General features: G+C 40.7%; 1 protein-coding gene across 5 annotated transcripts; it reads left to right on the top strand.

Annotated features, from left to right (window-relative positions):
- The first annotated feature begins 2,374 nt into the window (after positions 1-2,374).
- elmo1 (engulfment and cell motility 1 (ced-12 homolog, C. elegans)) lies at positions 2,375-113,848 on the top strand. Of its 5 annotated transcripts, none has more exons than XM_028597334.1 (22): positions 2,375-2,620; positions 38,626-38,782; positions 44,339-44,379; positions 44,571-44,643; positions 44,750-44,800; positions 44,939-45,108; positions 48,441-48,476; positions 50,088-50,187; positions 50,688-50,839; positions 51,010-51,088; positions 54,203-54,253; positions 54,761-54,883; positions 55,732-55,860; positions 57,528-57,632; positions 59,156-59,264; positions 79,055-79,191; positions 100,957-101,120; positions 104,239-104,351; positions 109,286-109,393; positions 109,741-109,823; positions 111,451-111,528; positions 112,389-113,848. In XM_028597334.1, exons 2-22 carry the CDS (start codon positions 38,705-38,707, stop codon positions 112,587-112,589), a joined length of 2,181 nt encoding a protein of 726 aa, XP_028453135.1. In that variant the 5' UTR covers positions 2,375-2,620; positions 38,626-38,704; the 3' UTR covers positions 112,590-113,848. The 5 variants fall into 5 exon arrangements, with proteins under 5 accessions (XP_028453135.1, XP_028453133.1, XP_028453137.1 ...); XM_028597332.1 differs by lacking the exon at positions 2,375-2,620 and adding an exon at positions 26,777-26,992; XM_028597335.1 differs by lacking the exon at positions 2,375-2,620 and adding an exon at positions 26,780-26,864.
- The last annotated feature ends 4,974 nt before the right edge of the window (positions 113,849-118,822 follow it).

Genomic DNA, 118,822 nt, shown 5'->3' with positions numbered 1-118,822 from the left:
GCAGCTCTGTCTGCTCCTTTTCTGGTGCTTTGACCAATAACCTATGACAAATCAACTTCATTGAAACAGCCTGGTCCGCGCTGATTTCTCCCTCTCTGAGTAGGACGATGAATCTCCGAGATGAGATTCGGTCACAAGCTGCTCAGAGGGAGGTTGCGCCACGTCGAGAGAATTTGGTCAGCGGAGAGTCTTTATTGAAGCACTCTGTCTTCCTGGACAAGAGGCAGGTCAGATTGAGTGCCAGGCCAGACTCATTGTGCAGATTATGTAAGAGGCCAAACATATTAGCAGAAAACTAGAGAATTAAATATTTATGACTTGAGCACTGCGCTTAAATCATGAATAATAATGTTTTGCCAAACAGGAAAGATGCAGTGACAAGGTTTCGTCTTCGCACCAGATGTGCAGAGGTTGTAAAAGTGGTGTGTTCAAATCCAAGTGAGTTACACAAACACTTCAAAGAATATGCTTAAGGAGAAACAATCAAGGTTTACCTTGTGAGACGCAACAAGAAACAAGACTGACTGCATTGTATTGGCTGCAGAGCTACATTGTGCTGCATTGTGAGTCTGCAGTTTATTGAATGTATTATTTAGTACTTACTGTATCATATACTGACCATATGGGATGGCTTAAAACCACTCTTCTGCCTCTTTGCAGTCTCAGATAAAAAGATTACATCCAATGTGACCTCAAAATGATTTTGTTTCCACATTTAAGGGTGGAATAATTTTGACTTAAGTCAGTTTACTATCAAAATCTACTGCTACACCTAATTGTTGTGAGTCAAATAATCAGTTTGCTTTCTGTTATTTTTGTATCAGACCTACTTGCCTTCACAGCCTGTGTTAATGGAGGAACCAGGCTGTCATTTAGGCAGAGAGAAAAACAAATATTTCTGCTGGGTGTGTTGCTCCACATTATTTATCAGGGCGGACAGGGTTCCTGTATTAATCCTCCTACTGCTGAGTGGAGACAAGGATGAGCTGCAGGACTGTCTGCTATACACTGTTCATTCCCTCTTAAACACACACACACCCTGAGTTTAATATCAGAAACAGTCTGTAATCACTGACAGAATTAAAGGGAAGTGGCCTCATGTGGCTCAGTTCCGCTGTGCTCTGTGATAGTCCCATATCTTGTCCTGTACAATGAAATCCAATGAAACTATAATATTATGCTGTGTAGGACCTCTTTTGAGCTATATTAAAATGGTTCCCAACATAATGTAACATTAGAAGGTCAAATCTTACCCTCCAAACAGTTCTGTGTGAATGTGCGGAGACCAGTGAACGTTCAATAACCATGAATTATTGAAGTCATTGTTCCTGTTTGCCTTCCCCTCCTGGCTGCAAGATTGGAGGCAGTCACATCTTTGTGTCAACCATCATGGAGAGAAAAGACGTGGCATCTAATTGTTTGTTTTGCTTTATTTACTAGGCTAAATTTGTTGAGATAGTGTAGGCAAGGCTGCTTTCCATAGGGGAGCTCAGGGTCAGTATTTTTTATTTTTTATAACCATAGCTACACATCTTTATATGCAACTTGTTAAAATTGCATCACAGAAATCGTGCTATTTACAATTGACCATCAGTTAACACATATTTAACCTTTCTTGACAGCTTAATGTTTATCTGCTTATTACTATCCTATATTAACTATAGTGCTTAGATTATTGGTAAAAATAAAAATACTGTTTAGATTTTTGGGTGAAAAGAGCAGTTGAAGTCTAAACTGTACTTTCCCCAGTGTGGACGGCATTAATGAGGAGTGGTCGGTAAGTGGTCTGGAAATGTCAAATTGTAACTTCCCAGGTTGAAATGGATTAAACTCATTTCCAAATGCCATTTCATGATTTATGTAAAGCACTTTGAACTGCCCTGTTTTTGAAAGGGCTATAGCCTATGCGACATGCCTTTCCTTTGCCTAAATCTTTAATGTACAAGAAAACAGAAGTTGAATGGTGTCAGACAGAAGTTCATGATAAGACTGGTTATAACCACTGACCTAAAAATGTAAAGAAACAGTTATACACTTTTGTCTCATAATCAACGAACATGTCAGTGTGCTTCTTGATGTGCCTACAGGTTAAACTTCACTCATAGCCTACCTGTTTTCTTAAATTATAACTGACCAAAGTATAACAACTTTACATATTAGCCTACTCACAACGTATTATAATATCAAGGTGAGTCCTTTTAATACCTTTGATTAGTTTTACGGTGAGAAACGACTCGGTTATGGAGTCACGCTTGTGAACCGACTCCAGAGCTGATAAAACAAAAGTAGCTTACTGACTTCTTTATTTTAAACTGGATGAAATGAAATGAAATGATGACCACCGTCCACTCGTTAACCAGTGACTCAGTGAGAGCAGCCGCGGGCTGCCATGTATTCATGCAGCCTCTGTCTGGCTTCACCAAGCCAGCCAGCAGACGGCAGAAGAAGAAAAGAGGAAGTGGAAACATCAGCACTATCTCTACAGCAGAGGAGAGACGGAGGGAGAAAACACTGAGTGACACACACACATATACACACACACACACACACACACAGTCACAACACACGAACTCCGGACATCAGTGCTTAATAGTGGAGAGAAGTGTCCTCGCTTCGTCAGGTTTGTCAAACCACGCTTTCTTCTCTTCCACATTTTTGGTGTTGAGCATTATTTTTAGCTTAACTTCCTTTGTGTTTTGTGCTAAATGTTGAGGATTCATGATATTTAGGGCTGCGTTTACAGCCTCAGCAAGCGTTTCTGTTTTCTGTGTGTTACATTGCAGCGAGACAATGCTGTGTTTCTTCTCGCCTTTTCTCTCTGAATGTCTTTCTTGCCTGTCTTTACTTTTGTGAAGTGGCCATAGCGGCTTTGGGCGCTGCTCTTTTTAGTGACATGTCTGATTAAAGCACCGCAGCCCGCTCCGCTTTCACACACGTATAGACACGCACAACTGCAGTGAAATCAAACTAAAATTAGTCGCCGTGCTCTTTTACTTCTGGTTTGTTAAACAAGTGCGCGTTAAAGGCTGCAAGTTGTGTTGTGTTCGCAGCAGATAACGCCGAGGCTGCTGCTGCAGCTCCCCGGCTTGTTTGTTCAGTGCATGTTCGCTTGATGCAAAAAGTGGTGCGTTTAAAGATGCCTCCGTTTTCCCCACACTGCTAATTAAAGAGCTGCTTTAACGCTGTGTGTTGCAGCCCAGCATGCGTGGCCACATCGTCTGCCTGTGTTTAGGAGAGAGAAGGCTAGAGAGCATATATGTGGTGTTTGAGCTCCGTACTCGGAAAAGCAAAGATGTCAAAATGCGTTATAATCTGACAAAAACTTAACATACCAACTCCCCTTTCAAACCTGTAGCCTACATCAGGGGTTCCCAAAAGTTTTCATCTGACCCCTAATTCCTGTGCGTTAGATCAGGTCGGTGTTTCCCAAACTTTCCCAACCCAAACCCCTTAAAACGAAGCGATCAACACTTGCGACCCTTAACACTGGTTGCATAGGTCTTTGGGGGTCTTTTTGGGATTTAATAATTCACACTGTTGTTTCTGCTTTGTTATCCTAATGATTGTTGCAGTGCCCCTCAGAATTAGCTTGAAGCCCCTCACTCTATGATAACCACTGCATTATAGACCCTATGTTTGAAAATATTGTGTCCTATGTAGCTCTCTTTGTAGACATTTTGTTATTTTTATTCTAACAATATCCTAGAAATACTAACGCAGTACATCAGTGCTTTACAACCAGTGGTAGGTGTACACCAGGGGGTACTTCTGCTGTTACCAGGGGCTACATGGAAACATTGTGGAGTAGCTCAACTAATTTGAAAACAGATTTGTTTGAAATAAAATATATCCATATTATTGAGGAAAATAAATATGCAAATAGGATTACAAATTGGTGTAATGCTGAATTTTAGTACATTTATATCCACAATAACCTAACCGCAATGGCAGGCCAAGTTTCAGTCGATTCATGTTGCAATTAACAGTGTTTGAAATATAGTCAACAGAGAAAAGTCTAAATTGATAGCTAAAAGTGATGAATAAATGGTTGAAAGTGTGAAATCTAGTGGTAGTACAAATGTAAACTCGACCAGACCTACTAAAAAAAGAGACCAAAGCTAAACAGCAATAATTCCAGGATTACTATGTCTTGTATGGTTTGACGTGTGCAGCCACTGATCTACCGCAGTCGCTGTGTTTTCTCTGCAGTGAAATATTTTTTTAACAATTTCATGAAGCCATCCCATCTATCGAAAGGGTTCTTGGGAATCACTCTGTAGATGACAAATGACAAAAAAAAGAGCCCCTGGTCGTCCGTAGACCCCACTTTGAGAACCCTTGCTCCATATTTCCTCTGTGATCACAGCATTGGTCTGTGGCACACAGCATGCTTCAGCTCTCTCCTCCTCACATCAGTGCAGCCTGGGGGCTACGCTGTCTTCTCTCGGCCCCTCCAGGCGGTTTCTGATGGAGCGAGAGCCGGTTTACATGCCCTGTTAGCCACTAAAGACGTCCCTGTAGCGATGGAGCTGCATGCGTGCCGGCATCACCGTGTCAACTCGACAATTAACACAGGCAAACATAGCCTAGATACAGAAGCACAAGCGCAGCCATGCAGCCATGACATACGGACAGTTCTTAAGAGCTTGTCGACAAGGGAATGTATGGGGTTTTGGTTTCAAGTGCCACTCTGGGAGTATCATCGAGGTAAAAAGTTAATAGTAGTTATGGCATAGGATATGGAGTGTTATTTGATGCAAGTTTCTATCAGGGTGACGCATACTTGAACTGAGAGATTCTGTGTTGCATTGTGAGGTTTTGGCCTATACAAGCACGCTGTCTATGTGACTGTGGTCGATAGTGGGTTAGAGATTGATGTTTGGTTTTGGATTCAAGTCTGGCACAGCTTTAGCAGTCAAGGAAGAAACGCAATTTTCAACTTATACTTTGGAGCAGACCACTAACTGTAGCGCACTCTCCCATTAAACTGGTATGTGAAGTTTAGTGTCTGCACAGCGTTGGCCAGTTGCTGTCCGGTTCAGAACTGAAGCGTGCCAGAAGCGTTCCATTTCAGTTTTACAGCCACCTGAGGGACCTACATGTCAGAAGGAATGCACACACATGCGAAAAAAAAGTTTTATTAGCCACAGCAAACCTCCATTTCTTGTTAGCTGGCTTGCCCAAATAAATATTTTTTTATCCCTACAGGGTCTTAAAAATCAGCAAAATAGAAATGGTGTTGCAACACTAAAGTAAATGAAAAGTGAGAAGGTAAAATATGGCAGCCTTGATTTGCACCATAAGTGATGGAATTAAACTTTAGCGCTTTGGTGTTTTGTTTCAAATAGTGGAACAAAATCCAGGAAATCAGATTAGTGGAAAGAGGCAGAGATGGAGAGGCTGCTTTAAGTACTTTTTGGGAGAGGATAGGAGCTTGCCCTCACTTATTGAGTTGCATCACATACAAGATCCTGTTTTTGTATCTGTTTGACACTGCCTACTGTTTGGCTTCCTCTCACCACCTCCTGAAGTGCAACCTTGTCAATTTCTGCCTCCTCTCGCCTGTCAGAGCCCCCTCCCTTCCCCTTGCAGCTTGTTATCTCTGAGCTGTTTCTCTCATTAGCTTACTCTCTTACACTTGCTTTTTCTCACATGCTATCTTACTGTCGCTCTCATTTTAGCATCTCTCTATCCCCATCTCTCCCACTGTCTTCTAATTTGCTCACTCTCACATTGGCAAGCACTGACTCCACCATCTACTCTTTCACTCTCAGTTCTTGCTCCCTGAGGGAAATGGAGGTATGTAAATTGTTTTCTCTTGATGTATGCGGTCTGCTATCTGTCCATCTTAATTGACTCATTTCCCCCTTTTTCTCCTAAAAGCTCAGAATTGCAGAATTTAAGTGAGACCAAAAACGTCAGGGGCCCAAGGGTTCCTGTCATCTCTCTGTCCCTTTCTATGTCTTTTGGTGCTAACATCCATTGAGAATGATAAACTACTTACCATTGCATGTACTGGTATCTATGCTTGCAGTACAAACTGGTGTAAGCTTGTCCTTTGGCAACTTGAGGTTAGATTAATTTGCATTTCCAAATGGGATAAATGTTGCCTTGCATAATTGCTCCCTGTGGTACTAAGTTAATTAAAACAGCAGGTAGGTACTGAAGGTGCGATGGGAAAGTGCCAGACAGCCAGACAGACATAGGTGGGTGAGAAGAGATCTCATAGGTACTGCTGCCATGTTCTGTTCTTTAGTTTACTGATTATTACAAGCAGCTCTTTCACGGGTAAAAAAAAGAAGATGAGAAACTGATCAAACTTGTTGTTTTATGACACACAGTGCTCTTGTAGCAGTTGCACATGGGAATATGCCTATGAATGTATTCAACCTTTTACCCTGTGCTTCTATAAATGTATATGTTTTGTTCCTCGGGCACCGAGTCCATCCATTGTTAGAATATTAATCAGTTTAAGAGGAGAGCATCCGCAGGCATGTTTTTCAGTCCACGTCTAGACTTCATGCGCAGTGATCAGCCCTAGATGACCCAGAAACTGATATAGTTCCCTCTGCGTGCTTGCTCTGCCCGCTGCATTCCAGCTGTGGTACTGCCGCAGAGCTCTGTAAATATTGAGTGAGAGGTTAGCCAGCTCTCTTGGTCTTTGTGCATTTGTGGTGTTTAGCATTTCTCAGCTAAGAGCCGCTCAGCCTCTGAGCCTACTGACCCAGTAGGATAAATGGTTCAGTAGTCTCTCCTGGTCTAACCAGTGTATCCTCACTTCAGCTGTGTGAGAGACCTGAACTGACTTTACACTTAGAGTTTGGTTCTTTGTAAGGATTGTCCAGTTGTGTGCGGGTGTTAGGGTCTGCTAACTAGACCGTATGCAGCTGTTGTAGGATTGTGCGTATGCGTTAGTGGCGCTAACATCACACCGTGTGTAATTTGTGGCATATTTGCACATTTGCTGCAGAGATCTGCCAAATTTCAGTGCTGTGTTGCTGTCATCATGTTTTTGCCTGCATCATTTTCACGATAGCTGCATGCTGGTGTTTCAATATGACCCAGGTGCTAAACAGCTGTAACCTAATTGTGTGTGTGTGTGTGTGTGTGTGTGTGTGTTTCTTAGCCCTTTAGGTGGTGTGTAATAGTATGGGTCATCACTTGATCTCTATGTTTCCATCTGTCTGTACATCTATGCAGGGTTCATCCATGAGTTCGTCCATCCATGTTGCCTTTTTTCGTCTTTCTCCTTGTCGATGAAAATATGTGTGTGTGTGTGTGTGTGTGTGTGTGTGTGTGTGTGTGTGTGTGTGTGTGTGTAGCACTTTATCACTACATTGCTGTTTTATTTGTAATTTTCCACACTGTGTATCGCTTAGAAAAACTAAGTGCACTTAGTGTGAGCCGAACGGTAACACCCAAATGATGTGCATCAGACTATAAGGGCAGGCAGGAGGTGTCATGGTCCCTGGAGCATAAATGTTGGGCTTTATGATGCTAGCTTGCTGTGAAAAAAATCAAATGTCAGAATTTCTTTTTTTTTTTTTTTTTTTAAAGCAAAACCAAAGTAGGAAACTAGATTCACTGCTCTGCTTCATGTAGATTAAAATTGCAAAAACAATTGCATTAGAGTATTTGGAGCAGAGTCCTCACTGCATGCTACAAAAATGGGGAAATAGTCACTCCTCAAATTGTTCTGAAAGATCCACATTCCCATTAAAAAAAAAAAGACAGAAAAATAAGGCATAAGTATCATGAGAAATGCCTTGATAAAATAATCAAAAGGCAGTTGTGGTCTCGGCCGGTCTTGAAATAAAATTCTGAGTCCCCTTTATCGGAGACCTGAGACAAAGCCGGTTGACAAAAAATGCGGTTGATTCCGAGATGAGACCGAGTCCTTCAAAAAGTGGTCTTGGGACCGGTCTCCAGACCAAGACCAATCTTGAAGTACTACAACACTGCCTAGAGATGGTTATCCATAGAGCCTAGTAGATCAACTGTTTCTGAAATCAACCAGCCAGTCTGGCACCAACAACAATGCCTCGTTCACTTAAATCACCTTTCTTCCCAAATCTGATGCTTTGTTTGGACTTCAGCAGATCGTAAGAGTGATATGTTATGTGTCTCACTTAGCCCTTTAGGTGGTTGTAATCGTATGGGTCATCGCTTGAGCTCTATGTTTCTGTTCATATAGATGGTTGCCGTCAAGCTCCCCTGTGTCCATCAGTCACTGTTTGTGAGCTATGAGTCACATGTTGAAGTCAAGGTCCAATCAGAGAACTGCCCCACAGACTTATTTGTTTCTTATTTTATCTTTTAATTCCCAACATATTCTCTCTCTCTCTCTCTCTCTCTCTCTCTCTCTCTCTCTCTCTCTCTCTCTCTCTCTCTCTCTCTCTCTTTTTTCTTGTACTCCCGGTCTTCTTTTTTTTTTCTTTCTATCCAAGCAAGTATTATGCAGTCTCAATTTGCTTAGATTTATGGATTGGTTAGAAAATTACTCTGTTAACACATAATTTATTCCTTGCTGTGACTGGAAGAGAAGCACAAAATAAACACTGGCAAAATATCTAACTGTGTAATCTTTGATAGTTTTGCCTAAAGGCCGGGACAGTCTGGTGAGGTCAGTGACTCTTATCTGTTCGGTGTGTCCCGTGCTGTCGAAGGTCTAGGGGGCTGTCGCCGTTCATTTTGGCCGACCTGACATGTTCAGTCGGCAGCCGGGACTCACCTGGAAATGGCGAGCGGAATGAGCGTGACTAGAGTCTCTCAAAATCTGACACAAATCTTTTAAACTGACCTTTGTTGAGCTGAAATGAAGACCGATTCAGGAACTGCATGGCCTATTTCTCGCTTAAAATGTTTTCACAAACATGTTTCAGTGAACTATTTTAGTACAAAATGAGATTGTATTCTGAACGGCTGCCATGGCAGTCTGGTTTTGAATTTCCGGAGAAAACAAACCCATGTGACGCGTTCGTTCAATCAGCTGCTGGTTTTCATTTCTTGGGCAACAATACAAAGTAGCGCCGCCTGCTGCTATGCAGACGTATTACGTTTCTCAAGTCCGTGTCGCCTCAGTGTGTCCCGAGGCAGTTTTTTGGACCTCGGGGGACGCGACTGATCATTTCCACTGGCTTTTCTGCCGAGGGTCGGCCGTCTGGTTGGTGTGTAACCACTTTAACAGGCTTCACTACAAAAACGCACCTTTTTAAGATACTTTTCCCCACTTGTTTGGTTATGGCTGCAGCAAGCTTGTTCATTTCAACTTATTTCTGTCCGGAAGACTTGAGGTTAGACTGAAGAAAAGAGGTGCAACAACATATCTAAACATATTTCATAATTAATGCACCGGGTTGAGATTAAGGATTTGAACCCATTCTGTCACGACGCAGGCCTCTGCGATGTCAACGTGCCGCAGCAGTATTTTCCGTGAGACTAGTCAAGGCTACCTCAAGAGTGAGGGGATTGAGGAGGAGTGGGGGGGCCTCTCATAACATGCCAAGGTCACCTGCTCGCTCGTTCTCTCTGGCTGGGGAACTGCAAGCCTTGGATTGAAGGTGTGTTGCCTCTGCTTTATGTCAGGGCTGCCCCTGAGTCTCTGAATAAATCAAAACACAGAAGGACATTCAAAAACAAGACACTTTGATATCTCCCTCTCTCTTGCTCTTCCTTTTGCTCTCAGACTCTGTCTTCATGTCTCCCTTGTAAGACTTCACTAGCTGATTCCCCCCCCTTTCCTTAATTTCTCAATATTGTCTCACATTTTCATACCCTGTATCTATTTTTCTGCCTCCTCTCCATTTTTCACTTATATGTTCTCACCAGAACTTTCCATCTAAATAACTCTGTATACACGTATTGCTCAGTTCCTGATCCTCGCTGCCCACATATTGACCAGCAGCAGTGTTCAACAGGGCATCTGGAATATATTGACGGTGGTCGTCTCTCCTGCTGCTACTTTTAAGCTCAGTAGCAGCCTGAAGTATGTTTCTGTTGGCTCCAACCAGCCAGTAGAAACAAGCCATAATCACTCTCACACCCTGACACTGTCTTTCATCACCTGTTAAATGTGATCTGTGGCTGCTGTGTAATTCATCTGGAAAACCACCACTGCATGCCATGAAGAAGACCTTTAGGTCCAGCAAAGCCTTGCTCAGGGGTGTGTTGATGCCCTCAAAGGGTGAACAGGTGAAGCTTAACCAGAGAGCTCATTGGATAGCTCCTATTTTCTTTACTCTGTGCAAGGAGCGACATTTCAACTTGTCCTTGTTTCCAGTTTTGTTTCCACAATGTTTGAAAATGTTTTTTTTAAATGAGTTTCTTTTAATTTACGGTTATCATGCATGTCAGACAAATAAATGGATGCTCATTACACATACAAACAATTCATCAATCCTTTATTAGTCTCTTTTTTCTGCCTGATTGGGAGCTGAGTAATTGTAACCACATATGAGGCTGTTGGCAAACCAATATTAGTAAAATGTAGTAAAGAGTATTTCTGTTGTGAAGACACCCATAGGACACCCACTGAGCAGATTGCCCATCTGTAAACCACGTGCCTAACCCGGTGTCATCCTGGCTGGTCCATGCTGGCTACACATCAGTGTTTTCCGTTTCCTGTGGATGTTGCACGTTGTCAGTGTGCCCAGCCCTTATCTTCTTCCCAGCTAAAAAAACTGTAGAATAACATGGTTCAGCTTCGCTGGGTTCAGCATGGCTCTCCATTCAGAGAAGTGGGGTATTGTATTGTAGTGGCGGGCTAGCTGGGTTTAATGTTGCCTTCGGGGCTTGTTGCAATGTCTGTTCTTTTGTTGTCTGGAATGCAAGCTTAACACTCTGTTTGTATTTTTGTTTATGTCCAACTTGTCTGGTAGCATTTTAAAGCCCAGACAGTGCCATTGAAGAAAGGCACAGGAAATACCAATGGCAACTGGAGAGCTACCGGATGCATTACAGTCTTCAGACGTGGTGAATGTTCGTTATATATATATACAAAGCAGGAGGTTTCAGAAGTAGATGTTTAGTACAATTGAACATGCCTCTTTTGAACAAAGGGTGGAAGGTGAGCCACTTCCTGTCAATATCTGCATACTGCATATGAACCAACCATTTCCTGTTGACAGAAAGTGTGAAGAGAAAGGTCAAGACGTGCAGGCACAACCCAATGTAATGTGGTTAGTCGTTAATGTTTTTCAGTATGTAATACAGGACAAGTTGACAAGTGAAACATGTTATCTGATATCTGTTTCCATGTACTCAGTGAATGGATGTATGAGGGCTGCTATGCACCGATTACATCATCCAATGACATCGTACCCACAGCAATGAAAGCCTGGCCTAAGGAATGCCCTCCACTTGTGTTTCTCCTACCCTCTCGCCCCCCCTCCCCCCTCTTTCTCCATCTCTCTGTTTCACATAAATGTGGTTTACATGCAATTAATCCATAAAAGGCAAAAGTTATTTGAATTCTATGCTCCAGTCCATAAATAGCACGACTTCAGCCCATTTCTCGTTGCTGCCTTGATACCACAAGCGAAGCCCCCACCCACTGTTTTACTATAACTTGACAATAATAAGGCAACCACGAGCAAAGCCTCAATGAATGGCCTCGAAGGACTCGGGCTAGGCACGCAGGAGGGATGAAAGTGTTTTAGCAGCGGCCAGTCACCACACTGCTAGGGTGGAGGCCGAGCAGGCATCGGCACTGGCTCGCGACTGACCTGCCAGACAGGGCTGGAGCCTGTCAGTGGGTAAACCTAGCGAGGGGAGGGCATGGGTGTAGCATATGGTTAAAAAAAGACGCAGGGGATAAATAAATAATAGGAAGGCTATGGAGAGTGGGAGGCTGAGGGCAGTGTTTTAGGGGTTAGCTAATTAATGGGTGAGCCCAAAGATTGGGCATTGGGGCATCTGTCAGGAGAGGGGAGGGAGTTGTGGTGAAATGAAGTGGAGGCAGGGCAGAGTCTCAGTAGGCAGGAAAGAGCAAAAGAACAATGACACGCATCTGTGTGAGACCGTATTCTAGAAGACAGACAGAATAGAATGGAAAATATTTTGAATATCCAGTATATTATTTGTAGCAAGCATGAGCTCATGTGTTGTGGCTGCGTGCAGTGGTGTGATACTGATGAGCCGTTGGTGGTGGTGGTGATGAATAACATTGTGCCTCCAACAGTGCAGTCAGTCAGTATGGTGGATAGGCAAAGAGCACCCAGCAGGGAGGAAGAGAGTGTTTTGGTAAAGCCAGGTCCTGAAGCCACCCAAGACGTGTGGCGGTGGGTGTGTTTGCATGTGTGGAATTAAGGGTAGCTTGATGTATAGCCACAGCTGGGGGTGCTATGGGAGGGGACGGAGAGACAGCTGGCAGAGCAAAGGGTGTGCGTAACGAGGAGCGAGTGTGACAGCCACAGTGACTCCTTTGTTCCCACTCAGTTGTGCCAGTCACCTCGAGTAGATGGCTGATCTGTGAAGTGACTGAATCCTTTCCCAGCAGCTAGACCAGATACACAAGCTAGCATTACACTAGCTCTCTCCTCAGCGTGAACGTGTGACTCTATACCACAGAGAGCTGGCAATGGCAGCAGGAGATTTCAACAAGATAGCACATAACCATCTTCCGTAATGTCAGTGCACCCGTAGAGCACTTATTACGCTTGTGATGATAGTCATCAGTGTGAACATAATTGTGGCGCCTGCAACACTGAACAGAAGCCTACTCGCTATATGCTTAGGTAATGAGTGTTGTTGAGGGCCTGTGTTGTCTCCTGAGTTGTGGTTTAATAAGGGGAGTTATGTTTGCTCAGTGCTGTATGTGTGCAGTGGTCCTGTGTGTGGCTTCTGGATGAAATGCTATGAAATGCTGCTACTGTGTGCGTCAAGTCTATGAAGATGCAAGGTCACTAGAGACAGCTTACTCCACCTTTTTCTTTTATTAAACCTGTCTGGTGTGTGTGTGTTCACATGGGCATTTATCTTTCTTAGCACGTTAATTTTCAGTCCTTAGAATGCCGGTAGCCTCTGTCTCTGAAAGCTCTACACTAAAGCGTCCACTCTCATACCGCCATTGAGTGTTCCAGTTATTTCTATTTTTCAGGAGTTCAATAAGCCTTTTCAGCTCCTGACTTCTCTTCCTCTGAGTATCTGAACCATTTAGTTCAAGTAGGACAAGTAAAAATAGCCAAAAATCAATCCCAAATGTTCTTGGGCTCTTCGCACATCTCGATCTAGGCTAGAACACCCCAACAGGGGATAGAGTGACACAGCATTCAAAGATGGGCGGAATGAATGGCAGACTGGCACTTTAGAAGAGGGCATGTTCATTAAAAAATGTGACTGGTAGGAGTGATTCGGGCCTTGACACACTTTAAAAGCCATTAAAGAGGCAGCGGCGGATTATGGTTTGTTGAGTTATGATGATATAACCTCTTGGTTATTACATGCTTCAGCGGCGATGTTAATCCTCTGAGCTATTGAATTTAGCTAAGCGGAGTCCATGTTTCCATTAAAAGATGTATATGGCGTGTACACATTGCAGTGGGAGTTCACAGCAGCGCAAATTATCGGTAGCGCAGAAATGTCACATACTTTAAAGTGAAAAGAGATAGCACAGAAAGACCTGTGGGGCTAAAGAGCAATGTGTGTTTATCAGCAGGCGGGCTAAAGGCAATCACAGATCTTCAGATACATTTTTTTAATGTAGGGCTCATTCATATAATTTTTTCCAGATCAACTACAAGCATGCTACACAAGCCAATATTTTAAAGGTGTTAGATTTTTTTTATTATATGCCATTGTTCTCATCAAATTAAAAATGTACTGTATGTAGTATTGAAACTCCCAGCATCAGCTCACTTTAGCTTTAACAACTGATGTTATTGTTGCTTCAGCCGTAATATTAATGATAGAATTGAACACACAAGGGCTGCATGATTTATTTATATTAATACCTTTCATGCATCTCGTTCTCACATGAAAATGATTCTGTGGTATTTTCAGGCAACATCATGGCATCAAAACAAGGTGTGTGTGTGTGTGTGTGTGTGTGTGTGTGTGTGTGTGTGTGTGTGTGTGTGTGTGTGTGTGTGTGTGTGTGTGTGTGTGTGTGTGTGTGTGTGTGTGTGTGTGTGTGTGTGTGTGTGCATAACAACCATACTACTAATGCAACGTTTCTAAGAATCATCAACTCTGATTTCATCTAATGTCTATCACATAGCATATCGAAGCACTTCTACAGCAGCGGTGTTCAGTTTTTGTGTGTTGGCCCTGTCCTTGCAAGACACCAAACGTATCACAAACGTTTTGTCCATTGGAGTTTCATGGGAAAACCTGCACTGCAATGCAAACACTTTGACAGAATATACACCAACATCCTGTGTGTTCGACTGTATCGTCTCTCCCTGATACCAGAATGTCTGAAAGCAATCCTGGTTGTGTATGTTTGTCTAAGCGCTGACCAGAATGAAAGCCTGGCCTTGGTGGCTCAACAATCATTTGCAATGGAAACTCCCTGACCCGGGATGCACGATCCTTCACATCCCATTTAACTCAATGGAGCACATGTCAGCCCTGCCAGCACTGTGAGCAGAGGGAGTTAAGCTGCTATAATGTAACAGAGCAGGTCTGAAAAAGCTCTCTAGTCATCAGCTAACCAGTAGCCTCTTTAAACCCCACTGACTGTAGGTATAACTGTTATCCTTTTTTTAGTGCTCTGTTACAAGTACATGCTCAGTGTATAATGGAACTTTTTTTAACAGTGGCTGGTGGATACCTGCAAATCATCTTTGTGAATTGCCAAATTGAAAACTTCTTTTTCACAACCTCCATGGTAGCTGTTTCCAGTGCAAAACTTTACCATACGTTTATCCATAAAAAAAAAAAAAAAAATGGTATAGTAAAGTTTAGCATAAACACTACTTCACAGTTAAATTTAGAGTCCCCCAAACTCAAATGTGTTTTGATTATTGTTGCGCCACTTGGGTGTTTGTGCAGAGTTTGACTCTTTTTACCTTTTGTTTTCACATTCATCTGCTGAAGAGGAAAATTTCTTTGTGCTCACCCTAAATCTTAGTTTAAGATGTGTAGGTACGAGCAGGATTTTGTGACATCACAACTAATTTGTAATATTTTGCAATATGTAAGTTGCAGAGATGTGATGTGGAGACCTTGAAACTTCCAACGCGCGCATACGCGCGTGCGAACACACACACACACACACACACACACACACACACACACACACACACACACACACACACACACACACACACACACACACACACACACACACTGTGAAATAAGAGACATCTTTTTTTCAGAAGTTTAACTTTTGAAGAAAGCAATATTTACATATTCATAGATTATGGCTTTTTAATAAGGGAGAAAAAGTAGATGTATTTTTAAACTAGGTAAAATTAATTTTTTTGTGGGAAAAAAACCCACATCCGACAAATTCCAAGCATAGCATTTTTTCTGTATTATTATTATTATTATTATTATTATTATTATTATTATTATTATTATTATCATTATCATTATTATTTAGTACGTATAGTATTAGTATGTATACATCTTAAGACATGTCTTTAGGGGAGTGATGCTGCAGCCTCTTCAACAAGATCAATTAGTGTGCCTGCTCAGACTTCATGTTTGAACACCTTACATAATTTCTTTCTTATGACCAAGAAAGTTATATTATGTTATATTTTCCTATGTTGTTTGGTGGGGGCATAGGTAGGTAACGGGGACAAGGAGATGAAGCACTCAAAAAGTGAACACAGAGTTTTTTTTGTGGTGTTGATAAGGCCCAACATTTCCACCCTGGTTTCAATCCCTCCATCTGTGTTCATTCATTTTGAAAAGAGACGTGTTAAACAAGATGGGCACCCTAACATATGAAGAGTTGTTACCTCACTCTACCATAGAAAAGTGTTCTTTTCTTTCTAAAATGGGTGGAACTAAGCCTTTAGCTACAGTATTGTTTTTGCATAATCCTCACTGCTCTATTCTGGGACTTCCACACAACTCATGCCTGGTCGGCAGAGTGCTCTGCTCTTTTTGTGGCTCTGTGGGTGTGTGTGTGCAAGTAACTTCCCAAAGCACCTGCCTGTTTGATTTTCAATTAGCACACAGAAGACATGCAATCATTATCTTTCTCATGAACAGCGCTAATCCAGTTAAGGGATGGAAGTCCCTCAAGAGCTGTATTTGGTTAGCTGGGATGTGATAACCTCTGTCTGTGTTTCATGAATAAGAAGCCACGCAGAGGGGAGTTTTACAGTTGTTGTCATTTGCTTGTGTATACAATTGTGGTTGTGTGAGCATTATTTCCATAGTAACATTTTGTCCGGTACTCCCCCCCGCTGTCAGGGGTGTAATTTTAACACTTTGAGGAAGTGGGATTTCAGCCTTTTTCCTTTTCTAAACTCTTGGTAGAATCGAAAGATTTGCGCTTAACCCTGCTGAATAGAATGGTAAGGACAACACAGTGAATGACTATGACTAATTTCTTCCTTTTTTTTTTAAGATCGCTTTTTTTCTTTAAAGTACTAAGCGTATAGCAACTTGATTTGCCAACTGCTGCTTTTGTAAGGAGTATTTTTTTATTTCCGTAAGAGTTTTTATGCTCCAGACTAGCAGGCATGTGGTGGATAAAACATGCCTATCAGACATGTAATGCTATGTTGGAGAAGAGTTATTGATTTGCCCTGCAGTAACACGGTTTGATTAGTTACACAATGTGAAAACTGGAGCTGCTCATAACTGAATGTCGGTCTGTTTTTTTTCAATGAAAGCCAAGCTACATAACAACATGAAATGTGTCAGTGTTTTTATAGACAAAGGCAGTTTATGTTTATGTGTTTGTTTGCCTTCTCTGAAATGTACCCACTTGGAATGAGAGGGAGGGAGAGAGAGAGAGAGAGAGAGAGAGAGAGAGAGAGAGAGAGAGAGAAAGAGAGAGAGATGCTCTGATGAGAAATGCTCAAGGTCACTTTATGATGGAGGCGTTTTTCTGCTTGTGAATGAAGAATTCAGTGCTGGTCCCTTCTGATGCTACGCCTCCCGCCTCCTCACACACACACACACACACACACACACACACACACACACACACATACACACATACAAGCTTCACAGTTAGACAATGGGACTATAGACCGGTTTCCATGACTTCCCTCTCTAACCAACCAAAAAGCACCATTCATCCCCGTCTCGGTCACCGGACCTAGAAGGGTTTTTGTGTGGTCCATCCTCTCTATACGTTCTCACACACGAACACAAACACTTTTTCAGGATGGCTTGTTCTTTGAAGCGTGGCCCCAGAGGCTCCAATCATTGTCTGCCATGATCAGTAAGGGAGAAGCTCTGGTCAAACTCATTTTAACACACACACACACACACACACACACACACACACACACACACACACACACACACACACACACACACACACACACAGCAATTTAACACTAATCTGAAAAGCAGTTTAGAACTTGATGTACCCCCTTAGCCCTGTCAGATGAACTCAAGTACCACCTCATCAACACCACCCATCATGTTCCAAATGTGTTGATTTTTTTTTATGCATTACTTTTAGTTATTTCAACCATATATCATTTATTTTATTAATACACACACAAACATACACACATATATACACACAGAGACACTATCTACATACTTTATACCAGGGGCCTTTATATATAGCTTTTTAGTGCATAGAATACTAAGCTATTAAAATAATAATTGTCGGCATGATTTAAAAAAAAAATCATCTTTTTTATGTTACACATACATGTGGCACAGTGATCCCTTATGATTAACTGTATCTGTGAATGGCTATCTTAGTGACTAGCTAGGCCAGTCATCCTAACATTACTGGGGATTTATATTCGCTAATAATATGTTGGATTCATGTTAAGACATTTACATTTGCACTTTGATGTTGTGTTTCTCTACATCACAAATGTGGTGTCTTTGGTAACAAGGCACACCTTTGTTGGGTTTCTTTTGACTCTCTTAAGCTCGCTGCAGTTCTCAGCACTCGTTTCATATTTTATGATATCAAAAAAAGCTTTGCTTTTGATGATAAAGTAGGGAAGGTTTAAGATTTTACAGTCTGATAATGTCTTTATTTTTTTTTACTACTTTTCATACTTTTGTATCTCCCATGTGGTAATATTTTGCCAAGAATTGCAACAGAATTTTGGTAATTTACAATGGTTTGAATTCTTTGTTGCACATTATTCGAATATGTTGCACTTATTAGAATGAGCTTTGACTAAATAGCATTGTTTTTGCTTCCTGCCGAGAGTCATAAAATGATTAAACATTTTTAATCAAACTCTGATGTAAGAAAGGGAATAAGCTTATTTCTTTGATACAAGTTTGTTTGATGACTAAATAAATTCTTGGCTATAAATACTACACTATTATAAAAAGTCAGTCTCATTTTAAAACTTAAAAATGTCCTCAGTTTAGAGAACATAAAAGGTTTCAGACTACTTCTCCAATGAAATGTATTTATAAGACAACACACTAGTGTCCAGTGTCAGTTCTGGAGTAAATTTACACCACAAAAAATTTGGGTGAATCCCCTCCCATGATAATTAGATTCATACACTGCTGTTGTTTTGAGTATTATGGCAGTCACATTCCAGTTTGTTCCTTTAAGCATCCAGGCTCTTGTTTCCAGCTTTGTCCTAATGGTCCAGCTATGTAAGTTGATTACACCAAAGACCCAACGAGCCTGCAGCCAGACCAGCCATTGTGGAGTCTTCTAGGGACGCGCATAGCTGACATTTTCATTTCCCCAAGCCACATCTCTAGCTGAGGTAATTTAAGGTTTAGAAACCACTGTTATAAGCCTTAGAATTTAATCTGAGGTCCGTAAAAGCCTTCTGGTGAAGATCAGAAGAGACGAGTGGTTAAGTGCGCAAAATCTTTTTGGAGGAAATTGTGATGGTGCGGTGTCTTTCAAGGTAATTCTAGCTGTATTCGCAAATCCTAATTTCTAAGCCTGCTTACAACTTAAATAGATACTAATGTCTATTTTCTGATTGCAGAAGTCAACATGTACACAATATGGTACATTGGTTGTTCGCATCACAGCTAGAATCCAACCGTCCCTGCTGCGGAAAAAGAGTTGTGATTGACGACTTTTGAAGACCTCATTGAATTAGGCAGTATTTCAATAACTGAATCCTGAAAAAAATACACTGTGAAGAGTGAGTGTTTGACCTGGATAGGCTCTTTCCAACAGGGCTGAGTAGCCTGAGAGCAGAAGGTCACACTGTCAGTGACTCACCAAGCCTGTGGGCTCTCTCTCACACACACACACACACACACACACACACACACACACACACACACACACACACACACACACACACACACACACACACACACACACACACACACACACACACACACACACACACTTTCTAACTGGCAGTGAAAAGGCTTCCAGGGTAAACACCTAATTGTGCTACTCTTTTCTGTTTTTAAGCTCTCACTGCCGACCTTGATGCTGACTGATATGGAGTTATGTAATGGGGTAGGATGGCATGTTATTTTTAAATCTAAAGAGAAAGGAGATTGTGTTTGAACAGGGCACATAGCTTATTGTGTTTCAGTTAGCGAGGCAATGGAGGAAAAAACAACATGTGTAATAGTCACCTTACATAACACTCTTGAATACGCACGCTGTGAGGGAAGAGGATTAAAATATACGCACCGGGGTATTTTAATGGTACAGGTAATGTTTCATAAGCACTTAAATGTCCAAAAATATCCTGAGTTGATTGATCAGAGAGCAGTGATGAACCTGATTTGTAAACAATGTGTCACCATGTTGGTCTGCTCACTTCTCAGCATTTTGTAACTCAGATGTTTTAATGCTGTAAACACCCAATCAATTAGAATGAAAATCCAAATTAATCGGTCATGACGTTGATAATGGCACTTAGCCATCAAACACTAAACAACTTTATTACTGATCAGTATTGACTGAATGTAGTATTATCAACATATATTACTTAAAGAAATAGTTTTAGGCGTTTTGGGAACCACGGTTATTCCCTTTTTTGCTGAGAGTCAATAAGAAGATCAATACCAATATCAGATCTATGTGGTAAATATTAAGCTGGAGCCAGCAGTTAGCTTAGCTTAGCATAGTACAAAACATGGAAACCGGGAAACGACTAGCCTGGCTCTCTGTCAAAAGGTAACAAAATCCGCCTACCAGATTAGCCCATTCAATTTACTTTTTTTTTTTTTTTTTTTTTCGTCCATACTAAAGGCAAGGCAGCTTTATTTGTATAGCACATTTCAGCAACAGGGCAATTCAAAGTGCTTTACATAAAACATTAAAGAGCAGTTAGAAAACAATTAAAAACAATTTAAAAACATTAATAAACAAATTAAAAACATTAAAAGACAAGAATAAAATTGATAGTGCAGTATAAGAATAAAAGTTACAGTGCAGTATAAGAAATTAAAGTTAATAAAATAGATTATTTAAAGAAAAGCCAAAGTATAAAAATGTTGTAAGAAATGACAACTAAGTGAGCATTAGAGGCACTGGAAGCTAAATCTTGCTACCTTTGGTAAGAGCAGGGCTAGCTGTTTCTCCTTGTTTCTAGTATATTTATGTGAAGCTTAGCTAACTGTTAGCTAGCTTCAACTACGTATTTACGGGACAGACATGACATGTCATATCAATCTTCTCATTTAACTCTCAGCAAGAGAGCGAGTAAGCTTGCTTCCCAAAATTGTTTTAATGTAACTCCTTAATGGAAGTAATATTTGTGAAAAAATGCCCTTGTGAATTAGCAGGTTGGCAGCTTATTACACAAGCATAACATTCACAGCACAACCAGTATAAGCTTGCTGTTTGTTGTCTCCTTTACACCATGCAGGTTTAGATCATTTTTCATCATAGTAGGCAGATCTGTCGGAACCCCCCCCCCCCAGTCCCGCGCCCCACCGCCAAATGTTTTATGTATTAAACGGAACGGACACTTCGCTGCAACACAAACAAATATATTTATTCAGCACTATTCACACACAATGAGGCATATTTTGATTTTGTTTTGATTGAACTGTATTTTTGAGGAACTGTAGGTCTACACAATGAATTTTACAAGAAATTCTTCATAGGGAAACCAAAACCCAAAGTAGGCTATAGTATGAAACCATTCATAATGAAACTAATTGCATATTTGCCTCAGTGATAAAGTTGGTAGCCTTACTGTGTGCATTTGATTTTTCTTGGCTTTTGGAAAAATAACTCCAAGGCTCGGTTATAGGGGAATTCAGAAACAGGTGGCCCATTAATGCGGAGTAGCATACATGCTGCAAGATGGTACCTCTGTGGCCTGGACGGTCATTTTGACCGTTTTTAAATTTATATGTGTAATAACTTTGCTAAATAAAAAAGGTTTTTTTTTTTAAGGTTGTTTTTAGGCTATATACATTACACAAAAGGCAAAGAAAATACAATCACTTTTACCTATTTTGGCCATTTTCGCGGTTTTGTTTTTAATCTTTTGCGTGGTTGAAGATTCATCTTGGTTGCTTCGTAATAATCATAGTCTCTGTCAGAGAAACGTAACTAGCGGTCTCGAGTAACAAGTGTGGGCATTAAGGTGGTAGCCTAAGTGGGCAGAAGAGAGATAGAGAAAGAGGAAGCAGACGTGTTGTAGATGCATGCCGGAGCAGAGTTCGTGGTTATTCATTTTATAACGTCGGCCCTGGAGGTAACCAGTCTCCCCTGGTTTTCTGATCACGGTCGGAAACGAAAAGATGAAGAAAAACCCATTGAACACTTTAACAGCTTATTAACGTGCGCTTGTTTCCCCATGCGCTGATGCGCTCATCTGTTGACATTTCCGAATGCCTTCCTACAGTTGCTTAATAAAAAAGGGCTTTCCACACAAACAAACGTAGCCTACATGTGTTATTAGTATGAGGAAAAGAATTAGATTTTAACTGTGTCGGGCTCGGACATAAATTTCTTAATGCCTGTCGGGCTCGGGCCGGGTTCGGTCACGGCTCTGTCGGATGCGGGCCGGCTCGGACAGAAAAATTCGGCCCGATCCGGACTCTAGTGGGCATCACCGATGGGCCGAAGGCAAAGCCAGAGTCGGTAACGTAGGCTACGGCGTAGATGGACTCTGTTCGGAATCAGAAAAAAAGCACCGGGCGCTCGCTCTGTGAAAGGCGGCGTATGCCTACACGTAGCCTAGATGGCCGGTAGCTGTCTACGTGTTCATATAACTTTATACATGCTACAACTGGCTGGAATCATTACACACATCCTCTCCAAGGAGAGCACAAGCTTTAAAATGTCCCGGAGGAAGTTCATGCAGCAACTGGCAGAGGAGCTGAGAGCGGAGTTTATGGAGAAAAAAAAAAAAGGGAAGCGGCGCACGGTCCGAGCTGCGCTGCGCACCGCAGCAGACACCAAAACGGAGGCAGTGCCAGTTAGGTTAGGTTATAAATGTTAAAATAGCATAGCCTACTTTTAATTGTTATTTGGCTGGAATTATGTTGAATGAATTTCCCCCAATAGGCCTATGTTTCGGGACATGAATGTATGAAATACTCACGGTTTAGCCTACTATGATATGATATCAAGGGCGTTGTATTGAATCAACAGCCACGTGCAATTTAGCTAGCAGGTGAAGGTGAAACTAAAAATGTGCAAGCACTATAGACTAATACAGGCTTAAATGAACTGACAATATAAGTTAGGCTATACGACTTACAGTTCTCAAGTTCTCAATGCACACATGCCATCTCAACCGGGTCCTCCGGACAGCCTGTCTCTTTTTTCTTTCTCCCTTTTCTCTGAGTGGCACGCGTGCCCACTCGCGTTCTGAAGCCCATGTCCGCGCTATTCTGCGACTCTCTAACAATCACTCCTGATAGACGGCTTTTTTTCTGATACCGTGGCGGAAGAAATCTAACCGTGGCGGACTGCCACTTGCTAATCAACATAGAGGAAACACTGTAGTAATTCACTGGACCAATGTGGTGTAAAACTACTGTGAGACAAGCAGGGAGTCAGCAGCACATTAGCCTTTATGACCACGTTCCAATTATTACTTTTACTTTCAAGTATCACAGAGGATAATACGTGGACAATTGCGCAACCCGTGGGCAGCGACACCCAACAAGCAGTGTAACTCTATTTGACATTTCATTCTGTAAGATTGACCCAGGAGTGTTTGGTCTAATTAAGTAACTGCTGTAGCTAGCAGGTTGTGTGTCCATTAACGTTGCCTCTGTGGTCTTCACTGTAGGCTGTGGCTGTTTCCTCTGTAGGGAAAAAAGCGATTTGGACTATATTTTATGTGGGGAGTCTGTTCTTAACTCCTCTCTTTGTCCAATGGAAAATTATGCCACATTTACAGTATGTACCATTTCTGGAAAACTCTACAATCATGTTCTCATGTCTGTGTTTTGAATTAACATCTCTGTAATGTAATCATGCATTACTGTATCATGTGTTGATGTTTGGCAGACAAGGATGTGTGTTGATGATGTTGCTCTGGACTCCAAACTGCAATTTGATGGAGCACTCTTCTGCTGTCATTACATATGGCCCATGATAATTACATTACATGTAGTCCCCCAGTAGTTCAGACTTCCTCCTCAGACTCTTGGTTACTGTTCTGTTTGAGAGCTTGTGTTGCTTTGGGAAGCTGGGCATTGTGCGATCATACACCTACTTTTGAGGTGTTGTTTTGCAAAGTGATTTGGAGTTTGGAAACTAAATCAGGGCCCAGCTTCCTGTTGACTGTAACCATATGTAACACTGTATGTTGAAATGTATGGATCATAACTACTGGAGTTTAACAATTACAAGTAAAGCATGTTACTCATCTTCAAGTGGAATAAATTTGGATGTGGTTTTGAATAATATATGATCCCCTGAGGTGTTGTGGAATTATCTTTGCCTGACAACCTCCTCTGCAAGCAGACTGAGGGAATGTACAGATTCATTTCATGTTTGAAAAAATGGGAAAGACAATCTGTGAATAAGAAAAAGGCTTATGAAACGAGCAAATGACGTCAACACCTGTCGGCTATTATTATCACCTGCATTTTTACATTTTGGGTTTTCAGCTGATACTCTCATCGCGAGCCATTTAGAGTTGAGTGTAACCATTAGCTCAAATTTCACCAACACACATCTGGTAGGGCAGGGGTCAGAGCCACAGCTGAGTGATAATAGTCAAGTCTCTCTTGAATAGTACAAAACGATAACAAAAAACAATTATTTTGATAATTAGTCAAACTGTTGTTAGAATGATCAATCAAAATCTTACAAATTGCTGGTTTCTAACTGAGAAGGGAAAAAGAAAATGATTATTTATTTATCTTTTCTTTTTAAATGAACTTTTAAGCAATAGGTCGAGAGCCAGGCTAGCTGTTTCCCCCCCAATTCCAGTCGGAAGCTTCATGTTTAACAGACATGAGAGTGGTATTAATCTTCTCATCTACAGTAACTCTCTGCTAAAAAAAAAAAAAAGGAAGAAATTCTCTCCCAAAATATCGATTTACCTTAGTCAATAGTCAAAAAGGGTCGAAAAAAGATACGTTTGAGTTTTTAACAAGATGCAGTACTACACATTACAGTACACACTTCTATACATTATGGTTTTACTACAGCACAATTCTTTTTTTCTTGCCTCCAAATCACTGCTACACCATGCAAGATTCACTGTTTACATACCGCATTCTAAGGCTGAATAGCTCCTGATTGCAACAAGAAACAGCCACGACGGTCAGGTTAACACTGTGACTCAACTACAATCTGCTGCTCCTTGAGCGAGTTAAAAAAAGATAACTGAGATTTGCAGATTGGAGTTTATAAAACCAAAAAAAAATGACATACATAAAGTAGCGGCAGGTCATAATTACAAACCACTTCTTATCAGTTCCAGAAGACACGCTGGTACCCACCACTTGTCAATTGTATGCTTTTAAGCTGTTAACAGTTGGCGGTTTGATTCTTGCTCAGTGGGTTTGGCAATACAATTTAAAATGTTTGACTATATATCAAAAATATGGCAGGGGAGACTATGGCTTTGATAGAGTGAGGGGATGCAAATCCTCAGCAGTATTTTGACGCAAAACAGGATTAGAATTTTGACAAGAGCAGCCATCGTAGGGAATGTAAATGTGGAAAGGGGTTGACGAGGTGGATTTTGAAAGGTTGTCGACTGAAACGGAGTGTAGCATCCTGGATGGATCAGTGGATGGATCAGTGGGGCTGATGGAGAGCACAGAGGCAGGGTATTCACAAGGGAACCAAGACTGTTTGGATAGATTATTAAAGCTTTGACATGGAGTTGGGCAGAGTCCCCAGTGAGATCTCTGACTCAGCAGACCTCACTCTGTTTTAAGCTTCCCTGACAGACAGTTGTGTGTAGATCACACAAAAAGTCTTCTTAGCTGTCTTGCAGGGATTCATTAGTAGCAAAGGGTCCTTTTCACTTCCTCAGGTCTCCATTAAAGGTTTTGTTGAGGCCAAACCTAAACATGTGACGGCTCAAGGCTCGCACAATCTTCTTTCTCTTTTCTTCCCCCAGCTTGGCCCAAGACAAAACCTCAATAAGGATATGATATGTTTCTATTAGCTAGTGTTGTTTTTTTGCTGATGTTGCTGTGTTGAAATGTGTTCCTACTTGGATACTCTCAGAGTCTCTCAGGGAGTTTGAGTCAGAACTGGATGTCCTGGATGTTTGCATTTATGAGGCTCATACAAACCAAAGTTGACCTCAGAATGGGTGGAGTAAACATCTGTTTTTTGTGTGACACTTGCACAGATGGCCTGTTGAGCTCTTAGTCTGAAATGAAGATGTCATCGCCCTGTTCAAACTGTATACGTTTTATTTAGCCTCTTAGCTCATGATCAGTGGTCTTTTGTGACCATGTGTAAACCATCTGACTCACTCTGTTGGCGCTTGTTCTGACTCTGTTGCATCAGTTGTGATTGGGGAGGAAGTGAAAGCGTGTGCTACGTTTGTGGTAATCACCTGCTCTCTGGCAGTCTTTGAACAGCAGCATTAAATGCATCATTAAATATAATTATATTTTGAAAGAGTCTTTGAGACTTTTCCCCTTGACCCTTTCCTGTATGATGTGCATCATGTCTCTCGTAGCTTAGCTGTTGGCTGTGACATTAAAGCAATAGTTTGACATTTGGGGAAACACACTTATTTACTCTCATATCTGTCCAGCAGATTTAAGGCTACAGCCAGCAGCTGCTTAGCTTTGCATAAAGACTGGAAGTAGGGGGGAAATGCTAGCCTGGCTCTGTCCAAAGATATAAAATCCACCTGTCAGCACCTCTAAAGCTCACTAATTAACACTTTCTATCTTGTTTGTTTAATTCATACAAAACCTGAAGTGTAGAAACAGTGTAAATTGCTCCAGTATAGCTTTTTCCCACCCTTTCCAATGTAAAGCTTACCTGCTTTAAGGCTACAGTAGTTTATACTCAAAACAATGCACTGGAGGAGACTAATGAGATATTTATGAGATATGATTAGCCTTAATTAAACCAATCAGCTCAATAAAGTGTCTTTTTTTAATTTGTAGGCATGGATTCATGGTTTGTTTCTTTACGTTACATAGTAATGAATTAGACTCTTCTTACTCGCTGTCATCTTCTCTTTAAATTTTGCCGCTTTCTCTACTGACAGACCTGTTTCCTCTTTTCTCGACAAACGCCTACTTCCTCCTTCTGTCCGACTCTCTCTGCACTCTCTTATGCCTGAGGCGAAGCAGAGAACAAACCGTTGCGAAGTCTTTGTCTATAGCTTATGATGCTGAAGGCCCTTCACTTGCAGGTACATACTCAGACTAAAGTTGCTTAGGAAAGAGTTGCCTTCTCCCTCCGCTTTAAGCCGCTGTTTGCACAAGTTGCCGGTTAATTGGGGGAAGAACTAACAAGCCTGTTGGTTGTCAAGTTTTCCGGGTGAGTCCTTGCGTCTTCATGGTGTTTTTTTGCTCTTCCTTCCCGCTACACAGGATGCAGTAGGCCTCAGGGTGCGGCTCTGTGCACTCTCCTGCCTCCTCTCCAGTGTGCCACCAGTGGGCCCAAACATTGTGGTTAGATGTTTGCAGTCTGGAGTAGTAAATGTCCTAGTACGTAGTGTACATGCTTGCTGGCTGATCCGAGATGGGACTCAATGTGTTTTTTTTTTTTTTTACACATCTAACCAGAAAAGAATGGAAATGTCAAAGGACTGATGAGTTTTAAGACAATTGAGCGTTGTGGCCTCTTGGTCTTGGGGGGATTGAAATGTGGTAGCAGTAGTTTGTGATTTTGGGAAGGATAAAGAAAGAGCATACTTGCACTGCTGATAATAATCCGTTGCGATGGAAAGTAATTACTTGGCAATATGAAGGTTCCTTCACAATACACATTATGGATTAGTTGTGTGCCTGTGGGACTAATTTCACAGTCTTCTTTTTTTCTCTCCTTGTCTCTAAATGTTCCAGTGTTTTTATTATCTGGGTTTGCAGAATGCCATCCATGTGCCTCTAATTGTTTCTGACTCACTTGTTTACCTCAAATTGCTGGCTTGGTCTGCTCACAACACTATTTAGGCTACGCTTGTAACTTGTTCAGCAATACACCGTAGCTCCATGCTCGTTCTCCTGTGTGTGCAGATTTACTGTATCCAGACACACACACACACACACACACACACACACACTCTCACACACACACAGTAGATCCAACTGTATGTGTACCAGAGTTGCTTGGTGTCCTCTTAGCTGGCACATGCCTCTGCGGGAGGTCGGTTGGCTGCTGTTGAGAGTTGTTACTAGCTGCTGGTACCGACATTTGACAGGATATCCTGGTTGCAGCATTTTAGTGAGAACCAGGGCGGGTAAGTGACACAAAGAGGCCTGCTAAGAGGCCCACAGGCCTGGCAGGCAACACACTGGGTAAAGTCACAAGGCTTTTGTGATGCTTGTCAGTCCAATGTCCAAACTTTAAAAGATACCATACTTAATTGAATAACAACAAACGTGTTCTCATTTGATGCTTTGTTGTTTGAAATTATTCTTTGTGTGTTTACTTGGTATATTGTTAGTATACACACGTATGTTAAGTCTAAGGGGGTAAGCGTGCATCTGGAAAGCGTACCTCCAATGGGGAGATTCTAGGCTAACAAGCCATCACCTCCCGTCAAGCTCAGTTTGAGGCTGCACTTCCTCCTTTGGTTATATTTCTAAACCCTGACCTCAGCCTTCCCCCTTTTCCTTTTGTCTTCTTCCTTTATTTGTAGCTGTTTTGCCTGCTCTTTGTCTTAGAGCCAGCAACTTTCCTGTGGGCTGGTTCCTGGGTATGTGTGTGTATTTGGGAGGGATTGGGCAAAACACAATAGCATTTTTAAGATTCTTAGTTTCAGTGTTGTCTTTCTGTCATAGTTTTATTATCGGGACCATGGTGGGTTTTTGTTTAATATTCTACATCAGTACATGTACTTCAGAGGGTAATTATGCTGTTACTAGGGGTAAGTGGAAAGATTGTACAATCGTATAAAGCAGGGATCTTCAACAGGGGGTCTGGGAGCCCTAGGGTGTCCTCAGAGTCACTGCAAGTGGACCTCCAAATTCTTGTTAATTTTTGAAAGTTTTAAAAAAATGTAACATGAATCCAACATATTATTAGCAAATATAAATCCCCAGTAATGTTAGGATGACTGGCCTATAGGTAGTCACTAAAATAGCCATTCAAAGATACAGTTAATCCTAAGGGATCACTGTGCCACATGTATGTGAAACATAAAAAGATGATTTTTTTAAATCATGCCGACAATTATTATTTTAATAGCTTAGTATTCTATGCACTAAAAAGCTATGTATAAAAGCTTTGTGCTGCCCTACATGTTACTGTAGGCCCAGTTCATTTTATACAGTATGTAGTAGGGGGTCCCTGCTCCGTCTCTCTTTCATTTAAGAGGTCCTTTGCCTAAAAAGACCCCTGGTATAAAGTAGAGCTGCAAAGATTAATTGATTAGTTGTCAATTCTTAAATTAATCGCCAACTATTTTAATAATCGATTAGTCGGTTTGAGTAATTTTTTAAGACAAAAGTAAAAATTCTTTGATTCCAGCTTCTTAAATGTGAATATTTTCTAGTTTCTTCTCTCCTCTGTGACAGTAAACTGAATATCTTTTGAGTTGTGGACAAAACAAGACATTTGAGGATGTCATCTTGGACTTGTGGGAAACACTGATCCACATTTTTCACCATTTTCTGACATTTTATAGACCAAACATCTAATGAATAATCGAGAAAAAAATCAACCGATTAATCGACGATGAAAATAATTGTTAGTTGCGGCCCTAGTATAAAGTGTGTGTATGTATGTGTGTGTGTATATATATGTATGTATGTGTATATATATATATGTATATATGTGTGTGTGTGTATATGTATATGTATATATATATATATATATATATATATATATATATATATATATTTTTTTTTATATATATAATTCTTTTTTATATATATATAAAAAAATCAACACATTTGGAACATGATGGGTGGTGTTGATGAGGTGGTACTTGAGTTCATCTGACAGGGCTGAGGGGGTACATCAAGTTCTAAACTGCTTTTCAGATTAGTGTGTGTGTGTGTGTGTGTGTGTGTGCATGTGTGCGCTGAACACACCTCTCCTCAAGGGTGTAACATGACCATCCTGTGTCTAGTGTGTGTGTAGGCGTGTGAAGTTTTGGTGCTCAGAGCAACAATAACTCAGGCCTCAGCACCATGTCGGTGGCCTTTTGTATCAGCTCTTGGATAAAGGATGGTGCTCTTTTTGTAGACACACACACACACATACACACAGGCACACAGGCCCCTGTGGCGAGGCGGGCCCTTTGTAGAGGCATCAGATGAAGAGCTAGAAGGGGTTCTTTTGAAATCCACCCAGCACATAGGCTAAATTAATACAGATACTCCCATACACGCACAGACACACAGATGTCTGCATATACTAGACTAGAGCATGATATACATGACACACATATACACATACATACAACAGGGTTTCATAAGTGGTGGGACTATACTGTAGGATGTTTGAAACAAGTATTAAGCTTGGGGAAGCTGCCTATATGGTCTGCTGTAGGTCCAGGTTGCCTCAAATTTATGGTAGTTTTTTTTTTTTTTATATTGTAGAAGGGAGATGAGTCAAAAGATAGAATCAGCAGGGGAGATATTTAACCAGAAACTTTTATGAAATAGAGTGCTGTTAAACCTTCATTCATATATCAATCATTTAAGTTCATCAACACTAGGCCATTCAAAATTGGAAAAAGTAGCTTGTGAAAAATAAGGTGTGTCAGTTTTAGTAGCTACAATAGTTATTTCAGCGTATCATATTCACCTAAATGTTGATTGACTATGTATCGGATCAGACTTGGTATCGGAAATAATTAAAGGACTCTGATCAGGATCAGGTGATGGGAGGCGCATGAAAGCCTGACAAACTGTTCGTGTGACAGGAGAGGGTAGGGGGGAGAGAGGCATCAATAAAATTATATATGTGTATATATATATGAATAATGTGTCAAGGAGAGCCCATTGGAGATCAAAAGGTCTGAAGTTTGGTGTTTAGGCTGCTAAGAGTACTCCAAAGTCCTAAATGTCAATGAAGGTCATCTTAAAATCACCTACAATTTCAACGTCAACGTAGTTTGGGAAAAACAAAGTTTAACAGTTTATTGTTAACAAAGCCTTTTCATACTTTAAAGTCTGAGGTTGGGCTCAGTGATGGTTGGTCACACTGACATTGTCTGTAAAAACTGCTGGCTCATGTTCTCTCGCACCATTTGGGTTCATTGTAAAAAGTCACAGGAGGATGGCAGGAAAGGATGTGCTTTTACTTAGATCATGTTCCCCTTGATATTCATGCCCCCAGTCTTACTCTATTTGTCTCCTCTCTCTCTCTCTCTCTCTCAATCAGTGAGTCCTTCAAAGTGTTAAAATCCCTTAAATGCAACAAATAGGGTATCTTCATTTTTTCCAACACGTTACGCTGGGATGTTTTGATTAAAATTATTCGAAAGTCGTTGCATGCTATTAGAAATGTGTGTTGATGGACTCTATAGCAGAGCTGGAAATGTAATGAGGCAAATGCCATAAATTGCATAGTTGCAAAGTTAAACTGCAGGATATGAGTGACCCCCCTCCTGTAAGTAGACCTATTCATTTTATTTTGCGTATTACTTGTACATCCACCTTTTTGTTTATCTATTTTGGATACTGTAAGTTGTTCTTAAATTCACTTCCAGGTAAAGTTTAGAGTGTTAAATTTGGCTTACTAACTCTAAGTTTTTTTTTTTTTTCCTCAACCCTCTTTTCTATTATTCTCTCCTCATCTTTATCTTTTGCTCTTATATCATCTTTTTTTCTCTTGCTCTTGTTTAACCTATTACCTTTTGTATTTATTCTGTTTATCCACTTTTAATGTCATTATTTAATGCACTTGTCTTTATCTGCCATCCTTTAATTTCTGTTACTTCTCATTCCCTTCCTTCCTCCCTCTCTGTCTCCTCTCCTGTTCGCTTGTATTTCTCACTTTCATCCCTCCCTCCTCCCTCTACAGATGATGTGATCCTCACATTACACATCATGAATTATTGAGGTGAAACCCAGAACTCTTCTGCTGCCCAACAAATCACAGGCCTTCTCTCTTTCTCTGTTTCCTCTCCTCTTACCCTCTCCTTCTCCTCACTTTATTGATGGGTTTGTTCCCTTCTTCCGACCTCTGGCACCAGATCAGATCACAGGGTAACATGAGATTTGTTTTTTCCCCACTCTTTTGGAGCTAATCCTGAGGAATTATGGCCGCTGTAAACCAGCGGCACATGTCTCCCTGTTTACGGAAGGTGGGCGAGTGCTTGAAAATAGATTAACTGCACACATACACATTCGCAGATTAAAATACCTTGCTGGACTGCGGCCCAGTTAGACTTGTGGTGTGTAGGTTTTGGCAGCATGTTATTTCATACAGTACATCACTGCATTTAAACAATGAAATGATTGTAAATGTGTGTCAAATGAATGAAAAGGAGATTGTAGAGTCTGTTTAATGTCTTTCATTGTCTGATTTATGTTCTTTGTGGTAAAATTCTGCTAAATAATATGTTCTGAGGAGAAAGTGACTTAGAGAAATAAAGAAGATGTGGTCGACAAACTTAATGAACAGCGGAAAAGAGGAGGGGAAAAGAAGGAAGCAGTGTCAAACACAAAACAGGCTCTGAAAGTATTTGACAAAAAGCCATTAAGGTATCACCACCGTGGGATACTACACAAACGCAATCTACTCACTTTTGAACATTTTAGAGTGTTTTCAAATCTGTGTACAGTTTACAAAATTTTAAAAGGCTTGGCTCCTACCTGTTTGCGCAAGTTTGTCTCTTACCGTGCCGCTGGCTCTTTAAGGTCCACTAGAATAGCTTCCATACACAACTGCATTGTACCCTTTCACTCTTGAGCCTTTGGGCAGGCAGCTTTCTCTTTTCAAGCCATTACCCAATGGAATATTATCCCAGAAAATGTACAAAGCTGTGGTTTGTTTGGTAGCTTTAAAGCTAATCTAAAAAATCACTTAAAAATCTCTCAACAATGCGCACACACACATTGTTAATCACTTCTAATTACTTTAAGTCTCACTCTATGTGTGTGTGTGTGTGTGTGTGTGTGTGTGTGTGTGTGTGTGTGTGTGTGTGTGTGTGTGTGAGTGTGAGTGTGTGTGAGTGTGTGAGTGTGGCGGTTGTGTGCTGTGCATACCGCTACACCCCTTGATCATGTGGTGCGTGTGTGTATCTGTGATATCAAATGTAATATACTGCTATTTGCTACTTGTTTTTAACTTATTGAGCGATGTATGTTGTATTTTGGCTTCCTGTGGGAGTGCAGATGTATAGTAGCCTAAGGCTAACTCTGGTGCAATGCATCAAATGGTTACATTTATGTTTTAATTGCACATTGTCCCTTACAAATAAAATTGAAATTGAAGATCAGGAAAATATTCATCTGCAAATAAACAAGTTTGAGTGAGCTCTGTGTCCAGTTAGCCTGTTTAACCCTATGGCAGAGCTAAAAAAACAACTACAAAAAAACACACACACTTACTCACTCATACTCAACTGAGCCAGGTTGCAAAAATCACCTGCTCTTACATGATGAGCAGCTAGCCGGATAACAAGCTTCCATTTACACTGTAAGGAGGTTGCTATGCCAGAGCGACAGTGAAAGTGATACACAGTCCCCCAGGCTATAGCAAACACTCATGATGACATGTAGGGAATATATGGAGACAAACACACACACACCTGAGGAAAACTGTGAAAACCTTGTTGCTCTGAAGTTGTTCCCTGAAGCAGTGTGTGTCGATCGCAGGAACAACACGTTGATGCTCATGGCAACTCGTGGTGTGCTGCTTTGTCTCTCAATTACATTTGTGTGTGTGTGTGTGTGTGTGTGTGTGTGTGTGTGTGTGTGTGTGTGTGTGTGTGTGTGTGTGTGTGTCTGTGTGTGTCTGTGTGTGTCTGTGTGTGTCTGTGTGTGTCTGTGTGTGTGTGTGTGTGTGTGTGTGTGTGTGTGTGTGTGTGTCTGTCCGATCAATAAGCCTCAAGGCCATGTCTGAGTCATCTGTAGTTCTCGGAAGATGTTGACAAAGTGCTCGAAAAACATGTTATCACCTACTTCGAATGTAAAGATAGCAACTTGTGTAATATTGTAAATCTTTTTATCTCATTAGGTTCCACATTCACAAAGTAACGTTTTCTAAATCAACCCCGTGTTTTAAACTATTCCAAATTTAAATTTGAAGTGTACTTTGAGTCTCTTTCGTACTTACTTTTTATATTATGTCATATGTACTTATTTATGTACAATTTTATGTTTACGAACTAAGATGACTGACTCTTTGTAAATTGAATTCTAAATAATAAACAAAAAGACAAGGTGCTCGAAACACTCACTCACTCACTCACTCACTCACTCACTGTCTTTACCGGCAAATCAAAGCAAATCCTTCATCCAGCACGGTAGCCTTATATTTTGACTTTCCACACAAACAAACTTTCCACTCTCCATTGGAAAGTTTAATTTCAGTTTATAAACTCCTGGGTCTCATTTCTATCAGTTATGACAGTAATCAGCCTGTTCTCATGAACAATTCATTCTAAAAGCTGCGAAAAGTTTAACACTGTAATATCCTTTAGGTTTTCTCCTTTTTGGAGTTGAAAGGAGACAGTGTCTGTAACCATGCTAGCAGGTCGGTGAGGCTGTACTTGTTATTTAGCCATCTTAGTTTAGTAGGTTGGCATGCTGATATTTACTAATAAGCACCAAACAAAAACTAAAAAGTGCAGCTGAGGCTAATGGGGACGTCATTAGTTTAGCAGGTATAATTCATTGTGAGTAGGGTTGGGTGACATTAGCAAAACCTTTCTATATCACCCGTATCTACCGGACGAAATGGCAACGCATATTTCGGTGCTTCATTTTCGTGCCATTTCATGCTTGTGCTGCCCTCTGGTGCTCTGAAACGGACGTTACAGGCAACAGAAGCCTCACTGCACGTGACAATAGTTAACATAACACTTAGCAGCAGGTAACGTTAGCTAGTAGCTGGCTTAAACCAGTTAAAATCCATAAACCTAAACAGGACGTGCAACAGTATGCAGCTAAAGACACCGCGTAGCTTAGCTGCACTTTTCGAGACACCATGGTCACTGACAGGACTTAATGGTGCATTATAAACTGCACCTGGTAAAATCATGTTGTGTTTTAAAAATATCGTTTTAGCACCAGTATCGGTAAAAACCCAAATTATACCCAACTCTAATCGTGAAGAAGACATGAATTTTGGTTCAGACAAACCAAATTTCACGATAATCCATTCAAAAGCTGTTAAAACATTTCACTCAGAACCACAAATGTAAACCTCATGAAGGCACTAGTTGAAAAGTCAGAGCATCACAAAAGTGAATACAGTTAATCCTGAGGGGAACATGACTATCTGTACAAAATTTCATAGCAGTCCATCCATTAGTTGTTGAGATATTTCAGACCGATATTGAAATCGTTATAGCCACGCCGCTATAAAGTGGTTAAAAATCTTTGCAGTCTGTCTCAAGAGTGGCGGTTTTATAGCTTTCACTGACAGCCTCTCTGTCTTCAGTCAGTATTGAGAAGGATGATATTCTGTGCATAGATGACTAACATGCTGTTATCTGTAGAACATAACTGAATGAATCACTCATTCACACATTCTGTGCGTATGTACAGTAAAGTCTTTTATTCTAACATGGACTAAACAGGATGGTGCTGCTTATACTTGATAGACTACCTGCTGAAACAAATGTATAGTTTTAAGAATATCAGCAAGTTCAAGTTCAAAGAGTGTATTGTCATAAACTCTTTTATAAAGTCTTTGTTTATATCTTTCTGTCTCAGTGTTTTCTTTCCATTTTGCTCTCTCCACATCTTTTTCACCTTGCTTTTCCAAGAATGGTGACCAGAAGCGATATTTCTCTGCATAAGGTTGCAGGGGAGAGGCAGAGGGAAAAGGAAATGGAGAGATACACAGCTGCATACACTGAACGTAACTGAAGAGTCTCACAGAGTATTTAAAATACGTTAAGAAATCGCTCTAATCTTCATACTCAATCATTATCAATGGTTGAAATTCAAAGCAGAGGGTTTGGAGTGAGTCATATTTGGGAAGTTGTGACAAACGTGACTTGAGTATGACACGCGCTTTGGAAAGAAAGATGCATCCACATCTCGAGCTATTGATGCAGCAGCTGCCATGGCAACAGACCCTTGAATAAAGGCTATGTGGATCATTACGGGGTGACTCACACTCAACGCCAGGCCAGCCTCATTACGTAAACTATCTTTAGATTAATACCTGCTCATCAAGCACATGCATACAAATAGTTACACAGTACTGTGTGCACAGTACAGTAGCACACAGACTTCAGACATGCACACAAAAACAATTTTGGTCAGTGTTTGTGCACAGACATTTCATCACTCAGTATTCTGCCTATGTTCATGCACACATGCTGTATATACAAGCACTATTCTGCTCAACAGTTTTCTCGCAGGAATTACTCCGAGCCAATCTTTTTGCATTATGGATTGAGATTAAATATGTACAGGATCCCAACCAGGAACTAGGATGATCCAAGCTTTTTAGACAGGCTAGGAAGATAAATTATAGATGCCTTCCTCAGTCGGTTTTAGGGATATTTATGGAATATTGTCCACTTGATAACTGTGCAGTTGTGGGTTTCATTAGACCCCCTGCAAGCACATAGAAGTGGCTTTTCCCAGCTCCCCCTGAGTGACTGTGATTTGGCTGTTTTTTCCACCATGGGACTTCTAACTGGCTTATTTTAGAAAGCCACAGGGTTTCAGGTCAAGCTGGCTGCCTGTTTGTCTGTCAGATATCACAGGAGTCCTCTGCAGAGGGACAGAAACCAGGGAGGGGCCACCCAGGATTACAGGTCCAATATTTGAGTGTGTGTTTTTGTGTGTTCACAAAGAGGAGTCAGTGTCAGTGTGCTTGTTGCTATGCGTGTGAACCAGGGTACACATGTTTGCAAGTACAGATTCAGAGTCTGCTATTTCAGTTTTGGCCAGTTAAAGAAATGGCAGTCTTTATTTCTTGTGTCTCTAAGTACCTGTGGCTCACTGAAAAATGACTGTCAAACAAATGCTCTTATCTCACTTTTTCACTTGGTCCCTCCGTGTCCCCTCTCTGTCCATTGCCTTTGCCTCCTGTTTTTAATTTCCCTAGCATCTTTCCTCCTGATTTTACCTCATCTTGTTTTAAAAGACAGACATTAATATTGCACCATAAAGTTGGGGGAAACTTAAAATACATACAAGAAATAATTAAAATGCCCTCCCTGCCTGATAAACACCCACAACACCACACTCTTTGTAAAGCAGGCTTTATTTAAAAAAAATACCCGCACAGACACACACACACACACACACACACACACACACACACACACACACACACACACACTTTATTAAATGTTTAAATTTGACTATTAAAATGTTCTGACCAGGAAATGTAATGAGCAAGACATTTTAGATTTGAAAAATAAATTTGGATGCACTGTTTCTTAATTACTTCAAACACATTTTGGGCATTTCTTTACTGCAACATTTCCCCTGACCTGCACACCATACGATATATCTGGGATATGCTTATAACCGCAGATATATCAGTCTGGCCAATTTATCAGTTAGGCTTTACTCCAAACCCAAGCCAAGATAGCCAGGTGATGTCACTTGAGTAATTGAATTGACAGTGCACATACAGAACCACAGAAGACATTATGTACATTTCCAAATGCTGTTTTGTGCTCCCCATGTTGAGTAAACTGACCTTATGTGTAAAATCGGAGGAATGCTCCTTTTAGCTAGTGGAATTTGGCAGAGGAGAAGCTCTGTACTGTACTAGTAATCTGCTTAAGCTGTTGCTGTCCTGCGTGCTTACCGGCAATTGTGGCTAAAGTGCTGCTACATCACTTCTGGAGCTGCTTTATCTCTCAAACGGCAATTAGTTGGACTCTTGCTCTTTAAAAGGAGTTGCGTACTTCACTCTGGAAGTCATAGCAAATTGCTGCTGGATGGTTGTTTTTTTAAATGACTGAGCTGATCCCAGTAAAGTAATTCTTAAAAAAAAAAAAACACTAACTTTTTAATTCACTTACCTGCTGTGACCTCATTTGCAGTTAAACTTTGATTTGAATTAAGCTCTTGGGTGTATCTGCTCCACCGGCATGTCCTAATGTTCTTTGTGTCAACAACTGCAAATTAAATTAGGTTGCCGCTGGTAAAAAAGTCATCTCAGAGGACAAATAGAATCTGTTTGTTTGCTTTAGTTTGTATAAGTGGGTGTTAAAAGTTAAAGTGTGTATTTGAATATGATTTTAAGCACTAGTATTTGCAGGAATGAGCATGATGTGCTTAGTTTTTAAGGTCAACCATGACTCAGACAGGGCAGCGTGTTCTAGCTGTGGGCTAATGACTAGAGATGGCAAGTAATGCATGTGTGGTTTCTATACTAGCACTGATGATTGACCCTTATGCATTGCAGCTGGGTAACCTGACCTCAGATGGTTATGTGAATATAAAGGGCCAGTGTGCATACTTTGAGTGTGTCTGCACAAATACCAGTAAACTGGTGTAAGTATGTCAATTGACTCATGTGTGTGAGGCTGTGAGCTGTTCAGTAGCTTCTACAGCCAATGTGAATTTACAAGTTGCTGATAAGCAGTCTCCAGAGTGTTGCGCTGTATTCCCGTCTTGTGTATTTTTCAGCACTTCCCTTGTTGACCTTCATTCATAGTCATACATAATATTCTTTGAATTTAGAGGATGCTAATGCAAGAAACTAGCTCAAATAAAAAGACCTGGTTCTTGACTAATGTGCCCCATTTTCTCTCTTGTTCCTCTCTTCTTCTTTTTTTATTTCCATCCACTTCTGTTTTACTTCATCACTCTTTCCATCCTCTCCTTCTCTTCACTCTGGTCCTGCAGGTTTGGATGAGCTACCTCCAGTAGTAGTGACAGAGGTGTGAGGCAGCGAGACCCACACCACCCAACCCCCCCTTCAGCCATGCCGCCGCCGGCAGACATCGTCAAGGTGGCCATTGAGTGGCCGGGGGCTTTCCCCAAGCTCATGGAGATAGACCAGGTAGGTGTCTGAGCGCAAAGATATGTAGTTTTATTATCTAAAGTTATTAATATGGATTTGATACTGAATATGGATTTGATAATTAAAAAAACACAGATTTTCTTAATGTGGTTGATGTAAATCATGGTCAAAATGGTGAATTTTTAACAATACCAGTGGGTTTTTTTGAGGTTTTTTTTGCGGAGACTAATGCAATCTCTCATGTTAAAATCATGAAGTTGATTGTCTGATCAGTGGCTTCAAATATGAATCCACAGAAAAAGGCCATACTGTGTGTCAGCGATCATCAGTGTCACATCGGATGACATGCTAATGAAATAATTAGCCCAAACAGTGCCTACCTCGTGTGGGGGGAATGACATGTTTACTGTTACGTTCTTTGATTACACATTGTGTGTGTCTGTGTGTGTGACTCACGGATGGGCTAATGATTGTACAGGCTGTGTCACTGTGGCAACTGGAGCCCCTCTCAATGAATGAACCACTGAATGAAACATTGAACTACAGAGTACATGTGCTTCTGGCTTTGCCCTCTTTAGCTCTAGTTTGGTCTTTTTTTCATGTTTAGGAAGCCACCTCTCCTCCCCTTCCTCTGTTTTTCTCTAATTCTCTCCCTGTCATCTTTCTCTTGTCTCTCCTATCTGTTGCCTCCTCCTCCTTGTCCTCCTTTGTTTTCTCTCCTGTTCGTTCCCCCTCTCATTCCTCCTCCCCGTCTTTTGTTACAACAGTGAAACTTGCACTGTGCCTCCTCCTCTCTTGTCCTCCACCATCAGCCCCCACCTCTTCTTCCTCCCTCTGCATCTCCTCTGTACAATAGGCCCTGCAGAAGCATATGGCTGTCTGACTCATGCGATGGGGAGTGGGCTTCAGCTGCTCACACTGTCTTGAGACCCAGAGAAAGTGTGTGTGTGTATGGATGGATGCAAATTTGTGCGTGTATTTTTTTTGTTGTTTACGTGGGTACTCTGCATAAGTGAAATTGTGCGTGGGTGTGTTTGTGTGGCACCATGCATACTTGTTACTGTGTGTGTGTGTGTGTGTGTGTGTGTGTGTGTGTGTGTGTGTGTGTGTGTGTGTGTGTGTGTGTGTGTGTGTGTGTGTGTGTGTGTGTGTGTGTGTGTGTGTGTGTGTGTGTGTACTTTTATCAATTTGTATGGGGATTTATATGCTTTTTTCTGATTTTTGTTTGTGTTTGCTCCTTTGCACTGTGATTTTAGAAGGTTGTTTAGGTAGTGTTTGTGTGTGCACAAATCATTGATTTATTTTTGTATCTCTCCAAATACCTGCAATGCCTCCATAGGCACGAAAGTCTGACATTTGTGTTGGAACGCTGGGGAATTGGTACAAGTGCAGACAATTGTGAAAAGCATTTTATTGTTCTTGTTTGTCAGAAATGTAATAGAAATCAGGGGAAGGACAAGGTGGAAGGGCTGTTGATGTCTGCAGGTAGAAAATACGTTTTGGAAACGAGCAGGATAATTTAAGTGAGACTAAAGGGAAACAAACTGTGATGGTATTTTATACAGTATGGTGTGAGGCAGTATAAAACTAAATAGATCTTAAACCTATGTTAACAATGGTGATGATATGGAAATATCTGTGTCATACACAACAAAGTTCTATGATGAAAACATAGCTTCTTTCTGCATTAACTCATTTTTTTTGGCAACTCAGTGGTAACAAGCTCTAAACACAATACCCCTATTGGATGGCAAACTTTTTGGCAAATAGTTGCTTATTTACACATCCAGCAGTTATGGAGCAACATTATCCTTCATGTAATGTTGTGTCTGTAGCCACCTCATGGATATAAGTCAATTTTACACTCTCCTATAGCTCTGTTTTGTTCTCCACCAACTCCTGGGATATACCTGCTCCACTATGTTCACCAACTAGTCGCTAACTTTATCTGTATGCTATTTGGTTCTGAGCAGGTAGTGTATAGTGGGTTTATCAGAGATTTTTCATTGTAGCCGGACGACAATGTTGGGAGCGTTGAGAGTGAATCAAAACAATAAAGTTACGTCCGAAAAATGAAAAAGGATGATCTGAAAGAACCCCAATTCTGTGTAGAGCTGAGGGGAACGGCAACATGATTTCGGTGATAATTATCTGTGGGTTATCACCATACGTTGTTAATATTAAAACCATTGGTTTTAGCAGCTTGATTTCAATTTTGTGCTCAGTGTTTGGGAGTTTTTCAAGATTTCATTTTCCGATGCACTTTTCTTACAGGTGTGTATTGGATTATATCGATTATATGATATAATCTATATAATCCAATGCACACAAAAGAAGTATATTACAAATAAAAAAGGAAAATCTTTGTTTTTTTTAAATTTATTTGTAATATACTTATTTTTCACAACTATAAATTGCAAATGTATGATGCATTCTTCAGCCAATTAATGAATTGTTGATTTGTTGATATACAATACAGTGCAAACCATAATCATCCATAACAAATAAATTGTGTTACAACCAGAGTTGAATGTTGTAGTAAATCAGACAGGGACAAAATGTGTAAGAAACCCAAAATAAGAATGAATCCATTTTAATGGCCTTTTAGGGGAAATGTTTAATTATGCACACATAATGACTCTAGAATAGCAGAAAAATACAAATGTTTAAGAAGTGGAAAAAGATGCAACTAAATAGATCCTTGTGTGTAGTAATGGAAAGAAAGAGAGTGCACTTTTTATCCTCCCAGTTAGAAAGGAGTCCGATAACTGGAGCCCAAGAGCTCACAGACGGTATAGAATCACTAAACATTAGATTATTTTTTTTTTTTAATCATACTGTAGATTACAGCTTAGCCTTTCACCCTAATGCCAATACACAAAGGTAAATAGTCCTTACTGGATTACAGTCGTACATTTTAGTGGAGCTAAGAGTAAGGGAGATGAAAATGGGGTGGGATTTCAGACAGGGAAATGTGATGGAGTAGGGGAAGAGTAGATGGGATAGTGGAGGTGTTGTAAGTCCTGGATGATGAAAGGGTGGGCAAAAGCAAAATGTGTTCAGAGCTCAGAGGTGATATAAAAGGAGCAGATGAAGGCCATTAGAAGAGGAGAGGAGAAAAGAGTTGTGGATAGGATAACTGGGGAAAACATAAACTAATTCAGATTATTTCTAGTGTTAAATGCAACCAAACCCGCCCCAATGATTTATAAACTAAAACAGGCTGTGTATAATGATGTTATTACTTTAAATCTATATTAAACAAGCTACATCTCTGTAGAGATACAATTCAGATGTAAGGTAACATCTCAAAATGAAGAAAACATCAACCACCTGCTTCTAAGGGTAAGTCTAACTGTAGAACCTAATCAAATACCTGATCAGACAGTAATTATTTAGATCTAAGGTTAGGTAATACAGAGGCTAGACATCAAATACTCAAAGTACCATTTTTACTTATTGCAAGTCATAAAATGTTTTGCACACGTGGTACTATATTATTACCTTTTTATATTATTTAAATAGCCACAAATCAAAATTTATTTAGTTTATTAATAATACAAGAACTGGAAAAAGCTTTGATTGTGTATGAGAGAGGAAATCACTCCATGCAATGCACAATTTATTTAATGTCTTTTAAATTATTCCAAACCATAGCCATTTCTTTCATGATTGAGCATATTAATAATTTGCTCATAAAACATTCACGAAATACTGAACATTTTCCTGGATGTTCAGTATTTCTACCTGGATTATTTAAGTAGTAGTCACGTTCTTACATTTTGCATATTATTGCGTAATTTTGATTCTTTATCAATATTTTATTGTCAGAGGAGGACATACCGATACATTGTTTTTAATTTGTCTAAAAAAACGTTTTGGCTTAACTTCAGTTCCAGGTAACAATAAAATGTGCTAAAATTGCTAATTTAAACCCAAAGATACCCTGTAGTAGTGTAGAGTACTTTTGGTTTCACTGTAGGTCCTAGAGAGCCTGAGGATGAAAAGAGCGGCGAGCAAGCAGATATCTAGTTAAAACATATGTACTGTACTTTGCAAGCTCTTAATTTCCCTCCAATCCCTCATTCTCTCTGTTCAACAACCACTCTCCTGCTCTGTCACTATTATCATTCACTCTCCCCCGCGCTGTGTTTGCTGTTGTTTTCGCTCCATATTATTTAGTTTGCGTACTCCTCACTTTTTGCGTACTCCTCACTCCTCTTCTGTTCACATAAAAGTCCGCCCTCTTCTTCTGTCACGTCTCTGCCTTTCTTTCCCTGTCATACTGTATGCCCATCATCCTGCCACCATTATCTTCTCCTGTAAATCTTCATCACTATTTGGCAATTTGAAGCAGCCTCTCACAGTGCTTATTAATGCAAATTAAAAAAGGCGTCATTATGTTCCACAAAATGAGGCATCAAAAAATTTATCCAAACTCGAATACATACAGTATTAGCACAGATATGGAAAATGTTTAAACAATAACCAGCCTTACCATAGTTTAATCAATAAAAAAGACATCATATTCTAGAAACTGAGTATGTTTTTTTTTATGTATCTTGTAACTATATATACCAAATAGAGTGCGGATCGGGCCGCATTTTTCTGTCTGAGCCCGTTCCGCGTCCAACAGAGCAGTAACCGAACCCGAGCCTGACAGGCATTAAGATATTTATGTCCGAGCCCAACCCGAGCCTGACACAGTTCAAATCAAATTTTTTTTCTCATACTAAGGACACATGTACAATACGTTTGTTTGTGTGGAAAGCCCGCTTTTATTAAGCAACTGTAGGAAGGCATTCGGAAATGTCAACAGATGAGCACATCAGTGGAGAGCGCACACGGGGCAACAAGCGCACATTAACACAGGCGCGCACAAGAAATTAAATTAACATAGGCCTACCAAAAACTAGCTAATAGAACAAAATCCACAAATTCACATAAGAGGTTCTGTGGACCTAGGTCTCTTAATGAAATTCAAATCAACACGAGTATCCCCAGCGAAGTAAAATTAGCGTTAACACAAAAACAGCAGACAAAAGTCCCCCACCAAAAATGGCCCAAGCTAAGTTGAATAATAAGCGGTTTTAAATTTAAAATGTTCAATGCCTTATCGCGCTGATGTGACCGAGTCCGACCCGAACCGAACCCGAACATCATCTCTAAATATCTGTCCGAACCCGGCCCGGCCCGTCGGCCTCGGGTCGGGTATCCATCCTCTAATACCAAATCCTTACAATGGAGTAAAAAGTACAGTATTTCCTAATAGTGTAGAGTAGCCAAGAAAAGTAACAGTACCTCTAACTTATTGTAGAACAGTACTTGAGTAAAGCTACTTGGTTACCTTCCACCACAATATTACAGCTGCTCATCTGGAAGCAGTTTCACATACAATAATACTGAATGAAATGGTGCAACAGACATAGTCAGTGATCCCACATCAGCAGTCGGACAGTTAAATACAGGCTCCTGAAGAACAGCCTTTCATTGTGCCAGTCCTGTAATGTAAAATAATTGCAGCTCACTCTGAGTTGACTACTGTTTCAGGAAAACTGGACTGTGGACTAAATGTAGTTTTGCCTTTCTCCACAGAAAAAGCCTCTCTCCGCCATCATTAAAGAAGTGTGTGAAGGGTAAGTCTGCATTGGCTTTTTTGAAGTGTGTCTGCATGCTTTCGGATTTAAAAATAATTCTCCTACGGCTTCTTGCAAAAGCCTTCTTTCTCAATCTCCATACTTAAATCATAATAGCTGTATTTTACACAAGATGTTTTAGTACCACTTATGCAATGTTTTTTTTCCTCTTTCCATCCAATGGCTTTTAGGTGGTCCTTGGGGAACCATGAAAACTTTGCTCTACAGATTGCTGATGCCACAAATTTCTACATCACAGAAAAGGTTTGGTTGTTTTGTTTTTTAACTTCCAGACAGCAGGAGTTTCCAGGGTACAAATGTGCCTCAAGTGCTCACTAACTTCTTCTTTTATCTTTATAAATCTCCACAGAATCGCAATGACATTAAGAACGGATCAATCCTGCGCTTGACCACTTCTCCTGTACGTTTTATTTCTTTGCAAAATTTCCTAAACACGCTGATCATTGTGGATGCACAGAGAGAAAACCTTTTATTTTTATTATTCCAAGGAATTTCTTTATTGATTATTTTCCATCCTCCTCACCTCTTTCCACTCTAGTACCAAACTGCAGTCCAGCTTCATGAACGGATCCAGTCGTCCAGCATGGATGCCAAGCTGGAGTCTCTGAAGGACCTGGCCAATGCGTCAAGGGACATCACTTTCGCCCAAGAGTTCATCAACCTAGATGGCATCTCCCTGCTCACTCAGATGGTGGAGAGTGGGACTGAGTAAGTCAATTGTCCGTCCATCTCTTTTGTTGTTTTGGATTTCCTCCATCGCTGCAGTATTTTCCTTCCCTCACACAACTTCTCATTCCTCTTTGTGTGATGAATTGCATATGAATATTATATGGATGATAGGGAAAAGTAGTAGATTGAAAGTGTATAGATTCCCCGTGGTTAATATACTCAGCTCAAGGTGTTTGATCTGACCTGACTTAAGTCGATTGTGGGTTTGAGCAATGAATGTCTAGCTCTTAGTTATCAGGTGGAGTTTTTAGAGTATCTGAGTTCAGTTTTTGAAGTTGCACTGTGCAGTCTGATTATTTAAGTTCAACGCAGCTGACTGACCTGCCCTCAGTTTAGTAACACTCCTAAAATCATCGTATTAAGCTGGATTTATGGTTTGGCATCAGGAGTTACAGCTGGCCCACTGCAGATGCCTTTGGTTTGGAATTTATTGTAATTCAGCATACTTTAGGGCACCACAGCAACAATGTGTCATTATCAGGCCATGTTCCTGAAGTCATTTTGTTTCCATTCTTACATTCACCTTGTGACATAGAGTGATAATGGAAATGTTTGTCTTGTCTCGCGAATGAAAAGAAAACTGCTGCCATGCAATCACTGATAGCAAAGGTAATCTGCTCTTTCACTACCTTAGAAATACATATCTTTGTTGAATATAAAAAATGTCTTTCATGCTGAACAGGAGAAAATTACTGAGCCTTTCTTGAACTTGCTTGATGTTGTCTTCCCTATCAACAATATCTACCGGCCTTAGAAAGTTATAGGATAAAAACACAAGGAGCCTGACCTGACCAATCACAATTCCTTCTGTCTCCACGTAATATCTCTGTGGTTACAATCCTTGAGGACGTCTACTTCGGCTACATCCGGCTGAGCCTGCGACATAGCTAAAGAGGCTATCTGCGCAGGATCCACAGCTAGGCCATAGTCCCGTAAAACACTCTAAAGGTCTCATCCAAAAGCTGAGAAGGGAAGAACATGCCCAGGGGCTCCTTTTTCCTTTTTTTGACCATGATAATGATATTACACGCAACTGAGATAAGAGCTCTGCGCTGGTTTCTTACTGTTCAGCACATCCGAAGTGTGTGTGTGTGTGTGTGTGTGTGTGTGTGTGTGTGTGTGTGTGTGTGTGTGTGTGTGTGTGTGTGTGTGTGTGTGTGTGTGTGTGTGTGTGTGTGTGTGTGTGTGTGTGTGTGTGTGTGTGTGTGTGTGTGTGTGTAGCCCTGGAGACCGTCTCAACTGAAGGTTACAAGCGTGGACATTTTTCGCTGAGGTGGAATTTCTCAGCCAGTGGGAAGTGTGTGTGTTTGCGTTCAAGTAGCATACTGTGTGAGTGCAAGGCTCCGGCCAGAGTAAAAAACCCAGAGGAAAGTCGCTGTAGGAGTGCTAACACATGCACACAAGCAGACATACGGTGCAAATTGACAGGTAAGGCAGCAGCAGCCAGCCGTCCCGGGAAGCTCTCGTTTTCTGCCTCATGCAACTCTCATTATTCATCCCTTTTTACCCAGCGAGAGAAAAGACAGACTGAAGAATTGTTTGCTTGCATAAGAAGTTGGCTCCACTTACACACTTATGTTGTAAATGCACCCAAGGTCAAATATCCTCTTACAAAAGGCACAGTAAAAACCCAAACACGAGTACGAGACACTAGCACAAACTGATGGACACTTACAAGGAACTCTGCAAAGCATTTCAAACATTATTTGTGCTGGATAGGATTCCTAAATTGAACAAACCTTTCTTACGCTAAAAGATTTCTCCTTTCGTGCTCCGGATTGTTTTGTACATGAAGGGTCACATTCCGGTTAGATATTTAATGTCTTCTCTTCAGCAGAAACCACTTACAATAATGATCTCCTATTTCAGGGTATGAGAGAGCAGCGCTTCCAGCATTACGCTCACTTTAACTTTTTGATAGGAAATCATTGAAACCTCTTCTCCTTTTTTACATATAATGTTGAAATTAGCAAATATTTGACCCTTGTTTGATCTCACTGCTAGGAGCCATCACAGCAGCACTGATGTTGACTCCACTCTGCTTCTGGCTCTTTCATGAAATATGTTTTCATGTTGATTACCATCACATCAGTTATTCAGCACTGGAGAGTTTGAGAGTTGTGTGTGTGTGTGTGTGTGTGTGTGTGTGTGTGTGTGTGTGTGTGTGTGTGTGTGTGTGTGTGTGTGTGTGTGTGTGTGTGTGTGTGTGTGTGTGTGTGTGTGTGTGTGTGTGTGTGTGTGTGTGTGTGTGTGTGTGTGTGTGTGTGTGTGTGTGTGTGTGTGTGTGTGTGTGTATTAGCGAGAGAGCAAGTGGCTCTGCTTCTTTTCCATCTCAACAGAAGGAGCTAATGATACACAGCCACACAGATAGGTATCAGTGTCTGACACACACACAAAACACACACACACTCATTAGTATGCCTGCCAACTAACTTGGTGAACTGTAATTATTCAAGAGGCTCAGTGCTGGAGATTCTCGAGGGCAGAGCGGTGCTGTGATCTAATGCGTCTGCCAGAGATGTTGTACTGGATTCATGTGGAAATAAGTTGGCAGACTGCTGCTGTTACCAACACAGGCACCACTAGTGAAAGGCAGATATTGCCCTCTAGTGACTAAACATGGAACCTCTAATGTGGTTTGACTCAGTCGGTGTTCAGAATGTACAGTGCAACTTTAACCAGCTTATTATTAAGAGGTGTTGTTACTTTCAAAAAGATGGGAAGAGAGACTTTAGTTACCTCTAGCGATACATATCCAAGCAGGCAGTTTTGGTTGTATTTGCAAAGGTTTTGATATGTCTGTCTCTGAGAGGTTTGTCGCCAGCCCAATACAATGGAGGTGAATGCACAAAAATCACATTTAAAATATTGAGCAGAAGTTTCATAAAATGGTGTCCTTGCTACTGGCTGCTTTTATTGGAACGACTTCCTACTGAAGAAATATTCCCAACGACCATGAAAGTGTTGTTTGATCATTTCTGTGCATTGTCATCTCTACCCAAGCTTGCTGTGTGTTTCTGCTTGGCATGCTTTTATTGTCTTAGTAGGATTACTGGTAAAATGTATTCACTGTAGGTCAGTGTATGAAAGTTTATGTTGAATGAAATATATCATTTAATTTCAGTTTGCTTGTATCTGATTTTATACAATAATATATCATTTTTATGTTGTGTAATAGATTGGACTTGCTTGGAGTCTGGTCTCTTCTTTCAGTGACATTAAGTTGACACTAGATTGTGATGTGTGTTGTTCCCTGCTCTGTGCTGGTTTGTTTCCAACCTTTGACACCAAAGTTTCTTAAATCTTTGCAGACGCTATCAGAAACTACAGAAGATAATGAAGCCCTGGTAAGCCCCTCCCCTTTGCCCCGGCCGGGTAACGTCATTGGCTCTGTGCTCTTCCTAACCTGCTGGCCGAGTCTGCATGATTAAGACTCTAGCCCCAGTGACTTATGGGAAGTTATATACATGTACATTGCCACTTTCAGACTTCCATTTAGAAATTGGTGTGGCACTTACATTTTTTGCATGTGGTTTTGGGCAACTACGACTTCCTAGTTCTTAAACACAGACTGAAAGAAAGCCAAGATTCAATTCTAAAAACCCAATGAAATAAGACATTTATTAAAACCAATTGTTGTTTTCCATTATGGTTTAGTGCAGCAACACATATTATTAGTTCTACTACAAGTCTCCCTGAATTAATCTTGGTGTTCTTAAATAGTGCTGCTCAGGCTAAGGGGTTAGTCTGTCTTTGGGCTCACTGTGAGGGGTTATTCAGCTTCTTTTCTAACTTTCACTTGAACATTATTAGCCAATAGCCTCTTTCGCCACAGGAACATCATCTATCCATCAACAAGATTTTCTTGACTCTATCTAATCTATCCTCTTATGTCTACGATTTCATGTAGCATACAGTAAAAAATAAAAATGCCCAGTACCATCTGCAAAAGTATTTTCGTCCTGTGGGTTACTAATTGCCCATTTAACTGTTCACTAATCACCTACCATGCAGCAACACTGACACATGGTGCTCTCTGTTGATCCACTGTAGGAAAATTTGTGTCCTGAAAGCCTATTTCTTCAATTTCTTTTTCTTTCAATTTGTTCTCCTTTGCTGAATTTCATGGTTTTTAAGCTCTGCAAACTGACTACAGAATTAAAACTATGAGATTATTGCTTTCTCAGTATAAGTTTAGATTTAAGATTTATGCACCATAGGTTTTGTATATTTTGATATCATCTTGACACAGTGCAAGTACAACGGTATACCATAAATGGTGCATAAAGGATGAACCAACTAAAGCTTGCTGGGTGGTTCTGTAATACCAATCTTAAGCAGTAAAGATCACTATTGTAAAATCTATTGGTGAAGCCATAAAGCATCCGAAGGTCTACTATAAGTTATGAGCAAGTTAGAACTTCTATATCTGATGATGATTTCTAAATTTCTCATTAAGTACTTCCAGCAGTAATATATCTTGGATACAACAGCTGTTTAATGCGTTCCCTGCTTTTGCCTCCTGTGACTGTTGCGGAGTGATTTATTCCTCCTAATATTTGTGTAACTGCATGACTTCACTCTATTATGTAGCTTTCTGGTCCTGATTGAACGCCGCTCTGTGCTGCCCGGCTCCTGCTGGCCTTCTGACGGCCCCTGCTGTTACTTGAAGGCCATTCTGTCTGCATTGCATCGCAAACCTCTTTCCCATTTTTTTCCCTCTCTGTTCTTTTTTCAGCAAGCCTGGTTGAAGCATTGATCTTATGTTCTTATGTTCCTCTTTCCCCTCTCCTCCTCCACTCCGCCACCTCTCTCTGTCTCTGTGTCTCTGCTGACCGCTCATTCCTCGTTCTGTTCCAAGCCATCTGGGCTTTGCAGCTATGCACTGCTCCAAGCCATCTGCTGGAGAGAAGTTTCCTATGGTCTATGTGTGTCTCTGTGTGTGTGTTGTCCTGTAGTTTTGGCGACCTGCTGTCCTTCACTCTGACTGCCTTTGTGGAGCTGATGGACCACGGCATCGTCTCCTGGGACACTTTCTCTGTGGCCTTCATCAAGAAGGTCAGCCAAGAAAATGTCCCATTTAACAGGGCAGGGATTTAAGGGGGACTGTTACATTTATAATCCTGCTGTTATACTGTATATTTGTTGGAAAAGTTTAGATTTCTCAGTCACATAATGCCTTTGAGGGCCTCTGAGATAAATACATGGCTGTAAGTTTAGTATTTTCTCCTGATACAATCATTAAGCCAACCAGCGGCTGTTCTTAATGTTTCAAAATAGTTAAGTGATGATCCTAGGAAAATAAAAGCTACAAAATAATGTGCAGGTCACTTTTTTGCAAACATATATTTACCTAATTAGCTTCTACTGTATATGGAACGTGACAACAACTAAGTAAAAGCAGTTTTGTCTTAAATTTATATTCCCAGGTGCCAAAAGGAAGGTTTTTTTAGATGTCCTCCATTACGTTTTATTGATCTCTTTAAAGCATTACATCTTATAAATTATTTAGTGTTTTTTGCAGATTCTTTATCTCCCCTGCTCTGTTCTTCCTGCAGATCGCCAGCTACGTGAACAAGTCAGCCATGGACACAGCAGTGCTGCAGCGGTCCCTGGCCATCCTGGAGTCCATGGTGCTCAATAGTCAGGATCTTTACCACAAGGTGGCGCAAGAGATCACCATCGGGCAGCTCATCCCACATCTTCAAGGGTAAGTGGATCAGTAGGCTGTATGTATGAAGACTAAATTTGTTGATTCATTTGTTTAAGCTATAAATGACACAGTGATAAATGCATTCCAAACAACCTGGGTAGGCGATAATGAACTACTTACGGTATACGTATAGTTAATATTCTTGTGTAATATTTTTGTAATTCCAGGACTGATCAAGACATTCAGACCTACACTATTGCTGTCATCAATGCTCTCTTCCTCAAAGCTCCTGAGGAGAAGAGACAGGTGAGGCTGCAGTCTACACACACGGCACTTACTGCATATACTGTACTGTACATCATTTCCATGGTGGAGTGGGCTTTAAATGGTGCATTCACTTGTGAATCCACCAGCATTTTGTACTGTAACAGTGTACTTTTTGTTTATTTTTGTGTCATGTGTTTATTATTAATTTCTGGAAAGAAATCAAAAGAATGAATAACTGTGACACATCGTTACCAACGAACATTGATGGTGTCAGCGGCTCAGAGAAAATGACTCAGTTGTGGCAGAAACATTATTATGAGCTGTTAAACTGTGTTAAAAGTAATTCCTTTACACTGGGTAACATTGATAGTTATGAAGATGTGACTGTTTTCCCTCAAGAAATATATGATGCAATTATGATGCTATAAGATATTAAGGCATGTGGTATGGATAAGATATCTGCGGAGCATTTAAAACTTGCGAGTAGAAAACAATTTCCCCTAATTGCTATTTGTTTTACTTGGTTGTTGGTCCATGTTATTCTACCTGATTCTATTTTATCTGTCACATTAGAGTCTATCATCAAAGACAAAGCTGGCAAAATTAACAGCTTGGATAATTACCGGCCTAATAGCTGTGGCCACTATTTTACCCAAGGTCTTGCAGAGGACTATACTGAATAGGCTGGAACAGTTTGTCCTGACCTCTGACAACCAGTTTGGCTTCAAACCTAAACATGGCACGGATATGTGTATTTTTGCCTTAAAAGGAGGTCCTAGATTTGTATAACAGGCATAATTCCACAATTTGTATGTGTTTTATTGATGCTTCTAAAGCCTTTGATCGTGTAAATCATGAGAAGCTGTTCTACAAATTGCACAACAGAGGGGTACCCAAATATCTTGTGAGAATATTGGCTTTTTGGTATGCTCATCAGTCAATATATGTGAAATGGGGTAACTCTATGTTTGCCCCATTCAATGTACACAATGGAGTTAGCATTTTTTCTCCCTTTCTTTTTAATATTTATATGGATGATCTATCAAAGCTGCTAAACAACTGTGGAACAGGCTGTATGGTTGGGAACACCATTATCAACCACCTGATGTACGTAGATGATCTGGTGATTCTTTGTCCATATAGTGCTGGCCTTCAAAAGTTACGAAGGTCTGCTCCCAATATGGCTCAGACTTTGACATTAAGTACAATTCTAAGAAGAGTAATATTATGATTGATAAAGGCAGGGAGGACAATAGACTGCCATGTCCTCCTTCCTCTCTGTCTGGTACTGTCTTTAAAGTGTGTGATGAGGTCAAATACTTAGGGCACTATATAACTGATGACCTGTCTGATGATAGGGACATTCACAGACAGTACTGTATGATGTATGCACAAGCTAATATGCTGAATCGCAAATTTAGTATGTGTTCATTGTCTGTGAAGACCACACTTTTTAAAGCTTTTTGCACCCCAATGTATACTGCCCACTTGTGGCGGCGCTATAAAAATAGCAGTATGCAGAAACTCAATGTGGCATATAATGATGGTATGAGGCTGCTGCTTAAAATGCCACGATGGAGCAGTGCAAGCCAAATGTTTGATATCTCCACCTGTCCTGCTGTACTCAGGAATCTCATGTACAGATGTATGTGTAGACATACATTCTGAGTCATTCAACAACATAATTGCAACACTAGTGAACCCTCCAATGAGTGCGGTTAGGTTCACTTCGAGATTGTGGAACCATTGGCGTTTTAGTCTATATGCTAATATATGAACACTCTTTTTGTGTATTGTGGAACTCTGACTGTTGTAGTCATTTCTTATTGTATGTGTTTTGTCTTGTATTTGTCTGTCTTTTGCTATGTTTTGTATTGTGCTATGGACCATTTTTTTGTGTCCTTAATAAAGAATAAAGTAAAGTATTCTGTTTCCAGTTTAGCGTAACAGTAAAATCTAGTACAACAGTATTGATTTAAGCAAGTGTAAAAGCCCAACAAACCCCCTCATTCCCCTTCTCTCCATTCCTCTCAGCAGAAGTGACATATTTTGTCAACCATGCACTCTTTTCTCCACTCATCTCTCTCCTTCACTCTGTCACCTACAGTATGTCACGCTTTGCCCTGTAGCTAATCACATGATCCCTTGAATCAGCACCATAGAGTCCAGCAATGTGCTTTGACATTAATAATGAATTATGCTAACCCACAGCTTTTCTCCTATGCAGTATGCATAGACTGCATACAGATTGTAGCACACTTTGTAGATGTTGCTGTGATTCTTCTTTTTTTTGGCCGAGGTCAAATTTTGGCAATTTGGCAAGGATCTGCTCAAATCAGATTCATGCAGTTAGTTGGCAGCCATTTTAAAGCCACCTAATTGTGTTGTTTTAGGTGATAAGCGAATAATGTCTCCTTTTGCTCAGGTGCAGGCATGTGTGGTAATATACATTTATAGCAGACAGTTTCATTTCTGCAGAGAGACACTTTTATGATGTGATGTGACATGCGAGGGCCTAATGACACTATTGGTTCACAGTTTGTGTGTTTTCAAGTGTGTGTGTGTGTGTGTGCTTGCGTGCGTGCGTTTGGGGTAAGGGCTCAACAATCAGTAAAGCTATTATTATTATGATCCCCCAGTCTCCCACTGTTCTGCTGACTCCATTGCCTCTCCCCTCTCCTTCTCCACAAGCTGCACCACTGACAGAAAATAATTTTTTTTTTAATCTCTCAGACTGTCTTTTTCCACATTCACTCACTCACCCTCTCTGTCTCTGACTTTTTCCTCACTGCACACGATATGGTAGTTTGATGAGCACATTGTGGACATCCTAAATAGACCCCTGACAGTAAGTGCACCCTTGATTAGCACACTTTGTAGTATGCACTGTAGAAGGCATTGGTTAGGGCATTTAGTATTCCGTTTTAAGATTAAGTTCTTCTTTGGGATGGCTTTCTTATTTTCTATGGCCGGCAGTTTTTGTTTATTTTGCCCGCATTCATTTCTCATTTCAACATAGAAACCCTAAAATTAAAAAAATGTTGTTGGTATATTGTGTCTTATCTTCTCACTCTCTCCCTCGGTCTCTCTCTGCTCTTTCAAATTCTGTCTTTCTATCTGTTTTTCTCCCTCCTTCTCTTTCTCCCTCTATAGGAGATGGCCCATATTCTTGCCCAGAAACAGCTGCGCTCCATCATTCTCAGTGTAAGTCTAACCATGCCCTTCTCCTCTTTACTTCTCCAGTGTATCCCTCTCTGTGTTTCCTTCTCTGTCTGTCTTTATCTCTGTTTGGCTTCATGCCTCTGCACCAGTGTGATATCAGAAAGGATAATGACACTTGCCACCTTTGCCTCTGTGTAATGTTGCTGGTTATTATCTACTGTACTTACTGTCTCACACCTGTTCCTTTTTCTCTCTTTCATCCTCTGCCTTGTGTTAAATCTCATTTCCCCCTCTCCTGTTCCCTCATCTGACTTGTTCTTTCTAATCCTCGTGATTCACTCCCAAATCCTCTTATTCTCCTTTTGTTATCTCATACTTTCTTCCTCCAAAATCCATGTCTTGTCTTTCTGACCCCAAAACCCGTTCTCTCACCTTCGCCTTTCCTTTGCACATCTAACATCTCTGCTCCCCTCTCTGTCTTACTCTCCCCTGCTCTTCTATCTCCCCCTCCTTCCTCATCCTCCTCTGTTTGTCCTCCACGCTGTGTAGAATGTGATTCGAAGCCCCACACCCATCAACGATGAGATGGCCCACCAGCTGTACGTCCTGCAGGTGCTCACCTTTAACCTGCTGGAGGACCGCATGATGACCAAGATGGATCCCCAAGACCAGGTGGGGGACTGTGAATGACGTAGATTGGAATGGGATACAAATGGATCTGTTATTGTCAACAAATCCTATTTACCAACCAATACTTTAGTCAGTCCGTCTCTCAATACTTTTTTAACACAAAAATATAGTTTTATTTCTTCTTTTTTTATGAAAAGGCTGATTAATTTCCTAAAACAGCTGGGCACTGGTGTTTTTTTTGCAAACCTCACTCAAACAGGAGGAAATTGTGTATTTGTTGGGGACTATTTTTAACTGCGTGTTGATACACATTTTGTGCTTTTTTGAGAATTTTTGACAGCAAGACGGAGTATGTGGGATTGACTTAAAATAACCTGCAGTGCCCCATGTTCATCATAATGAAGGAACATGTCACCCAGTGCAACGGTGTGGCTTTTGGACAACAATCGAGCTCTATGGCACAGAGGAATAAGATATATCAGGCTTTTGCTGCACCAACAGCAACTGGTTTTGGTGTTTTTTTGGGATTTGTTGACGGTAAGAAAAATATAGAATATCACTAGAATTGTCTCAAAAAAATTAGACATTATCAAGACAAAATAGTAAGCATTCAGAACATGCACGTCTAACTATAGCCTTTATTGCAAAAGCAACTCAAGAAAACGGTTTCAGGAAAAAATAGACAGTTTCAGCCTGACCTGGCTATTTTAGGTTGGCCAAGTAATAAAAACAGTGGAGAGACATGGCTGTTGGCCAGATTGCCTTGGGCACTGCAAGACCCCAGACAGCCGAGATGAGGCTGAAGCATTCTTAAATTATAAAATGGTGAAAGGAAGAATAGGCAGATGGACTTATGAGCAGCACTTTAATATTCTTTTCTGCATGTGCAGGCTCAGAGGGACATCATCTTTGAGCTGCGGAGAATTGCCTTCGACGTGGAGAGTGAGCCCAACAACAGTGGCAGCATCGAGAAACGCAAATCCATGTACACCCGGGACTACAAGAAGCTCGGCTTCATTGTAAGTTTGGCAGGTGTTTCAAATGGTCTCATAAATTCACTCATTCGCTGATGACATACTCTGGCTACTATAAACACACACACACACACACACACACACACACACACACACACACACACACACACACACACACACACACACACACACACACACACACACACAACTCAAAACTGAGATCATAAAGTAAAACACGAGTCGGTCTGTCCACATGGGTTGCCTCTTAATTGGATATGAAAATCTGCAGATTAAAGCATGTGTATATGTGTAGGCATGCCCAGATAAATAGTTTTTGTACAATGGTGGAACAAGTATTCAGATCCTTTACATAGCTTAAGTAAAAGTACTAATACAGCAATTTAAAAAAACTACTGGTATGAATGTTATCAGCGGTAAAGTTTTATCAGCAAAATATACTTAAAGTAAAAGTACTAGTTCTGCAGAAATAAATGCCCATTTGACTAACATTTTCTTATGTATGAGTCTGTGTTGTACACAGTGGTCTAACTATAGCATAAGAACTTGAACTAAACCCACTGTGGCTTGGTGTAAGCTCAGAGCTGTTTTGGGGCTCTTCCCATCCACACTCCCACTGCAGTGTGCTCAGTAAAGATAAGGACAATTGGACTGCCTTGTCTCCACTAGTGTGGAGAAAACACCCTAAAATCCTTAGTCTGCTTTCCATGCTAGACAGCTTACACACACACACACACACACACACACACACACACACACACACAAGCTATAATTCTCTAGATATACTTCATCACTGCTGAGATCATTTGTTTGCCTCCTAAAGCCTTCAGGTTATTTAAGTAGGGATTGTTGCACATGCTGGAATATATTTCACTTGTCCATATGAGGGTATTTTTTTAAGTTATGCATGTCCTTGTGTGTCTGTTTCTGTTTTAAGCCTATACATTTGCTTCCTGTCTGGCAGAATTACTAAACTGATGAGGCAGATCTCAGTGTCCTCCATTCCTCTTTCATCCTCCACTCTCCCTTCTCCTCTTCTGTTGCTTTTCTCTTCAACATCATGTCTCACCTTTTACACTCAGCAGGAGCTTCAGAGTCATGTGTTTGCATCTGTATCTGTGGATTTAATCATTAGTTGACTGAATTCTCTGCAATGTCTGATGGGAATTAAGAATGATGGACTGTGACAGCGCAGACAGCATCTAACAGCATATTTCATACAATATTCAGATGTTATGGGAGGTGGTAGTTTTGACTTGAAATTTGCTTTAAGATAGCATCACTATCCAGGGAAACCTATGAATAGCCAAAATTATTTTTATTGCCTAAAACACAGGACGATTATCTGAACCTTCAAAAGAGCGTTTAATTTTTTTTTGTTTAACTGACGACCTGAAGGTCATGGTTTTCTGGACAGAGCCAATATCTAATCCATGAGTTATTTCATTGTTTTTCAAGAAGAAAAAAACTAAATATATTAATTTTCATACTTTAGTGAACTGAATAGTCAGTCAAAAAAATAAAATCATGCCTTGGAATACTGGTTGTACTGTGTAACTCCCAGTGGGATTGCCTGACTGTTGCCTTCCGTGGATTATACCTAGAAGAATAAAGGTTAAAAAAAATAAAAAATGATTTGATGGAATGTATGTGTTAAAGTACATGTCTCCCCCTCCTCCTCCTATGTCTCTCAGAACCATGTGAATCCAGCTGTGGATTTCACCCAGATTCCTCCGGGCATGCTGGCTCTGGATAACATGTTGTATTTTGCCAGACACCACCAGGACGCCTACATCAGGGTGAGCATGCACATACACCTTTTTTTGCAGTTCTACACCATGTAGACACAAACACTTACACTGATAGTGTGATATTTCGCCTTGTCACCTCAGTTTCCTACCAAACCTTCTTCCCTCCAGCCCATTCACTTGATTGTAGTTTCTGGCTCGTTCCCAAATTGCCTTTCAGCTAAAACTGCATTTCATGAAGTTGCTCAGCCCAGACAATAGAAATGATTAAATTCCTTTCAGTGTCAGTCCCCGAGCAACGGTCTTATTACTTCATTTTTACATGACCGGCAACATAATATTATGCTCCTGGGTTATAGACTCATATGATGTACTATAACTATAGGGACTGTCTGTAATGGGATGGCGTTCACTAGTTTGGTGATTAGTGTGTTTGCTAATTCTGGTTAGTTTGAACCATTTTAAGGCAGCTGTCCAGCACTCTATTGTAATTATACTTTTGTGTTTTTTGATCATGGTACACATGCAGCAGTTTAATCACCACACCTGTGTGTGTGTGTGTGTGTGTGTGTGTGTGTGTGTGTGTGTGTGTGTGTGTGTGTGTGTGTGTGTGTGTGTGTGTGTGTGTTTGCTTTGTCTTAAGGATAGTGTGTGACTCTCATAGTCTCTTGAATGTGAGAAAAGAGATGTCTTAGTAGTGCTGACTCAGCCCTTACCAGAGTGAGGAAACACAGCCTTCAATTTCCCAAATTAAACTGTCACCAACTAAAATGATTGGGACCTTGATGGCCTCATTTATGGCGCACTGCCACCATCCACATAATTAGAGTGAATATTTTTGCTGTTGAGATTTCATTTATGTTTTTGGCTTCCAAGCAGATAGTTTAGAGGGTCAGTTAAGGTCAAATATTGACTCATAGTTTCAACCATAATGGAAATGTTTACTGGAAAATGACCTTTAGTGTGCCAAGCCCGCCACTATAAATGAATGCAAATATATTACATATACTTGTAACCGCAAAGCACTCTTGAACGTGCATACTTCTGCCAAGGCCTCAAAATACTCGAAATTAGTTATTTTAATATAAAATGATTTGATGTCTTAAAGGCGCTACCTGTAGGATTTGAACATTTCTGTCTTTGGCAGCTCCAAGTTGTAGTGTCAAAACAGGTACCACCGCAGACACCAATGTATGCCTCTACCAAGAATGAATGGGATGAAAGCAGCAAGATGCAATATCACATGAAGATTTGTTACATAGAGGCTTCAATCTGCATCTGGATACAGATCGATGTGCTACTTTTAATTTTGCCTAAATTCCAGGAATAGTAGGAGTTCACTCATAATCACTGACACAACAGTATAAATGTATAATGTTGCAGTTGACCCACATACTGTATAGGCAAAGTGGCATCACATTTTTAGGAGTTTTTTAATTCACAGGCACATTTGTTGTTGTATTCAGAGAGTAAACACACCAATATGTCATCAAATATTTATCCATGTTTTCACCCCTGAAGAGAAACAGTCCTGGTATATCTTGCATGGCTGATTTGATTGTCTGTGTTTCTAGATTGTCCTGGAGAACAGCAGTCGAGAAGACAAGCACGAGTGTCCGTTTGGCCGCAGCAGCATCGAGCTGACCAAGATGCTCTGTGAGATTCTCAAAGTGGGCGAGCTTCGTAAGTCTACATCAGCAACACACATTTTCCACTCTCGGTGTACTTTTGCTGGTAGTTCGTCTCCATCGCACTACTTCTTTCGCTCACAATATGTATATGAGATTACATATACATATATAATATGTATATTTACCCTACAGATGCATATACTTATGTGCACAAAATATAAACCTCCATACACACATACTCACAAATACACACATTCCATCTCCGTAAGCATGAAAGCTGCCATTATGTTAAGTAATTGTGCTGCCAGGAGTTCATATTTAGTGATGCACCTCGCCCCAATTGAGCCCCTTTCAGCCTAATATACTGCCTCTGGGAGGCACACTGCGCAGAGAAAGAGATGCTGTGCCCACGTCCATTCCAAATTGATGTGCCCTTTTCATTTGTCTTTACTTGTTTAAATGGGTGAATTGGTCCCCATTCCGCTCCAGACTGACCCCTGCTGCTCCCTGTAGGGAGGGAGACTGCATTCTTAGCTCAATTTAAACTGATATGCCCTTTTCATCTGCTCATGTCTTTTTGTTCATGGAGGATTTAGACTTTGCTGCATTTCAGGGTTCTTCTGGTCTGCAAATTGCAGCAAGGGACATTAGACTTAATAGTGTCCACTTCTGTATCTGTGCCCTTAGAAATGCTCAGAGAAATGTCATGCAAATGTCTCTCATCTGTCCTTAACATTGCTGATCAAAGTGCCAGGCTATGTTTCAATACAAGATAAGAAGGGGCAGCAATACTTTTTTTTTAAACATTTCTAAGCATATTGTAACTTTCCTGTCCTTCTTAATATGCTCTTAACTCCGCTAGACTGCTAGCCTGGGTAAACCCTGACGAACTTCCGGCAAATTTGAGATTTGCTCTGTTACAGCTGAGAAGGGTCTGGTGTCAACCAGGCTACTAGACTGCACTTTAATGCAAAATGTCTCCACCTTCCACATCAAATTCTGAGCACATACTTTAGTCAGCAAAGGCAAATGCATGCTGTCTACACTGCTTTATTGCATAAATGCATTTACCCAACATGTGTGTCTTGACCTGGGGAGACTAGAGGGTTTTAGTCCAGAGGGGACAGGTGAGCGGGATAGGTAAAGTCTTCTGTGGAGCTGTGTGACATGTGAACACACATACTGAGCTTTAACTTTTCCAAATTTCAGCGATGGTGGGTTTTTCCCCCTAACTCTGTGTGTTTCTGTGCATCTACTTGTGCAGGCACATTTATTTTCCGTGCAGTGTGTCTTGCGGCTTTATTTTTATTCAGCGTCTCATTAGTTTTTATCTGAATGTGCTCCACTGCACATGCCCTTTTGATCTTCTCTCTTAGCGGACTGAAATTGCTTCCCTTTAGTCTCTTTTAGAAATATCGCTTTGACCTCATTCATATTAAAATTCAGATTTAGCAACCAAACTTGTCCCAAAATGGGGAAACATCTGTATCTCTAAGGCTTCTAAGCATGTAGTTGAAGGCTCATGCAATAGAGTTAAATCCCCAGGATGAATGCCAGGCCATCATTATGAATGAGACTTTGTTTTTGAGAGACTTGCTTGTTCAAATAAATAGAGCTGGGCCGAGTGCAGGATTTCACATAACTTACTCAAAAGATAAGAACCTACAAATTCTGCCCCGTCATATTGTAATCGTGCGTGCGTGCGTGTTAAATGGGGGGGACAGATAAGACTTAGGATGATCTATAACCTGCAGAGGATGACTTATCTGTTTGAGATACTGTCTGCTGCTATAATAACAGCACATAAACCCGGTTTAAGACAGAACAGGAATCCCATATACACAAGTAGGTCATCTACGGGCACACAATTAAAACATTATAAACAAAGAGAATCAAATAAAACAAACCCCTTGCAGGAAATCACTAGGGACAGGAGAGGAAATACAACATTTTCATATATTCATATGCACTGCGTCCCAAATCATAATGTTTCCATCCATCTTTGTCACAATCTTCCAGTAAATATTTGCACACACTTGCACTCACAGAGCATTATATGCGTCTCATCCTCATGGGAGGAAGCCAGTGTGTCCCAGAGTTGTCATAAGCTACACTGCATCTTCTCTTGTAGAGAGAGTTAAGTGCATTTTCACAAGCACCCCATTAGCCCTGTGTATATTAACATGCACTAATGAATGTATGAGTAGGATAAATGTAACATGGGCCAGGCAGGTGTTGTAAATGCTTGGTGAGTAACGGGTGATCATTAGAAAAGCTGTGTGTGTGTGTGTGTGTGTGTGTGTGTGTGTCTGTGTGTGTGTGTGTGTGTCTGTGTGTGTGTGTGTGTGTGTGTGTGTGTGTGTGTGTGTGTGTGTGAGATGTAGGGGCATGAGTGTGCGTTTTCCCAGAGGAAAGGAGGGAGAGAAATGAGCCTCAGCTCTTTTTAGACTTTCATCATTCGGTTGACCTTTCAACAGGGAAACAATGAAATACCTGACACTAATGAGGATGTTGGAGCGTGTGTCTCTGGATCATTATCATCACATGTGATATTGTGGTATTTGAGTCAGAATAATGTTAGAAACCGTGGTGCATTTTTTTTCATCAATCAAAAGCACAGGTGTTGCCAATTACATTAACGATAGCTCTGTTCTGCTTACGTGTCTGAGTATGTTACGTAATCTTAGCATGCTAGCATGCTGTCAATGTAGCTGCACCCTTTATATGTTTAAAAGTGTAGACCAGCTCCTGGTGAAAACTTCATTAAAACAAACGAGCATTCTGTACTGTATTTATCTTCTATTTTTCTTAAATATCCCCCTTTTTTTTCCTCCAAATTCCTTTTGTGAATAAAAGCAAGAAAGAAAAGAGACAGCAGATTAATGGTAACAGTGTTGATGTTTTAACCTGTCTTAGTGGCTCATTTACTATATGTTTGTATAAAATGCCAGTATGGCTCTGGCAGAGGCCAGACACACTCTAATGTTTTCTCACAGGGATGAAACACAGAGGGATTCTGGATTTGTCGGTGGTTGTTGAAGTTGCCTTTCTTCCTTGCTGACCTCTGGTTTTGTCTTTTTCTATACCATGAATTTGACCCAAACAAAATGACACCAATACGCAAGCAGGTCGCACCTTACTATTTTTTTCAACTGAATAACGGAGAAGCCACTCAAGAATCTGGACTGACTTTGTCTCATTGCACTTTTAGGCCAAAGGATTACACTTTTACATATCCTTGTTTTGAAATGTTTTGACATTTTCCCTTTTGGTTGTTGAGATATTTAATTTCTATGCAGATGTGGTCTGGATATAGGAGGTAAAGGAGCTTGTTTGGTTAAATCAGCTGTCAATGCTGCTGGATTCTACATAATTCATAACACCATCCAGATGTCACTCTCTCTCTTCTCCCATTAATTCATACCCTTTCTGTTTCTCTCTCTCACTTTTGCATTTGTTGTTGCCCTGCCTCAGATCCTAAAAGATTAATTGTCCCACCATGTTTCTGCTGCAACACAGGGCTTAATGGAATCTGCGTCGGTGAGGCGCCAAGCCGCAACTTTTCAGACTCCTGTTTAAGCGAGCCCATGTAATATTTAAGAAGTTATTTAGAAGGGGTCAGGCATCGTGTGTAATGGCCTTGCTTGGTGATTCACAGTGTGGCATCTCATTGCTGAAACGGAAAGCTGGGTGGTGAACCGTGGCAGATCCGGGCATGGACACACGCATGCTAACAGATACACACATGAAACTCAGAAACTCAGAGACCAGACCAGTGCATCTACAGTACTAACACACACACACACACACACACACACACACACACACACACACACACACACACACACACACACACACACACACACACACACACACACACACACACACTCTCTCTCTCGCTCTCTCTCAGACACACACACTCACTCTCTCTCTCTCTCTCTCTCTCTCTCTCTCTCTCTCTCTCTCTCTCTCTCAGACACACACACACACGGGTAGATCTGGGCAGGCTGTCACAAAATGTACTCATATTTGTGTTCCATCAGAGATAGCCATTAGCCAAGGCCAAAGGGCCATGTTCAGCACCATAGACAGCTCCATTTTACATCTTAGCTCATGATCAAAGTACAGTACACTAATGCAATACAATCAATTGAAATATTTGGATTGATTTTCTATTTGAGTGTATTTATTTATTTATTTTATATATATATTTTACCTCAAGGACGGTACTAAGCTTTATATCTTCCTTTGTTTCGCTTAGTTATGAGCCCTTGCATCCTAATAAACTCTTAAGCACTTTTGATAAAGGTGCAGTGCGTGCATGCATGCATGCACGTGTGTGTGTGTGTGTGTGTGTGTGTGCGTGCATGCCAGTGTTGTAGTCGAGTCACCAACTGTCAAGTCTCGAGTCCCCAGTGTTAGAGTCCGAGTTACCAAAGAAGAGTCAGAGTCGAGTCGGAGTCAAGTCACCATTTTCTGCCACACAGCATATGTTTTTACATTGATTACATATACACTTTGCAACAAAGTAATACAGCAGCGACCTAATATATTGATATATTTTAATATCAATCCATCCACCTTAATGTTACTAGTAGTAACATTAAAGGTGCTCTAAGTGATGTGACGCGTTTTTTAGGCTAGTACATTTTTTGTCACATACAGCAAACATCTCCATCTCCTTCTTGTCGGTTATTGGCTAAAACACGGTTTGTTATGGTTCGTGGTGCAGGTTGGCGCTGTTTGTTTTTGTTGCCGTTTGTGGAGCCTGGGCTGTCTACAGAAACTGCGTTTTTTTTACAGTGTGTTCAGGGGACAGGCAGCTAGTGGATAGTGAGGAGATGTTTTCTGTATGTGTCAAAAAATGTTGTAGCCTAAAAAATGCGTCACATCACTTAGAGCACCTTTAAGCTGGATGGATTACTACAATGTGCCACATTGACAAGTAGCTAATGCTTGTTGGGTAATGGTATATTACATTACTACAATTACATCGTTCAACACGTAAAAACGATTAACGTTAGGAAGGTTAAGGTAAGTAAGTAACGTTATAAAGTAAACAAATAAACGTTACTACTACTGAACAAAACTTTAATGGATAAACTTGTCCGTGAACAACAGATACATTTTGATGGGTAATGGTGTTTAACAACAAACAACTCCCATAATCCCACGCAACTTTACGACGCCATTAAAAGCCTGTGTTTACTTCCATTGTTGTGAGTGAGAAACCCCTAGTGTTGAAAGTACAAATTCCATGTTTAATAATGCTGCATTTTCATGTTGCATTTTAAAAGGATCAGATTTGAAAGCATGATACTGCTCAACCTTGCACGGTGAGGCCTCATCAAAATGCCTCCATGGCTAAATACCCTTTGAATGTGTGCAAGGGTGGCAGGAATACAGAATACCTGTGTGGCAAGTTGATAGAGCGCAGGGAACTTGGCTTTGTGTTGCTGCCAAAACCCAAAGCATGGGACTGAGTCAGAGTTGTGCTCGGCGATCAAGTCAAGATATGCAGTCAACTGAGCCTGGACAGATGGCTTGTTGTTAGTGGAGGAGGGAGTCTTCCGATAGTGGGAGAACATTTTCAGCTTCTTCTGAGGGGGCTCAGGAGGAGATGCTGGAGCATCATCTACCCCTGACCCTGTTGCAGCGGCTGATGATGCCTGTTGTTTCTAGCCTTCTGCTTTGATGTACTCTAAAACAAAAGGTGGCAGGAGAATTATGTTATAAATATGTTATTAAGTAGGCTTACATATTAAATGTGGACGTAAAACTCATAGAGGTTTTAACCCACTTGCCTGCATAAATGAAAAACATGTCTCACCTTTTATTTGACTCTTTAGTTCCCCTTTAATGCCACTGTCAAGCTGCCCATCATGTTCTAGCCGCTGGAAACTGAATGCTGGGTCCAACACAGATGCTACAAAGTAGGCACTGGTGAAAGCGAGAGAAAAAAGATTGCAAAGACGATGTAAAGCAAGTTAACGGTTAACAATAAAACGACAAGCTTCTTCTGTGTATTATCATATGCATTAGTCAATTATGTTTTCCTTGTGATGCAGGTTCTATCACAGCACAAAAATATTGAGGTGTTTTAGAGTTTTTTTTAAGTGTCTCACTGAATCCAGAATTCAATCCAGTCAGCTATTGAGTGTAATTTACTATTACTAGTAGTTCATTTTAACAATACAATCGTGTTATGAATACAAAACTTTAGGAAGTGTAATGTTTTCTATTTTGAAATACATTTTCTATTGATCAAAAATTTATCAGTGATGATGAATATATAGTAGTGGTGTAACAAAGACTTCTGCAGTTTGGCACGCATGTGAACCACAAATTAACTGGAAAGTATAACCACCGTAGTGTGAAATAGAGTTTTACTTCCGTCATTAAGCTGTTAAAACCGTTTTTTTCAGAGTGGTGGAATTGTTGCATTCAGACATTTGTGCTCATGATGCCCATTCAATTAGCCAGTGTAGACCTTTTGTGATGATAACACAAAAATGTCACAAGAATGTCAACAGGTGTGATTAGATGTGTGAACACAAAAGGCATACACTGGCAAATTGAATGGGCATCAGGAGCAAAAATATTTTGTTATTATAACACAGCCATCTAACCACCACGAAAGGGAAAAGAACCTTCCCGCGAATCATGCACTAAAAGAGCTTGAATGCAGCGTTAAGTGAGTGACGTCAGCGAGTGTGTTGTCAAGCAAGGAGAGCGAGCGGTAGCGGTGTCCGACTGAGCAGCGTATAGAAAAATAGAGACATCTTATATCAAATTTTTATAACCTATTAAGTCAGAAACTTCATCCAACGTCCAATTTTTTATATATCCTCGAGTCCGAGTCGAGTGCCGTTGTATATATCCTCGAGTCTGAGTCGAGTTTCGAGTCCTCAGTCAGCGAGTCAAAGTCAAGTCACAAGTCCAGAGAATAGAGACTTGAGTCGGACTTGAGTACTCCATCACTGGTGCGTGCATACTGTACCTGGATGGCTGAAGCATGTGTGTATACTGTATGTCCAAACCCAGCAGGTGATTCAGAGTCATCCAAACTCATTAACTGGACATGAGGACATTCCTAGGTTGCCTGCTTTGTTGCGTTAAAAACAACAACACAAATACATTCACACACACACACACACACACACACACACACACACACATATCTGATAAATTGCACAGTGTGAATTGAAAATCTGGGATGTGTTTGGACATAGTGTGTCACTGAGATGCAGTTTTAACATGCACATACTGACATGTGCTGTCCCACACTCGTAGTCATGGTCAAAATACATACATCGGGATTGAAGAGAAAATGGCAACAGAAAATCTCACATCTCAGATTCTCGGACTGTGTAATAAATTTAAAAATGGTACTAAGCATGTTCAGCTTTTCAGAACATTGGTTCTGAAAAGCTGAACATAATTCTCTGGTTTCTGTCTACGTTAACATTGACTACTCAACTTGCAAGTTAATTTTTTATTATTCATTGTTTCTCTTTCTTTTAAAATCTTTTTGAGTAGTGAACAACTGCATCTACTGTATTATACATTTTTGGCACATACTGTAGGCAGACTCTTGAAACCTAATGGGAGTTCTAGTCGTTAATGCTAACAAAGTAAAAAATTTTATACGTTTGTTAAGATAAGGTGCACTAATTGGGTAAATCCTCTCCGGTACAGGCACTCTAACATGTGCAATCAAACACATGACTTTCTGCAAACTTCAAAGGTTGTGCATGAGAACTGGGATATAGAAGCGGTTAATTCAGCCAAATTGTGGGGAAAATATGATTGTGTGGATCATAATGAAATACTAGAGGACTGCGGAAAGTGGATTATTCTGCATGATTATTGAGACATTTGGATTTCTTTTTTTATACCAATGGAAACTTGCAACTTTGCATAAAAACCAATAAAATAACTAATATCTAAACACATCCACCCTTCAAGTCTATAGGGGGTTAGTGTTTCAGACTCAATGGACTTTGAATAGAGTATCACTTTAATAGGATTAATTACATGTATGACCCACTGAGAGAGATGTTTTCCCCACATACTGATAAGTCATTACATTATACAATAATTAAAATAATACATGAGCAGTTACTTAGGGCAAACTATGAACAAGAATATGACTTTCTAAGAGTAAATCACATGCCAATTTTCAACATTTGTTTTCAAATCACTGGAACTTCTGAAAGAGTTATGAAACACCAAGGAAACACATGCTGAATTATAGTGTATGAAATTTACGTTACATGATATGTTTGTGTCCTGTCTCATTTATCATTTTCACTTGGCTCCCTTTGTAAGCAGTTGCCCACTGATGAAGTATCAATGGAATGAGAATTAATGTCCGACATCAAACATTACTATGCCAACATTAGCACGAGCTGAACATTAGCTTGGAAACTGATCCATTTTTAAATGACATGTTAAGTCTCAAGCTTTTAGCTGCTAATCCCTCCCGTAGGTCTCCTTCCATGATTCATCAGTGAAGTGGATGATTGCAGGGGGAGGAAAGGCCAAGCGTAGAATTCCAAGTATCCCTTAAGTCTTGACATGAGGATTTTTGCAGTCGTCAACCACTTTGCACAGTTGTCAGTTGCAGCCTTTTGTTAGAGGGGAGCCTTCTTCAAGGTTTTCCACTTTGTAACCCCAGGCATACACCAGCAAAAGATTTTTAAATTAGAGTGCCCAAATAACAACACACTTGACAGATGGGTGCTAGAGAATCTCAAGTTTTAAGTATCCTTGGAGTTTTTCAGACCCTCCTGTCAGCTCTCCGCAACCCCTTGTGGATTGAAGTGGTGCAGTGGATGAAACATCACACAGCCTATGACTATGCTGCCAAATCTTGTTGCTGTACTCTGAGCTTCTTGGATGTAATTTACCATCTAACTTTCACCAACTTGTCTCGGTTCTTGTTGTTTTTTTATACACCATGCTCTCCACTAACTGAAGCTGTTTTCCCCAAGAGGCCTATTACTAGCAGACCTTGTCGAAGGTAAAATCAGACAAAACACTAGCCTTTCACTAGATGTACCCCAACACATAAACAATGTAGTTAATGTAGCTTGATGAAGCAGAGATCTTGGAAAAGTAAAAAAAAGTTGTTTAGAAAATTCCTTTTTTATATAGTTTTAGTATATTTTCTGTTATCAATTTTTATTTTTTTATTTAATTTTCCAACATATAAAGACCTTAATGTAACTCGAGACAACATCTTACAGTAAATCAGGGGTCCGTTTCAGAAAGCAGGTTTAGTGAAAACTCTGAGTTGATTAACCCTGAGGTGAGGGAAACTCTGGGGTTTCTGTTTCAGAAAGGGAGGTTATTTAAACTTGAGAGAGAGGGGTAACTCCAGCCCGTTTCAGAAAGAGAGGTAACTTAACCTCAGAGTCAGTTACTATGGTAACTAAGCCTGTGAACCTAAACTGGTCGGGAGCAGGTTTTCTTCAATAAACCTTGAATTTCTCTCAGTCTCCTCCCTCTGACACAGCGCTCTTTCATTTCCTCATTCATTCATTCAGTCTGTATCAGGTGCATTTTAGTGCAGTTACTCTGCATGAATAAAAAAACAGTGTTGGTTTATTAACCGTGTTAGGAAGATTATAAAAGTATTTTTTTTCTCAAAATATGGCATTTCCTTGTGTCGATGATCCCGTTGATGAAGAAGCTGTATTACTTCTCAGGGAGTTAAACATACGTCGGGAGATGATATTAAGGCGACGACTATAGATTTTTCTTCCCAGTCTATCAGTCTATCAGTTATGTAGCCTACATAACCTTATCCGTCCTCATATCACTAACGTCACCCATCGTGAACATCTACATCCCAGCACATTCTTCGTGTCATATTAAGTTTTTTGCAAACGGTTTCTTTACAACATTGGTGATGTGGAGCATTAAAGCTTTGTGCCGTCAGAAGAATGTGATTTGCTCTGAAACGTGTTTTAAATGTTTGTGTAGAGTTCCCTGGACACAAACCAGTAAGAGACATTAAAAAGAAATAAATGATTTGTAAATCATAATTCTTTTAATGATGGTGCTGCAACCTCAGAATGGGATTAGTAGTAGTTTACTTTTTCACCTGCAGGATTGCACCTAAATGAAATTATAGGTGTAGCCTACTACCATTCCAGTTTCCACCAGTAATATTATAGGTTACCTGTGATTAAATATGAAATTAATACATTATATTGGAACATACGCATTTACTCTAGCCGCAATTTTCTCCAATACCACTTCTCGCTATTTTACAGCAAGCGCTTTTAACAAAATACGTGTTCAAACTCGCTGTATGTGCTCATGAGTATTTCCGCCGTCCAGTTTGTTTGCGGTTGTTACCATGGTGAATCGTAGTATCATGGCTCCATTCATGCTGCCTTTTTATAGAGGCGCTTAACTCTGAGTGAACCTGCTCTGAGTTGATTGAACCAACTCAAATCAGCTGTTCTGGACCAAAAACTCAGTGTTTCCCATCTCAGGGTAAATCAACTCAGAGTTCAGGGTTGGACTCAGTTTGTTAAACCTCCTTCCTGAAACGGATCCCAGAAGAAAAGATACAGAACAGAACAAATTTGGGCACACAAACCAATAAAAATCAGCTTAGCAAAAATAAAGGACAATGTAAATGTGAATTTCTTCATCAAAATTACAAAATAAGTCCAAATCTTTCCATTGATAATTATTATTCCGTTCAGTCACAGATCCAGAAGAGGCAATGTCTGGGATTAATTTGAACTATTGGTACATTTAAGTGCCTGCTTCATCTTAACCTCCAACAGTTTTATCTAATTTATAACAACAAAATTGGTTAACGATAATACCGGTGTTTAATTCTCCCACTGCAATTTTAGTTCTAGAAGTATAATTATCATTTATGCACATACACAGACCGTGTGTACGTGTGCATCTGCACATGTGTATGCACATGTACATGTAAGCTGGAGATTCTTTTTTTTTTTTATTAACAATTTATTTACATCACCACCCACCCAGACAAAAATCAAGAAAAGATGACAGTAACTACAATATTCAACCTATTCAACAGAATAGTAACACAATAGACAACAAACCATAAACCAAATAAACATATGTACATATACTATGTATATTTTTTCAAATGCCGCCACCCTAGCCATCTCACATGCCTAGTGCTGGATTGACGGCACCCCTTCATTCTTCCATCCCCTTAAAATAATCTGTCTGGCTATCATTAAACACTAGTCTGGCCACAGCTTCTTATGTGCTTATCCATCCCGTTTAGGATTGACCCATCTCCCAGAACAAATAATCTTGGGCTGAATGGACCTGGGTCCCTGCAATCAGACATAAATTATCCTGTATCCTGGTCCAAAATTCCTAGACCTTATCACAAGACCATAGGACATGAAGTAATTGTCTGTCCTCTGTCTTAGATTTCCAACAGTTTGGTGTCTTTTAGACCAATTCTAAACAATCTAGAGGGAGTCCAATAAAAGCGATGCATAATCTTGAACTGAATAAGGCGCACCCTCACATCACGTGGCATAGTTTTAATTTTCCTACAGATTCTGTCCCATTCCTCATCATCCAGCGTAATACTCAGATCCCTTTCCCATGTCTTTTTGAGGGCTGTCCAGGCTCCATCCCCCAGGTTCTTCTTAAGCATAGAATAATACCCAGAAGCCTCATGACCTTTTCCATATTTCAACAACACCTTATCTAAACATTCTGGTGTCTTTGGGGCTGAACAACTGGATCCAAAAAACCCCACTAACCGATGGCGAAGTTGCAAATATCAAAAAAATTGAGACCTGGAGATTCCAAATTTCTGTACCACTTCCTCAAAGGATTTCAATATGCCACGAGATACATATTCCCCAGTGTGACAATTCCCTTTTTTGCCATGGCCTCTCGCCGTCCGTCAGCGGTCTGTCTCCTGCCTGGGGCTGCTGGCCAGCGGTTCTGTGCGCACGCTCAATCTCTCACTTATTCTCCAGCAACTCTCGAATCTGCTCCCCAAAACACTTCACCGTATCTTCTCGTTATTGTGTCGGGATCGATTTTCTAAATCTTAAATTTTTTCCTAAAGCATGTCGACCCCTCTCTTGCTAGCCAGTCATCCAGTCTCTCCCTCTTAACCATCTCTAAACTTGCTTTTCTGCCATGGTCACAGCAGTGGCGCCATTTTGACTCTTTTCAGCCGCGTCCCCACCACAGAGCATATGCTGCTCATTATCTCCACCGGCTGCTAATTTTTTAGATTTCGACATTTTCTGCCTCCAGGATGAATCTCGTCCCGGCTGAGCACAAATATCTCAGAATCTTGAAAAGAATAAATACAACAATGCACTATACAGAGCTCCTCCTACGCCCAACTTGTTCACCGTTAGGTCACATGACACCTCTTCTGTTGTTTTTTTTTATAACTAAACTATTCTGTTCCTGCATTTGGGCTTTACTCCCATCGTCTGATTTGAGATTTTCCTTCAGAAAAATTCTGCATGATTGATGTGCATATCATACTGTAGCTCCTATACCTGATGTATTGATATATGAGAGATATGAGTTTTGTTAAATGTTTTTAATAAATGCAACCTGGGGAAGCTCTGACTTGATAGAAAACCCACAGCTTGAAGCAGTCTCACAAGCCTTATTGTATTTGAGAAAACATGAGTCTGTGGAAGCAGATGTACTGCTAAATTTGTTGTCTCAGTTCAGAGCGCTTATGGATTCGCTACATGCCTCCCTCTGTCTGATTTTCTCTTCTCTCCATCTGCTGTTCTGCTCTCCCTCACTCTCCCTCTGTCCTCTAATGCATCTTGACCATTGTTGGGGACTGTATGCTCAAATGGTTTAGTTACGTAATTAGAAATAACAAAGGAAATGAGGCTTTGATTTTTCCCTGTTTTCGTTCTTATCTAATCAAGGTTCTCCAGATGCTTCTTTTCCTCCCTAAAATGGAATACTCTGTGTAAATTAACTCAAAATAGATTAAAAGACAAATTCAATACTGTGGGCAAATAGTAGTTTATTTTGTACAGCATTATATTGTTACGTATTTCAACTTGAACCAGTGACCTCATTCTCTATCATCATTAAATAATAATCATTATTTTCAGGGTAGAGATACTCCAATTGGAAGAGCGAGTACAACCTAGCAGCCCTGCTGATGTGACCCAAACATTATAAAACTGATTCATCATTTCACATTTCACAGATTCCCAACTCAAACACCCCAAGGCATTACATTTTAAGGAGACATATTTGGCCCTTTATCTACCCTAACAGGGTTAGCAAGATGTAAATAAGCTTGCAAGCTTATTAGTTTCCCTGTTGAATTCAAGTACTAATTATAGTTGTGGTTCTCGCACGGCTAGCCAATTTGATATCTCTATGGCTGAGTGAGCATCTGTGTGAGTCTTCTCTTTGTGTTAAACCAACTGTATTCAAAGATGGTTCCCCGTTTACTTCAATAAAAGTTACCTCAGGTGCAAACGCTTTGTTTTTCAGAATTCTGTATTCGTGAGCCCATAGCACATGCACGTTAGATTGTGTTTTTGATTTCAATGATTGAGCATGGAAAAAAGTATTTCTGTGCTGGAGAGCATCACTAGACCTGCAATTTTAATTATTATGACACAATTTCTGTCATGTTTAAGTGTAGGAGGGTCTTACCCACACTCAAGTACGACATACGTTCAAAATGGTAAATAGATTAAAGCTATCTACCTAACTACTACTAACAATTACAGCAGCACAGTCAGTGGAAATGGCTTTACTATAAGCTTATTTTAAACTGAGATATGCATTACCAGTACAGTATATGTGGTGTTGTTTGCTGTAGCATAAGAAATACCCAGTCAGCCTGTGAAGTCATCTAGCTGGCTGTGGTTTGCATCTCTGTGTACCTGCTGCCTTGGCATCCTGCAAACAGTGACTGGACCGGAAAGATGGTGCTGACGCTGCTCGCTGGACACACACACACACACACACACACACACACACACACACACACACACACTCCACTTGTCACAGTTGGACATCAGAGCATGCTGGTGTTGTAATTAGAGTGAGGATGACACTTTTCGCTGTGTATTCATCATGTGGCATAGCTGCAAGGTGACTCTGGGGGTTGTTTTGCTTACTTTGTGCACACTCATGGACACATACACACGGACAAATACACACTGGACCTTGGCAGATGTCAGGGTGGCATTCAGCCCTCATGTCTCTCTCTCTCTCTCTCTCTCTCTCTCTCTCTCTCTCTCTCTCTCTCTCTCTCTCTCTCTCTCTCTCTCTCTCTCTCTCCTTCTCACACATACGCAGAGATAGACACACAGCTGCACACACACACACTTTTTACCACACATGCTTAGTCACCTCTCTCTTCTCCAGGACTCATCTGTGTGGTGGCCAGTTGAGTAATTATTTCTCAGTTGACGTCACTGAGCCCTCAGAGCCCTCACGATGAATGGACTTTGATAAGAGCGTGACAGGCGACAGCTGTCCCACACTCAGTCACGCTTGCATTCATTCACATACACATGAGTTGAGTCACTTCAGGGACCTTTTGACCTCAGCCCAGCCACACACCTCCCAGGAGATTGATGGATGGAAGTGACTTGAAACCTCTCTCTGCCCACAGAGCTTATGCCGCGTTTACATTACGTTTCAGACTATAATCACAAGCAACCAAGGCAGAAAAGCATCCGTTGTAATTCCAAAAGATATTGTGATTTTCTAACCCTGACATTATCTCCTACTTGATAAGAAGACAAGAAACGATTTCAGCTAATATAAAGTAAGCTATAAGTTTGTTTGTATCAGGTTTCACTTGTCAATAAACCACCTTGACTACAAGTCTCCATCTGAGAAAAATGCGTGAACATTCATTCCGCTTCTTGATTTCCTTCGTTTGGTTTTACTAAACGTGAAAGTCCCTTTCTTCCGAACAGGTTTCTTAAACTAATTAAATTACTAATTATAAACACTTTCTTTGCTCAAAAGAGGTCTGGCAACAGGATATCAGTGTGAGTGGGGAAAAAAGTATCTATAGTATTTGCACAGGACTAGCATTACCTGGGGACCTCTAGTAATTTGTAATAATCTGAGATTTGGGACCATATTAGCTGCATTGGCAATTGTAAATAAGTTTTGACAGAGCCTTGAAATCATATCGGGGGTGGATAAGTTCAGTAAATTCAAGTAAAATACAGACTTTGCTTAGCCCATGCGAATGTGCCGCACAAAACACAGTTGTGTTTTCCTCATTTAATTTCTTTAGGTCCCCTGGTATATTCAGAATTCACCCTCTGTAAGTGTCCTTAAGCAGAACAAACACAACAAAGGCAAACCGTTGTACCACCAAATCATATCTATTTTGTAGTGACATATGGTCACAAAGTATTGCACCGAAACCGTAAAAAAAGTTGTTCTTCAGATCCATATGGGCATATGGTTCGGCATAACCTAAACTGGTCATCACAGTGTCCTGTTACCTACTTTATGGGAGGTACAGGAACTGAACATCTGGCTGTGCAGATGGATGAAAAGCATACAGCACAAAGAAAATTCATTACAGCCCATTTTCCATCCATCTATATGGTCCTCTGTGGACCCATATGCTCGGCCAAAAAGTCATGAATTGTGATTTAAATTGAGCGAGAGTTCACATACACAGTTACCCTGCTGCTTTGTAGCATGTCATCCAGCTATAAACAGAGGTGTGTGTGTGTGTGTGTGTGTGTGTGTGTGTGTGTGTGTGTGTGTGTGTGTGTGTGTGTGTGTGTGTGTGTGTGTGTGTGTGTGTGTGTGTGTGTGTGTGTGTGAGAGACTCATCCATCGCAAAGTGTCAGACTCCTCAGGCACTTGATGTGTCCAGTTGCCCACCGCATCTCCATGACCATGCTAGCCCGCCTGTGCAAGAGAAGGCTGTTCCTCAGTAGAAGGAAGGGAGGTTGAGAGGTTTTACATAACCCGTTTCAGATTAAGGTTGTGTGCGGCCTAATGATTTGGGGCAAGAGTTCACTTCACTTCAGTACAGCCAGTCCAGCTACTAAGCCCCATGAGTCTGTGGGATGGTTGGTGCAGTAGTTTATTGTATAGCAGATGTTTTTTATTTCATCAGAATAATGCTGAAGCATGTCTTCTGGCAAGTAAGGCCTAAAGCACTAGTTACCTAATCACAGTAACATGACTTTGCACTCACACAGGCCATCTTCGTTCAGGCGGATCATTTTAAGTGCATTTGTGCAGTGGCGAGAATGATTCAGACGTGACATTTCAGCTGGCTGGAATACAGCTGAAATGTTGAAAAAAGAAGCACTAAATTGTTTGTATTACACCACACATACTGTTGTGTTTTCATCTCAGGAGTCTGCTAAAATGCAGAGCAGTGGGCTCAGATTTCCCCCTCCTTAAATTATTTCCTCAGCGTGGATGAATTATGTTTGTTTGATGAAATATTCAGTGATCCACACACTCTGTAACCATTTGGTTAAGTTTGCACTATGAGTATTACAATGCAGAACACTGTCAAATATTTTGAGCATCAACGCACTATAATGTTTTTTATTTTTTGCCTCATTGCTGTGCTGCTTCAGGTCCTGCTGAGCCCTGTGAGAGCTAATAAAACTGTTTGCGACTCAGCATGCCTCGCAAAACCCGAGGATGGAGAAATTTCTGCAGAGCCACATGAGACTGCTCACTGTCTGTATCTCCCAAATGCGCCTTGACATGTAATTCCTCTCACCTTGCCACCTCAGGGCTCTGTTAGTTCTGTCAATAAACAGCTCATTTAGCTCAGGGGTCATTTCAAACTTCAAACAACCCAACAACTTTTACCAATCGACCAAAGGGTTATTTGACTTCCTTTTTTTTTAAATTCACCCTTTCTGTTACATGTTTTCCTGTTTTTGACTTTTTCTGTCCCCAGGGGCAATGTACTGTTGACTAAGCAGCCTGTCAGCATCTGTTTTGGCTCGCCTCCATTAGCTTCCTGATTGACTACCGGCACCGGTAGCACATCCCCCACTCCCCGTATTTCTCCACCTCGCCCTCCCCTTAATCTCCCATCCATCGCTCCAAATCAAGGCTCAGGTCACTGTGCCCGTGGCCTGCGGGCATCACTCATTATACTGTGAAGTTTCAATTGCCGCCTGACCCCTTGCATCCAATTTCATGGCTGCTCGTGGTGGGCCAGTGCCCCTGCTGCTCGTCTCTGAAACTCTTTAAATGAACCAACCTTTGGCTCAAGGCCGCCACTCATCTCAGCAAGGCGAGAGGGAGATGAATTTAGTTCAAATGAATGTCAAGCCTTGTTATTCTACCTCTTGGTTAATATGGTTTGGGCACTCAAGAGCCCTGGCTTTCCCTTTTCCCTCTCATTCATTTTTCAATCACGCTCTCACACAAATTGTGGGGATCGAAATGCTTTAGTGCACTGCTAATAACAAAAAAATAAACCACCTCTGGCTTTGGAACATGAAAAATCTCAACTTAATCCAGTTGGAACAGTGTTTGCTGGTCACAATTTGTCTCCGGGGGGGTATTTTGTGTTTCAAGTTGATGAGGAGATACATTTTCAATAATGCACAGCCTTGCTTCGTTGGGGCACTGTATCTCATTCTCAGCGGCTGTTTCTGTGAAATAAACTATAAGCACATCAACTTCCTGCCATGTCTGTAATGCAGAATGATTATCTCTCATGAACAGTCTGTCACATCTCATATTACTCTGTACTCTGTCTTCTGGAATGCTTTATTATGAATATGAATCTAGCATGCACAAGCCTGATGATTTATTCTGTGAAGTCTCAGAATGATCATGTGTGATCATTAAACATTAGTCACTTTAACGCAGAACCATTCAGCAGTAGTTATTTGATAATTTCATCCGTAACATTTTCCAGCTAAGTGATGTTTACCTGCAGTAGCTGTGTGTGTGGGCAGCTTGGCCCTGTTGTTGTGCATTAGTCAGGTTTTTTTAGGTCCAGGCTGGAGGCCACATTCCTTCAGGCCCACTTGCATATTTATAAATTGAAGGCCACCATATGGCATCAGTTGCTCAACGGAGGAGAGAGGTAAAAAGTAAATGGACCTATGCTGTCCAACTGGCTGTGTCTATCTATGTGTCGGTGTATGTGGACATGTAGTGGATGTGAGTCAGGATCAGGATTATTGGGAAACGATATATTGAGCTCTGATGGAGGGTGGGTGCAGCAGAAACATACAAACCACAAATCCAGACTATGTTCACATGAGTCACTGAAGAATGTGTATTAAAGAAATGATTTGATATTTTAGGAAAAAAGCTTTTTTAACTTTTTAAAGAATTGGATAAGAAGATTGATACCACTCTCATCTTACACTGTCCCTTAAGTACTAACAGTAAATATCAACATTAATGTAGTATTAGCAACACATAAGAACAAGAAGAAAGGAAGGTATATAAGGTTTATTAATCCCACAAGGGGAAATTCAATTTTTTTTTTCCCTCCGTTGATATATTCACACACACACACACACACACACACACACATGCAATTTCCTTATTGTACAGTAGGCCTGTTTCTTGTATGAAAGGCGCTATACAAATGAATAATAAAAACATTTATTTTTATAAAAATAAATCAAACTTAAAAAGTATGACTACTGTTTTTTACACATCATAAATACCTGTAGACTTTAATGAGGCTTGGTAATCCGCTACATGAGTGTCTCATTTACAAAATGTGTGATCTGTATCATGATTAATCATATTAGGCTATAGCTCGCAAAAAACAAATTTCTTCCATGTATTTACAGATAAAGTAGGAAATAAAAAAAATCACACATCTAGTAAATTAAAAGTATAAAGTAAATATTACCTGACATTAGTTTTATTAGCCTTCATGTTAGAGTAAAATATCAAGCTAACAATGAGGAAACTAAAGTCAAAATGTCTTAATTCAATTTATTCATCTTCTCCTTCTTTGGTGGTCAGCAACAGAAGTTTTAGCCATCTAACCATGGATGTATTTTCTTGCACCAAATGCATAACTGCAATGCATTGTGGGTGATATCCACCTCTTGAGTGACCATCGTTGTTCACTCGCTCTCTCTGCCCTCCAAGGGTCGATATCACCAAGTTCACTTCAGTTTTTCCGATAATTGGAACAACACTTAAGATGGCGGCGGGGATTCCCCCGAGGGCAAGTGCTTAGGGGAAGTGAACCAGGGCATGTTGAACCACTAATGAAATGCAGCCCAGGAGGCCAACTGGCACTTCTCCAGCTACCAGTCCACACTCTGTACTTGGTATGTCTGGGGACTTAAACCAGCAACCCTCCGGTTCCCAAGCCAAGTCCCTACGGACTGAGCTACTGCCGCCCTGCTGCCCCCCTCAGCTAATTTACAAGCAGTAATCTTATCATAGAAAAACTAAACTGACAAATCACCAATCAATAATCACAAAATGGCTATAATAAAAACAATTCTCTGGTCCAACAAGGGAGTTTGGGGAGTAGATAAAGATAAAAGATGCTTGTCAAACTGCAACTGCTAATGTAACTGTGCCAGTATTTGTTTGCCTCGAGCAATACAATGTTCAATTGAAACCAAATGCTTATCCATTACTTTGTAAATAATTGTATAGTAGTGCTAAATATTATAACTGTACTGTATTACAGTACTGTTTTTAGCCTTACAGTTGTGTATAATTTTAATGCAAAGTAATTTGTTTTGTGTTAAATTAAGTGTTGACATAAAATGCATTGCTGTCACTTACCCGAATCAGCTTTCATTTTATCTGCTGCTGTACTATAGGTGACAACTTTTCTCTCTCCTGTGTCCACAGCGAGTGAAAACTGCCACGACTTCCACCCCATGTTCTTCACCCATGATCGGTCCTTTGAAGAATTCTTCTGCATCTGCATCCAGCTGCTCAACAAAACCTGGAAGGAGATGAGGGCCACAAGTGAAGACTTCAACAAGGTACACTGCATGTGTGTGTTTTTGGGAGATGGGAGGTTGAGATTAATAAGAATCATCCCTGTGTCCCATTTCCATGTACGTATTGATTATACAACTAGGTTTTTTTTAGTGCATTCACATTGGAAAAGTAACAAAATTAAGTACACTTGATGCCAGTTTGCATACTAAATTTGTTTGATTTGCGAGTGTTGTTGATGGACTTCTCACAGCTGGTACATATTGTAGACACAGATGAAACTGCTACAGGAACATGTTTTTATAAGTTTTCAAGTTAGAAATTGTCAGTAGCTTTTCCCAGTTTGATCCATGACAGTTGTTTTTTTACAATTCCCTGTTGATTTGGGACACAGCTCATGTCTTTGACTATATCAAATGTTAAAAGAACTGAACACAGGAAGATGCAACATTATAAGAAGACTATGACAGCATGAATCTATGTGCAATCAAAAATGAGACATGTTTGACTGTTAGAACAACTGCTTTCATATTTGATTATTTATTTGTTTATTCCCAAGTGAACATACAGAAAAACATTGTTACAGAGAAGCAGTGCAACAGATGGATATATGTATGATGTATATGTGAAATCATGGCAGGCGTATACATTTGAGCTGCTTTGACAGATGTACACGACACAAATTGGTTTAATTAAATTGGTTTTGATTGTTTTGGACAGTTTCCTAATATGGGCTTCAAACTTGAGTTGAGAATCCAAAATGACACCTAGTAGATGATGACACCGAGGACAGGATGAAAGTGAACTTCATACAGAATTATTGCACAGTAGGATTTTTGCCATGCTTCATAAGCTTTCTGTAGACACTGGCAGGAATCACTGTCACATAGCTCACTCTTAATTACAGCAGTATTAATCATATCTCAAATTCTATTAGTTATTAGAATGGCATTGCCAAGAATTTTTTTCCTGTTTGCACAGATGAACATGCTTTAGGCGCTTCTTTTTTAAGGATGCAGATTAAGGGAACTGAATACACCTCTCAGGGGCTTTTTAGAATTAGAATTATTTGTACATTGTTTTTTCATTCTTTCTCGGTTATGAAACATTAGCTGCCTCTATTGGCTGAGCCACTGATTAAGCTACTACATCTTCATTTGGAGCTCAGTGGAGTCTGGATGAAGATGAAAAACTTCCTGTAAGCTGGCTAATGTTGAATTGGCCAAACAGGAAATATGAGTGTGTGTGCACTGCCAGACGGTGATAGTAATGAGGTGTTTATGACAGATATTGTATGTTGTGTATTCAATTGGGCATCAGATGTAGCGGTCAACAGATGCCATATCCCTTTTCCCTGATTTGTCAAACAAATTATGATTATCTTATGCTGTCAAATAACAGACTGACACAAGCTACAAGCCACCCTGTGTCCCAAGCTCTGGTCCGAATCCTCTGCTCATATTCACTGACTCACACATAAATAAGCCGGTCCTCACCTCTACATTTGCTCTGCAGCTCAAATATATCACACTACTGTAAATGGACACATATTGTGCTACATGAAAGTGACACTGTAATCGCTAATTCAGTGAGTGATTGTGAAATGTATTGTTGTTTTGAGACTTTGTACAGTAGTTTGATCTACTGCAGCAGGCCACAAATGAAGAATTATAACATATTGTAGTCAAGATGAAAAACAGAAAAATCCTCTGTAGCCGTTGTTGAATCCATCTACAGTCTATTGAAGTCCTCGCCACCATGTGGGACTAAAAACCCTTTGGTAGAGGAATCACTTCTGAGCATGATTTAATGTTTGGTATTTTTGGTATTATGTTAGGATAATTTGTCACGTCTGATGATCTAAATGGTGTAATAATTTACTGAAACTTGATTTTTGTAATGATAAAAATGCCGGGAGTGATGCAACCATCTCTAATAGGCTTTGAATGACTACCACCATCTCATGTTAAGCTGTATTTCTAGTTCATTTTGTGGGAGAATTCAACACATGTATCATACATACACATCCTCTTGCAAGCGATCCTATTACCCAATCCCATCCTTCACACTCCTCCCTGGAAGGCAAGAGTCAGTTTCAATTGAGTTGGGATAGATGGTGCTTTCCTTCTCTTTCCCCTCTCCCTCCCCAACCTCATCTTTCATCACTCCATACCTTGGGAGTTTGAAATTCAGCAGCAGCTTGTCGATAGTAAGACTGTTGGGTCTCGAGGGCTTCCTATCAGCTAAATGGTGCGTGCATAGCTCTGCGCTTCCGGCCCCTAACGCTGTTTCTCAGTTTTTATCGGTTATGAACTTAGAAACACTGTGGGGACATCAGCCCCTATGATGATGTCTTAAAGTTGTCATTTTGTACCCAACACTGTCAACAAGAAACAGAGTTGTTTATCTGTAACTGAAAAACCGTCATTGACTGCACATTTAATAAAATGAAGATGGAAAGGAGGAAGATGGGAAAGCTCAGTTTAAATCCCACTAAACCCTGAGTATTATCATGAGCAAATAAAAATGATAAAATATTAGTAATGACAAAAAGGAGAAATTAGGTTTAAGTTAAAATGCTTTATGGGTTCAGTAAAGTAAGTAATTAAATGACAGGATAAAAGAAAATCATTGATAACTGAACAATTAACACAGGGATACAGGATTGGAACTTGGCACATTCATACAAGTTTAGATGAATAATGTCAAAGTTAATAGTTGGGTCATCTATAGCAGTTCCGTGACCGTGGAGAGGAAAGGTTTGTTTCTCACTGGATTTGTCATCTATGAAGGTTAAAGAAAGAAATTAGCCGGGGTGCCCCTCTCAAAAATGTGGGGAAATTTTTTGGGAGCCCTATATCCAAAATGGCTGCCGTCAGCCTAGCTGGAAATTAACTTTTTAATGGTTTTGCCCACAGTACTGCATAATACATGGTTTCTGAGTCTATTTGGGTCAAGAAATTCATAAATGATAAAGATTTATTGATTTGACCTATTTTTGACCTTCAAATTCAAGATGGCCGCCGATTTTTGTCTCTTTAAATGTCATTTTTTTCAAAATCGTCAAAGAGCCTTAATATTAGGCTCAAATGAAAGCTCTGTTCATACTGAGTGCAGTTATGGACAGCAAACATTAAAAAATACACATACTGTATGTCATCAGATGTCTGTGTTGGAACCAATGAAAGAGAGGAGATTATTAGGGCCCGAGCGCCAACAGCGGCAAAGGCCCTATTGAAACTGAAGGAAGTATTATTATTTTCTGCAAATTTATCGCCTTTTTGAGGGGCTTAACATATTCAAAAACTCACCAAAATTGGCGGTCTCATTAAGTCTGGTGAAAATGTACGTATTTTAAGGGTTTCAGGGAATAGGTGCGCAAAAATGGCTCACTAACGCCCCCTACAAAGTTAAACAAAATGGAGCCCCTGCAGTGTGTTTAACGTAGACTCACGAAACTTGGTGCACATATGTAACATGTCAGGATGTACAAAAAGCTTCATTGGAGCCATACCCTAAACCCAACAGGAACTCCGCCATTTTGATTTCAAAGTTTGAAATTAGTGCAATTTTGGCCATTTCCACATGTCGTACTTTAACAAACTCATCCGAGAGATTTCATCCGCTCAACTTCAAATTCGGTCTGTGCCATCTTAAGACCTTAAATGGTTGATAGAATGATTATATAGGGTATTTCACACTGTTCCTTAAGGTCTCCTAATGGGGTATGTAGATTAGAGACGAGACAGCAGGTCTCATATTCCAGGCACTGCAATGTTTCTTTACCAAATTCACTTCTGAGACTTTTTTATGCGAGAAATCAACTAGATATTAAGCTCAAATATGGGCCGTTTCACAAAAATTGATAGCTAATTGCAAATTTGGTAAGAAGTGTCGGACTTTAGGAGCCCCACACACTGACGAGAAAGCGGCAGCCTGCTGGGCTCCATACCCAGGGCAACGTCAGCCTTTGTGGATTCCTCAAAGTAGCCTTTGCTTTTTTGATAGCGCTGCAAACCCTTGGTGTTCTTCCAATGAGCTTCATGAAGTAGTCACCTGAAATGGTTTTCACTTCACAGGTGTGCCTCGTCAGGGTTAATTAGTGGACTTGTTCCCTTATTAATGGTGTTGGGACCATCAGTTGTGTTGTGCAGAAGTCAAGTTGATACACAGCCGACAGCCCTATTGGACAACTGTTAGAATTCATATTATGGCAAGAACCAATCAGCTAAGTAAAGAGAAACGAGTGGCCATCATTACTTTAACAAATGACGGTCAGTCAATCCAGAAAATTGCAAAAACCTTAAATGTGTCCCCAAGTGCAGTCGCAAAAACCATCAAGCGTTACAACGAAACTGGCTCACATGAGGACCGCCCCAGGAAAGGAAGACCAAGAGTCACCTCTGCTGCTGAGGATAAGTTCATCCGAGTCATCAGCCACAGAAATCGCAAGTTAACAGCAGCTCAGATTAGAGACCAGATGAATGCCACACAGAGTTCTAGCAGCAGACACATCTCTAGGACAACTGTTAAGAGGAGACATGAATCAGGCCTTCATGGTCAAGTAGCTGCTAGGAAACCACTGCTAAGGAGAGGCAACAAGCAGAAGAGATTTGTTTGGGCCAAGAAACACAAGGAATGGACATTAGACCAGTGGAAATCTGTGCTTTGGTCTGATGAGTTCAAATTTGAGATCTTTGGTTCCAACCTCCGTGTCTTTGTGCGATGCACTTGAATGAGAAGGTGTGTCCAAACTTTTGGCCTGTACTATAGCTAGCTAGCTAGCTGCTCCTCATAACAAGACCCCTGACGTTCACAAAAATGCCTTAAATTGAAATCGGACACAACTGTTAACTTTATAAGACCTTGGGGAACCTGTAATATAAGTGCCGTGACGAAATTCAAACTGTAAATATACTATAGTTATGCAGAAAGTGTAGCTAGCTAGCCGTGACCTTTTCCCATTGTATTGAATGGGACATATAGCTAGCTAGCTGCTCCTCCTTACAAGATCCCTCACGTTCATAACTGTAATAGTCGGTAGTGTAGTAATCCACAAAGGCTGATTTTGCCCTGGGTATGGAGCCCAGCAGGCTGCCACTTTCTCGTCAGACTGTGTGGAGCTCCTAAAGTCCGACACGTCTTACCAAATTTGCAAATGGCCATCAATTTTTGTGAAACGGCCCATATTTGAGCTTAATATAGTTGTTTTTCTCGCATAAAAAAGTCTCAGAAGTGAATTTGGTAAAGAAACATTGCAGCGCCTGGAATATGAGACCTGCTGTCTCGTCTCTAATGTGTGTGTATGGGGGTTTCGCTCAACCAATCAGCAGGGAGATTATCTAAATATTCATGAGAATACCATATTTGGAAGAAAAGCTCTTGTTACGTATAGAGCCAAAACACAGGCATGCATAAGGGCCAATAAAATATCAACCAGGCCATTTTCAGCCCAACCAAAGTTACATACCCCATTAGGAGACCTTAAGGAACAGTGTGAAATACCCTATATAATCATTCTATCAAACATTTAAGGTCTTAAGATGGCACAGACCGAATTTGAAGTTGATTGGATGAAATCTCTAGGATGAGTTTGTTAAAGTACGACATGTGGAAATGGCCAAAATTGCACTAATTTCAAACTTTGAAATCAAAATGGTGGACTTCCTGTTGGGTTTAGGGTATGGCTCCAATGAAGCTTTTTGTACATCCTGACATGTTACATATGTGTACCAAGTTTCGTGAGTCTACGTTAAACACACAGCAGGGGCTCCATTTTGTTTAACTTTGTAGGGGGCGCTAGTGAGCCATTTTTGCACGCCTATTCCCTGAAACCCTTAAAATACGTACATTTTCACCAGACTTAATGAGTCCGCCAATTTTGGTGAGTTTTTGAATATGTTAAGCCCCTCAAAAAGGCAATAAATTTGCAGAAAATAATAATAATTCCTTCAGTTTCAATTACGGCCTTCGCCGCTGTTGGCGCTCGGGCCCTAATAATCTCCTCTCTTTCATTGGTTCCAACCCAGACATCTGATGACATATGTGTATGTTTTAATTTTGCTGTCCATAACTGCACTCAGTATGAGCAGAGCTTTCATTAGAGCCTAATATTAAGGCTCTTTGACGATTTTGAAAAAATTACATTTAAATAGCCAAAAATCGGCGGCCATCTTGAATTTGAAGGTCAAAAATAGGTCAAATCAATAAATCTTTATCATTTATGAATTTCTTGACCCAAATAGACTCAGAAACCATGTATTATGCAGTACTGTGGGCAAAACCATTAAAAAGTTAATTTCCAGCTAGGCTGACGGCAGCCATTTTGGATATAGGGCTCCCAAAAAATGTCCCCACATTTTTGAGAGGGGCACCCCGGCTAATTTCTTTCTTTAACCTTCATAGATGACAAATCCAGTGAGAAACAAACCTTTCCTCTCCACGGTCACGGAACTACTGCAGATGACCCAACTATAATACAAATTTGTACAGTAAGTCCTGACTTGCCTAATAACGGATGGTGCAGGCATAACTGTAAACAGAGGCTCGGATCAGTAATAAAGTACATAATAGTAATGTTGTCCATCCCACTTCAGCTGATTTGAAGCACAGTTATTGTCCTTTTAACTCTAATCAATTGGTCATTTAAACTGGACTATTGAACTTTGTAGTTGAGCTGCCTCGTATTGGGCAATCAGTCATGTAATTGATTACTGGTGTCTCAGTCGACTAAGAAATTGATGGTCTTTTTTTGTGGTGTCTTGATGAAGATTGAGTCTTAAGTAGTCATTACTCATAACTCGAAAATTATAGTCATACTGATATTCACAAATATGCTTTGGTGTTTGGTAGGCAACAATCTGAAAGATTTGTGTTGCAATAGTTTGTGACGATAATGTGTAAATGTAATTGCAATGAGGTAATCAATTCCTCATGTACATACAGTATATGAGGATATATCCTCTCTGGGCTTTGTGGAAGGTTAATAAGCTGCCTCAAGGATAATCCTGAGGGTGTCCACTTCAAAACAAGGCTAGTTGTACAGTTTCCCTGCATTTCTCACAGTTGCTGCCAGACACTGAGCTTTCTGAGGTGTGGAATACTTAAACACCTCGTTCAGGTTTTATCGATATTTGGATGTGCACGGTGCTGTGGCCTGCAAGTGTGTGAGCATTTCTTAAACGCTGAAGGCTCTCTCAGCCGCTGGCTCTTCATGGCTGACTGAGCATCTTCCCTGCACACAAAGACGTGAACCCTCACACATAAACGGGCTCTTACATTAATGTATGCTCATCATAGACAAAGGCTTAAATGAAGCTTAAAACCACCATGGCACTGAAGCCCCCCCCACACACACACACACACACACACACACACACACCATTGTACAGCCACTACACAGTCTTGTTTGCTTTCAGAATGTAGTGTTTAGTAAAATAAGTGGTAGTAGAGAACAAGAGGTGTGTGTGTGTGTGTGTGTGTGTGTGTGTGTGTGTGTGTGTGTGTGTGTGTGTGTGTGTGTGTGTGTGTGTGTGTGTGTGTGTGTGTGTGTGTGTTTAATGGAGGCAAGTCTGATGCTCCCAGGGCACAGCTCCGACCGTCAAGCAACCGTTTCCCCTGTTTCCATAGCAACCTGTGTCCAATTACTGCTGCTGCGCTGCAGTACTGTGGCTCTGTTTCGGTAAGATGGAGCCACTTCTCCGCTGTATGTGTACATGCTTGTTTCTATATGAATCAGTGCTTGTGTGCGTTTATCAGAGACTTTTTTTTTTTTTTTTTTTTTTTTTTTTTTTTTGTACGGCTGCATGTTGTCTCTTCATCCAAACGTCTGAGCTGAGACCTTCTCCTCCTCCACCTTCTCACCAGAGGAAAAAACAGGCTCCATCTCTCTCTGCGCAGGCACTTGGAAAAAAAAAAAAAATCCCTCACTGATGTAGCGGCTTGCAGCCACTCACGATACCCCTCCTCCTCCTCTTCTCCTCTTATCCCTCCCTCTCCTCCGTCTACCCCCCCTTTAACACACACACACACTTATCATGTGATCCACTTGCTGCACAACCATTGGCGTCTCTGATCGTGGCGTGTGTCCTATCAGGGCATAAGCCCGGAGATCAACATAAGCTATGCAGAGCAGCCCGGCTGATGCTCTTAGAGGGAGCGAGGAAGGCAGAAAGAAAGGCATACACAAATATCATAGAGTGGACAGTTAAAGAAGAAACAGGGAGAGTTAGTTTTTTTGTTTTTGTTTTTTATTTAAAGGGAATATGATTAAAGAAAGAATCAAATAGGAAACCTAAAGGCACAAATAGCCAAGAAAGGAAAAGGCAAAAGGAGGAGGTGCACGAGCAGTGTTGACAGACAAGTCTTCCCTTATTGTGGCTAACGCTAAAGCTAACTGTCCACAATCAGCTAGAGCGCTCTTCCAAGGAGCCATCTGCTTCCTTCATACATCCTTCCATCCATCCCTGTCTCCCGCAAGGTGCTTAACACTCATTCTTTGGCAAAAGTACGAGGATTCACCAGTCACTGTGGAGAGTATCACACCACACTTGGAAACATGGAGGTGACATGTAAGTACTAAAAGAATGGAAATGAGAAAGATTGAGTGGTTTTTCAATATGCATGGATGGATGGATGGATGGAGCAAGGGGAGGTAGTAGTAAAAGAGGAAGAAGGACTGTTTGTGTTGTTGCCTGGCTGTGGAGGAGGAGGGGAGGGAGGATGGAGAGTGGAAGGAGAGGAGAAGAAAAGGCAGGGATGGTGAAGATGGGACAGGGGCTCAGCGGAAGAGAAAGAGGAGGGACAGATGGGGTGTAGACTCGGCGAGGCGTAAGCAGGTTAGACAAGGATCCAGATCACAGCCTTCATTATCTCACTCACTCACATACACACACACACACACACACACACACACACACACACACACACACACACACACACACACACACATATATATATATATATATATATATATATATATATATATATATATATATATATATATATATATATATATATTCACCCTCACCAATGCACACCCACATTTACATGCATGTGTGCACACACCTACCCACAAATACACTCCAGGCATCATCTGTATTCCAGTGTACAGTGTGTGTGCATGTGGGGGTTGGGCTTTGTTGTTGTGAATGAGATTACTCCACATCACCAACACCCACTGTTTGTCACCAGAGGAATTTGATGCCACTACTAGTGATCTCCTCCACACTGTCTCGGACCTTGGATGTGCTTCAACCAGTGTTTTAGCCAGAGGGTTTTGACACAGGATTACCGTGGGTCAGCCCCACATTGTAGAGCAGGAGTCTGTGAAATACTGCCAGAACCTGATTTCATTTGTTTTGGACAATACACAAATATATCCACTGTGTTTTTAGGCTTGGCTTTGATTGAAGGAACTATGGCTACATCCACAGTACTGTGTTTTCATTTTAAACTGGCGTTTTAGAACTAATTTCCGTCCATATTTACACGCCTGAAAATGCATATCTCAGACCATTCATGTAAACTAGGCATGCGCATGTCGGTAAGGCTAATATTGTCGCTGGACACGGAAATTGTCACAAATCGGTCTAATAATAGCTTACTCTTGCACATGCAGTAGTACCATTACAAAATGCACAATTTAACTGCACAACAGCTGCAAGCATAGGCAACAATGTCAAAAACGGCTGTATTTCGTTATCCGTGTTAAATTAACAACCGGAAAATGGTCACGTGATAGGGACGTGACGAATCAGGGAAGGACACGTCCTGACTGATAAGACCCAATCAGGGAGTGAATGTAGGTGTCTGCGTCATTGTTTCCAAAGGTAGCCACGGAGTTTTCAAACTAAAACGCGGTCAGCAGCTTTTCCAAATGTGTCCGTTTTAGAAGCTCGGAAACACCGGAGTAGTGTGGACGTGAGGCGTAAATGTAGCAAAAATATATGCGTTTTTAAATAAGAATGTAGTGGTGTGAATGTAGCCTATGTTTTGGCTACTGGGTGTATAATATATTGAATTGTGCTGAATTTTTAAGTAGATCAATTAATCAGTTGATTAAGATTATTTTTCAGCAATTTTGATAAGTGCTGAATCATTGGTCACGAAAATTTGCCAAACATTTGCATGTTCCAGCATCTCTAATGCATAGATTTCTTTTTATTGCATTAAATTTACAAGAATATAAAAATTTGAAAAAGTTAACATGGGCTTTGGAAATTGTGAAGGCCGTTTTTCACAGTTTTCTGACATTTTATAAACCAATAATTGATTCATCAAAAAAAAAAAAAAAAAAATTAAAGAAATAGTTTAACCTTTTTGGAAAATACACCTTTTGCAGAGAGAGGAAACGAAGAAATGCTACCGTAGCTCTGTCCAAAAGTGGGAAAATCCACCTACCAGCAGCTCTTAAAGGAACACGCTGACTTATTGGGACTTTAGCTTATTCACCGTATCCCCCAGAGTTAGATAAGTCCATACGTACCCTTCTCATCTCTGTGCATGTCGTAACTCTGTCTGGCGCACCCAGTTTGGCTAGGCGCTAGCCCAGTTTAGCAAAGATCCTGGAGGTAACAGGTTCCAACTAGCCTACTGCTCCCAATAAGTGACAAAATAACGGCAACCTTTTCCTATTTACATGTTGTGATTTGTATAGTCACAGCGAAGATGGCTGTGTCTCATGTGACCTTGTTGTTTGTACATGCTGTGACTATACAAATCACAACATGTAACTAGAAAATGCATTTCCTGCAGAAAATGCGTGGGAATGCTGAACAGCTGAATTGCTAAAGCTAAACTGGATGAATAGCTTAAATCCATAAGAAGAAGTTGAAGTAGTGAGAATAGTTGAAAAAGTGGAAATCGGTTTAATAAGTATGAATTTCATTAAAAAGTTAAACGTTTATGCTAAACTGAACGGTTTGCTTTAAAGGTTGAATAATGACAAAATGTGTAGATCATTGTGAGGTCTGAGTAGATTTTCTAACTGATAATTACTCATATATGCAGAAATATGAAACAAATTAATACTGTAATACTGTTAAAGATGAAAATTGAAAAGGCTGAAAGAAATAATATTTTTATTATTATCAGATATATAGACTGCATAGAATGAAAAAGCATCAATCTAGCTGAGATGAGATGTGAAATATATTAGGTGAAAAGAATGGGTCTGAACAAGAAGAAAGAGGAAAGAGAAGGAGAGAAAGAGAGAAGAAAGGAGAGCAGGAGAGAAGAGAGGAGAGAAAGAGAATAAAGAGAGAAGGAGAGAGAGAGGAAAGAGAGGAGAGGAAAAGAAAGAGCAACTTTGACTAAAATTGACTAAAAAGGCTGAAAGTTTAAAGACATTGTATTATTATCAGCCATATCCATTGCGTAGAACAAACAAGCATGACCCTAAAGAGCTGAGAGGTGGATATATTGCCTGAAAAGAAACGGGCTATATACATGGATGAAATCACAAATGACCCTGGAGGGAGAGACAGAAGGAGGAAGGGAGAGAGGGAGTGAGAGAGAGGAAGGGAGTGAGAGAGAGACAGAGAAGGAGTGATGGAAGGAGAGAGAGATTGAGAAGGATGGAGGGAAGGAGGGAGGGAGAGACAGAGGGAGGGAGAGAAGGAGGGAGGAAGACTAAAGGAAGGAGGGGAACAGAGGAGGGAGGAAGACAGAGAAAAGAGAAAGAAGGAGGGAGGGAGGCATAGAGAAAGAGAGGGAGTCAGGAAGGAGGGAGACACAGACAGATAAGGAGACAGACAGACAGACAGACAGAAGTGGAACGCAAATGATATAGCCTGATGATCATAGTTAGTCTAGTTAGTTGACTCCTACAGCAAGCCTGGAGTAATCAGGTAGACTGTCTGTGAAAGGGTTGTCATGGTTACTAAGGGCCATGTTTATAAACATCTCTTTGATCTGATCTGAACGATCGCACCTGGTCTTAATATGTCTCCTGTAGCACACCGCAGCACTTCAGACACTGAGAGCAAGCTCTCAAATAAAGGGCCAGACTGGAAAAATGATAACTCCTATCAATCGAATGACGTCATCCTGAGCACCACAAGGCCTTTGTGAACGTATCGGTATAATATTTATAAGGATAAACGTAAAAAAGGGGGCATATCAGCGATTTAAAAAAGTAGTCACTGGAAAGTATGGAGGACTTTTATCATTGCAGCGGATGGAGGGAAATTTGTTACTCTGATCATTTGGAAGCTTGCTGAGCCTAAAGTATAAAACATATCGCTTAACTGCATATTTTCTGAAACTAGACGAAAATACCTACGTTTTGATGTATAAATTGTGTATGACAAGTAGATATTGTGGGCGTGAGATCATCCACTCTAGCTTGTGCAATACACACTCACTATAAACTCAAAAAAATCTTGAAAAGATCACTGAACTTAAACAGCTTTTTCATAAAAACTGTAAAATATATTAAACCACTGAGCACACCCCGAATACCTGAATATTTTGTGAACAGTGTAAAGTTTAAATCACGTCTGTAGGGGAAAGAATGTAGGAGGAGATACATTTTGAAGCAGAAGAGGATTTGAAGGATTTTAAGCCTGCTCTCATTCACTTCAATGTTAAAAAAAAGTGTTAAAAAGCTTAATATTTTAAAAAGTATAAATAGTAGAAAAAAAGTTGAAGAAGTCCCATCATTAGCTGAAAGAGCTGAACATTTGAAAAGTTGAATGGTTTTTATCGGAAAAAGTATGCAGAGAGCCAAAAAACTTACGGAAGACACTATAAGAATAATAAAAAAAAACAAATAACAATAGTTGGAATGCTGTTGAACAGCATTCCCACTAAATAAGAAAATGTTGGCGTTATTTTGTCACTTATTGGGAGCAGTAGGCTAGTTGGAGCCGGTTACCTCCAGGATCTGTGCTAAACTAGGCTAGTAGTGGGTACGCCAGACAGAGTTATGACACGCATGGAGATGAGACGGGTATGTATGGACTTATCTAAATCTGGGGGATACGGTGAATAAGTTAAAGTCCCAATAAGTTGACGTGTTCCTTTAAGACGTGTTCCTTTAAGCTCAGCTCACTAATATATCTCATATGTTTTATTTGTAAAAAACCAAAGTGTAAAAGTAACGCGTTTTGGTTTTACTGGAGTGCTGGACTATTTCTTGGCAGGGCCAGGTCAGATGTTTACATTCTTTACGCTAAACTAACTGTGTCCTCGCTGTAGTGTATTTTCCAAAATGTGGAACTATTCCTTTAATCAACAGTAAAAAATAAACATCAGCTGCAGCCCTGATAATGATACTGTTCTCTAAATAGCGAGCCAAGTTCAATCACTAAGAAAACCCATTGCTGTCTGTATCAGTGTCCTGTAAAAGTGCCCTTGAGCAAGAGTTCTTGAACCAAGTCACCCATTCTTTAGAGTAAGCCATGGAAACCAAGCAATGCCCTTTTTTTTGGATCGGGGTTTGACATTTCTGCTCTGGCCTGAGGTGACGGAGGAGAGTAGATAATCTGCTTTGTTCAACCATGTTGAAGACTGACCTGTCCTGCAGTATGTGGGATTATTCAAATGGCAATGCTCAAAAGCCCCAGCAGCCCAACCATCTCATCAACCATCACACATCACTTTGTGTTTGCCTACTATTAAAGAATATGACTTTACGTTTAGATGCTATTCTAGTTTTAATTAAGGCTGCGCACTGCAAATCGGTTAAGGACTCCTAATACAAAACCAATGCAAATGATTCAGGCTCTGCTCTTTAACAACGTGGTAGTTTCTCCACTTTGTCAGAAGGTTAACATGCCCGCATACATGACTAATGAAATGAGTGCTGGTGTGTCCAGTCAAAACAAAGGGATGGGACAATGATAACGTGAGTGCATGTGCCAAAGGTTATGATCGGATGCCCTGTTTTGGATTCCAAGAAGCAGCTTGGGACAGTTGGTGTAAGTGCTGCACACGCTGCCATATGCCAACCACTGTGACTGCTGCTGTCAAGCTTAGCATGAAGCGGTACATTTATGACTCGTATCAGGACACAGTAAACCAGCCCCTCCCCCACTCCTCTCCTCTCCTGTAATGAGACCTGCTGTTTTCTTATCCCATACTGGTTTAATTTACTTCTACAACACTCTAGATCTTTATTTACCCGTTTCCCTCCCTCTATTCCTTATACCTCTTTCTTTTTGTCTTTCTCTCCTTCCTGTGGTTTCTTTTCCTCCTCCTCATTCTTGTCTCTCGACCCCCCCTCCACCTCTATTGTTGAATTCAGACAGGCTATTTATATCTTTCTGCCTGGCTGCCTCACCTCCCACTCCCTTAACAAGGTTTGCTTTATTGTTTTTGCACGTGTGTATGCGCACTCGGACAGTGCGTGAATGTGTGTTTGGTGCATGCTTCGCAACAAATCTGAGTTCTTGTAGGGGTGTGTATGTTTTTATGTGTATTATTTACAAGTTTGTTTTTGTTTGTTTGTTTTTTCATTTTTTATGAGTGCGTAGCAAGAGCAGTGTAAATGCCGAGCTTTGTGTCTGAGACTTGTTTCTTTTTGTGCGTTCACGAGTGTGCGTTTTATGTGTTCCTGGAGGGGGGGCATCTCTGATCTCAGGCAGTGTTGGCCCACTCACAGCGCAAAAGCTAATCAGACCAGAGAGATCATCAGCCATTAGCATCAAACCATCATGTTGCATGAGCAGAGATGCAGAGCTAACATTTTGTTTTGTTGTGTCACGATAATGATACTATCATCTCATCTTCACAGCAACTCACTGGAAATCAGCAGGAGAAAAGACGAATAAAATCAAGTTTTCTTTTCTTTTGATTTAGTTTTTTATTTCTCTATTCATTTATTTACATCTGTTTGTATATCACAACCAATTTACTCATGCCTCTGGGGCAATTAATGCAGAATGTTCATATTTCCTGCAACAACCGTGTCATAAGAAAACACTCATCAATTCAAAGCTGTGCACAAGCCAAGGTCAGCACTTGGCTTTCATCAGCATTTCTTGATGCACAGTAAGTGGCGATTTCCCAGGCAACTTAGCTCTCCAGTCATCCATATGGACTGTGCCACACCTCACATGGAGACGGTTGTTGAAAAAGAGCTCCTCTGACAGTTTATCTGGGCATGCAGTGCTAGCACTCTAAATATGGCAACAACAGCTAGCAGCAACAGCCGGCATCCAGCCTGCATCACTCATGTGGAAGGAAGAATAGGATTGATGGAGGGTGGTCTCCAGGTGTGTGTGTGTGTGTGTGTGTGTGTGTGTGTGTGTGTGTGTGTGTGTGTGTGTGTGTGTGTGTGTGTGTGTGTGTGTGTGTGTGTGTGTGTGTGTGTGTGTGTGTGTGTGTGTGTGTGTGTGTGTGTGTGTGTGTGTGTGTGTGTGTGTGTGTGTGTGTGTGTGTGTGTGTGTGTGTGTGTGTGTGTGTGTGTGTGTGTGTGTGTGCGTGCATGCATGCATGCACGGAAATGTTGGGAATTTACGTGGGATAGTTGCTAGTATTTTTGTTTTGCGTGTGTTGGTGCTTGTTCATACTGTATAATGCATGTAACAGAAGGAATTAATTAGGTGTGCCATATAAGTGTGTATATTGAGAGTGTGCTTACAATACAGTATGTGCTGTTCCCTGTGGTGCAGTAATGCTGTCAAACAGGTCCCTAAGGCATTCACTAAGAGAGAAAAGAGCTGCTTTTCACTCCGCTTTAAAGTCACATTCACCCTGTCCCTTTCCCCTCCATTTTATTTTATTGAAATACCCAGATACAGTGACTCCTTACATTCCAGCCGTGGGGGGTAGATACATAATTGAAATTTTAATGGAGGAAAGTAGTGCCTTTCCACTTAGTTGCTCTCAGCAGACTTGACATAGAGCCATGACAGGGTTGTTAGGAGAGTCTTAACAAGAAAAGCTGAATATACTAAATATAATCTATGAATCTGTCTGCAGCATTCACATCTTGTTCTTCACCCTTTATGAAATGGCACTCTGCCTGTCTGTTGTTTGGCATTTTATACAATACATCAACCAGTGTAAGGCTGCCACCACATAGATGTCTGAATTACAGAATAGAAGAATAGAATTACAAAGATTTAGCATTATGCTGTGAAAGGTCATTACTAGGGTTGCAACTAACTAACTTAACATTATTTTCATCATTGATTAGTTAGACATTTTGTCAAAAAAAATGCCATAAACTAATTGTCCATGGTGATGTTTCAAATTACTTATTTTGTTAAACCAACAGTCCAAAACCCAAATATATAAAGTTTACAATAGTATTACATGGAGAAAAAAAGCCAGTGCTCACATTTTAGAAGCTAACCAGCAAATTTTGCAGATTAATAATTTAATCGACTAATGATTTCATCTCTAGTCATTATGTACGCATTGCTTAGGTTCTAAAGCAATCCCAATGACAGCCAACAGTTGTTGTCAACAATCTCTTATGCTGCCTGTGACCCTTATTAATTTGATCACATATGACAATCCCTATCCTGGCTGATGGCAGTATTCACATCCACATGGGGATGAAGGTTGTCCCATGTCGTCACCTTTTACGTCATCTAAAATGTCTCTGTAACACCGGCGACAGCTGACACACAGAGCAGCATGGACTGTTGTTTCAGAACAAACTTTTTGTTGCCCAACTGGGAAGCCTTTGAAGCATTACACTGTGTTGAGACCAAAGCAAAGTTGTAGTGTGTGTGCGGTCTGTCAGACGGAGATCTGTGTTTTGTTGTGCCTCCCCAAACGTCCTCTGACACAGACCGTGCAGCTGACAGAGAGCGAAAACCGGCATTGTTGGCATAGATTAGTGTCACTATCATTTCAAAAACAGAAACCAGAAGTAAACAATATCTGTTGCCTACATAGTGAATGGACAAACAGGGCTTGTCCTAAACCTGTCAATACTTAATTTTGATCCAGTGTAGAGTCTGGTAGCTATACTCCACCTTGAAAGCCCAATTGTTTTTAAAGTATAGAATATAAAATTATTTAACAGTGACAACGGCAGCTTTGCCCTCTGTTTAGTGGTCGAGCCATGAATCATCAACCACTGCTTCTTAGAACTCCTCTCAGCTTCTAATACATATTTTTTGCATCTTTATTCAATGCATTTTCATCCGCTTCTAAATTTAATACAACCCGTAGCAGCACTCCTCTCACTGTACGATAAGAGACAGGCCTCCTTTCATGTCCATCTCTGTGGCATTGTTTTATTTTTAATGGTCATCTTTGAAGGAGATCATGTTTAATTGAACATGGTGGCAGAGAGGGAGAATGTAATTACCATTTAAATAACGGGAACATGGGTTCCCTGAATTCTCTTTTTTTCTGCTGCTTATCAAAAAAACAAAACAGGCACTCTGAAGTGAACGCGTGTGTGTGTGTGCTCTTACATTTGTGTGACTGCTTCCTTTTGTGTGTGGGTAAGCATGTTTTGTCTAAATGCCCACCAAAGGGCCTCTCCAGCACAATCTCCAGATTTCCCCACCCAGGTTTGAGTGGCAGGTGAGCATTTGATTGACAGCTGGTAAATGATGTCATTAGCATCCTCTTAGGTAAATGGAGCAGCGGCGACAGTCAATTGGTCGGCAAGGAAGGACGGTAATTTGTTACCGTTGATGCGTTGTCGATGATGGATGGCGGGGCGAATTCAGGAAAGAGGAACTGCCCAACTGTCCCATTTGAGGAGAGAGACTGAAAGGAAGAGAGCAGAAGAGTGAGGATGGAGGAGTGTGGCCAGCTCTTCATTACTTGTACTAGACGGCTCACGGGACAGTGTTTAATTACTTTTACTGACACTTGCTCTGCTGCCTAACTTCCCTTCTAACAAGCTACAAGAAAGAATGATGACCTGTTGTCTGGAAGAGATTAGGGAGTGTGAGCGGAAATGTAGACAACAGCTCGGACAATGAACAATTCTGCACTTATCACCCAGAGTGCAGCAAAGATGACTGCAGTACAAAACTGAGCCTAAATATATCCTGAGTGAGCTCAGCCTGCAAAGTTTGTTCCAGCGCTGACGTCATCTCACCTCTACCAAGGTGCTCTCTGAGCAATCAGCAGATGAAAAAAAGGAAGAACATAAAATATTCATAATGCCCCTCCGCCCTGTTGTGAAAGGACCATGTGTTCGTATTAAATGTGATGAATATCCATGGTGTTAATTAGCACGAATGCAGCCACATGGGCCAACAGAATTGTTTTACCGCCAGAGATATGACTCTAAACAAGGCATATTAATGAACGTTCTCCTGGGACGGCTCTGCCAAAACACCAGCGATGGAAAGCAAGCGGCAGGTGACAGTCAGATCTGCGTTAAAAGCTTACCAGTTATATGATTTCAGGGGATAAAATTGGTGTTTTGGGGGACTGCAAATGGTTATCAAAGCTCTCTTTTTGTTTTACAATTTTCTTTATTTTTCAAAAGCTTCTTAAGGGAAAATGTTCCTTCTAGACACACTGATGGACCATTTGTAATCCTAATAGGAAAATAAATTAATTTAAGGCTTAATTATCAGGACTATAGGAGTGTGTATGTATGGAAATGTATGATAGGCAACTCGGTGAAGTTGTCATTAATAGTGGACAGGAGTGATGAATCTCTCGTAGCATGATTGCAAGCTGTGGCTTCATCCATTTGTCTGCTCATTTTTCAGCTCAAACAGGAGGATGGGAGGCTGAGTGTCGGTGCTGGGGGTTGTAAATCTGCTGTTAGTTGGACACCTGTTTCTCCCCATGACAATATGGCATACACATTATAGGGAGAATACAGAAAACCGCCTTATGTGGAGATAACACCCAGCGGTGAGAGTTAACATAAATATGTTCCACGCCGTTTCAGCTGAGGGAGGAATGGACAGCTGTCTTTCTGAATGGCTAAACTGATAGAACGATGGAAAGGGACAGACACATGAATTAAAAAAATGAAAACCTTCCTAGAACTGGCTACCACAAGCCTACATTTTAGCTCAGAGTCTGCACGTAGTCACCAAAAACAGGTCTTGACCCATGGGGAGGGGGAAGTGTCGACCCTCGCTCTCTTGTGGTCTTCTGTGACCTGTACGCGGTGGTTTCCAAATTATTTTATGAGGTTAATATTCTGCACACAGGGCCAAGAGCAGTGCTTCTTTTTTAAACAACTGAGATTTAAACAACCAATCATGATCTCAACTTTTGTCTGCTTCTGTCGAAGTGGATATTAAGGATGTACTTGTGCTGAGACATTGATGTTCTGCATCAACTTTAATGCCAGTTAGATTTGGATGACATGAGAGAAGACCTCATGTGCACAGATGTGGGTCTGTGTCTGAGCTTTGCAGGTAAATCCGACTATGTGTGTCACGCAGAGTCAAAATCTAGACGGCAAGTGATTATTGAAATACATCAACTGGAGGATTGGAATGGTTTGTCATATCTGGTCACTAATATTTACAAAAGCAAATTTCAAAGCTCAGCTGGCAAAAAAGCCACGTTTGCTTTTCTAAATAACTCTTTGACCAAACGTCCTCTTTTCTGTTGCTGTTGTTGTGTGTGTGTTTTTTTTCAAGGACAATTTGTTGACTGTTTGTTAGAAAATACACTGTGATTACTGCCTCTGAACATATTTGCATTCCAAAAGATAATCCCTGGATTAAATTGTGCAATCAGTGAGAAAATTACTTTTTTTCTAGCATTTTTTTGTGGTGGGAGCTGAACGTTACCTTATCAGATATAGAATGAGAAAAGGGTTAATTCCTTTTTGTGGCACCCTCACTGTAAAGCGCCAGCATTTCAAAAAGGGGACCAGACCACATCTTAATGTATTTTTTTACACGCGAATGCAGTGCTGTTTCAAGAGGATTATCCTCGATCGCCTTTGTCGTCTTGGGTCTTTGGTGCCGGGTGGAGGTTTGTGCTGTTCATATTTCATTTTTGGCAGCTCAAATCTATTTTTAATGCTCTCACCCCTGGCTTAGGCTGACTAGTGTGAATTCAGAGGTTAGCAAGTTGATGAGTAATCGCCTTTCAGTAAACACAAACAGTGAAAACAATATTACATAAGACTATGTTTGGGATTTTGGCTCACTGGGTTTTGGCATGGTTGTTAAGGTCGAGGAGCCCAGATGAAACCGAATAGTACAGAACAGGAGAAAAGGAAAGTACAAAAACCTTTACTTCTGAGTAAATACATGACACGCAAAACTCACCCTTAACTGTTATTGTCTGTCGTTGTAATAGAGTTGATGCATTGTGAGGAAGTGTTTGCAGAGGCTGGAAGTACTTGTGTGTCCTCAAGCATTTGATCAACAAGGCACACAGAGAAAAGAGAAATACAATAGAGTGAAACCAAATAGAAGACAAGACGGTCTATTTCTTTCTGTCACCTCAGTATGATCTGATCCAGTGATTCGGCATCTGCAGGCCCAGAGCTGGCTGCTAACAAGGCTGATCCATAATCAGGGCTGCTTGTCACGTCTAGCATCACATTGTCTGCATTAACTGGAACAGAGCTGCTCAACCTGGCTAGAGAAATGGTATGGAGTCAAGTTTATTTTTACAGCCAAATATCCCGTATAGTGCCTCAGCAGGATTTACAGGCCCACATCTTTCCGAGCTGTGTAAGATTCTCTCAGTTTTGAGGGGAAACCACTGTTGCAGGTGATGTTCTGATGTGTTTGAACAATTTCAGCACATTAGGAATGATGTTTGCTACCAAGTCCCTTGTGTGTGGGATGAATACCTTCACAAATAGAGAATCCATCATTGAGTTATATTAGTGTTCCAATTATAGTTATGCAGACCGCAAATCAGATTGTCAGAGTGCAAAGCTAAATGGAAGCAGCTGTCCCTTAAGCTTAGGATTCATTTTCCAGAGGCTTGTGTATGTGCGGGAGGTTGAGGAGATTTTATACTTTGATAAGAATTTGTGCTTTATTAACTGTAAAAATCAGTGTCATAAAGTAGCTCAAACTGGGGTTTAATTCCATTCCACATGTTAATGAGTCATATTGAGTGTACAGGGCTCAAAGCTAAAATATGAAAACAATATTAGTGCAAGTCATTTAAGCCACAATCTATTGATTTATTTTTAAGATCAGATTTAATGAGATGTCAAATACAAATCTCCTTGTCAGTTTCCCCCAACTGACAACTGTTTTTATGTTTAAATTTTTTTGTTCTCTGCATAAACGTGATGATATCTTATTTTTGTTTGTGGTCTATATTAGTTGAGAGGATTGCTATTGTTTGCTCACTGCTGCTGATGAGTTCTGTGCGGAGACTTCAATTATCTCCTGACAGCAATCCATACACGGCAGGCTAATTGATCGAGACATGCGTGATCTGTTTTATGTGTTGTTGCGGAGTGCTTTCCCATTCTATTGCTACCTCCGTTGATCACAAAGACCCCTCAAGTGGAATTGATGACTTGGAACACCACTCATGTCATGCTTTTGCAGCCACAGCCAGACTAATGGTATTAGCCAGCTGGGGTATTATAGGCAAGTTCTGTGATGCATTTCACTGATGCATGATACTTGGCCTAACAGTTGACTAGCCACAGTCAAATTATTCTGCTTTGCTCTTTTCCTCTAAAGGCTCAGTGCACCAGACTGGATTACAGGCTCCAGTTCTGGAAGAAAAAAAACATTAATCCTGTCGGGAAGTGAACAGAAGTTTATATGCTCCCCTGACCCCCCAAAATAGGATGAGGGTTAGTTTTGACTTCCTGACTGTACGGACTTTGTCTGTGGCCAATATACACACACTATTTCTACATCCTGTATGGCTCCTCTATCCATGATGATCTCATGCTGCCCTTCTCTGCCTCTTCTCCTCTGCAGGTAATGCAGGTGGTGAGGGAGCAGATAATGCGAGCGCTGACTCTTAAGCCTAATTCTCTGGACCAGTTCAAGAGTCGCCTGCAGAACCTGAGCTACACAGAGATCCTGAAGATACGCCAGTCCGAAAGGATGAATCAGGAAGACTTCCAGTCCCGCCCCATCCTGTGAGTCGAGTAATCAATGATCAGTATGATGTTGACACATTTGTCAAAGGGTTATATATATCTGAAGTCGAGATGGTAACTAAACTAAACTAAAAATGTATTCATGCATATTGTATGTCTGGCAGCTTTTTTTAGAGAAAAATCCACTTTGAATACAAGTAAGACATTTTCTGTAGAGTCAGAAGAACTGCTCAGTGATATTTACCTTCTCTTCATCTACCTAATCAGGGCTTAACTCAAATGAGGACATAATTTGCATCTACAAAAAAGAGCCATGGTCATTAATATGTGTGTAATCGCTTCTTTTTTCTCCTTTCCGTTTGTCAACCAAAGGCCAGCTACTGGCATACATGCACCTGCGCTCTCCTCACATGATTGAAAATATGCATTGAATTCAAATTGCCTGCAAATGGCCTTCCCAGTGAATACTCCATTAACGACCCTCCAGCTCACTAAGCGTGGAGAGCTAGTCTGTAATAGATCATTCATTGACTGATCCTGGATGCAGGGCCTGTAATGGAGAACATCGTTTTGTCCTCTCTGTATTTAATGGAGTAGCTAGCACTATTGGAAAATCGTTTCACAGAGAGAGCTTGTCCCTCTGAACAGTAATCAATGCTGAGCCAAGGGCTTATTGAATCGATATTGGAAGGGAGAAACCAAACTTTAGCAACCAATTAATCCTATCGGAGAAAGCAGAACAAAAGCGAAAAGGAGTTGCGGAAAAATGTACCCCAAAATTATGTAGTTATCTTATCTATACTTTTTTATTAAGTATAACACATTGAAACCCCTGTATTAACTAGGAAAAAACAGAGTACAGAAGAATGCAACAAGTTCACACTCAATCTCAGGGGGAATTAGATGCTGAAATGAAGAAGAACATTTTAACATTTTATTCCAGAATGACTGTTGGAAAGCATTGAACATCACAGGCTGATGAGTCTCTCTTCAACAGTGTGAGACTACCCGAGGGTGTAACTTTCCTCTAATAAATACAGCACAGTCATGACTTATGAACATAATGAGCAGAGCGTGTCAGACCGCAGATTTAAAGGAGCTTTATATTGCCTGCTGTAAGTGCTGACAGTTTTCTGCCATCAATTATTGTAGAAAATGGCTACATCAAAAGAAGGCGAAGACAACCTATTATGGCTTCAGATCAAAGCTGTCTTCTGTAGAGCTTTTTTTCATTTGATATCATTTTGACTCCTGTAAACAACTCTCCGAGGTATTTCTGCTATAATTACGGTTTGTTGCAATGTATGTGGAAAGTTTTGCATGTACTGAAAGTTGCTTACACCAAAAAACAAAATCGACATCACATAAAGAATTCATGCAGCAGGTCAACTCAGAACTCCCGAGGATACGCATTCATTTTAATACACTCCCCAGAAAATTCGGATGAAAAGCGGTTTTAAAGTGCTCATATTATGCTTTTTGGCTTTTTCCCTTTCCTTTTATTGTGTTATATATCTTTTTTGTGCATGTTATAGGTTTACAAAGTGAAAAAACCCAAAGTCAACCTCAAAGGGACTTACCATTTCCAACAGAAAACACTGTTCACAAACTGCTCCAAACTGCTCTATTGTAGTCCAGCTTTTACTTCCGTGACAAACGTGCGTCACTTTGTAACACATGTTATAATGCTCGCCTAGCTGCTATCATGGCACGCCCTCATACTCTGCAACTGATTGGGTAGTAGTCCTTATCTAGCTACTGCGCGTGTGTGACTCCCAACAAAGATGGAACAGAAGTGAGATGTCTCACTCTGTAGCTAAAACAGAGAGCTCAACACACATGGTGAAAAGAGGAGCTGCAGCAATGTGCAGTACAACAAAAATATGGTGTTTTTTGAAAATTAAACCATGTAAACCTATTCTGATTTAACCTCTAAATACAATTATGAACCTGAAAATGAGCGTAATATGAGCACTTTAACATAAATGATTATTGATTCCCTTCTCCACACGTGCTTAAATATTTTACTGATATACTGTGTTGGGACTGTAACATTTTTTAAAAGCTGGAAACGGGTTTTTGTGACTCACTTCTTGAATCAGTTAAATACCTGACACCAACCAGAGTGCTTCCTTTATAGAGGTCTACCAGTACAACACCTCATCCCTTTAATTCAATTGTGATTTTCTGCATTTGCCAGAAAGAATCAGTTTAAATTTAAACTGGAGCAACTTCCTAAGAAGGGCAGCAAAACCATCTGAAACTCTCGGACAAGAACAGTCTCACGTGTCTATCTCCATCAGAAGGATAGCACATGAGGCGGTAAAGGGGAGCCATCATCATCCATCCTTCCTGCCATGAGCCACGCCTTCCCCACTAGCTGCTACTTTAAAGATGTCATAGTGAAGGTCCGACCACAGATCAATGTAATGACTGGAGTCACTGATGAGGAAAACGGAGAGGCGGAGCGGGGAGACGGATGAAGGGAGACAAGAGTGGATGAGCCTGGAGGAGAGGAAGAGAAAGGAGGACGAAAATGTGATCAAAGAACACCGCAGCAAGGGGAAATACAAGAAAATGATAGAAATGTTTTATGTGACTAGAAAACCTGAAATCCTGTCAAACTCTGCACTTTTCTAAAGAAAGAAAAATAACAAAAAGATAATGGATGAGAAAACACTAAAGTATAATGTTGATGGGGAGCAGCAGCACTGCTTGGGCAGATTCATAATTCATGTTGACTAGTGCTGTGTGCTCCACATTCATATGCAACACAGACGAATACATGTAGAAGCATGAATAAATGACAGAATCTGTGCTGAAGCGGCGTAGATTCCCACTGATCAGCCTTTTGGGACGTTACATGACATATTTCTGAGCGTGTGGACATGTCGATGCATATGTGGAAGTATATCTGTGCGTTTTGCATTCTCTTTTCCCTCCTGTCAGCCATAATCTCAGGGATTTTGCCAGTCAGGTGAATATTGCACACTCCCAGAAAACCTGGGAAATGTATTAATTATAATAAACTACTTCCAGGTCTCTGAGCATCTTGTACCTCGCTGTCGCTCTCCACATCTGGAAGGGTGTGGTTTATGTGTATTGAGATAATTCTCTTAAACCAACAATGTATTAATTTTCTGTTTTTTTTCTAAAGGGAGCTGAGAGAGAAGATCCAGCCCGAGATCATGGAGTTGATCAAACAGCAGAGGCTCAACAGATTGTGTGATGGAACCTGCTTCAGGAAAATCAGTAGTCGCAGGAGGCAAGGTGAGACGCACATGTATTAACATGCATACATCCACAGATCATAACCACACAGGCATGCAAGTCTCCCTCTGCTTTGTTCACCTGGGCAATCCTTCTCTTTCCCTCTGTCTGTTTGTTCTTCATACCTACTCTCCGCAACCCCCCACTTATAGCCTTATTCCCTCTGCTTTTTACGAAAATCCCACAGGAAATGTGTATCACAGGGGATCTTTGAAGCTCTGTGCTGCTGTGGATCTGCTGTCATGATAGTTGACACACATTTTCCTGGCTCTGTCAGCCTCCAAGGCAGAGACATATAACAGCATGCCCTTTTTTTACTCAACACATACAGAACTGCAGTACACATGTCTTTATGTCTTACACAAACACACTGTTTTCCATTCTTTTGCCTCTGCATATGGCATGCAAAGAAATACAAAAGGTACTGCACACAAAACAAAAAGCAGGGGGAACACACATTTAGTAGGCATTCACACAGCCTGAGTCGGCCAGCCATCAAGCAGACGACACAAAAACACAGGTCTTTCCATTCATTTTGAATGGATGCGCCTAATGCGGTGCATTTAGGCTGCGGCAGGGTTTGGCGCGGGGGGGAGTTGAGATCAACTCAGCTTTTGGAGAAACGCAACCCCACATCACGCTGCGGTGGCCAGTCATGTAACCGGCGATTAGACTTGTCAGTCGGTTTTGAGGCGGTGTGAGAATCCCGTACAGTAAACAGGAAACATCACTGCCTCTATCGCTGCCACGAGAAAGTTTTAAAACACGAAACAAAAGCACTGAACTGTCCAGGAGTTTGTGTAAAAGCTGAATGTTTGCCAAACAACAAAGCACAGTCTCACTCGTCTGTTTTCTTTCTCTCTTTCTCCGTGGAGCTGCCTTCAAGTGCGGTCAGAAACGTCAAGATGTATAAACGATCTGACAGAAAACAGTAGTTGTGAAATATAAAGTCGGGCTGGTTCATTGACACTCCCCCTGCCGCACAGCCCTGCGGCAAATCGCGATATCGCTGCTTCCCTGCCTGAACGCAGCATTATACACACTTAAAAAAAAACATTCTAGACAAAGCTTTGAGAAAAGAGCAGACTGCGGTAACCCCGGGCTCAACAGTACAGTAGGGTGTAGTGAAAATGATAAAGCAGTGTATGTTTTGCAGAGACATAACATAAGTCAGTCTATTTGTGGTACGGTGGATGTTTCACACTCGCTGCCACTAGAAAGGGAAGAGAGAGGAGTAGCAGTAGAAGCATTAAGGCTGTGAAATATGCTGTTTCTCGGTCAAAGAGGATTTAATCCGGTTGAGACCTGATCCGTTCACTCTTCTGTCCTCTCTCTGACACTTTTACTTCACCCCTCACTGTCTACATAAAAATGCATGAAATAAAAAAAAATAAAAAACAGTGACAAGCTCAGGTTGGTTTGTTGTTATTGCGTTACTGTCATCAGCTTCCCCGCAGGAACTGTACTTCCAATAAGTCAAATCAAATTGAGCACAATCAGGTGGAGTTTTTTCTAATGACACCAATGCATTCTGGCATTTTGAAAGCCTGGTCCCAATTTGTCTTGGCAGCTGTCATCCAGATGTTGTCAAAGCTGGATTACAGAAACTGACCAAAATAAAATGTTTAGGTGGAAAGCATCACCCACATCAAGTATCGTCTTCACTGTGCAGTCGCCTGATTTATACTGTGTATATATGCTGTGAATAGTATCATATTACCATATCAAGTTTGTTGCTTTGGAAATCCTAGATTCCTTGTCAAAGAAATGAGGACACACACCAGCACACATACTAAACACAGAAATAAAAACATTATCCATTCAGGAGCAGTACACCGGCAAACTGTCGTATAGCATACAATTGTAAAGCAGTTCGTGATTTAATTTAGCACACTAGCCTTTATGGTTACACTGGCTTTAATCTGCTGCAACAGCACGCTGATTGTAGGGGAGTTGTCTGCCTGCTACAAGCTAGCTGTAGCTGTCTTTGCCTGTGAGGAAAGAGTCAAGGACCTGCTTTTTCTTTTGGTTTGCCTGTATTTTTTCTGCGAGCATATGTGAATATATACCACCTTCCTTCATCCGTCTCCCTCAATCTCATCTCTCTTCCTTTCCACCCATACATGACTGCAATATATCCATGCATTGACAATTTGAAGAGCACTTTGTCTTGCAGAACTGAACAAGAATAAAAGGAGCGCTATGGCAAGTTTAATTTTCACTTGGGGTTGACATGAAATGAGACGTTAAATGAAAACCAGGGTGTTGCATATATAATGCCAGAACTTGGATCATTGGTGGAATTTTGTCTTGCCTTTTGTACTCAGATACACTTTCACAATACTTTTATTTTACTTAAATCTTTTTACTTTTTTAACTGTTATGTGTCCTATCCTATCTTTTTTACATACATAAAATGTGCTCCCCTCCTTCCTCCCTCCTTCTCCCACTTCTCCCTCAGCATCTTGTACAACTATTTCAAAGTCCTTCAGCCTGCAGGGACTCAAGTACCTATATCAAATATTAATTTGGCTGACTTCAGTGCAGATGACTCTTCTCTCTACCTTCCAAAGTGCCATTCTGTCCATTACAAGAGGATGCTTCTCTCTAAGAGCTCAGGTTGATGGTGTTTTAAAGTTTGGAAGAAAGAGCAATACCTGTACAGTCTCTTAAGTGCACGGTACTGACAAGTAACATGGGACTCAGGAGAGTGTCCCTTTATATAAATGCTGCACTAAAGGGAAAGTAAATCTGGATATTTGGCCTGATTCTGTTGAATCTTACCATGCCGTTCCCCCCCATGTTCTGGCAGCTGAATAAGATTAAGACAGTTATAGTTTAAATGATACAAGAATGAAATTAAATTCAAGATAGAGATACAGTACAGCGTCTTGATGCCTAAGGAAGAACATATGTGCGTGTGTGTGTGTATACACGCATGCACACACAAATCAGTCACGCTATCCGTTAAGCTGAACAGTTGTTAGCATCCTCTCCCAAAACATTGCTCCCCTCACAGCCCCCGGGACACATCTCTCGTTCCCCGTGAACTGCTGCCACTCTGCACCAGCCTGGCACCGCCAACTGTCTATTTTCAGCAATTAGGATTTGGACTGTGCCAGCCAGACCTCCCCAGTCTGTGCCCGCTCACTGCCAGCTCAGCTCGGTGCCCACCTTGGCAGGAAACCACTAAAGAACACCAGGCTGGCTGCGCTTTGCAGACACAGCTGGTAGTTACAGGCTGCTGGAGGATTGCACATCACATCAGCCAAGAGAAAAACACACTAAACTTGATCAGCAATTATGTATTTTTGCGTATTTTGATGTCTTGTTCAAATTCTGTCCAGCCTTTAACAAAGCTTGACCATAATCATATTACAATAAAACCTATTTCAAGAGTTTTCTGTTAAAACTGTCCTGTGTCACTATCCTGCATTTTGCACTAAAACGTTTTTAGAAAGTGTGTGTGTAAAAGTCTTGTCTTGCATGCATAATACAGCCAGATGAAGTTGTGATTACTCTATCCTGTACTTGCACCACATCATTTTAGGCTCCTAAATCCTTTTAGGGGTCTGCCTGAGGAGGCTGTGATCCCGCATATGCAAGACCCTATTGTTGTTTTTGTTTTTACTTTTTTGCATTTTTAGGCCTTTATTTGACAGGACAGCTGAAGACGTGAAAGGGGAGAGAGGGGGGAATGACATGCAGCAAAGGGCCTCTGCGTTGAGAAGTAAACCTCTATATATGGGTGCCCGCTCTACCAACTGAGCTATCCGGGTGCCCCTGGGAACCCTATTGTAATCGCTAAGATTATTCTTCTTCTTCCATCTTCTTCCACCACTAAAAGTGTCCCTACAACCTAAACCGTGCATGGTGGGGTTGTGCCATTTGCAGGACTGGTTCAGCACCCTGCCGGGACCTCAGGCACAAAAATGTACACACTGACATAAAGCTATCAAAAGAATTTTGATCTGTTAGAAAATGTTGAAATTACGAACATATTTTTGAAGCTAGCGACCAAACACGACCTTTAGCATGTCTCGGTCAAAGTAAATGCTATCAACACAAAACTTGAGATTCTTGTTTGCCATGCCACTCTAAGGCTCTGTACCAAATTCAGTGAAGATTGGCCAATATGGGGCACTATAATCAAGGTTGACGTGTTTTAGCCTATAACCCAATGTATGTAAACGGGACATTTGCAATTGCAATTCACTACCTTTGCAGCTTGTGCGTTGCCTTATTTCCTGGCGTTTGCCCTGCTGCCGTCCAATTTTGGGTTCCGCTATTGCGGAATCTGCGGTTTGTCGGGCCTGACATGACTTGTTTTTTTCAGTAATATTTTGCCCATGGTCCAATACAAAACCATCAAGTACAGCCTTCAAAATGGCCCTTTAGTTGCATCCTCACCTTTTGACACAGTATCAAAAACTGGATATGAAAAGTTTTTTTATTTCAGTTGTACATTTTAAGCTCTGTTTACTACATTGTAAATAACCTTGAGTAGGCATTTGGTGTCTTGTGCCTCTGCAGTGGACCTTGTAGATGTTTCAATCTTGTTTTCCTATTAAAAGAAAATAAATGTCATCAAGTCACAGTTAAGGTTTCATCTTTCCCTCATTTGAGCCCAACAAAGAAACCCTGGATGTACTGTGGTCTTGACTTCAGTGTGTGATTGTTGTTAAATCATTATTTAAATGGTGAAGGCCACCTGTCTGTATTGTTGCCCATCAAGATCCCCCCCCTCATGCAGAGCATCATGGCCCATCTGTGGTTTTCTTTTGTCACAGATTTTTTTGCCATGCTAATTTTCTCTCCTGTTGATGACTCATGCAATCCCATATGATATTTAATGCCAGCTGCTGATTTATTTCATAACTCCTTTAAATCTCTCTTTCTCCACTCTGTCTTCCTTTCTCATGTTTTTTTTCCAGATAAGTTTTGGTATTGCCGCCTGTCTCCGAACCATAAAGTCCTGCACTATGGAGATTTGGAAGAGAGCCCTCAGGGCGAAGTGCCCCACGACTCTTTACAGGACAAACGTGAGTGTCAAGTAAAAGTATTGATAGTCTTTACCCACTATTGTGACACAGTATGTAGTTTTTGTTGCTGCTCACGATATTCATTCAATTATGTATTTTATACAAGTCTAAAGTCTCTATCCTCACTGAAGACCGACATAGCCCCAAAACACAGTGTGGACAAGCGACTGACACTGACTGCTGGCTTTAAGAGTCAGTGTTAATCACTTTTACTTGTATGATGCACAGTGACAGATGTGGGGAGAATTTTAACTTTTAATCAGTTGAATAAACCAGCCACACTGGGATGACACAGTTGTCACAAGGATGTTGTTGTTATTGTGAACTCACTTCTGTCCTCTCTGCAGTGCCTGTGGCTGATATCAAAGCTGTTATCACCGGCAAAGACTGTCCTCACATGAAGGAGAAGGGAGCCCTGAAGCAAAACAAGGTGTGTGTGTGTGTGTGTGTGTGTGTGTGTGTGTGTGTGTGTGTGTGTGTGTGTGTGTGTGTGTGTGTGTGTGTGTGTGTGTGTGTGTGTGTGTGTGTGTGTGTGTGTGCACATTTTCATACTTTTAGCTGCTGGAGAAAACACGTACGCGTGCACACGTGTGGGCGGGTGGGTGTGTATCTAGGCGAGAGAACGTGTTTCTGTGTGCTTGATGGTTGCATAACATGATGTCAGTTACATCATTTTGCTTTGGGAAATAACACAATAACTTGCGTCTCAGTGGTCAGCAAAGAGAGACGTGTCTGTTAGCGGCATTGTGTAGGAAAGAAATCACAGAATAGTCGCTGCAGACACAAATAACACAAGAGCCGCCAAAAAACACATGCCACCATTGTTTCTTTGCTGTTTAAATTTGAAAGTAACACATCGGCGTGCCCTCTGCAGTGCCTTAACCAAGATGAAAGAGCCGTCTTGTCTGTGTACACATCAGCCCTTCCTCGCCTGCACTTTGCCTCTGCAAACCTTCGCCCCCCTCACCCACGGGACTCTGAAATATTGGATCTTGGATAAATAGCCTTGAAGACAAAGGAGCACGCCTCCTCCCTGCTTTGTCTCCTTTATTACCTTGTCGATAAGCGCAGGTCTAGGGGAATGACCCGAGGGGGGTCTGTGAGCCGTCTAGCAGGCCTGTCCCAGCCTTGTGAATGAGAACACAAGCACATTTCATTACTCACTGTTACAAGGCCAGCCAAAGGCACCTCTACGGGCTTCAAAGCAGAGCTGGCATGTGGACCATTTGTGGGACACTGAGACAGAGGTGGGAGAGTGAGGTGGCAAGCAGTGTTTTCTGACTACATTTCCAAAACTTTTCCAAATGTATTGAACATAAGCTGCTCGTAGATTAATTCAATTATTTTCAATGAATGAAAAGTTTGTATTGAGTAATAAATGTCCAAATAAGTGATAACTCCCATTACTTCAGTAATAAGTATTTATATTTCAGCATCACAACATCTTTTTTTTTTTTCTGCGCCTCCCGATCTGCGACAAATCCCACAGCAGAACTACATCTTTCAAGCTTTCCCTCACAAAGTGCACCTCGGCTGCAGTCCCAGTCTCTGACTCTGACCTACCTGCTGCCTTTATAAATCGCTAATTTCACGCTAATCGCAAGCAAGCATTTTATAATGAATGGCTTTCATGTATACAAATGTCGTGTCGGTGTACCTGTTTTGTCCTCACACTGCATTCAAATCATTTCCTACAGTGGACCATAGTGGATTTTGAGGGAATACACCGAAATTCATATCACATCATATTTCCAGCCTTCCCAGGCATTTTCCAAAGGGGTTAGGTATTTTTTCTTTCATTTCTCTCTTTGAGCTTGCTGATACCTGATGAGTTGATGTGCAGCTGTTGTAACAAGACGTGAAGAGAAGAGAGGGATTGCATTGGTATGGCAGCATTGTTGTGTAAATCTCACCTGTTCCTTTTTTATTTTTTCTTGCACCCTTTTTTTTCTCTATTATCTCTCATCCAACCTCCTTCACTCTGTCACTGTCTGTATCTCCCGCACTTTCTCTTACTCACTCCTCCCTCTCTGCCTTTCACTCTGTCCTCTCTCCAGGAGGTGTTAGAGCTGGCCTTCTCTGTCCTCTATGAGTCGGACGAATATTTAAACTTTATTGCTCCTGACAAGCATGAGGTAAGCCAAAAGTAGCAGCCCTGCGGCTGTGGAAAATGTGTGACCGCACAAAGAGATAGGTTTTTCTCAAGTAAACAAGTATAGTGTACATATTTAAGGCATAGCTAGTGATGATACACAAATGTATATTGTCTCACAGTGACTATATTACCCAACCCTGTTTAACTTGGACTTGTCTCAGTTGACTTGAGACTTAACTTGGAGTTTGATTCAATTCAATTTTAAAATTAAATTAACAGAAGTTATCATAGGACACTTTACAGATAGAGTAGGTCTAGAACACACACTATAATTTACAGAGCATGCACTTAGCGTGGCGATGGCGAGGAAAAAGTTCCTTTTAACAGGCAGAAACCTCACACAGAACCTGGCTCCAGGTGGACCTTTGAGTTGACCTCAAAGACTAGAAAATTATAATCCTAATATATTGACTATAATGTCTGGCAAATTGAAAGGGAGTGCTCTTGTTTTTCATAGATTATGGTGAAATATTACATACTGTACACTTCCTTCCATTATTCACATCATTTTCTTGGTGCTTAATCAGAAGCCTTTTTAAAATGTTTTTTTAGACATAGAAGTTTGTATTTAGGACAAAAGAGAAGTTGTTGTCCCTGCTCTATTTCTCCTGAGTCACAGTGTACACAAATGTTCCTCCCTTGGTGGTTAGTTTCTTTTATGCCTGCATGTCTCTGTACCAGGTGGAGTCTGTACGCTGTCAACAGGCATCTTTAAAAAAACATTTCATAATTAATTATAGTTTGTAGATTTCTGAAAGTATTTAGTTTTGTGGTAAGTTTCTTTCTGTCTGTACTTGATTGTATTTTATTTTGTCTCTACCTCTGTCCATGTCTCTGCAGTACTGCGTGTGGACAGACGGTCTAAATGCCCTCCTGGGTAAAGAGATGACCAGCGAGTACACCAAATCTGATATGGACACCCTGCTCTCCATGGAGATGAAGCTCCGCCTCTTGGATCTAGAGAACATCCAGATTCCAGAGGCCCCTCCCCCGATTCCCAAAGAACCTAGCAACTATGACTTTGTTTACGACTGTAACTAGACGAACGACCCCACGTGCCCGAATCCAAACCCACCCAGCACCTATTGTTCTCACTGGACCAATCCCCTTTTCTTATAAACTGGAACAAAAACAAAATAAAACCATATAATGTAAAAAATGAACTGTGATTGAACGAAAGAAATGTCCTCTTGCTTCTCACTCGGTCTTTATAAGAGAGAAAATGGTGCATATTAATAGACTTTCTGCACAAGGGGGGACTTGAGTTCGATAGAGTCATCAGGTTGCCATGAAGACAAGAAACCAGGAAGTATTTGTTGGGCCTGTCGTTGGGCATCCCGTGTCTTTTTCCTCATTCTCCTCCTGTGTCTGATGTTTGAGACATTCCCTTCTTCTTCTCGACCGAGGCGCCCTCAGTCTTTTTGCTTGAAGATTATTGTAGACAAATGCTTAGATATTCAGCTTCCTTGTTGTCCTTTTTTATGTTTACTTTATTGTTTTTCCTCAGGTCTTCTGTGGGGGGAGGAATGATGGTTGTGTAGTTCAGGAACAGGGAGGGACGTGGTTTTGTGTTTTGCCGTCACCTTCCCAGCAGTATTTCCTGTCACATTCTCACTTACAGTATTTGTGGCAGCTAAATGTTTTCCAAGAGGCTGAAAGGAAGGTTGAAGAACATTTTAAAATGAATACTTCATGAAAATAGTCTCTTATATCCTCTCTGTCCTGCTATACATATACTGAAGACTGTTAGAATAAGTCGATCCTCAAAATCAAGGCACTGTACTCCAGTACATAGCCTTTCTTTTAAATATTTTAATGTTACTATCCCGCCGCTGCTTATTGCATATTGTACACACCTACACAGTGGCTTTGCCAAAAGAACCATAAAAGCCCTACTATTGTGAAACACACACTCGTCTCTCCCTCATTTGAGTCTCTCCCATTGTAATAACTGCTGTACACAACATTCCTAAGCAATATTTTGAGCTTTTATTTTGTTCATTTGTAAGATGGTCATAATTTAGGGAATTTAAAATTGTGAAACTGCCTAGTAGTTGGTATTACAAAGAAGATGTTAGTGTTTTAGTTAAGGGAATTTGTCTGTTTTCTGTGTTGGGGACTATATGGCCACAAAATTTAAAGTCTATGTATTTTTTTAATTTAAAAACAGATCATGGTTGTTATTTCTAGTATGATTTATATATGTTCCCCTTCCTATTTAATACCTTCAAATGTTTTTCTTTAGGATTTTTGAAAGCCCCTCAAAACTGCTGTTTACATTAAAGATTTAAGAACTATAACTACTTTTTCCATCTGTTCCCCTCTTCATTCATCAAGCACATGCACTTAAAGGATCATACCGCTGTTTTGAACATAAAGGTGAAAGTTTAGTCCTTGATTAAGAACAGCAAGACATCACAACAGTATTTGAGAGACGAATCAACACAAATTACTCAATATAGTGTACCTCAATAGTGAAAATCAACAGATTTTGAGTATGGTGTCATTGATTATGGTGTGTCCTGTAGTATCTGGATGTACAACCGTGCTCTATTCTTGTTCTGTTAAGAGCCTATATGGAATTTGCAGTTAGATGGTGTATAGATCAGGACTTTAATCATCCCAAAGGCAATTTTACACAGGCAATTATTTTTTTAAATCATTTTTTTTTATCATCTGCTCATTGCCACCCCTCCCATGCTTAAAATGCAGAAATTTTGTTCAATCCACATCTAGATTGTCTTTGTTTAGCTGTTTGGCCAGGTTCAAACAGCACACGTTCAGGTAGTATTATAAATCATAACTAATCTATAACCAGAGCTAGATGTTAAAATCACCTACTAAACTCAAAAAATTTAAATCCACACAATGTAGACTGCAATAAATAGGATTTCATCCACTGCTAACAATAACTACAGTAAACTAAGTTTACAAAAACTTACACTAGATGAAACGTTAAATGAAAAACAAAAAAAAGCCTCATCAGGCCGAGTGGTGCAGCGACAGTCCATACATATCTGTCTGTAGTAATGGGTAACAAAGACACTCCTACATGCTGAATTTATTGTTTGGTCACTGAAGGTTCTCTTCACACACTTCATGGTCGGGTGGGAGGTCTCGTGCATAGTTTCTCCGCCATCCGTCCCATCATCTCCTCCTCCAGAGACTCCAGGTTCATCTGCTTCTGTCCAGCTTGCACAGCCTGCCGGTGTACCCTGAGCTGCTGCCGCTCCAGTCAGAGCAACATAAAACATGGCACTGGCCTCAACAGACCCAGACTAAACTTAATTGCATTTGATGAAAATGCCTTGGTAGCCTCATGTTGTGTCACTTTCAGAGCTGTCATTTCTCAAAAGACACCCCGCTGTACACAAACACTTTCTTGAATTGTTCATGTATTCAGGCTTCAAGCTCAAACGTCATCCTACATCTTTATCAAAGCTAAATTTCCTCCTTTTAAATCTCTCCATTTAGCTTAAGTTACATTTTCTACATGTTGAGGCAGAAAATGCTATTTGAAAAGGCAATATTCCATCTGATCCATAGAATATGCTCAACATCTCAATACTACAGTAAATCTAAAGTAAAGCAGTATTTGAATTCCAAACTCAAATTATTGTCCAATCAATCACTGCAAAATCAGTCATCGTCCTTAAATATTTATGTGGATAGAAATATGTCAAACACTATTCATTTGACGACCCATATTGAGCAAGGAACTGCCTTTGTTTTTCTGCTGAATATTTTAGCTCAGTTTGGCTTTGTGTGTGTGTGCACCCTTGGGTTTTGGTGCCTGGGTTTTCCCATTACATGCCTGGCTGTGTCACAGGATATTTATTTCCTGCCACAGGTCGTAGCACTCCCTTACTCCTCGGTGTGTAACACCATTTCCTGCTTGATGGCTCTATCTACCACCCAACCCAGGAACATCCACCGAGCTTCATCTTCAGGGGAAGATTGTTCACTCACGAACGGATACTGATGCCCCTGTGCTCATTAGAAATGTAAGTCAGTTCCTAACACCATCTGTCTCACACTCTTGGGCAAAAAAGAAAACGCTCTGCCTTTCACCCAGTCTTTCATTTACTCACCCCGTCTCTCGCTCAGACACAGCATGCATATATGTCAACAGTCACACTTAAATGGCTCCATACCTAGGAGGGGAAGCTGTGGTGTGTTGTTGGCCGAGCAGAGCTCGTCTGTGAAGGGGATTACTCACTGGAGCTGATGGCCCTGATGAAATTAGCCAGCCATTAGCAAGAATGGAAGATGAAAAAACAACAGAGAGGGACGAAGAAAGAGGAAATTTACATAAGGTCAGACAAATGCAGATTGGACAAAATGACAGCAACTTGCAATAAAAAAGCATTGCAATTACATTAGAATTATTGTTTTATAAGATTACGTTTAGATTTACAAAATATAAGTATATCAACTCCCAACATATTTACATATCATCAAAACTGAAACATTATGAAATGTACAGGAGTAAAAGAAGCCACATACCTACTGTATCATCAATTATGAACTGCAAATGTATTTGAGAAGAAGTCTCAAATATCAGAGCAAAATGACAATATGATGCCAGACACAGGAAAAAGTGATTGAAAGTAACTGGATACTTGCATAACAAAAGAAAATTCAGACTCAAAAATAACCATTATGTTTGATAAAAACCTTTGATAGTATTAACTAAACAGATACTTACTACAGAACTACTATAATGCGAGGTAAGTGAGTGTGTGTGTGTGTGTGTGTGTGTGTGTGTGTGTGTGTGTGTGTGTGTTTGTGTGTGTGTGTGTGCGTGTGTGTGTGTGCGCATACTTTTAGCTGCTGGAGAAAACAATCCAGCAAAACTTCAGTGCAAGGAAAAGTAGCTATTTTTATCCACTTACAATGTATTTTGATTCCATGAGGTACTCATTGCCAGGTGTGTGTGTGTGTGTGTTTGTGTGTGTGTGTGCGTGTGTGTGTCTCCATGCACACTCGCCCGTGAAAAACAGGAGAGATAAGGACTTGGCTGGCCTCATTACAAGTTCTCGGAGACTTCACACAGAGTGTGTGACAGCAGCCTGAGGGCTGCAGCCAGCAGGGTGCAGCTCCTCTCCTCATCCAGCAGGACACACTCATCAAATCAGATTACGGCCTGAACTGATTATATGGGCACGCATTCTTCCACAGCAGGCTCTCAGACAAGTTGGCAAGGCATCCAGACTTGTCCACCTTCTGCCCTCATCAGTGCCCACCTAATAATGTTTGGGTCAGGGTCAATTCAGCCAAATTCAAATGAAAACTATTGACAGTGAGGGCTGTGGATTATAAGAAGAAGACATACTGTATTGATCCCCAGGGGATAATTACTTTTTTACATTCTGTTGTTGTTATACATTACACACATGCACAAACAGGACCCCAAACATGCACTAATGTAGAGACGGCAGAGTAAGGGGGCTGCCCACTACAGGCATCCTGAGCAGTTGGGGGAATGGTGCCTTGCTCAAGGGCACCTCAGCAGTGCCCAGGAAGTGAACTCTCCAGCTACCAGTCCACACTCCGTACAGGAACTACATGAACTTGAACCCTGCGGTTCCCAAGCCAAGTCCCTACAGACTGAGCTACTGCTGCCCTGATTATCCAGGGCATTGCCTCATTTTTCATTGCTGTGAGTGTGAGTGTCAATGAAAATGTAATTCACCTTCATATTGGGGTGCTAGCATATGTGTCAGTGGCAGATAATCTAAAAAGTTTCGCAAATAAAACCAAATTTCCAATTCAGAAAGTTTTTTGTTATATGGGGGAACTTATCCTTTAACCTTTCTCAAAGTATGAATATATCTTGTGCTGGTTGTTCCTGTTTTCCTGCCTTTATATCTACATTATAGTAGCATCAGACTTAAGGTGAGGAAGCTTGTGAACATTTAAAAATGTTATGCTGCATCTATGATGCATGATGCTATCATCAAAGCATCTTCAAGGTAGGAAAGGATTAAGGGGGAAACCAATACAAACAAAGAAACTATACTTGCTGCTTCTTGTCTTTTAATATCTACTGCCATAGCTCAGCCGTTCTCTAAGGGTGTTGTTGACAAAATGTTGTCTTACAGAAGTATATCACAAATCTAATGGTGCCAAAATAGCAGCTAAAGGGGCAGAGAGAGAAAACATGTGTGCAAGCTATTCTAAGTTTTCCTGCTCATCATTTTTATTGACTTGTTTTCTTAGCTTGTTCTCTCCGACTCTCTCATTACTGGAGACATTTGTCCAATGTGGTCCATCAGAGGCCGCAGAGAGGAGCTCTGCTACACTGATGTTATTGATTACTGGAGGGACAGATCCATATCCCTTGTACATTATTATTCAACTGACCCGAGAGCAGAACTGTGCAGTCAGTGTGTAGCAGACAGAACGATGCTGGATGCAGCAGTTTCTACATCAATGTGACAGACGGCTCTGGTGCTGAATAGAGCAGAGAGTTATTGATTAATAACTCAGATTTAGAACACAGATACATCATACGTTGGTGTCTTTTTTTTAATACAAATAACATAGTTAAGTTACTCAGGAAAGGCCCTGAAAACCTATTTTCTCAATCAGCTTGTCACTACCCAACAACGTGGTCATACATGAACATTACATTTTCCAAAGTTAGAACACATCTGGATTTATGTCTGTGTTGTTTTGTCTGGTCTCTTCTCAATCGTTTGAGGTTGAAATCAAATGATGTCACAAACGTCTGAGCACCATCCAGAGTTTAACAACCTTTGAATCAAAATCTGACAACAGCTGAGAGACTGTTTGCTATATGGTCCCGGGCAACTGTCTATACATTTTTATTTATTATACTACACCCACAGTGTCAGTTTTATTTAGTGTTAAACTCTTAATAAATAAATAAATAAATAAATAATAAATAAATAATGTAAAATTAATAAAAATATATATATATTTTATGATAATTAGGAGAGTAAACTAGATGAGTAACAGCAACACAAAAAGCTGCATGTTAACAGCTTAAATTTCCCCAGCAGTGGCTGTGCCTGCTCTCCAGCTGCATCACCTGGGGTCCTTTAGCAGGGCGAAATGATTGCATTAACCCAGACAAAGATCATGCCAGCAAAGTGGGACATTGTGATTTAGATAAACAGATACAACTCTGAAATAGATTTCTATGTCCGCTCCAACAACTACTTAATCTGAGATATCTCAGTAATGAATCTGAAAGTCTTATCTTTGCTGGTAGTTGTGTGGTGAGAGTTATACAAGCACACCAGGAC

The sequence above is a fragment of the Perca flavescens genome, chromosome 14 (genome assembly GCF_004354835.1).
Source record: "Perca flavescens isolate YP-PL-M2 chromosome 14, PFLA_1.0, whole genome shotgun sequence".
In the NCBI taxonomy this organism is placed as follows: domain Eukaryota; kingdom Metazoa; phylum Chordata; class Actinopteri; order Perciformes; family Percidae; genus Perca; species Perca flavescens.
Note: the sequence above shows the minus strand (reverse complement) of the source record. Positions and strands in the feature narration are given on the sequence as shown.

Excerpts from the sequence above, each read along its gene's own strand:
- elmo1 (XM_028597334.1), top strand. The coding sequence starts at position 38,705 with ATGCCGCCGCCGGCAGACATCGTCAAGGTGGCCATTGAGTGGCCGGGG. Across the intron at positions 57,633-59,155 it reads ACCAGGACGCCTACATCAGG|ATTGTCCTGGAGAACAGCAG; the intron begins GTGAGCATGCAC and ends CTGTGTTTCTAG. Across the intron at positions 104,352-109,285 it reads CAGTAGTCGCAGGAGGCAAG|ATAAGTTTTGGTATTGCCGC; the intron begins GTGAGACGCACA and ends TTTTTTTTCCAG.